The 108,242-nt window shown below is 37.7% G+C and overlaps 15 protein-coding genes and 1 pseudogene across 21 annotated transcripts; 8 read left to right on the forward strand and 8 right to left on the reverse strand.

The window, feature by feature from the left end:
- The first annotated feature begins 4,536 nt into the window (after nt 1-4,536).
- LOC114723654 (uncharacterized) lies at nt 4,537-8,081 on the forward strand. 5 transcript variants are annotated; one of them, XM_028909868.1, is made up of 4 exons: nt 4,537-5,106; nt 5,241-5,381; nt 6,709-6,899; nt 7,022-8,081. In XM_028909868.1, the coding sequence occupies exons 2-4, from the start codon at nt 5,258-5,260 to the stop codon at nt 7,826-7,828; spliced, it is 1,122 nt and encodes a 373-aa protein (XP_028765701.1). In that variant the 5' UTR covers nt 4,537-5,106; nt 5,241-5,257; the 3' UTR covers nt 7,829-8,081. The 5 variants fall into 5 exon arrangements, with proteins under 5 accessions (XP_028765701.1, XP_028765702.1, XP_028765700.1 ...); XM_028909869.1 differs by having other exon boundaries at nt 4,537-4,989; XM_028909867.1 differs by having other exon boundaries at nt 4,538-4,792; nt 4,908-5,381.
- Nucleotides 8,082-10,193: 2,112 nt separating this feature from the next.
- On the reverse strand, nt 10,194-17,536 carry LOC114723610 (uncharacterized; annotated as a pseudogene).
- A 5,091-nt stretch (nt 17,537-22,627) lies between these two features.
- Nucleotides 22,628-25,305, forward strand: LOC114723608 (uncharacterized). The gene is made up of 2 exons (XM_028909806.1): nt 22,628-23,007; nt 24,145-25,305. Exons 1-2 carry the CDS (start codon nt 22,681-22,683, stop codon nt 24,982-24,984), a joined length of 1,167 nt encoding a protein of 388 aa, XP_028765639.1. The 5' UTR covers nt 22,628-22,680; the 3' UTR covers nt 24,985-25,305.
- A 788-nt stretch (nt 25,306-26,093) lies between these two features.
- Nucleotides 26,094-27,327, reverse strand: LOC114723609 (probable BOI-related E3 ubiquitin-protein ligase 2). Its single transcript, XM_028909807.1, has 2 exons — nt 26,836-27,327; nt 26,094-26,723 (listed from the first exon to the last, which is right to left on the reverse strand). The coding sequence occupies exons 1-2, from the start codon at nt 27,127-27,129 to the stop codon at nt 26,181-26,183; spliced, it is 837 nt and encodes a 278-aa protein (XP_028765640.1). The 5' UTR covers nt 27,130-27,327; the 3' UTR covers nt 26,094-26,180.
- A 6,488-nt stretch (nt 27,328-33,815) lies between these two features.
- LOC114723599 (WD-40 repeat-containing protein MSI3) lies at nt 33,816-36,666 on the forward strand. The gene is made up of 6 exons (XM_028909797.1): nt 33,816-34,177; nt 34,299-34,622; nt 34,727-34,870; nt 35,245-35,369; nt 36,046-36,141; nt 36,285-36,666. The coding sequence occupies exons 1-6, from the start codon at nt 33,869-33,871 to the stop codon at nt 36,517-36,519; spliced, it is 1,233 nt and encodes a 410-aa protein (XP_028765630.1). The 5' UTR covers nt 33,816-33,868; the 3' UTR covers nt 36,520-36,666.
- A 518-nt stretch (nt 36,667-37,184) lies between these two features.
- Nucleotides 37,185-40,513, reverse strand: LOC114723671 (basic leucine zipper 23). Of its 2 annotated transcripts, XM_028909897.1 has the most exons (3): nt 40,343-40,513; nt 38,987-39,784; nt 37,185-38,089 (listed from the first exon to the last, which is right to left on the reverse strand). In XM_028909897.1, the coding sequence occupies exons 2-3, from the start codon at nt 39,744-39,746 to the stop codon at nt 38,055-38,057; spliced, it is 795 nt and encodes a 264-aa protein (XP_028765730.1). In that variant the 5' UTR covers nt 39,747-39,784; nt 40,343-40,513; the 3' UTR covers nt 37,185-38,054. The 2 variants fall into 2 exon arrangements, with proteins under 2 accessions (XP_028765730.1, XP_028765731.1); XM_028909898.1 differs by lacking the exon at nt 40,343-40,513 and having other exon boundaries at nt 38,987-40,300.
- A 2,120-nt stretch (nt 40,514-42,633) lies between these two features.
- On the reverse strand, nt 42,634-45,835 carry LOC114723687 (protein MCM10 homolog). Of its 2 annotated transcripts, none has more exons than XM_028909912.1 (11): nt 45,730-45,835; nt 45,422-45,608; nt 45,139-45,213; nt 44,765-45,002; nt 44,558-44,682; nt 44,033-44,066; nt 43,889-43,935; nt 43,629-43,772; nt 43,444-43,508; nt 43,292-43,364; nt 42,634-43,176 (listed from the first exon to the last, which is right to left on the reverse strand). In XM_028909912.1, the coding sequence occupies exons 1-11, from the start codon at nt 45,827-45,829 to the stop codon at nt 43,017-43,019; spliced, it is 1,248 nt and encodes a 415-aa protein (XP_028765745.1). In that variant the 5' UTR covers nt 45,830-45,835; the 3' UTR covers nt 42,634-43,016. The 2 variants fall into 2 exon arrangements, with proteins under 2 accessions (XP_028765745.1, XP_028765746.1); XM_028909913.1 differs by having other exon boundaries at nt 43,100-43,176; nt 43,451-43,508.
- A 4,606-nt stretch (nt 45,836-50,441) lies between these two features.
- LOC114723624 (beta-galactosidase 13-like) lies at nt 50,442-54,475 on the forward strand. Its single transcript, XM_028909826.1, has 16 exons — nt 50,442-50,621; nt 50,722-50,817; nt 50,939-51,051; nt 51,157-51,223; nt 51,309-51,401; nt 51,523-51,666; nt 51,761-51,855; nt 51,973-52,078; nt 52,190-52,393; nt 52,480-52,647; nt 52,727-52,899; nt 52,987-53,096; nt 53,207-53,316; nt 53,412-53,519; nt 53,600-53,704; nt 53,786-54,475. Exons 1-16 carry the CDS (start codon nt 50,442-50,444, stop codon nt 54,398-54,400), a joined length of 2,487 nt encoding a protein of 828 aa, XP_028765659.1. The 3' UTR covers nt 54,401-54,475.
- A 3,383-nt stretch (nt 54,476-57,858) lies between these two features.
- On the forward strand, nt 57,859-63,540 carry LOC114723635 (synaptotagmin-1-like). The gene is made up of 13 exons (XM_028909838.1): nt 57,859-57,920; nt 58,018-58,258; nt 58,814-58,912; nt 59,016-59,066; nt 59,166-59,289; nt 59,681-59,799; nt 59,946-60,047; nt 60,654-60,728; nt 61,220-61,296; nt 61,402-61,648; nt 61,734-62,084; nt 62,567-62,695; nt 63,150-63,540. The coding sequence occupies exons 2-13, from the start codon at nt 58,148-58,150 to the stop codon at nt 63,276-63,278; spliced, it is 1,614 nt and encodes a 537-aa protein (XP_028765671.1). The 5' UTR covers nt 57,859-57,920; nt 58,018-58,147; the 3' UTR covers nt 63,279-63,540.
- Nucleotides 63,541-66,500: 2,960 nt separating this feature from the next.
- On the forward strand, nt 66,501-70,785 carry LOC114723632 (L-ascorbate peroxidase 3). The gene is made up of 9 exons (XM_028909833.1): nt 66,501-66,743; nt 67,010-67,134; nt 67,435-67,484; nt 68,633-68,698; nt 68,790-68,838; nt 68,998-69,080; nt 69,204-69,283; nt 69,382-69,484; nt 70,229-70,785. The coding sequence occupies exons 1-9, from the start codon at nt 66,631-66,633 to the stop codon at nt 70,415-70,417; spliced, it is 858 nt and encodes a 285-aa protein (XP_028765666.1). The 5' UTR covers nt 66,501-66,630; the 3' UTR covers nt 70,418-70,785.
- A 3,196-nt stretch (nt 70,786-73,981) lies between these two features.
- LOC114723617 (myb-related protein 308) lies at nt 73,982-75,625 on the forward strand. Its single transcript, XM_028909819.1, has 2 exons — nt 73,982-74,438; nt 74,749-75,625. The coding sequence occupies exons 1-2, from the start codon at nt 74,176-74,178 to the stop codon at nt 75,185-75,187; spliced, it is 702 nt and encodes a 233-aa protein (XP_028765652.1). The 5' UTR covers nt 73,982-74,175; the 3' UTR covers nt 75,188-75,625.
- Nucleotides 75,626-80,763: 5,138 nt separating this feature from the next.
- On the reverse strand, nt 80,764-83,500 carry LOC114723616 (protein EARLY-RESPONSIVE TO DEHYDRATION 7, chloroplastic). The gene is made up of 4 exons (XM_028909818.1): nt 82,509-83,500; nt 82,245-82,411; nt 81,484-81,568; nt 80,764-81,195 (listed from the first exon to the last, which is right to left on the reverse strand). Exons 1-4 carry the CDS (start codon nt 83,381-83,383, stop codon nt 81,015-81,017), a joined length of 1,308 nt encoding a protein of 435 aa, XP_028765651.1. The 5' UTR covers nt 83,384-83,500; the 3' UTR covers nt 80,764-81,014.
- A 2,970-nt stretch (nt 83,501-86,470) lies between these two features.
- On the reverse strand, nt 86,471-89,603 carry LOC114723615 (subtilisin-like protease SBT1.6). The gene is given in 3 exon segments (XM_028909817.1): nt 86,471-87,433; nt 87,435-87,482; nt 87,484-89,603. Coding segments are annotated over 3 exon segments (2,502 nt in total). The 5' UTR covers nt 89,391-89,603; the 3' UTR covers nt 86,471-86,886.
- Nucleotides 89,604-93,750: 4,147 nt separating this feature from the next.
- LOC114723596 (actin-depolymerizing factor 5) lies at nt 93,751-94,922 on the reverse strand. Its single transcript, XM_028909793.1, has 3 exons — nt 94,815-94,922; nt 94,451-94,710; nt 93,751-94,118 (listed from the first exon to the last, which is right to left on the reverse strand). Exons 1-3 carry the CDS (start codon nt 94,833-94,835, stop codon nt 93,968-93,970), a joined length of 432 nt encoding a protein of 143 aa, XP_028765626.1. The 5' UTR covers nt 94,836-94,922; the 3' UTR covers nt 93,751-93,967.
- Nucleotides 94,923-96,814: 1,892 nt separating this feature from the next.
- LOC114723594 (peptidyl-prolyl cis-trans isomerase CYP21-1) lies at nt 96,815-101,156 on the reverse strand. The gene is made up of 7 exons (XM_028909792.1): nt 100,922-101,156; nt 99,317-99,395; nt 99,056-99,103; nt 98,485-98,508; nt 98,212-98,394; nt 97,995-98,070; nt 96,815-97,296 (listed from the first exon to the last, which is right to left on the reverse strand). Exons 1-7 carry the CDS (start codon nt 101,054-101,056, stop codon nt 97,116-97,118), a joined length of 726 nt encoding a protein of 241 aa, XP_028765625.1. The 5' UTR covers nt 101,057-101,156; the 3' UTR covers nt 96,815-97,115.
- Nucleotides 101,157-103,907: 2,751 nt separating this feature from the next.
- Nucleotides 103,908-105,152, forward strand: LOC114723593 (protein EXORDIUM-like 4). Its single transcript, XM_028909791.1, has 2 exons — nt 103,908-104,490; nt 104,604-105,152. The coding sequence occupies exons 1-2, from the start codon at nt 103,995-103,997 to the stop codon at nt 105,020-105,022; spliced, it is 915 nt and encodes a 304-aa protein (XP_028765624.1). The 5' UTR covers nt 103,908-103,994; the 3' UTR covers nt 105,023-105,152.
- The last annotated feature ends 3,090 nt before the right edge of the window (nt 105,153-108,242 follow it).

The raw sequence follows: 108,242 nt of genomic DNA on the forward strand, positions 1-108,242 counted from the left end.
GGGGTCTTATAATAAGGACCGGAGGAGTATAAGTTTTTGTTTTTGCCAACAAATGAATAGAAGCTGACTCATTAAAGATGTAAAAAATTTGCAACACTCTCCAAAACCTCAGCAAAATTCAAATGAATTAATTACTATAATATCTAATTTAATTTAATTGTACATAAGGCGAAAATAAAAGGTAAATGTTTTTATATTTGTTAAACTGGATTTGTATGTTAGATTAAAAAAAACTTCAGGCAAAAGAACTTATATTGGGACCAAAACGGGGGTTTAGCAACTATCCTCTTAATTTTTCTCATAATACCCAATTTTGAAATTCACGGATATAAAAAGTAGTTAAATACAGCGATTTTTTTTTTTTTACTGAATTAAATACAGCGATTTGCACAGTCTCGAATACTCTTTATTATGGTTTGATAATTTTTCAGGACATATTTGAAAACATATTCTAATTTTTTCTAAGAGTTTATCGAGTATCTTATGAAAACAAAAATTATACTCATCAAAACTAAGTCTTGTTAAAAGAAACAAAGAGTTTGATTGTCAAAAAAAAAACACACAAAGAGAATATAAAATTTGAAAGAGAAATATCTAATTTAATAAATTTATTTTAATTTTACTATTAAAAATTTAAAATATTATGGGTGACCATGATATTTCTAGAAACTAGAAACATTATACCCCTCTGGTTCCCTAATTAGTTGGCAGAAAAAACGGAGCTAATTAAATTTAATGCTTGACACATGGCAGCAGGAGCACATCTGGCATTTTGTGGTTCGGACTAAACAACGTTGAAGGACGGGAACAACAATAGATTTCGTGGAGGACAGGTTCTTGTTTTATGTGTGTTTACTCCTTGAAAGTTGGCATTTGAACTGAATTTTTTGGTTATTTTAAGATTATCATTCCTTGGTTTTTTATAATAAGAATCAAAATTATTCTCTTTGAAATAATTTCATAAAATTAAATTGCTTCTCTTTGAATTAATTCATAAAATTAAATTGCTTTTTTTTTTTCCATGTTCGCATTCGCTTTGAGTGCGGGAAATAAACATATGGAATAATTTTTTTTTTGGGGTCCATGAAGGGGTTTAAATTAAAATTTGTATCTTTACGCCTTCCACATTCATAATATTAATTGTGAATATGGATTAATATTTCTTCTTTTAAAGTAAATAAATATTAAATTATTTCACAGACTAGAATTAACTGGAATATGAATTATGCTTTTCAATGTACAAGCTACAACGTATAGATTGTGCCTTAGTTGTATATTTTGTGGAGAATATGATGGAAATTAATAGATTGTTGCGTGGCAATTGCGAGAGATGTTCTGTTTTAATTTGCCAGAAATATTTTACGCAAGTGGAGTCAAAGAAGAGAAGCTTTGGTTAAAAAGAAAAAAGAAAAAATAACAGATATACTACCTCTGATACTAAATATAAAAGCTAGTTGATTAATTTGAGTGAATTTAAAAAAAGTTAAGTCAGTTATTTGTAATTATATATATTGTCTTTCTTAAAATATATCTTACTAATTAAGTGTATTAGTTAGGACTACTATTATTAAAAACGCCACTTTAAAAAAAAGATAAATATAAGAGACAAAATAAATAAAATTTTTATTTATAATTAAAATAAAATTAGACAAGATTTTTATATTAAACTAGGATCTTCTTCCCCGTACGATGTATAGGTCAGTACATTTGATTAAAATTATAGTTGTAATAGATTATTTATGTAATTAGATTCACCTAGATTAGAATAGATTATAATCATAATAATCATAATAAATTATATGAAAACGTGTATAAAGAGTTAAAAAAAACTGCAAAATTATATCACACTACACTGATATACCTGAAAAGGCAAAGAATATTAAACCCTCTTCCATGCACATGAAGAAAGCAAGCATTTGATAAGCAGAAAATAAAAAAGGCAAAAAAGAAAGAAAAACTGCAAGTAGCGATTATGCGTTTATCTTTCTTCAAAGAATGTGTAATAACTCTGGTTTCATTGCCAACTACTTCAAAATTTTCACTTGCCCATCTTAAGGATCCTTCTTGTAGTACTCTAATAATCCCCCTAGGATAATGTAACCTTCTATCTAAGCACCCTGTACAAAGTTCATGGGTTCAATTACTGAGTAGACCTTGAATAAATAAGTAATGTTGAGCACTTACTCACCTACTTTTGTCTTGTTCAGAATCATTCTAATCTTGCAAGGAGTGTATAGCGAAATCTTGACAATCTATTTCCTTAGAAACACATGCCACAATAAGCCGTTAGGCATATTTTGTAGATTATTTTATTAATTGGGCACAAAGTGAAGAAACAAAATAAAAGATCTCTTTTGAAAGCATTCGAAAATGACCAGCTCACTGAGATTGCCAAACCAGCCTGATACTGGGGAACGGACAGATTTGATGACCAACAATAAAAAAGTAATGTGCTTGTCTCTCTTCCCATATTACTGCTCATTAAATGTCAATTAACAAGGGGATATTTGGAACAGTAATGAGACTATTTAAGCTCTAGTTGGAAATCCAACCTGCATCCAATCTAATCGGGTATTAAATCATTTCCAATTCAATCGGGCATTATAAGATTTTATAGATAAAGTAGATAGATACAGGAAGTAATATATATTCTGAATTAGTCAGAGCCCAAAGGCTAGCTCTCATAATTACACAAGGTGTTTGGATTTTAGAATATAGTGAAATCACACTACTATCTCTCATTTACAAAAGGAAGCGAACTTGGGAATACCGAATTTGACTCGGTGTGAGGACTGAGGAGCTAATGCCAGCACGGGATGAAAGGCATCACGTGGCTTCATAGAAAACGTCTATTAAAAAGTCAACGGTGGTCAGGTGGTTAGCGTATTAAATGAAATGAAACGAAAGGATGCCATCAAACAGATCAGACTAATAGACTAGGCATCATGTCTTCTCACTGTTCTCCGACGAACCTTCTTCAGGCCATTTCACGGTCGCAGCAAGCGGGGGCTCTGTGTTGAGGTTGTTGACATCGGTGGAGGGCGGAGGTGAAAAATTGAAGAGAAAATATGGCAGATTCTCTTACACATGAAATAAGAATCCCGGGAGGAAAGAGAAACAAAGTTTAATGCTTCATTTCAACCCCTGACATCATGAGTGCCGTCATCCTCTGTCGCTATCGTAGATTGGCTTCACAATGAGACAAGAGGAGGGTAGAGTCGTAGAGGAGATGAAAAAGAAAAGGGGGTCCATAAAGGGGACAAGCTAAGGTGTCTCAACTTCTAAACTGATCCCCCGCCAATCGTTTCGTTAAATGTCTGGCCCAGATTTGTCCCAAAAAAAAAAGTCGAGGGAGAATTACAATGAGTTCTGAGATTGTCATTTTCATTATATTAGACTTATTATTATAACGTATTGAAATTTTTTAGTAATTATTTTTTTTTTAAGATTTTGATTGTAATTCTTCTAAAAGTTAATGTCTAAGCAAGCGATCCATTGACTTGATGGGCAGCCGTGATGGAACCACGTAGCGCCTGGCATTCAGTGCGAGGATTAGCGGTTCGCACTGAATCCGAATCCGCACATGCGTGAGCATGAGCAGGAGCCTTCTAGAATCTGGTGAGTGTTGACGATCCGCGCATCAATTTCCGCCACAAAATTAATGCTCACAATTTCCGATTCAAATAAGGGAAAATTGCAATTAAAAGTTCTGGAATTTGAAAAATACAGATAGGGATTATTAACAATTTATTATGATTCTTGACAATAATAATAGGTCATGAAGTTGTCAAAACTCATAATAAAATTGTCACGGTCTCTATCTATATTTTTTAATTTCTAAAATCTTTTTTTTGCGATTTTCCCTTCAAATAAAAGGGGCCTGCCTCCCCCTGTCCTCATATTTTATATTTCACACACGCACATATACAAGTTGATATATGGAAATAAAAATTAATACATCAGATCCATCATATTTATTGGCCAAAAAAAATCCATCATATTTGGGTACATTTTGTTCTTTTAATCAAAATCGGGAACTTTTTTTCATTATAGATTTGTTATTTTATACGAATAATTATTTAGTGATGTTGTTGATTTTATGATCTAACTATTAAAATATATACTTTATTTTTAAATTATCAATTTTCAGGATATAAATTATTTTTCAAATTTATAAATGTTTAAAAAACATCTTACAAAACTGAAAAATATTCTAAAATCAGTCACGTTCTTACTTTTCAAAACTTGTAACAACAACAACTTCAAGAAAAATTTATAATAATTTTTTTAAAATATGATAATAATTTCTATATTTGAAACTAAAATTTTTTAAGTAAATTTTTTACGATAATAATTTTTCAAATATGTTTTGGGAAGGCTATTGGTCACCATGATTCGTTCTCAAGTGAAACCCAATTTGTAGCCAGGGCACGGGAGGGAGTTTCCTTCGGGGCGAAAAGTAAGGGTTAAAAATATTTAAAAATAGATGCTTCGGCTCGCTACGCTTTTCTTTGCACAAGTGTTTAGACTTCAGAGAGCCTCCGTCTACGTGCTCTCAAAGCCTCATCTGCTTGCCCGGCCTGGTCAAAGAAATAAAGAAACGGAACAACGCATTATTTTCTTGCTTTCGATTCGGAACAGAAAGTTAAAGGGAAGAAAAAGCACTCAATTAGCTATTTGCCTCGTTCTCATCCTTATTTCCATCTTTACTCGGGGCCGCTTGCCCTTTTTATCTCTTTTTCCGGCGCCTATCTGGGATTCGTTTTTATGGATTCCCCCTTTTCTCTTTTGGGTAATCCTTCTTTTCTTTGATCCAACTCCCTTCTGCTTTTGCTCACTATTCTTGTTTTCTGTTTCCCGGCTCTTCAAGGTTTCTTGATATACGATGGACTGAATTTTATTTGCAGCATCCATTCGTGTATTTAGTATTTCACGTTGAGTCTTCATTCCATGTTCAATTTCTGAGGCAAGTTTCGGTGAGAGAGGGGGGTAAATTTCTGAACCATGTATTTTAATTAACAACCCTTATAAGTCTCCAATCGAAGCCAGGATTCAGGTGGATCGACCCAACTGATCGGCTGCATGTCATTGATTTTGGGTTGTTAGGTTCTCTGTCCGAATATTAAAGTCCTCCTCAACAAAAGCTTGATTCCACTACTGCCAATCTTGCACAGTTATGTTTGGTAAAAGTTTACCCATCTTTCTGTTTACTTGATGCGACACTTTTGTTGGTACCACAGGTTAAACTGACGCAGGCATGGCTCTTGACGGAAGAGTTAACCCAGATTGTTCATATGCGGCAAATCCATACCATGAATGCACTGAAACTTGCTTGAGAAAGATCAGGGAGGCCCCGCCACAGAACAATAAAAAGAGTTCAGGTCAGCTCAATTCTGGCGTCTCTGCTTGATAGCATTTTATTTATATGAAGTGAAACATCACCTTTTGCGTTGCCGGCGACCGTCCTGAAACTTTTAATTGTATTTTGGTTGGAATAATATAAAATAAATATGAATTCAACAAGAGCGGCTCGTGGCCATTTTCTTTTCGTGAAAAACTCTGACGATTGTGATAAAGACGATTTGCTATGCTTTCTTTCTCGTTTGTTAACATATTTGGGATTATATAATACTTAAAGATGATAAGCTTACAATTTTATAACGGATGATAAGCTTGGAAAAAATATAAATGACGAAAAACGAACCTGCTCAGGTTGCCAATGTGGTAAATTGCTACAAGTGAATGCCAGAAAATGAATCAGGTTTTACCCAATTTTTGTCTTCTATTTAAGGATATCACCAGTGGCTTACAATTTTCACCTTTGTAATTAGATTAGATGCACTTAACCCACAACAATACGTCTTCTTGAAGTGAATTTCGTCACCCGGTTATATTTATTATAGCACGACCTATATTTATTTATTGTATCCCATGTATCTATTCTGTCTTTATATTCTTTCTATATACACAATTTCGAAGGAAGCCGTTTAAGCTGTTCACTATACATATTGCCACACATGAGCTCTGTTTGGGCCTCTGTCCTTGATACTTTTCTTGGTTCCATTTCAAATTAAAATTTTCCATCCTCTTCCTTCCTATCTATTTAAACTCCCTTTTGTACAAAAAGAAAAAAAGATCCTGTCCAATCTCAAGTATCATGTCCGATGCAAGGGACAGGATTTTAGTTTCTTTCTCTGTTTTTTTTGGTTGGCAAAACTATGAAAGAAGGGTGACCGGAGAGTTATGTCTTGTTCCACTAATGCATTGAATAAAAAAGCTGTTCTGCTTCCTTTTAAAATGTAAGCCAACCTCCTTGATATAAATGAATTTGTATCACGACAACAACTATGATTGTTTTGAAAGTGGAAAAGGGCCGGCTTGAAGAAGGAAAAAGAACAGTGATACCACTGGATATAATTTATCTGTTTGTGCTCAAATGATAAGAGCATGATTGACATTCTAATTTTGATTTAAATGTTCCCATGATAATAAATGAGGTGTCTTTGACAAAATATCCTACCATCCATCTCATAGGTTTGAAATATCTTGATGAGTTGATTAATTTGTCATCTAAATCAAACTTCTAGCAGGGTTCGTCTAATCTGTTTGACTGGTTTAAATATTTTGCTATATTCAGATCATTCATATCCAAGGGGCTTTCGCATAGAATGATTTGTAGTTATTGACTCCAGTCCATTTTAATTACAGGAGTCATTCCTTTGAAGTTTGGATGGAAAAAGAAGCTAGATTCCAAGCCACAACCTCCTGTTATAGACAGAACTCCAGCTTCGAAAGTCAGGGCAAGTTATCCCTCTGAAAAGAAAAAGGCGGAGACAAAATCCAATGAGCGCATTTCTTCTGAGCCAGTTTCTACAAAAAAACATATCCAAGATGTGATGGTAGTGGCCTTTTCTTTCTCATGCTCTATAAGCACGCCCTTGTGTGTCTTTTATGGCCAATACAGACCCACCCATCTTAGCGTTATATTGAACTTGTGTCCTGCACTTCCGTTTCTTGGCAGCCTATCTATCAAAAAGATCAAGCAAAGGATGGAGTTGAGCAGTTTGGCAATAATCACACCCAAACAAATCAAGAAGATGAAAGAAAAGCTCTGGATAAAGTTGTTCCATGTGCCTATGCTGATGATACAGGCGAACGTCTTTCTGCTTCAGCTGGTAGGTTATTGGATTTTAGTTTCTCAGGTGTTAGTCTGACTAACGGTGATGAAGATAGCGAGGGAGAGACGGAGTCTGTTGCTTCTGAACCCCGTCTTCCTGTCGGAGGGTACCGTGTAAGGGAAAGCTATGCTCCTATTTTGCGCTCTATTCTAAACAAGTATGAGGATATAGGAGAGAGCGTTCAATTAGAATCAGCTGTCATGCGCACATATTACATGGAATGTGTATGCTTTGTTGTGCGAGAGTTACAGACCACCTCAATAACGGAGTTCACAAAATCCAAAGTCAAAGAACTGATGGCTATCCTTAAGGATGTCGAATCTGCTCAAATTCAAGTAGCCTGGTTGCGAAGCATACTCAATGAAGTTGCTGAATATATTGAACTGATCAATAGGCATCAAGCCACGGAGATGGCCAAGGCCCACTCTGACAGTGAAATAGAATCATTGAGGGAGGAGCTTGAATCAGAATCGAAAACATTGGCTCAGAAAGAGCAGGAGGTTGCTGCTATCAAAAACCGAATTGCTGAGACCCGAGATCGGTTGAGGGAGCTGGAGTTGAGGTCTTGTGAATTGGACAAGAGCATGTCGATGATCAAGTCCAAGGTTGATAGTCTGGATGGCAGATCCTTGATCGAAGATCTATTGTAGTAGAAATTGCATATGAATCGTGTTTGATTGCGTTGGACTGGTAGATCATTAATGAATCATAGGACGCATGTAAGCGCTATTTTGCAGTTGGTCAAACGCATGATTTACGCGTTTAGGTAATATTGTAAGATTTTCACGTTATATTGGGGGTGATTGCCGTGGGGTCAATCAGTAATCACGTAGATATGGTTTGAATTTGGCGTAGTATTTGTAAAACTAGATTGAATAATATAGGCTACTTAAGTGTTTCTTATGGAGTGCAGACAATAACTTATGCTAGATTGTTTTTGAAACTAGCATTCATACCGGTGTGGTGCACGGGATAAACAAAGGAAAAAATTTAATGACTTGCTGAGAGAGAGAAAACAGGAAAATATGAGGAAGACGCTCATGATCGACACCAGCATGCCAATAATCGGAGAGAGTAAATCTACCAAACAGAATAGCAAAGCGGAGCAATTATCGCTTTCTCCCAATTCCCAAAGAGCATAAGCTCATTAAGATGTTTCGGGCTTTCAGCTGAATGGTTAATTCCTAATGTTCGTTAAATGTATTTTCAATTAGGTTTCGTGTGAACGTCATTTGAGGGTAAACGAGATCGTGATGCCCCACGTCAAACTTCGTTTGATATTGGGCATCATTCTGAAAGAAGCAACGTAATGTTTCTTCTTCTTGTTCAATCCTTTTCTGTTATTTTCGTTTGGTCAGCTTAGCCTGTCAATCCTTATCTGAGGTCCCCGTCAATTGAAAACTAAAACACACACGAACAAGCTCAGTAAACCTTCCAAAGTATTGGATAAAACCCGGAAATATTTTTGTTTTGCAAATGCATCATGTTACTAGACTATATAACTATATTTCGAGTGATCATCATTATCTTTTTTTAAAAGCTCTGCTTTCATATTGTGACCCAAAGAAAAAAAAAAAGGCTCTGCTTTCATAAAAGTAAATGTAAAGGCTCCTTTTCACCATCTCTCAAGATCTACGTACAGCCGGGGCGCTTCTAGATAATTGTAATGATGAAATACCTGCTTGTTCTTCTTCTTGTTTTTTTTTTCCAAATGAAAACATGAAACACATCACAGGAATTTCTAAGTGCGAGGAAAAAAACAGCAAGGAAATGATCACCACAACCTTCACCTCCTGAGATGGATGGAGGCTGATCAAAGGTTAAAAAGATATTTAATCTATGATGAGCAGACTTGGATGAAGCATCTGCACAAGCTAAATTTTCCCTATCGACTAAAATCAAAATAAATATGTCACCCTCTTAATTGTGAGCACAATAAAATCTAGTTTCCAAAATGATATCACTGAGAGAAAGGACGGTCCTCCCTGAAGTTCCCAGTGATCGGGTTGATAGCCCGACAAATGACTTTCGTGTTTGCATCCCATACTTATGATCCCTTTAACTTCCCCAGTAGCAACGAGACATGTATTCGCAAAAGTAACGGAAACAGCTTTGGTGTTGCGGCGGTGACGAGTACTGGAATGTTGATCACCATAACAAAATCTGTGTGATTCAAACAAGACATTTTTTAAAAATAAAATTAAATCTTAACTGTTCATATTAAATTTGAACGATTGACATTTGATGGACATTATGCTACTTATCGCAACCATAAACACCAAAATTGTTCCAGTAATGTATAAATGCACAAACATTGATTATGCAATTTCAAAAGTTACACTGCCCAAAGTTGCCCAGGAACGAGATGCGCAAAATTAACTACATTTTATAAGTTTTAATTAACTACTTTATATAATGCGCAAAATTAACTATATTTTATAAGTTTTAATTAACTATTTTATATAAATAAAGAAAGTTAGTTCAAATTATTTTGTTATAAATTCTCAAAATTATCCTTAATAAAATGATTAATTAGTAAAAAAATAATAATAGGAAGCATGATAAGGGCTGGATGGAGCACTAATATTAGGATTAATACAAATTTTAATCCTTCAAGTTTGTTCTAATTTTGGTTTTTGTTTTTTAAATTTCAAACTATAAGTTTTGGTCCCTTAACTTTTTTTAATTTAAAATATTGGTCTTTATAACCTAATAAAAATTGGATTATTTTGCTCCTGAGAGATTAAAACCAAAATAAAAATAACTTTTAAGGAATGAAAAATTATATTAATTCATAATATTAATAATATGTTCAAACACTACGCCGAAGTCTGTCACGCCTCGTGCAGATGTCAGGCCTGGCTTTGACCGTTATTTAAAAAGCCGACGCAACCCCCTTTCCCTCCACACACCCCAGCTGTAATTCTCTCTTCTCCTGGCTTTGTGATTTTTTTAACTTCAGAACTCACGGATGGTGGAGAACGATAATCATAGTTAAAGGGACTAACAAAACAACGAAAGAAGCTCATTAAGTTATGCCAAGAGAAAAGATACATCTCGATTTCCATGACCATGGACAAATGATCGATTCACTTCCAAAGCTAGCAACACCAAAATGAGTTGTGAAATGAAAAGAAAAGGATGAGAAGAGGATTGTGATTCGTTAACATCATCCCGTACCCACCCACACGTACGGAGCAAACGAATAAATGACAAATTACATCCCATTTTATCAGCGTATTTGATTGTTGGCCTGATAAATTAGCTAGCTAGCTCGGTTGCTTCTGAAGGATCCCAGCGCCTTGATTGCTTCTGCCCTCAGTAGGCATTGGTGGTAAGCCGCCGCCGCCACCAATGCTCCCACAGATGGACCAACCCAGAAGATCCGCTGTAAACCACATAGCACACCTCGTTATCAACTCATCACGCTCATCTAATCAACTGTATACATCATAATTAACATGTTAGTAAAGCAAAATCATACATGGTCGTCCCAGACTTTGTGGTTGTTGTAGATGACAGCAGCACCAAAGCTCCTAGCTGGGTTTATACCGGTTCCGGGGACGGGAATGGTAGCCAAATGTTCCATGAAGAGAGCAAACCCAATTGGCAGCGGGGCCAGAGCCCGTACCAAAGAATACTCATTCAAAGCAATCAAATTTTAAGTAGTGCATGGTTATTATTATGAATTAGGCACAGGAACATGTGAGTCTCGGGCAGTTCTCTTGGGGTCAGTGGCGGAGAAGACGGTGCAGACAAGCAGAAAGGTGCCAATAATCTCAGCACCCAGAGCAGTGCCCTTGTTGTAGCCTTCAGACACAGTTGGCTCCTCCACTGAGCGACTCGTACGAACGCTTCATCAACGCCTTCACTAACCCAACACCGCATATGGCTCCCAAGCACTGCGCTGCCATGTAAGCTACTGCCCGAGTCAGCGACACTTTCCGAGCCAACAACAACCCAAACGTCACCGCGGGGTTGACATGACCACCTATACATGCATATTTACCAAATCAAACGGAAATCCTCGACAAGTCGGTGTAGGAATCGCGATGATGAGGAATTACTATTATTATTCTTATACGGGAGATGCCGGCGGTGCAGTAGACGAGGACGAATATCATGCCGCCCAAGGCCCAAGCGATGCCGAGAATGCCGACGCCATCGCATGGAGATGACTGTTTGTTGTGACCGATGATGGTGGCGACAGTGATGTAGAGGAAGAGGAGGGTGGCAACGAACTCGGCAATGAGAGCTCTGTAAAAAGACCAGAGCTTGAGCTCAGCGGGTAGCAGGAGGAGGGTCTACGTAGTCTTTGCCATGGTGGCGGGTTCGGCCTTCTTGGGCTACTTCCTTGGACATCTCGCGCTATCTCTCCGAACGCTCGCGTGGGTAGGTGAAGATTCGTGTCAAGAGAGCTTTGTTCGAGTCTTTGCAAGGACTCTCGATGAGCCGCAGTCCCGCACAAACACGAAGGCTTATACTATATTCTCTGCAAAAAGACGGCCTTTTTCTTTCAAGTTCATATCAGATGCATTACTTTCACTTTGAATTCTACTTAGCAGCAGACAAAAAGTGAATCAAAATAGTCAAATAAAATTTTCATTGGCGATATTAATATATGAAGTCAAATTTACAGCAAATTAATTATTTTTAACCACAAACAGTGCAATCAACTTTTCACACTAACCAGCGAAAATTGGATTTAACAAAAAAAAAACTAGTCCCCTACATCATGATAAACTAAGGTTTGAATTCCTAATGGGAAAGAGTAAAAGACACCCACATTTAGCACTGCTTTCAATGTGCATAGAAATAAAAACTTTTCACACTACATACATGTATTCCCCTAAGTAGAAATTAGAGAGCTCCGGATATGATTTTCGTGCATTAAGTTTCCACTGCAAGGAAGAGGAGAACACGTGCGGAAATAAAAATGCAATATTTATCATTATTATTTGATAATAATTGAAAAAACTAGTGCTGTATTTTGATTTGATTTTGCATTATCGGTGGAGGTTGCATCTGCGCGTAAATATGCGCAATTATACTTGAAATAGGTCTTTTAAGCAACAAGCAGGCGAGTCCCAAGCGAAGGCAAAACTTGAACTAAGCGGCCGCTGTTTGGTTGATGGAGGAGGGATCAAAAGCCGAAAGCCAAACATAGAAGACAGGTTTGGTGGTCCCGGAAGCTGGAAACTCTGTTGAAGTAGAAGCCCCTACGTCACTGACCTGCATCCACAGTCATGTGGCAGTGGCAGTGATGCGGTTGGATACAAACAGAGTTGATGCTAACATACAACTGAGCAATTAACAATGCTGACGAAAAGGGCAAAAGTGAAAAATGGCATTGAGAGTTGGGGTGGCTGCTTCATGCATAAGCGGCAAAAATACAAAGAGGGCCGGAACGCAAGGTCAGACCCCGTCCATTCCATAACTTCTCCCGCCCTTCTCGCATTGAACTCTTAACACAGCAAAAATTATTTCATACACGTGAAAATGTTTCTTGTGTTCTTGAATTAATAAAATTTAACAATAATATTCCTCTGATCCTAAATATGCTACAAAATAAATTTTATATTTAAGAAAAGGAAGAATATTATTTTTCTTTTTAAATGTTATCTCAGTCCTTGCTATCCATCAGTCACGTCAAGTTATCCGCCCAAGGTGAAGGCATGTCACTTGTGGACAAAGCGTGTCACTATCCAGTGGATCTGTAAGGTAGAAAAGTATTAACTCAACTGGGATAAGGCTAGATTAGTGGCAATCAAGTTTGCAGTATAAAGCATAAGCACCGATCACTTACCAAGTTACTTTTAGGTGTGGAGCAGTAAAATCCTTCGACGGCGATGACGGCCAAGTTAGAGGACACAATTACAAATATACTCAATGAGTGCTTTCCCATCCACTCCAACGCACGTGTCAAACGTCTGTAACCATGAACATCCACCTGCGAAAACACTTGATCACCAAACATCACAACGTATGGCTGGAACAGTTTAGTAGATTCGAGAAAGGAAAAGTTGACAGATGTCAGTTTGACAAAGTTGTTGACAAACATTTTATCTAAGATCTATGCACAAACAAATAGAATGCGTCAGTTATTTGCCTCTAATCTCTCTGCATTCATTAGAATCACTTTAGAATTAAACAAGTCAGAGTCGCAAACTCTGATCTTCAGGGATTTACAGAAATGTGGTTCTTAATTATTGAATTTACCGCAGAAAGAAGACAAGTCTGAAATTTGGAAGAAAAAAACGACAGGCGGCCATCAACAGAACTTGTCAATCTGGAAACACAATGTCTAGTTGGATTACACTGTAGCTGAAACTTGTTTATATAGAAGTTCTGGTTACTCAATAGTCCAACCATGGTAGTTTTTCATATTCTTAATAGATCCTCAAGAATTGTACTCTGCGTTCCAGGATGAAAATATCAGAGAAATTATATCATCCTATCACTTAGAACTCACCAAAAGATATAAAGCACTGAATGTGATTCCAGAAACTGCAGAAGTCACCAGCATATAACTTACTGTGTACAACGATTTATTTAGAGGGATGCCTGAAAAGGAGGATAAGTAGTCAATGTACCATTTTCAGCGGCAACACCGAATATAGAGAAACTGATTGGCCAAAAGCCCAAACAAAATGAAGTTGTCTACCAACTGATCAAAGTGCACACCTACTAGAGCCATAAACAATCCAAGCGCCAAAAATGAAACGGAAAACCACATCCAGATCTTTAGGCGCCCTTTGTGGTCCTACAGTGCAAGTATGCAGGAAAGAAAAAGGTTAGATCCACCGTACAATCAGCGACAGGGACAGGAATATTTAGAGCTACAATTTATCGTGAAGGAGGCAGACGTTCGGTGCCAAAACAAGGTACAAGTGCAAATAGATTATAAGAGCATAGAGAGTCTTCCATGAGTTTTAAATTAATGAACTAGCATCATTAACATTGCAAAGATATTTTATAAGCCAGTGAGGTTCAGTAAATTTAACCGTGATGTTACTTACCTGTAGACGGGCAAGAACATGACCATATTGAAGTCCTATAATACATGAGACTGCAGCCGTTAAGGAGCTGAGAGCAAGATAACAATAAACTGGCCTTCAGTAAATCAATATAAATGTAATATAATGAGCACCAAAGAAACGAAAAAGGCACGTTGCCATATAGCATTATGTATCGATTTAAACAAGTTTATCAATGGCAAACTTCCTAAGCAGAATCATTGAAGCATTGAAGAACCTAAACTCCAGGAGAAATTAACAGATTCTTATCAATATCAACAATATACTCAGGACTCGAAGTAAAAGCACCGTTCAAATTTTTCATTTTTTGTTGAAAAACCATCAATTGCTGCAGGAAGACTCAGCTTAAAGGGAAATTTCCGAAAGTTTGATCTTAAGCAGTTACATGCTTTGGCTGCACATATGTTGGCTTTTGCTTTACTTCTCACAAAATTTCAAAGTGAAAAAATAATTCCATTAGGTCATTAACCAAAAAATTAGAGCACATCAATCAGCAGAAGCAGCGCAATATAAGATCAGCGTGACTCTCAGAATGTTAAGAGTGCAGAAGAATAAATGTGCATGAATTTATATATAGAGATCCAAGGATAAAAACCAAAACAATAGAATGGCCACCTTAATATGCCTTCAGGGTCAAAAGGAGCAAGACACCATGAGGGTGCACTGTCTGAAATTCGGTCACTAGCAGACATCTTACACTCCTGGAATTTTGATAATCAGTAAGGCATTAATGTGTCTTCCTAGCGCTGTAGATAACTGAAGAAAGAAAAAGAATCAGCTGCCCAAACCTTGAGATTTCTGTAAACAGGCTTTCTGTACAGATGGTCAAGACCAAGAACGTAGCGATCAATCATTGCAGCAGAATTACAAGCAGGTCCAAGATCACCTCTCACAGAACAATTCACCTGTTATCAAGTCGAGAACAATGCAAACAATGTCACTATATGCATTTCAAATTAAAAAGATATCATAGTTGTATAAAGAAAACATCAGAGTTCAAAATATATTCTAAATGCGTTGATGAAGGGACTATTTTTTCTGCATATAATGAGCATTGGATAACTATCCTCAGAGTTAAATTTGATAATAACTCAAGTAAGGAAAGCAACATTGGCTGTGGGCATTAACATTAGATCATCCCTAAGAAGTAGCGTGATTCAAACTGTAAACGCATTTTCTTCACATAATTTAGAATGGTCCCTTGAACAACTGGCTATCCCCTGAGCTCTTTCTGCAGGTCATGTAGGTCAGGTCCAAGATAAAATGCACAAAAGGCACGGCCAAGTTGATATTACGGGGAAGAAAGGGAAGATTGAGAGCTTAGTGCTGAGCTTACTCTCAAAGTGTAAGTATTGCCGTCATTTATTGGGTGAGGAGAAGAGGTCAAAGCTGATACTTCAAATTGCCAATCTGGAACATAGAGACCATAAAGTAATCCTGTGTAAATTGCCAACAGTAATGCCACAATAAACCTACATAAAAGAAGCGATTAGGAATATCAAGTGATAGAAGAAGAAAAAACTACATGAAAAGAATATGAACACCATTTATTGATTGTGTTAATTCATACGTCTAATGATATGGCCCATTAATAGCTAAAAATATTTACAATGAGGTAATATTATTAAATGTAGATGCATCTTCAAGTTATGGCAACTAGCACGCACATACGTTCTAATTTTAGTTATCATCGGCCTGCAAGTTGCCTTATTGATCAACAAACGATGATTCTGGTTTTGAGACGATCTTAAATGCTGTAGTCAGTGCTTTTGGATTCCAATGTCTTAGAGAACAAGGGAAACAGACACAGAGGCCCTCAAATATAAAACATTAAAAGCAGAAAGGACATGATAGCCTTACCAGTGCTTGTAATAGCTCCTGAAGAAACCAATTTCTGTCCATCTTCTACCTGGAAGCCAAATCTCACAAAGAGCAGCGGCAATGTATCCAAGAGATATCCTCTGGATTAATTGATCGTAATGTCAAATTTATTAATCCACTAATAGCTGTTATACAAGAATGAAATACAGACTTCTTGTATTTATTTGTAATCAATCTATTAATGAAGAAATTCTCTAAGAGATTGAATAAAGGATTTCAGACCTGTAAAATCCCCATCCACCGTATCTTTTCCAAGTCAACGCCGTATGTCAAGGAAGTGATTCCATGAAAATAGCCACCTGAAATGAACAAGATATCTCAAATAAATAATGGAGATGACCGAGGCACCTGCTTTTACAGTAACGAAAATGAATAAAATCTGCTTTAATCAATCACGTTTTCTTATACAAGGGGAAAAATATATTGACTGACATAAGACATTCATTTTTGGACCCTATCTCATAATCGCAGTCATATATAATTATGCAATGCCACCCTCTGGTTCATCCTGGTAGAATTTATAAATGAGAGAAGTGAAGTAGCTGATTGAAACCAAGGGATGACCGCTTTATGAACAAAAATATTACCTTGAAGAAGGATGCCAAGAAAAAAGAGTTTCACAGCTCGAAGTACAGCTTTCCATGTGGCTCCTCCTTTCTGTGGGCCTCTCTGACCTTATGCAAAGGGGTAAAAACTTTTGTTCCATTAACTATCCATCCAATTAATGTTTTCCGAAATAAGCAAATGTAAGAAATAAATGGGAATCAGTCCATGAACTAATAAACTGCACGACTTAAATGCCTCCTATCAGCACTGAATGGATGGCAGTGAGAAAAAACTTTAAGGAGAGGGGCAAAAAAAAAAAAAAAAAGCAAAAGAAAGAAAAAGCTGAGATATGAGGATGCAGAATATAAAAGACTCTTATTGGTACCTTATAAAGAAGGGCGAGAGAAACGCCAGCAATAAAGAGAAAGAAAGGCATGACAAAATCCGCCAAGTGAACACCATTCCAGGGGCAATGAGCGATGATGGGGAAGAGTGAGCCGCCATAATCGACCAGCATCATCAGCTGAAAAACAAAAGGAAAGATGACACTTAGGAAGCCAAACAAAGAAGAGAGGGGAGAGGCGTTGACTAAATACTTACGAAAACAGAGAGGCCGCGGAAGACGTCAAGGGAAGCGACTCTGGCAGCTCTGGGAGGAACAAATAACTGAGGCGGCTCAGAAGAATCGCCGGGAAGGCCCTTTGGCTCGTCCATACTGTCGACCAAGCTACAGGCAACTTTCATCCGTCAAAGCAAGAAACATCCATTAAGGCGAAACACAGAAAACTGGAAAAGCATCCAAAAGCGTCTCCCTTTTTTTTTTTTGAAGAAAAAATGGGTTGAGAATTTGGAGAATGAGCAAAGAGGGAATCAAGAAGAAAAAGGCCGTGGGAAGCGTACTGTAGCGAGTGGAGTATGGATTTGAGTGTGTGTCTGGTGCTGGTCAGTTGAGTTTGGTGGGTATATATTCTCAGCACCCACCCATCTACCAAATTGCCAACAAGCAACACTTCTGATCTTTTTGCGCTTTCGTGGCGTCTACTTCTCCCCCGTGCTGTTTGTGCGCGGAGTCAGGGAGAGGTAAATTGCGTTTATTTATTAACATTGAAATTATTAATTTTGAAAAAAAAAAAGAATTTACTGAAAGAACGTTACTCCATAGTTATTTATGCTTTTGATATATAAAGTATTAAAAATAGCAACTTGCACTATTTAAATAATTATTGAGTTGATCTTAATCTTAAATATAAGATTTATTTTTCATATTTATCAATTTTTTTAAAGCATTTTTATTGATAGTTTTGTAGTAAGAAAAGAAGAAATGATATTAAAAAGAAAAATTATAAAAATATATCATATTTTTATAATTAACTAATTTATTTAAATTTTTTATTCTAATAAATTAATTAAATATGTTTTACAGTAATCATTCAAAAAGTAATATAAAATTGGCTCAAGGTCTTGTGAAGCCATTGGCGGCCGTCGAAGAGGCAAGGCGCTAGCTGATTGGCTGCCACGAAAAAAAATGAGAAAACCAATTAGAGCGGAAACGAAAAAATTCCTTTTCGGTGGACCATTCGCTTATTATGTTTGTTTTGAGCCTAATGTTCATCATCTTGTCGCTTCCATAATTTTTAATGCGTCCCCCGTATGCTCATACAGTCCACTTAAGAGGCACTAACATTCACTGCAAATTCATCTTTTTATTCAATAATTTACCCAACACTATGTGAGTAATAAGCAAATGATGATATAATTTCAATTGGCTAATTAATGTTTGCCATAGAAACAATAGAACCAATTTTAATGCTCATTATAGTGATAAGCACTATGATACTCGTAAATCTCAACTATTTAAATTCAGTATGAATAGTTGAAATTTAATATTTAATATTTTTATTTTAAAAAAAATATTTTTTAACAAGTATATGAGACAAAATAAATGTAATATCTTAAATGTAAGTTTTTTAAAAAATAATTGTTTTATTAAAAATTAATAGTTAAAAATTTTAAATTTAGACAATTAAAATTATATCTTAACGATTTAGATTTCACCGTAAGGATCATTAATGGGCATACAACCTAGTTTCAAAACAACCAGTCAACTAATTGAAAAGCTACCAGAATGTTCATATCAATCAACATGCGTGTTCACTTGAAAATAAATTAGTTTAAACAACAGTACTGGGATACACGCAAACTTATACGACGCTCAGTGATTTCCCCCCCCCCCTCCCCACTCCTTGCAATTTCTTTTTTTTTTGAATTACAAGGCAAGCATTACACTTGAAGGTTCAAAACAGAAAACATTAACCACTAACAGGCGACGCAGCTCCCTGGCTGGAGCTTTCCCAGTCGAGTCTCAATTGGTCTCGGCATATGCTGATAGGTTCCTGGTAACTCCTTGCAATTTCTAAGCGGCTACTTTAAGGTCTAATATTATATTGAACCCCCTACGGAGATGCAAGAGTCATGAATTAACTTATTCATCGTACGAACGACCCAAATAGTAACCACAGCCTACCGAAAGAACACGAGTTCCTGAATCGGATTTTACTCCTCCGGTTCTTATTATAAGACCCAATTTGACTTTTTATTTGGTCCTAATTATAAGACTCAATCCATTTTGTCTTTTATATTTATGCATTTTTTTCCAAGATAATCCTTCTAATAATGATAGTTTTAGCCAATATACTTAATTAGCAAGGATATTTTAGGAATGACAACACTTATTTATTATAAATAACCAACTTAACTTACTTCCTTAATCTCCTCAAATAAGTCAATTGGGTCTTATAATTAGGACCGGAGGAGTATTTCAACATGAAACTCACTCAACGTTCTGGCTGAAAAAAAAATTATGATTAAAACGAACTCGATTTCACTTAATTGTCATCCATAGTCTCGCATTTTTTTTGATTCATCAATTAAATAAGAAATTGAGCCAGTGATGCTTTTTTATAAAAAGTTCAAAAAGTGTACAAGTTCAGAATTTTTCTAGTCATATAATAATGTCTTCACGATGTCTTTCAAGAACCGAGTCAGTAATTTTTTAAGATTAATATAATTTTTTATTTTTAAATTTACTCTCATTTTAATTTTGATCTTTTAAATTTTAAACCACAAGTTCTAGTTTTTTGAGTTTTTTTCTATCTAAAACATTAATAGTTATGATTTATTAAAAATCTCAACCATTTTACCATTTAAATAATTAAAATTTATTATTTGAAATTCAATAAACTAAAAGCAAAATCCCTGAAAACTTAAAAGATTAAAAATTGTATTAACTATTTTTTTTAAAAAAAGGAGAGGATTTCAAAATAAAATATTTTTAAATTTCAAAAATTCAAATCAATCTTGCTTACTATATTTTAATAATAATTAACAATATTTAAAAAACAAATGATAATACATTTTTATAATCATTAGGGATTTAAAAATTTTAGAGGCTTTTTTTTTAAATTCTCCCAAAAAAAAGCATTTTTCTTTCTTCTTCTTTTGCTTGGATGTGATGTGACAACTATGATTCTTTTAAAATTTAGGATGGAACTTAGTCCCCATGTTATTCATATGGGGGAAAATGAAAACAAAAGAAGAAGAGATTGCATAGAGCCCCCAAAAAAAAATCCAATTCAAAACTTGTATATAGTATAATTATTAATAAAAATTACATTTTAGACTAACATTAATTATATGTTAATTTAGATAATAATAACCATTATTATGATTAATTATAAATCTAATAATCCATGAATGAATGAATAAATTTTGATCAAATCAAAATCTACGAATCAATCAAATACTACCTAAAAGTGATATATAATAGATTCAACCCAACAGGATATAATAAAATAAGGGTTAAATTAAGAAAATTACTCATAGGATCAAGGTGAAAAAAAATTAAATACAGACAGGTTTCTAAATTTCATTTAATTCTAATAAGTTCAAATGGATTTAATATTTGTAAGTTTGAGTTGCAAATTACACAACTCAACTTATAAACACAAAAGCCTGACTTATATAAATATTAAATTATTACTTATGAACAACACAATTCGATTTATCATATTATAAAATGTGAAATTAATCTAAACGGGGCGGAGGACACGCCAATCAGTCAATTGTATATTGAATAAGGATCATTCGCATTATTGCAATTCGGTTTTACTGTATTGAAATCTAAAGGGAGAATCTGAGATAAGCACACAATCAATAGTTAACACTCTTCCTATCTTTAATATAGACCTTATTATTGAATTGATTTTAGTATTCCTATGATCCTTAATCATAATCAAGTAAGAGTGAGAAAGAATATTAAAAAAGATGATTATCATATTTTAAGAAAAAACAAATTATATTTATTATAATTAACTAATTATCTAATTTCGTTAATATAATCAAATTAGTTAAATACTACCTCTGATTCTTAATGTAAGATCCATTTGATTTGTATTTTGGTCACAGAAATAAAACTCTAATCTATTTTATTTCTCATATTTATTTATTTTTTCTAAGGTAATCCTTATAATAATAGTTATCTAACCAATACAGTTAATTAGCAAAAGATATTTTAAGAAATACAACACGTATTTATTACAAATAACTTAGTTAACCAATTCTTTTAATCTACTCAAATTAATCAATTAGTTCTTATTTAAGTGCCGGAGGTGATACATCTTATGTTAAGAATGGGATAAATATGACTTTTTAAGGTTGATATTTAGTTCACATCCCGCGTGTTGATTTCTATTTTCCCTTTTGGAGTTAAACTACTTGAAAGAACACGAATTAATCATCACAAAGCAGAGCAATTGCACGAATATAAATTTATCTTTTATTATTTGATTTGCATATAATCTCAAGTTAAATTAATTCGAATATATCAAAACCTGTAATAGAATTTATATATGTTGGTTTTTTAATAAAATATGCAGATGTATCTTAAGTTTTTTTTATTTTCAAATTATCAATATACAATAATGACGTATAAAAATATATTGAAGATAAATATACTATATATATCTGGTCCTTGATATAAAACCTAATTGATTAATTTGGAAATATTAAAGAAATTAGTAAACTAGTTATTTGTAATAAATAGGTGTTGTTTTTTCTAGAATACCCTTGCTAATCATCTGTAGTGAGTAAAACTACTATTTGATATAACATTTAACAAGGACAACTACTACAAGAACTACTTTGAAAAAATGATAAATATAAGAAACAAAGTAAATTGAAATCTTATATTTAAAATCAAATTAACTGTAAAACTAGCTCCTATAGTAAGGACCTAAGGTAGTATTTTATATAATTTACTAGTTTTTCTTAAAATTATTATAGTGAGCGCATGGTCTCATTTTTTATATTTTAAATTTTTCTAACAAAAATTATGACGATACCAAGACAATTAAACAAGGAGGAATTACAATTAAGTCTTATAGAAGAGAAATAATTATTAAAAAGTCCTAATAACAAGCTCAACAGTCTATAATAACAAGTTTTATAGTGAAAATGACAACTTCTGAAACTTGTTTTTCAATTGTTTTCCTTGTTTGGAACCTCATTATAATTCTCCCATTAAACAATGTCGTGCATATAACTATCGAGATATGAGTTAAAACTTAAGATATTAGTGACAGTCTTATACTCATATGATGTAAAAAGTAAAAACTTGTTACACGGCCGCATTATCCAAACCGCATGAATCATACTTCAATGCAGGAGCAAGTTACAACAGTTTAGTTATCTCACAGAAATAATGATTTATACTGTTTGATAATGCCTCTAAATAATTTACAGTATAAAATTCCATTAAGCTGCACTATTTTGCAGACCATGTAACTTTATATTACAAAGCCAAACGAAGAAAACAGTGAATTAACCTGTATAATTTCTTTAAATCGTTATTCGTTGTAAAACTTTAAGTAATAATCTGGATCGTTATACCATCTGCACGGAAGCTTTATCAGTTATTTATCCTATAGGTTCTCTTTCTCGTTTCATTTCTGTGCCTCTACATTCTTCTGCAGATAGAAGCCATGGATAGGCTTCTATCGTCGTCTTCTCCAACTCCTCTCAAGTTGAGTCTGAAGCCTTCGACTCTTCTCATACGAACCTCTCGGTTTGACTGCTCTACTCGCATTTTCTCCTCACCAAACCGTTGCCACTGTAGACGGGTCAATTCCATTTCTTGTAAACGCGAAAGCCCTCCTTCATTACCGACTAACACCCCCTCTTTTGCTTCATCCCAGCTACGCAATAATTTAAGGTCTCCTTCCTCTTCTGCAGCCCGTTTTTCCGACAGTCTGACGCCCAAATCCCCAATTCTCAATCAGATTAGGAATGGAGCTTTTCAAAAACGAAAGGTATTTAGTTCATGGGGCCATTGTCATGAAAGGCCGATTTCCCTTTCTAGGTGTTTATGCAATGATCGGTTAAGTCTTGCGTGCATATACTGTCAGTCCACTGCTTCAGTTGTTTATGATTTATTTCTCTTTTGTTGTTTGTGTTCGTTGCATTGTTGTTCAAGACAATTGTATAGTTACAGGAGAGATTGAAATTGACTATAGAAGTTTGTCCTATTAGAAAGCATGACCCTGGGCTGCCTCTGCTTTGAGATGGCATCATTTTGGAGCGGATGAGGTTTAAAGATTACGAACTTGTCAAAAGGAAATTGCATACTGTGATTTCAATCAATTTCTGAATTAATACACTGAATTGTACTCTTCGGGTCTGTTTTTTTTCTGTTGATGCAGAGAGCGTCTGACATCTGTTTGCTGCTCTGTTTCAAATCATCTGATTGCTACTTGTAGATTAGCAAATTATACGAGCATGGCCTATTCTGTTATTTTTGAGCAAAATAATATAATGAAGAAATGCGATTATTTTTTTATCTTAATATATTACGGACCAAGTGGGCTTGATTACCAGCTTACATATATTATGACCTGACTGATGATGCCTGTTCTGTATGACTTAGATGCTGCAGATTCTTTTATTGTTTGGTTCTACCCTACTTTGGGAGTCGGGGACTGGGGCATCTGGTAGGCTTGTAGCTGATTTCCATCATAAGCTATTAAACTTATTAGTCTTTTCAGTTTTGACATGGCTGAGCTAGGGTCAGAAATTACCTTAGCGATGCTGCTAGATAATGATAATGATCAGATGTTGAATCATGCATGACTGAATCAGAAAAATTAGGTATTTAGTGAATTTTGCTGGATAGTTACTCTTTTGAATTGGATGGGTTTGACATTTTGATCTTGATCATTTTTCTTTGGTGAAATTCATGATAACCTTTGGTTGGAAGGGTTTATAGAGACTGTTAGTGCTTAGGTAACTATAGTGCATCACGTAGCAGTGCCGTATGCCAATAGAAATTTACTAGATTGATTGTGCTCCATTCAAACCCCTTCAACATCCAAGTGGAACGTTGCTTACTATTCGCTCAGAATTGACAGGGTTTATTAAAAGTTGGTCTTTACACTTTTTTTTTCCCTCAGGCTGTAGCTGCTCAGACGTTTGTAATACTCTCTGCTCTTGTTATGATCTTACTCCAACCAACTTTTGCACCATCAGCTATGGCAGCATTTCATGCTACATCAAAGACAGGTAGTCCTGCTGCTGCTGCGGTTGGTAGGAAACTAATCCAAAGTGAGCTGCTAAGTAGTGCATGGACCGGTTTCTTCACTGGTTGCTTGCACACGTTATCAGGGCCTGACCACCTAGCGGCTTTGGCTCCACTGTCCATTGGTCGTACCCGAATGGAGAGTGCTGCTGTTGGAGCCCTGTGGGGTTGTGGCCACGATGCTGGTCAGGTCATCTTTGGCTTGATATTCTTATTTCTGAAAGATCGGCTTCACATTGAGGTTATCCGAACTTGGGGCACAAGGGTGGTTGGGCTTACCCTCCTTGTGATTGGGGCTATGGGAATTAGGGAAGCTTCAGAAGTGCCTACCCCATGCGTTGCCTTAGAAAATGGTGAATGTGACGTGAGTGCGTATGAAGCACTTGAGAATCCAACTGTAGGAAAGAAGAAAATCGGGTTTGCTACTTTTGCTACTGGGATAATTCATGGTCTGCAGCCCGATGCATTGATGATGGTCTTGCCTGCACTTGCTTTGCCTTCTCGCTTGGCAGGTGCTGCATTTCTTATCATGTTCTTGCTTGGGACAGTAGTTGCAATGGGAAGCTATACAGTTTTCTTAGGTTCATGTAGTCAGGCTCTAAAGGATAAAGTACCTAGAATAACTGAGAAACTCACTTGGGTTTCTTCCCTTGTTGCAATAGCCCTGGGATTTGCCATCCTCATTAGCCAGTTTTTTGGGTATAGCCTTTATTAATGCATCGTTTAAACAGTCTCTATTTTTTGAAGCATATTAATGGAGTCAAGAGAAAGCAAGGGATCTGAGCGATATTGGATAGTTTAGAGCAAGTCTATTGTTCCCGCAGCATCTGAGATTGGTTGCTGCCATGGTCTATATTGTCTCGGGTGTGTATAACTTCGTCTACGTAGGTTCAATGAACTCTTCTGCATGTTTGCCTTTAAGTTCTTCTTACTTGCACATATTTCATTTTTCATCTTTTTTCTGTCCTGCTGTACACTCTCAGAAGAATTATGGCCCAACCTCAGGCCTTAATAGCAATATGCAGATGCTTAAATATTTCATAGCTTAATCGGAAGTGGAAAAGGGTGAAGGAGAAGTGCGTGAATCATATGAAGAAAATAAAAGAAAGAGAAAAGGGGTAAATTTTGTTTTATAATTATCCAGTAGATTTATGGAGATGAAAAGCGAGGAATTAGCGTCTAACTACTTCAAGTACTCTTTTCAACAAAAATCTCCAAATAACTCCTTAATTATGATTAAAACATGTTGCCCCTTGTGTAATGGTGCCCAGGAATATATCCTCTCCGCCTCCTAAGATGGAGCCTTTCAAACCAATTCTCACAACAATAACTTTTCAATTCAATCAAATCTCGTTTTTGCCTGTTGGTAAATGACGAAGTCACTTTTGTGGTGGTGGCAAGAGTAGAGTCGGTGAATTTTATTTCACCACCGGTGAAAAATTCGCCCTGAGATTTGCTGGACCCATCAGATCATGTGGGGGGGAAAAACAAGGTGAAAACTATGGATCGAATAGGGTTTTAAAGTGAAGACGAAAACCAAAAAGGGTTCTTTTTCACTGTGGATTTGCTATGCCTGGCTTATCTTCATCTATCGATATATCGAAGTTGTATATTTTGGACTCAGCAAAGCAAGAAAACGGGGGGGTAATAGAAATTGGAAAAAGCGATAAATTTTCCGGAAGAAAAGATGTTATCAGATTAGTTTGGTGGCCTTAAGCATAAATTACGTCTAAATACTCGAAGCCCCGAAATCCTTATGAAGAAAAACCTCCGAAAACAACCGAAAAAAAGGAAATTTATGAACAAATGCTTCCTAACGAGTAATCAGACGGTTAATCTATCTGAATATCTCTCAATTATTATTTTTTTGGTTGCCATGTACATGTATTTACTTTTTCCCGGAAAATAAGCCTAGAATATCAAAGCCTCTAAACTGGCCTTCTTAGGCATTGTGCAGACGGGGCAAGCCTGGAGAAAAGGCTCGCAAGCTTTGCAAGCACAAAGGTGTCTGCAAGGAAGGAACAAAAAGCAGGCCATGGCACAATTGCAACTTTTGCAAGCGAAAGCGGCCATCTCTCTCCCTTTCTGTTCATCATCGTCTTTTGCTTCTTCCTCCATCTGCTTGTAATCTCGTCCGCTTTCGTCCCAGCAGGATTGTGCCTCATCTGCCCATACATTGTTGAAACTACAGTAAGCCGTTTCTTTCATCTTCTCTAGTGAGTTATTTAGCGATAATATCATGGCTTCACTCTCCAAAGCAGCTCTCCGCCATGCTTGATTCTCTGCTTCTACTCTGTTTAAAAGATATTCTAACTCCGTCCTTTTCTTTGCTGCCCGAGCAATTTCTTCATCTTTTTGCCCCAGCGAAGTGAGCATGCTTAAATCCACCGCGTTCAATATCGTCGCCAGTTGTTGCTTTCTCTGCTCTTGCAATTTGATGCTCAGTTTCTCACCCTGTTACAACAACCAAGTTAACACAATTTTCCAACTCGTTGGCATGAAACAGAGTATTCTGAATACATCAGATAAATCAGAAGAAGTTGACGAAGGCAGGAATACCAGCAACCTGCAATTTGATGTAATGATCAATCTCATGATCGTGGTTTACAAATTGAAGAGCCGAGGTTTGAAAAGTAGGAAGTGAAGGGGGATGATTGATATCCAAGTCGTTATTTGATTTTGAGGCAGAAACAAGAAGATTGGGGTGAAGCATGTCTGGGTGCATCAGCGGGTCACTGAAATACTGTTGTGGTTGCTTTTGGGGAGGGTGAAAACAGGAGTGAGGGAAGGCAGCGACAGCACAAGCATGGAGATTAATCAAGTCCTGTGAAGTTTGTGGGAGCCCAACTTGAATCGCCATGTATACCAAATACCAAAGATCAAAAACACAAACTTTTTGCCAAGAGATGTCTTTCAGATTGGGTGAGGGGAGATGGATATGCGTGAAGATAGTCACTAACAAGTTTGAAGGAGGAAAAGGGAGCAAGGGATTAGTAGGAGTTGCTTCGCAAGTGTGCGTATATATATATAATGGAGATTGCTGTTGGGGTGTCTGTCTATAATATGTTCTGAATGTGAAGAGAGAGAGACGAATTCGCGTTGTCAGATTCATGCCCCCACCAAATCCTCCTTATCTTTTACCCATTCCTTCATTTAAATTATCAAATTCCTATTTATCATTGTCAGGCCCCAGTCTGTGTCGTTTCCATGTTAAAACCTGTACGTGTCTACTTTTTGGCCCAAAAAAAATATCACATAAACAACAGATCTACGCAATTGCTGTGATTTCCGCAATAAATATGCTCAAATCATTTTGCTGTTATTATTTTTTTGGCCAGCAACAATTCATTGATCCTAAATAGCGGAGGACGGCAGAAATACCAAGTTATAATAGCTAGTCGGTGGTTCATACTTGGGGGGAAAAAAAAAAAGCCCTCAAATCACGTCCACGCGTTAACACTGATAATGATCTGAACTAAATTTTAAAAATAATTTCAGGTTCGTGGTTAATAAACTTTGTTTGGTCAACAACTTTATAAACTTTACTTTTGTAATCGTTGAGCATATATGCGCGTGTTTTATATACTGATGATGGCGCAATTTTTTAAAAGGAAAAAACGCTATTGGATTGAGTAGATGATGAGATCAATCAATTTGTTTAACTAGCGATAAGATCCTCTGTAACAAGCAGCAGCATGAAAATTTAATTAGATAATATAACTTTTGAAAAAAATAAATAGAATTTTCACAAGTCCCCCTACGAAATTTTAGTTATGTATATAATATTATCTACGTATGATGCATATTTAATCTTAGTCTTAATCTGAGTCATTCCAGTTAAATTTAGACGCATAAAATTTCCCCATATTTTAACGTTAATATCTTAGATATTTAATCACATATATAGTTAATTCTTAATCCAATCAAATCAAAACAAATGTCTTTCTTATCCAGTGCTTATTTTACAACTCTTTGATTTGATTTTAAACAAGTACTGACTAAGTGTTCGAATATCAAAGTTCTCTATCCTGTTCAAACTCTGAAAATGGCAAGCTAAACAGCATAATATTTTGAGTAATATATACTCCTCCGGTTCTTAATATAAGACCTATTTAACAAATTTGATTAGATTAAAAAAGTTAGGTAAGTTAGTTAATTATAAGAAATGTGATACGTTTTTTTTAAAAGACTATATTATTTTTCTTAATACCCTCTCTTTTTCTTATACCTGATTATGGTTGAAGGAATATCTATAGGGGTAATGTAGAGAAAACTGATAAATATAAGAAATGAGTCTTATATTTAGGATCAAAACCAACTTGATAATTGAGTTCTATATTAAGGACTTGAGGGTTACACACACGAGTAATGCAATTTAAAACAAGAATGGGAAACTAGTAATTATGGGGTGTCTGTGCGTGCGGTTGAGAGGATAAAAAGGTTCATGAGTTGGAAATTGGTAGAGAGGATGCGATGATGAGATGATATATATACGAGATTTTGACATTAAGATGCATGTCTAGTAGGGAATCAAGCAGGCACGCAAGGTTGATGGATCATAACTTGGATTTGGAATATACTAATACTACTACCAGTTTTTGAATCAGGGGTTTGCATTCGCACATGTTACATATTTTAATGCTAATTGGATTAGTGTTGAAAGCGTGTGAAGGCGTCAAAACCCAACACAACACGTAATTCTCTTTTTCTCTTTGACTTCTTTAAGGATGATCAGTGATATGTGGCGCGAGATGAGAACAGGGACGAGTAGTCGTTAGCTAATAATAACAAGTCTCCTTAACCCGCCCAATCCGTATTAATTCCATTCACCCTCCCCTTTGTCATAATATAATTGTCACTTTTTTTTTTGATATAAACCATCCGGTATGCGCCTTTTCTGGGCCCCAGCCTCTTTGGGCCATTGTACCCGAGCGATCGACTAGTCCGGATTCGGGCCGGGCGACAAGTAAAGCCCCCCGGTACCCTTTTTAACAAGTGAGGATTCGAACCCCCACCCTCAAAGCAGAGACTCGCCTCACTTGGCCTAGCAGTCACCACTAGGCCAGGAGTATTCGGTATATAATTGTCACTTTTATAATAAAGCAATATCACATATCCCATTCATTAATTATGTAATCCATCCATATTACCCCATTTCTAATTATTCAACTCTCTTCAATTGTCTCTAGTAGCAGTTGCCATTCCTGGCTTCCTTGTTCTGCAGCTTCTTGTCTCACTCCTCCTTTATTTTGTTTGGGGTTTGGTGTTTGGTGCTTCCCTTCCATTAATTGTGGTATTATTATTTCTTATGCTCTACAGTATGGATTTGAACTACGCGCAATTTCACACCGGGAAAAAACAAAAGTGTACGAGGCATGAGTTTAATTAATGATGAATTGTGGGGCCGGGTTTAATTAAAACAGAGTTATCAGGAAGAAACAACTTCCTAGAATTGCAGGTGACGAAAATTCAACACGGCAGTATCTAAATCCGGACAGGATTTTCCAAAGACACAAAAAGCTGTTGACTGCTGAACCCGACCTCTCATGTCAGCTGCTTTTAGAACCTTTTGGCAAGACGCCAAGGTGACACGACTTGCACTTGTTCAAACGCCTCCATCCCGCAAATTCTGTGAATCTCTGGTAACTGCCCGAAATGCCCCACTAAACAACCCCCACCCCTTCCTTATAGATTGTTGACTCGTCTCGTGATGGGGGCACCGGCCAACGCTAGCCGGCTAAAAATTCTAGGCTTATCAATTATCATCCATCGCCATTTATATATAACCCCAAACACGAAGCACACAAATATAATACTCGTTACTTTTCAATTCATATATACAGTACTGCACTGTGATATCACTGACTGACACCCTTAGCCCGCGCAGCACGAAATGCAAGGCCCGTCTTATTCCTCTCCGTTCTCCCCTACGAGTTTTAAAAGGATAACCATAAGAGCATTTAATTTTTGGGAAGGTTATTGGCGATGCGACTATATTGGTCGAAAAGGTTAATTAAATTTAGGGTTAATACAATGATTAGTTCTTACACTTTTCATTCATTTTGGTTTTGGTCCCTGAAGTTTGGAACCTCCAGTTTTGGTCCTTTAAGTTTGCTCTGTTTAAAACGTTAGTCCTTATATTTCTAAAAGGATTTGGTGTTTCCTTTAACACTGTTAAATATGCTGATCTCAGACAATCACCGCGCTATCACAAAGGAAACTGTTATATTCTTGAACTGACCGAAGGTCAATGTTGTCATCGAAGGTCGCTTTTGTCGTCGACATTGAGAGTTAGGACAAAGCAAAGCGAGGTGAGGCGCATGTGAAGTCTGAGAAGAGGACAGAGCAGAGAAGACCAAAGATCAGTTCTCGAATATGTATTCAAGAAGACCAGTTCTCAAATACGTATTCGAGAAGACCATTTCTCTAATATATATTTAAGAATATAGTTGAAAATAAGCTTTGAGTTAGAATGCGCGGTGATTGTCTGAGATGAGCTTACTTTTTTTTTTTTTGTTGTCAAATGCGATTCCTCCTTCACTGTCGTCGCACCTTGATCGGTCAGTTCCCCACCCCCGGCGACGGCCAGCTCAACTCCGGCGACTACCAAGTGGGACCACTTTTGACCTAACCCTCTCCTTTTTCTTTTTTCGATTGCAAAGAATGGTTTTGGCCTTCGACTTGGGTATTACATTTTACCGCCTGTTCCTTTCTCTACCATTTTTTTAATTGTCAAATTTTTTTTAATCTTTTATAAGCCACCTCAGCTCGTCCACTTGGTTCCATATGAGCATATTTAACAGAGTTAGGGACATGTCAGCATATTTAACAGTGTTAAAGGTGACACCAAGTCCTTTTAAAAATATAAAGACTAACGTTTTAAACGGAGCAAACTTAAAGGACCAAAACTGGAGGTTCCAAACTTCAGGGACCAAAACCAAAATGAATGAAAAGTGTAAGGACTAATCATTGTATTAACCCTTAAATTTAAATCAAAGCATGGTGTTGTATACGCGCAAGGTTCGATAAGGCTTCTGGTCACAGCTTGTGACCACCGCCCCCAACACATACTTTTGGAGGAGACTTTGGTGACTTTGTTGCGGCGCTTCTTCCACGCACGCCCCTCCCACTCTCCAACAAGTTTCGTGGTCCTTGTTCCTCTTTTTCCACAACCACCTTTGCTTCAAGAAATGCTCACTTTTAAGATAAAAATGAATGTTACCTACTGCTATGGATCATAGGGCGCCTAGGATGGCGAGTTGCCAGAATAATTGATGATACAAGGAAACCAAATCCGAAACTAATGTACAGATTTACTGTCGCTTGACAAAAGATGGAAATTGTGTCCACATATGAATATATGTCCACGGTGCTGTACCTGTGCAGGCCACAGTATAGTCAATGGAAGTGTGAAAAATGAATGCGGTTGAATGTGGTGCGACGTGGATCTGAAAAAGGTGGATGTGCGTGAGAGTGGGTGGGACGATGAAGATGCGTGGAAGTTGAATTATGAGATGGTGTTTTTGGACATTGGAGACCGACATACACGCAAGTAACGTGAAAGCGGCCGGCCCCTGGCCATACTGTGCAATTCTACCTTGTCACTTTTGTTTGCCTAACCCGACATACACACATCGATGGAGACTTACTGAGGGGCCTCTTCTCTGCAACTTGGACCGTCTAGTGTCTACGTGTTGCTCCCTATTATATGGTATTCCTGTGTTCACCGGTCGGTCAGTACTCAGTATAGTAATTGACCATCACTCGGATATGCATGACCAATCAAGCTACTTTCAGCTCACCAGCCCATGTCCTGTTCCTTCTTAATTTCTCCCTCTCATTATTAATGCCCCTCTCTCTCCCCTAATGTGCTGCAATCATGCCTAAGTTTCCGATTAATCAAATCTGATGCATGCCCGAGTCTTTCTCTTCTTTCAAAAAGATCACAGATATAATAATAATAAAAAAACAAAACTTTGTTCACAAGACCGGAGTAAAAATCCCAACAAAATTTAATTGTCAATCACTGCTAACTTCGAAGGTGAACAGTATAGAAACGTAATATTAACGTTCGAGTATTTATAGGCAAACATCTCGCATGTGGATTGTACCTGTCCTTTGCGCTGTGTCAATGAACGGTGATTATTGAAATGCTTATTTGTTTGGCGCAGCAGAACATCCGTTTTGGAGCAGGAGTTAAATGAAGTAATCGACGTATTATTTGTTGCCAGGAAGAAAGTTGCTAGGCTGAAATGGTGTATCAACAATATTAACCAGAGATCTACTTGTATGCTCATGAACATTTGAAGATAGATAATTTCATGTTTACAAGGGGAGTGTAATTCTTCTTCATTGTAATATTCAAAGACATATCCAGAGATGACTGTAATTGTGGTAATGGGTATTCTCAAGCTTGAGCTTGAACCCTGGCGTCACCTAGGCTTTTTGTAACTACATTGAGCGAGCGTTGTCGGATAATATTCAGCCCAGCGGCTTTAGCCTGACAATAGCTATATCTGTGATCTGATCACGGGTCTGCTTAGTTGTGGCTTTTTGGTTCGTCGAAGGCCCGACTCTTATTCTCTTCACACGTTCATTTTCGTAGCCGGACTATACAGAAAAAGGCAAGTGAGAGGAAATGAATGAATTGATTAATGCCCCTGTGCCGTGCTCTGCCGAGAAAATGCCACCAGTCACATAATTTATGGCCTGGGTCCGTACATCGCACTTGCTAATTAGCTAGGCATTGATACTAATTTGATGGTTAAGGGTTTGGAAAAATGGGTTAGAGCAAGGGCACTTGGCCAAGCCTATCCCGGGGAGAGGTGTTTTTTTTGGGGGGGGGGGGGTTCAAAAGCTGTGTTTATACGGTTACTCGGAACAAGAAGACCCAATCCTGAAATACGAGCCTCCATTGATATGGAAAATAGAAAACCAGAAACAGGCAAGGCAAGTGAGGATTCCGCAGGTCAAGAAGCAAATAAAATAAACTTGAGAGCAGGGTAAGAGTTATCCAACATCCCTCAACTCTGCATGCCTCTTTTTATTGGACCCGGTCTTCTTTTTCTTTTCATGTTCTTGTATTTTGACAGTAAGTTTTATTTTTGTGATCTATTATTTCTTGTTCTTTTATATATATAATTTTGTTTTTTTGCAAATTACCTTTATAGTCAAAAAGTTACGGGACATAGGAGATCAGGTAGTAAATATCAAATAATAGATAGATTTTAAATAAGTCCAAATCATGAGAAATAAAGAGTTTAAATATAAGATATATGTTCAAACGTTAAATTGGGAGTCATGCAACTGAAGCACTTGAAACTAACACTGGAATGTTAATTTTCTTTATCTAAGTGAAGCAGGTTTGTATTTTCTAGATGGAGTAGGACTAACCATCACAAACTTCATCGAATCAGATGAATGGGCCTCCAGGGACGAGGCAGTGTTTGGGCCCGGCCCAAATATGACGAAAGACCTTTTAAGAATTAAGAGGGGGTTTCTTTGCGGACTTGCGGTCAGTCACCCAGTAGGTTACTCCCTACATTTCACAAGCTATTGGCGCGAGGGTCTGTCATTGGTTTTGGAGGGAAAAGGCAGAAATGGCGGAAGATTACGAGCAGGACGCGGGGCAGGTGGAAGAAGAGTTCGCCGTCTGGAAGAAGAACACCCCTATCCTCTACGATCTCGTCGTTTCTCACCCACTTCAATGGCCTTCTCTTACCGTCCACTGGGTCCCCTCCTCCCCCCAGCCCCAACCCCACTCTTCTTTCAACCTCCACAAGCTCCTCCTCGGTACTCACACTTCCGAAGGCGTCCCCAACTTTCTCATGATCGCCGAGGCTGCTCTCCCCGTCAACACATCCGATGCCGTCGCTAATGTCGATTCCGAGAATCCTGCTACCCCTAGGGTAATTTTTTGTGTTTGCCTAGGTGTTGGCATATTGCTGAACTGCTTTATGCGCACCGAGTGTTTGATAAAATACGTCAGTTTGACTCAGCTTTACTTTTTCTTCTTAAATCCTTTTATAGATAGAAATCACTCAAAGAATTGCCGTTGACGGCGAGGTGAACCGAGCGCGGTGCATGCCGCAAAACCCGAATGTTATTGGCGCTAAAACTAGTAGTTCCGAGGTTTATGTGTTCGATTCTGGAAAACAGCTCGGGAAGCAGCGGGCGCTTGGCTGTGACCCTGATTTGAGACTGAGGGGTCATGGCAAAGAAGGATATGGTTTGTCTTGGAGCCCCTTTAAGCAAGGGCACCTTTTAAGTGGTTCCCATGACCATAAGATTTGCTTGTGGGATATATCAGCTTCCCTTCAAGAGAACGTGCTTGACGCAATTCACATTTATGAGGTAATGCGGAAACTTCATGTTTATTCGTTGATATGCAGAACTGATCATCTTGCCATATTGGCTGATACTTTATTACGAATTTGGACTCATGACTGTTACTTCAGGCCCATGAAACTGTGGTTGAAGATGTATCCTGGCATATGAAGAATGAGAATTTATTTGGGTCTGTAGGAGATGACTGTAAGTTGATTATTTGGGACTTGCGGACAAACCAAGCCCAGCAATCAGTCAAAGCACATGATAGGGAGGTAATGCAGTTAACATATCATTCTGATGGAGTCCCTTATTCATTAAGCATGGAAAATAGGTTCGAAGTATAAATCATAATCTGAAGAAATTAGAAATCATGCATAATGTGTCTGAGAATTTGTTCTGGTATGTGCACTTCTGTTGCTCGCTTTACTCAGCTGTTTAGTTTTGAGTTCCATACGCTGTCACTTGCTGCTTCGTTTAAACAATATGTTATGGGATACAAAGGGTTGTCATTGTACTCGTCCACCTCCCTCATGATTCATGATTAGAAATACAGACTGTGAGAGTTAGAGAGAGGCTGCGAGACAGCTGACCGGAATATGATTTGTTGCTGATAGTTATATTATTTCCACTTTCTCTTCTGATTCAGGTGAACTTTCTCTCTTTCAACCCATTTAATGAATGGATTCTGGCAACTGCATCTTCAGACTCAACTGTTGGTCTCTTTGATACACGAAAGTTGACAGTGCCACTTCATGTACTAAGCAGTCACACGTAAGTCCTTTGCCTATGATGTTGTGTTTTGTTGTATAATCTTCGAGGGTCCTCTTCCTGCCACACCTCTATTCTAAAGATATGGAGAAAGGTTCTCAGTTTCAGTCTTCATTGGATTTCTTGGTCTGAGAACAAGGTAGCTGACTAACTTGCCAAGTTTAGCAGTAATGCGATGTGCCATGTCGGTGGGGTCCAGTGCCCCCTCCCCATTTCTTTCTATTGTTGAGCATGATAAGTTGGCTTGTAGAACCAGTGTGGGTTAACTGCCGCCCTTGCCCCAGAATTTCTTTTCTGTTTGCAATTTTGTTATATGGAATGAATCTGTTATTTGGCCGCCATAAGATAAAAAATAAAAGATATAGGCAAAATATATTCATGCAAGCGAATTCCTCTGCAGCTCTTTGTAGACACGTTATGCCTATTGTTATTTGAACTGTGTGAAGGTGGTGTCAGGGCTTCGCTGGCCATCTCCCCTCTAATGCGTGGGGTTTGTCAAATTGTCATTAATTCTGGGGTCTCTAGACCTATGACCCTGTCATTGGCCCATGTCAAGATTGTGTTATGGGTCGAAACTGATCTCCTTGGATACTATTTTATTACATGGTTCCTGAGTCATAGCCGAGGAAAAATCGATCTTATCTGTGCTGATCTGGCTTGCTATTAAATTTGTGTGCAGAGATGAGGTATTTCAAGTAGAATGGGATCCTAATCATGAGACCGTGTTGGCATCTTCTGGTGCTGATAGAAGGCTAATGGTGTGGGACCTTAACAGGTATTTTAAAAGATAACGGACTCTTCCGAACTGTATTGTTTCTTTGCATCCGTCACATGCACGTTGCATTGATTCATGGCAGAGACGTGCGCAAATAATAGAAATTAACCTTGTAAATTTCGATTTTTTTCCCATGACAACAGAGTTGGGGATGAGCAGTTAGAAGGAGATGGGGACGACGGGCCGCCTGAGCTTCTCTTCTCTCACGGAGGTCACAAAGGGAAAATATCAGACTTTTCGTGGAACAAAAATCAGCCATGGGTGATCTCCAGTGTAGCTGAAGACAACTCTTTCCAGGTTTGGCAAATGGCCGAGAGCATTTACCATGACGGTGATGACGACGACATGTGGACTGCTGAGGGCGAGAACTACGCATAGACCTTGTTCAGAGGCAATGATCTGTATTCTCGTTTTTACTTGTATCCAATTTGCATTGTGCCCGACTTCTGTTGGCCAAAGGAAAATTCAACGTGACCTGATGATCGTACTCAGTTGCAATGGCCGTTGGCAGAATTATCTTGTTCATTGTATGCGTTCTCATGATGGCCTCAAATGTCGTGGGGATCCGGTCTCGTTAAAAATATTTCTAACCTTGTAGGGATGTTTATAATAATTTATGTATAGTTTAGTAAGAAAAGAGTATGGTTAAAAATATATCAATCTTTTAACTAGTTTTAAAATGAAATAAAACCTAGAACCCAAAAAAAAATCGAACGGAGGTAGTAAATTGGATCGTCTCTGAAAATATAATAATAATAATAATTAGACTAAAAAGCAGTTTATAAAATTGAAGATTTAAACTAAAGTTAGATGATCAAACATTTTGGCTGAGAGGAACAAACGAATCGTCGTTAATTGATTGGAGATCCGGGGGCAGAAAAAATTGTTTACTTTAAGAAGTCATTAGAATACTAATTTAACACGTTTCTATTTTAGTTTTGTTAAACAAAAGCTAGTTAATGCTTTTCAGGTTCTCTACAGGCCAACATAGACAATAAGACATGGCGTCTTACCAAATATGATCAGAGTTGAAAGAAGCAAAATATAAAATTCAAAATTTGCCATTCATTTCATGCTCACATAACTTTCACCAATAGCTTACAGGGTCATTCATCTTCCCATCAATCCAAGTGTTCGAACCAGGAAACAGGCAGATGTGTACTCTCTTTCCATATTCAATCCTTCGTTAGTCTGCCCAGTACGGATTCCGGAAGCAGGCTCCTTATTCTCAAACAAAGTAAACTAATGTGCCTGCCTTTTAGCAGACAGCAAATTTCCATATGCAAAAACCAATTAGAGGACAACAGTTTCTTCATAACACAAATCAAGCCACCTTCCTTGTTTCACTTAAAAATCAGATTTCTGATTAAACAAAGAAGTTTGTGTCCTTCCTGTTCCGAGGAAATAGTATGGAAAGATGAAACAAGCGCCATCTTATCGAAATTGCCAGACTGCCAGAGTTCGTAAAGTGTGCAACGTCACCAAAACATCCTCATGAAACGTTAAGCACAAATCACGACCACCCAAGGGATCCAGGCACAAAAGACATGCTAAGAGTTGAAAAGAAACTTAATTTCATAAAAGAACACAAAGTCCGTCTCTGCCATGAGCTCTGCTGGCTACAGATCCACTGCTGTTTCTGCCTAACAAACCATCAACGTGGGATATGAGATTAACTGAACTACATCAATCTAGGCATACCCAGCAGAGCTAGATCTTCCATCTCATAACAGCCATCCCAAGCCGATAACCCAGATGGGGGCCAAAAAGAAAGGAAAGAATTTTTCAAACGAAAAAATGAAGATCAGATCCACAAATTGACCTGATGGACAGCTGATGCTGCAACTGTAAATGAGTTATTGGCAGACGTTATGTACTGTGAAGACGGTGAGAACTACCATCAAATTGGCTCTTCAACCAGCTCTTGGGGCACAGGCACGGGTTCCCCCTAAAAAAATGAAGAGTGATATGATCATTAGAAAAGAATACTGCCCAAGAATTTGCAATCAAACATATCAGACTACTGCTAAAGGGTTTAGCATGCCAATTCACAAAAAATACTCGCCAAAACATTGAAAAGGATACATCATCAGAGATAACTTAATGAAGTTAGGAAGAAAGATGCTCATTCACATCTCTCTTCTCCTATTAAAGGTTTTCCAGCAATATATGATCGCAGTCATCAATCTTAAGTAGCCAAGGAACCATGCAAACTACTAGCTGTACTATTAATATCAGCACCTAACTCATAAGACTTTAGCGATTATTCTAAAATCTCCCTTTGCTGCAGAAATTCAAGATTGCCTCACATAAAATCTAGCAACCACTCATCAACATCATAGTATAACAACAACAAAGCCTTATCCCACTAGGTGAGGTCGGCTATATAGATCACATGACACCATTGAGCTTTATCCAAAACCAAATCTTTGGATATACTGTTAATTGAAAAATGAGCTCAATGACTTCATTAAGTGTTGTCTTTGGCCTTCTTCTATTCTTTTTTAGAAGAGTCCATACTGTTTGGTCAACTCTTCTTACCGGCACATCCAAAGACCTCCTTTGCACGTGACCAAACTATCTCAAATGGATTTCTACCATTTTCTCATCATAGCATAACAATTATTAGGAATTTTAATACTGACATGATATACGTTAAGGATTCCAGTAGGACTAACTGATTTTTCATAGCCCTAAACTATATCACCCAAACCAAAAACAGGCAGTTGGTCCGGTCACCCCACACAGCAAATCATGCATCTCTCAAGTGCTCTCTCTCTCTCTCTCTCACACACACACACAACAAACAAATTCAATCTAGAATGAAAGAGTTAACAGGCTTCACCTTTGCTTTTATTTTCTGTAGAAGAATTGACCTTAGGCACTGTCTGTCCAGCTCCACAACCAGGAATATCCTTAAGCCCTATATTATGGCTTGCTAGGCACTGGAGACTCTCAAATTCACAACCATTAAACCCTTGCCCATTTAGCTGCGGGCCTTCAGTAGTCTCTCCTTCTGCTCCAGGACGGAGGCAATAGGCCAAATCATTACACTGCATGTTACAAGGATTCAACACATAAGAACCAGACAAGCTTGGATTTGGTGGATTTGAATTAGCTGATTTCTGATATGGAAATGAACCAATCTCCCCTTCAATTCTCCCCCGAATATCCACAAGCAAGCACTTTAGCCTTGCAATTTCAGCCTCTAAAGCAGCCTGGCCTTGCAACTTCTTCATCAAATGCTGATTCAAGGCCCTCAACTTCACAGCCTCATCCTCCAGTGACGCAGCACGGGCTTTCTTTTTCTCACGATATTTACGAACTGCCTCACGATTACCAACAGGACGTTTTTTTGATTTCTTTTCCACTGACTCTGCGGTGTCATCAGTCCCAGCCTTGTCTTCAGCAGGGGCGGGGACAATTTTGGTGTGCACATGATAACAAGTGTGGGTATGTGAAAAATCGGGGCCGGGGGGATTGCAAGTGTGGGTGTGAGTGCAAGCATGCGTATCCTTGAGAAGTTCTTCGAAGAAACTATCCATTGAGCAACTGCTAGGAAGTTCGCCCACGATGGGGCTCGAGAACACTTCACCGTCGTCCATCGAGCGACAGGAAATTCCAAATAAACGCAGAGTTGGTGCTGATTAGGGGGGAAAAAGGGAGATATTAACAACAAACATGATCGATCGAAGACCTTCGAATTCGATTCCTTCATAAAATCAATAGCATTCAACTGATGAAAAAGGGGAGCTTCATGAAAGATACAAATTAGCAAAAAGAAAAAAGAAATAAAGAAATTGATAACGCATCGTAAAATGTTTATATAACAATTAAATTAAACGTCAAGAAGAACTTTGTAGACGTGTCAAAATAACGCCATAAGCATTCAACATTTTGGACGCTACCCGGATTAAATTCCACAGCGGCCACAACCAACGTATTCAATAAGCAACAATCAAGTAAGAAATGAAATATTTGCTCAGTGCGAGTTGTAGGAAGAGAACACAAAAAACGGCACAATTAATACAAGAAGCAACTTAATTGATTCGAATATGTCCCAAACCGAAGAAACAGGCATCGTGAAAACCCTACGAAGATGAGCAGGTTACGAGGAGGCACGAGACGAAGGGGAAGTGGGTAGTGGAACCGTGAACCCTAAATTAAAAAGCAGCATCGCAGAAAGCAAAAATAGACGCACCAAAGCAAGGGGCTGGATTAAGAGACTCCACACGATTGCTTCCAAAAGTCACAAACTCACAATTGAGAGTCACTGGCTCAGCAAATATATAGGTACTCAGAGAAGCTGCTTGGATGTTCCAGTCATGGCCAATCAAAATTGTGCATCACTATGAATATCGATATGAGGATCATCGTCAGTATTTCTATAGAAGTTGCCGGGAAAAAAACAATTGTACGCGTCTAAATTTACCATCTCTTGCCTCACTGCCTCAGGTGGCAAATCATTTATTCATTTGGTTTAAAAACAATCATTCGTTTATAAGTTTTAAATTTCAAAAAAAAAAACATGATTTATTTTATAAATTTTAATTTGGATTTGTCTTAACATTTAATATATTTTTTAATGTTTTTTAATTATTTTTCTCTTGTCACATTGTTTCACATATTCTCTTTCATTTTTTTATTTATTATAAAGGTATATTTGAAAATAAAAATATATTTTTAACATATTTATTATTTATAATTAATTTTAATTTATTATTTATTATTTATAAATTAATTATTTAAATTTTATAATAAAAACAAAAGGGAGTATTTCTTTTATCCTTGGAATTCATCGCTCCATCCATAGTGGAAGAACATTTAGTTTTAGTTTTAAAAATAGAGTGACAATGGGGTAATAGTAATACCACTCACGATTGATCCTGCGCCAAATCATATTCGGACGGTGAATTTGATCCTCTTGCTCAACATTTAGGTCCTGATAAGAAGCTTTAAAAATAAAAAAGTAAAGATTGGGGTTGAAATTGAAAAGAAATATTTAATGAGTACTTTTTTATTACATGAAAATAGTTAATCTTATGAAGATGGGTACCACCTTCTCTAATATCCTACGGTCCTTAATATAAGACTCATTTAACTAATTTGATTAGATTAAAGAAGTTAGGTAAGTTAATTAATTACAAGAAAAGTGACACATTTTTCCTAAAACACCATAATCATTTTTCTTAATATCTTTCCCTCTTCTACTTGATTATGATTGAGGGAGTATCCATAGGGTAATTTAGAGAAAATTGATAAATATGAGAAATAGGTTTTATATTTAGGACCAAAACCAACTTAAAAATTGGGTCTTATATTAAGGACCAGAGGAGTAGTATTTTTGAATCCCATATATACGAATTTATTTAATTCCAAACAATCAATGATATTAAATTTTCAATCCAATTTTTACCCATCATTTTCAGGACTTGCTGCAAAACCCTTCTTTTTTTCTTTTTTTTTAGCTGAGCTGCAAAACCCATCTTAGATTTCAACAATTTCAATGCTCTGGATACCCTCTTTTTATCCGTAGGATTTAAAATCATGGCGTTATTATTGGAGGAGAAAGCCATGTGTCGACGAAAAGAAGTAGCGGATAATTTGAGAAAGACGCTAATAAAAGTCGCAAATGGCTGCTTTGCTTTTGTCCCCTAATAAATAGCTGGAGATGAAATGATTATATTCAACACGTCTTAGTTGAATAAAAATAATGCAAGAATAGAGATAAAAAATTGGACGAGTATAATAATTATGATAAAAGAAAATAAAGTACTTAATAATGTTTTTCATAATTAGGATTTTAATATATTAAGTATAAATATTAAAAGGAGAATTGCAATTAGGTTTCACCAAAAATAATTAAATACAAAAAAATCCTTTAAAATCATAAAATTATTCTAAAGTTTCAAGAAACTTTTTTACAATAAATTTTATTTATTTAATTACTAAATCACCTTTTTTTTTAAATTTGTATTAACAATTGAAAGAGTAGTAGTTGACAACTTAAAAACTAAAGTACAAAGATTAACAACTATCACAACTGATTTAACAACACATTTTCTTAACATATCACAAAATATAACACATAAGTTATCAAACTAACCGTAATAGTTATTAATCATTATATTCTAAATTGTCAACTACTGTTTTTTTAGTTATCAATACAAATTTTTTTAAAAATAATTTAGTAATTACACAAATAAAATTTATTACAAAAAAATCTCTTAGAACTTTAAAATAATTTTATGATTTCAAAAAACTTTTTATATTTAATTCCCTTAGGTAAAACCTAATTACAATTCTCCCAATATTAAACTGCTTGTTAATTGTTTGAATTGGAAAAAAAATATTTTTAACTTTTGTATAAAAGCAATACGTTGCCTCATTGGATCATTTTACAATGCTTTCGCAAACTTCAACCAAACATTTCGATATTTGAGAGATAAGTGCAATTCTAATCAAATAATATTCCTGTTGAGCATTTCGGGGCTGTATAAGGAGTGTTTTTGTCAAACAAAAAATTACTCCCAAAAAGGATGCACATACCACCACCAACGACACTTGGTAACCAGTCCCCATTTGTCCAGTTGTGGTAATCAGCATTCCCCGGACAAAGGAATAAAATTGAATTCATCTGAACCAAACATGACAATCCCAAAATTTGAACCCCGCCCTCGCATTTAGCATATTTGCAGCAATGACAGCCCTTCCCGACGTGTTGAGCTTCTATGTCCACTGATCTGCGCTATTACACCATCACTTACCAGTTACCATCCTGCAGAAGTCTTCGTTTTCTAATCAGAAAGTAAATTTTCTTCAATACTATAAATCTCAGCAACAGAATCAGCTGGATTGTGCTCAGACCAGAAGTCTCAGATGTCCTCATCTGAACTAACAAGGTCTAATTCGATCATCTTTCCACTACCCCTTGTGGTTTTATCAGCCGATGCTTGCCCTTCGGCTTTTATTCTTTTGGCACCTAAGTGTCCGTATGTTGTTGCAGGGGATCCCTCGTTTAATGACGACGCTTTCCTGAAGCGACAGATAAGATACTAGTTAGACTAGCATACTTCCACAGACCATGTATACTAGTACTACTTACTATATCAGACAAATGAGATCGACTTAAATCTTATTCGCAACTTGCCTCTTATCAATGCACTTGCTTTGCTCATTTGGCATCATTTGTTTTCTCTTCACTGCCTTAGAGTCAGGCTTGCCTGCAATCGGAAGTAAAAAGTAGCTCAGAACACGATTGCATGGGGCTATCATAAAAGCACAAGACCGTGTAATAATGACCTGTGACCTCTGAAAGAAATCTGATCCCTTGCGAATGCATATTTGTTGTCACTTTGTCAGCATTGCTGGTATAGAGATGAAAATTAATTCATGGCATCGAAAGTCAAAAGCAGTGAAAATCAAAGCCTACGGGCTACCAGCAAATATTGCAAAACAGGTAATTAGTTGCACTAAGTATAACAAACCTCAATGCCTTTTTAAGAGCATCCACTGACAACAACTTTAGTGGCTGAGATTTCGTTGGGTTTGTTTTGCCAATAACAGGATCAACTAAGTAGATTCCTTCTGACTTGAGATAATCCCTAGGCCTAAATGCTGTTTTTAAGTTCCTGTTAATAAAAACACATTTGTACACATAATTAAGGGAAATCAATCGAGCAACTTTTGAGTATTTCACAAACAAAAAGATGATGAGAATAGCAAACACTCATCACTATTCACTCACCCTCCCTTGAGTTCAGTTCTCATTGTGGAGTACTCTTTTGATGATTTCTACAAGATAGCAGCAGATAGGAGGCAGTTAAGTAAATGCATAACCTTTTTGCGAATAATATTGTCAAGAAACATTGAAGGACTCGATACTGCTTACCGATTTATGATATTTACAATATATCCCTTGACGTCTGAAATGGCAAAGAAGATCAGCGTCAAACAAAGCCAAAGAGATGACACGAGTAAACGTGAGCCAAAAAACCTTGATCTGCTTTTTTCTGTTTCTTTTTTTTGGGGGGGGGGGTGGTTTTACTGTTAGAGGGGCAACTGAAGTCAACGACATTTAGATATGCTATTAACACTTGCTACGTCATTCCTTGCTTTCCTGAAAAAATAAAAATAAAAAAAACTCGGCCTCCCCTCGAAGATTAGGGCTAGATCAGCGCCAAATTTCTTTTAGCATACGATACAGGTTTGTTAGACTAGTTTTATAGGTAACTTATTTCTTTTCTGCGTAACCAAGATTTCTTTGTTAAAATTGAGCATATTCTAAAAGGTTGACAGGCATGAAAGTAAATCTAAGGTATGTGGCGTATCTCCTTAGTTCTAAGCGTCCAAATTTCCCTGACAAAATCAAAGAACATTGTATCCATTGCATCAACCGAAGTACTGATTTGCTTACATATTTACAACCAACGTACAAGGCATCCCGTCGTTTCGTTTTCCCTTGCAAACTCCGTAATCAATAGAAGTTCCTATCTTCAAAATTTGACTTGGGGAATATACACTCAATGAAAAACCATTACCCTGCAAAAAACAAATGAAATGTCCAAATACGGTTGGCAAACCAGTATAAAGGGTACTTCACTGATTCATTATAATTTAATACCATAGCATCCTTGCGTACTGAACAGTTAAACAATGCAAAGAGCGTCCCTGCATGTTCTTGCGAGTTCCTCTTATAAGCATCACCGAACAAGAAAAGAGAAATATTACTTTCATCCAAACTCCCAATTTTCCATATACAGAAACTCTTCCCTGTCGAACTTGTCTTGGGACTTCCTTTCTCTGTCAGTACTCCAACCGTCGCCCAACATCCAGAAATAGTATCTCCTATCATCAAATTCCTGAATCCGAATCATTATAGTTTGAGGCCGACGCGAAGAATATTGCATGCCAAAAGTACATTAACAGGTTATAGAGCAACCCCAGTTTTATCTTCAAGATCACTTTCATAGTAGGACACAAAATAAAGAAGATTACTTGATTACTGGTAGCCGAACAAAACGAATGTCTGAAAAGCGTTCCCTGAGCTCTGCAGAGGTTACCGATTGGTTCCTGTATGTGAAAAAAATTAGCAGCCCATATCATGTTCTCTTGCCATCATTGCTTAGAATGCCTAAATCATTGAAAAACAAGATAGAATCTATTATGAAGCTACAGTCACAGGCGCTGCCTGATAGATCTAGAACCTAAGAGCATGCTGTATATCATATATTTGATGTATACGATTTGGGTAAACAGCTAAAATCCAACATCGATTGACCTTATTCGCAGACCAGAAAATTTCTCGACCTCGATATGATCTGATTTCTTGTTCACCGGCCTATTCAACTTCTCAGGTTTTTTATATGCTTTGGTTTCGTCTTCAAGACAATCCTGAACAGCATTTCTAAATACCGACATATCAACCGTCTCCCTTTGCGTGGGCGAGCCATCGTCGGATAAGTAACCTGCCATTTGAGATATACATGAGGACCCACAACTCGAAAATTGGAATCCAAGTTTTTTTTTTTTTAGCGCGGATGAATAGTTCCTCAAGTGAATGTAAAAAATGAGGATTCGACGGCGTACCCGGTGAATGGAGTGAGGGAGAAGTCGGAGGAGTTTCCAAAACCCTGTCTTGAAGGGAGAGGAGGAGATCGAGATCGAGGTCGTCTTGGTGTTTCGTCATGGTTCCCGAAAATCGAAATACAGAGGGCTCTTGGGGAAGAAAAGGGCTTCTCAGTGCCAATGGCATAGCTGTGTGAATTTAGGAACTCGTCGTCAATTCGAACTTCAAGAAAATGGCGGGAGGCATGAAAGTTTTGGAGGGAACAAATTTGTATATCCGTGTACGCATGTCTGTATTTGGCGTTATACCAATTACTGATTTTAAAAAGTACTCATCGATCCTAATTATAAGACCCAATTGACTTATTTAAGGAAATTAAGAAAGTAAATTAAATTAGTTATTTATAATAAATAAGTGTTGTCATTTCTAAAATATCCTTGCTAATTAAGTATATTGGCTAAAACTATCATTATTAGGAGGATTATCTTGGAAAAAAATGCATAAATATAAGAGATAAAATGGATTGGGGTCTTATAATTAGGACCAAATAAAAAGTCAAATTGGGTCTTATAATAAGGACCGGAGGAGTATTTTTTTATAAAACGAAACAATATCTTTCACATATTTATTTTATATATCGTAAAAAATATTTTTAAAATTATAGTTTTTTTTCACCCAAAAACATTTCAACTTAATGGTATACACTGCCTCTGTTTTGACACGTAAACTTCAACTCTGAAAAACAATCTTGCATAATTTATAAACTTCATTTTGATTTTATTTGAATATTTAAAAAAATTTTAGTTTTATCTTTAATTGATTGTATTTAGTGTTTTATTTTTTCCAATAACCATGCCATGAATAGCATTAATTAGAAAGATGGCTAGCTTGATTTCTTGGTCTAGGATATGTCATCTCATATATTTTCTTTCATTATTTATTGTCTATCTCAATTACTCTTATAATAAATAAGGGCAAATTTTTTAAAAAAATATTTTTATTTATTTATTGTCTTTAACTAATTTTAATTTTTTATTCATTAAACGTAATTTGATTATTTAAAACTTATATATAAGACTAGAAGGAGTATGTATTATATGTGCTCGTGTATATTGATTTCCAACAAATCAAACTATTCATATTTTTTAAAAGTATAATTAATTTCTTAAACATTAAAAAATTAACTGGTCATGATCTTTAAGGAAAATAACTTTAAAATACTTATTAAATTTAAAAAAATCAAATAGGTCATACAAATAAGTGAAAGAACCAAATGAGTATAAAGCGTAAAACTGTAATTTATAGAATTTCATGAAAAGACTAAAATATCATTGGAGTTACATGAACAGCATAAAAAGATTTTGCCTTTCAGTGTTATTATAATCAAACGAGCCTTTGACAGCATTTGCAAGTGATTGACAACTTTTGAATTGAATTTGACCAATTTCGTAACACATTTTGCAATATGTTATCATCCATTTACAGACTTGGTGAAACTTGGGGATTGAGTATAATAAAATTACTAAATATGTAATATGATTAACAACTTACGGAATGTAATTGACTATTTTCACAGCGTAATCTATTATTGGCTATTTTTGAATAATCCATTAATAACATGATTAATAACTTACTAAATGAATTTGACCATCTTTATAATGTGTTTTGTAACTTGTTGTCAGTTACTTCTAAATAATTTTACTAAACATGTAACATAATTAACAACTTGCAAAATAAATTTGACTATTTGCATAACACGCTTTGTAACTTGTTGATAGTTATTTCTAAACATATTTACTAAACATGTAATGTCATTAGCAACTTGCAAAATAAATTTAACCATTTGCATGACACGCTTTGCAACTTACTAATAGTTATTTCTAGACATATTTACTAAACATGTAATGTGCTTAATAGCTTGTAAAATGAAATTGACTATTTCTATAACGCGTTTTGCAACTTGTTGTTAACTATTTTCAAACAATTTTACTAAACATATAATGTGATTGATAGCTTGCAGAATATATTTAACAATTTTCATAATGCATTTTGCAGCATATTATTAGTCATTTCCACACATTGTGCAATTTGGGAGGTTGAGTTAGACAAATTGACTAGACATATAAAATGATTAACAACCATAAAAATGCATTTGATCATTTCCATACTATTGATTTGGTCAACTTCTACCAAGTATAACCTCTTGAAAGAATTAAAAAAGGGTAAATGTTTTGAGAAATTAGTACATGGTTGACAAATACACTAGAAGTATATCATAATAAATGTATTAACAGTAACTTTCATGATTTACTACACTTGTAATGGAGTTGACCACTAAAGTAATAGTATTTATAAAAAAATCAATAATTTTATGACAGCAACTACATTGTATATATTCAAATGTCAAATTAACATTAAGATTAAACTTGCATTTAGTATTTTCTTGTTATTAAAGTCATAAAACATATCGCATTCACTACCCATCATCCACAAAAGGGCAAAAAATCACAGGATTCTATGGATGACATTTAGTTGCTTATGAGCTATAAACTTAGCCTTCATTCTTCGTGCCAAAACACCCAAAGCCACAATCATCATTAGTCACAATAGCAGTACAGCAATCGGTAGAGGGGAGAAGGGGAAATAAGAGGCCCAAGGCATAAATGTGTTTTTCGAGCAGCATGAGGAAGCCTGAGAAATAAAAAAAAAATTTATTGCATGACTGAAGAATGACAACACAAGGAACACTAAGGTAATCAAAATAGGGAACACGAATAACAGATAAACCAGAGTTAGAAGTTCTACGAGGGGCAATTTGAAAGTGAGGAGAGGACTTGTAATTGTTATCGAGGAGAACAACACTGAAGGGAGAGAGGAGCTCTTTCTCATTCTACAACTTAGGGAGTGTTTGGATAAAAACCAAACCATGGTTTCAGAAGTGCTTTTACGGATTACGAAGTAAATATGTGGAGGAGGTTACCTCGTTTTGTGGAAAAGTGCTTCTGAAACTACGGATTTGGAGCATCCAAACAGAGCCTTAAGGGAGAGAAGAAGAGGAAAATGGAATTATGAAATGAGAGAAAAGGCATGAAAATAATTTATCAAAATTTACAAATTCCAATTTAAACTTACAGACTTATTTGTCTTTTGTCAAACTAGAATCACTAACTTAAAATTTAAGAATTCAAATGGTATTTATATGGGATTTTTTCTCATTTTTATGCATTGATTTAAGTAATAACAAATTAAATTCTATAATATTTCTCTAAACTTTGAAGCAGATGACGAGGAAAAAAATATCAACAAAAAATTGTCCTAAATTATAAACTTTGATCATGAAGTCTTAGAACTTGGACACTTTTATGCAGAGTTTTTCAATTAAATCAATGCATTATTTACGTGCGCGTAACTTTCTAAATTTTAGATTAATACGCAAGTAAATGAAATAATCTCCGTAAATATCATATTATTGCTTAATCTTTATCTATTGGCGTTTTGCGTTCGGTTGGAAACCTCTCTTCTTCCTTTCTTATCCTCTGTTCTCTTTTTATTCTTCTAACTATTAGATTAACAGATTTTAAATGTTAAGATTTTAATTTTTTTAAAATATTCAGTGCATTAACAAACCATTAGAATTATATTTTAATATAGTTTGTAATTTTATTTATTTATTTTTATAATTTAACATTTTAATAATATTAAAAAAATTTAAATCTAAACTGTTAAAATATTAGTCTAATAGTTAAAAAAAGACGAAAAGACGAGAAGATGGGAAGGAAAAAATGGAAGTTTCAAAGTGTTTTGCATGAATAAATATAGGCCTTGACACATGCTATCAGTGAACACAAAAATATATTTCTAACTTATTTATTACTTTCAACTAATTCTAACTGATTTTTTGTTGTCTACAAATTAGTTATTTGAGATTTATAATAATAACCAAATGAGATAATAAATTTCTTAACTTTTTCTGTTTCCATGTTTTAAAAGCTATAAGTCATAAGTTATTAATTTTAGCTTATGGCTTATTGTAGCTTTTTATACAAAAATCACATTGCCTAATTGCCCATCCAAATAGTATCCAAATTTCCAATCAGGTTTGTGCCTAATTTAAACTACTTTTCACCCCTGAAAAGCACAACCAAACAGGTACACAATGTTCATGACTCCTTTTTTGTTTTCCTTTTCTGGGCCAGAGAGCAATACTGTGGTTTGTTTGCTAAATCTTATCATAACATATCACTTTACCTAGTAAAATCCTCTCAAAGCACAACATTAATTGGAGAAACAAAAAAGAATTAAATTAAGCACACTTGACTCGATTCTCATTTTCCAGTCTCTCTTGTCCGATTCTCGCGCAAACATTACTCCTCCACAGACAAGGTTCGTTGTCTGCTTCACTTTAAAATAGAAATAGCCACGGAACAAATATTCTGAAAAAGGAAAATGCGATATTTCCTCTAAGCCCATAGTTTTATCAACCTTACTCTATTTTTGTCCCTCCGATGCAATTCTCTTGCCACCTTTATGAGTGTCTCCAGGATATTCGACAGACAGACTGCCAGCCAGCTTGATTATTTGCTTATTAATTGTTTGAAGCAAGAACTCCTTTTATTTTCTGACGACTTATGAAAGAAGAGAAATAACTCAGGCTCTTTTTTGGAGCAAAGGAGTGTAGAAAGATACATATATAGATATCACAGAGAGATAGGTATATACATGTGTGTTGTGAATGGCGTCTACAGGCGGAATAACCCTTTTAGCTGCCTTGCTTGCCATCATTGTTTCACTGTCGCATGCTGATGCTGGAGAAAAGATTACAGTAACTTATGATGGAAGGTCATTGTTGTTCAATGGAAAGCGAGAGCTTTTGTACTCGGGTGGCATCCATTACCCCCGAAGCCCACCCGAGGTTTGATTAATTCTTCTCTTAATTCACTTCCTTTCTTGATGCCTTTTGTTTCCTAGAGCCAAATAAGCGATAATGCGAAATAAATTCATGGTTTGTTCAGATGTGGCCAGACATTCTTGATAAGGCAAGACACGGCGGTTTGAATGTGATCGAAACTTACATCTTTTGGAACGCTCATGAGCCCGTGAGAGGCCAAGTAATGTGATGTTTTATATATAGACTACTGAGCCAGAGTCTCAAGTGTTTTCTTTTCATTTGTCCCCCCCCCCCCCCCCGGGTAAACGTTCGATTGGACAATGATGTGCTTCCTGGTGCAGAGGAACTTTGAGGGAAGCAACGACGTGGTGAAGTTTCTGAAGCTCGTTCAGGAGAAAGGAATGTACGTATGCCTCAGAGTTGGTCCTTTCATCCAGGCTGAATGGAATCATGGGTATGAAACTGACTCTTCATATAACAGTCACATAATATAATATAGATCATTTCCGGATTATAATTAATACTGACTAATGTCTACAATGGTAAAATATAAATAAAGAGGGCTCCCATACTGGCTGAGAGAGGTTCCGGATATCGTATTTCGTAGTGACAACGAACCTTTCAAGGTAATCTCCATAACTGACAAGCTTTGGTTTTGATCAAGAACCCGCATCATTAAAGAATGAAAATCTCATTTTATATTTGCATCAGAAATACATGCAAGAGTTCGTGGTATTTATTATAGACAAGTTGAAGGCCGAGAATCTGTTCGCTCCTCAAGGAGGGCCCATCATCATGGGACAGGTTAGGATCTGATTCCTCTATATGATAGATTTCCGCGAGGGACCTCCTTATATGCATACATGGTCGAATCTACTTGTTTAAAGAAACCTTGGCTGCTGTTTAAATAATCTATTTGCTGCAGATTGAGAATGAGTACAACCATGTCCAACGAGCATTCAGAGAGAAGGGAGACAGTTACGTTCAATGGGCAGCGAAACTGGCAGTAGGATTGAATCTTGGTATTCCATGGGTCATGTGCAAGCAAACGGATGCGCCTGATCCAGTGGTAAGAATTCCCTGAAATGTCTGTTTAAGCATCAGTTTGATTTTATTTTTAATTCCAATTCCCTAGACTTAGCTTAGCCTTGAGCTTTCCGCAGATCAATGCATGCAACGGAAGACACTGTGGCGATACCTTTGCAGGCCCCAACAAACCAAACAAGCCTTTCATCTGGACTGAAAATTGGACGGCTCAGTAAGTTCCATCACATCTAGTCTTGCATCTTCATACATCATGATCCTTCCCCTAAAATAAGGCAAGAAAGCAATTGAAATAAATAAACGCATTTGGTGGTTAATTTCTAAATTACAGGTACAGAGTGTTTGGAGATCCTCCATCCCAAAGATCTGCAGAAGATATTGCCTACTCAGTCGCTCGCTTCTTTGCTAAGAATGGAGCTATGGTTAACTATTATATGGTACTGATTACTGAACTTGGCTTCCCCGAAAAAACTCATCGTGTGCAAATCTAACTGGTGCTATACTAGTGTTCTTTTTTAATTTGAAGCATGCATGCGTCCTGCTTGCAGTACTACGGGGGAACAAATTTCGGAAGAACAACCTCCGCCTTCACAACTACTCGGTACTACGACGAAGCTCCTCTGGATGAATACGGTCTGCAGAAAGAACCCAAATGGAGTCACCTTCGGGATGTGCACAGGGCTATAAACCTGTGTAAGAAGGCTCTCTTGGAAGGCAAACCCACCGCGCAAAAGTTGAACGAATTCCACGAGGTAAGCATTCATTCTTCGTCCCACAGGCCACAGATAGGTACAGATCATTCTTACAGACTGATTTGAATACGGATGGATGAATGCAGGTCATAGTCTATGAGAGGCAAGGAAGCGATTTGTGTGCTGCATTCTTGACCAACAACCATACCGAGAATGCCGGTACCATAAACTTCAGGGGTCAGGAATATTATCTGCCCTCGCGTTCCATTAGCATCCTCCCTGACTGCAAGACTGTAGTATACAACACTCAAACGGTATATAACTTGTTTATCACTTTACAACGACACAAAATTCTGCCCATGTGTCCTCCTAACTGCTGCCAACATAACCCAGATTGTTTCACAACATAATTCGAGGAACTATAATACCGCCGCAAGCAAACTTGATTGGGAGGTGTATTCCGAAGCCATTCCGACTACCAAGGAAGTGCCGGTCGATTCAGAGCAACCTAGAGAGCTTTACAACTTGCTGAAAGACGCCAGCGACTATGCTTGGTACACCACACGGTTAGTCCTTTCCATGTCTCTCGTTCTATCAATCATGGCGTAACTATTTTCCTTTTCCTCTCCATCCCTAACGGATTATTATTCCAGAATCGAGCTGGGTCCCGAAGACTTGCCGAGGAAGAATAGCATACTTCCCGTTCTCCGCGTGGTTAGTAATGGCCACGGAATGCTCGCATTTTGCAATGGTGTATTCATCGGTAAGCAAACTCAAAAAGGTCATTTAATAATAATAATAGTATTATTATCAATCATCCCATGTGAGAGACTCATGCTAGGTGTTAATCTTGTAATTTAATGGTTTCTAAAGGAGCTGCACACGGTAGCCACGAAGAGAAAGGTTTTGGATTGCAAGTGTCCGTAAACCTTACGGTTGGGGTTAATCAAATAACTTTCTTATGTTATACAATAGGGCTGCCTGTGAGTGCCTTTCAACTTTACGATTTGAATCTCTTTCATTTAATTCGTCGTTGGTAATGAAGGACACTCGATCAACTTTCATAAACTTACAACAGGACAGTGGTGCGTACATGGAACACAGGTTCGCCGGTCCTACTCGCATCACCCTCCTCGGTCTTAACACAGGAACAATTGATCTTACCGACAATGGTTGGGGTCATCAGGTAAAATCCACTGCTTCCCATGATCCTAAGCACACAAGAACTCAGATAATAATGGAGATGACGTCATCGATTTTGGCCAGGTTTCTATCCAAGGAGAAAAGCAGAACATTTTCACCGAAGAGGGTGCAAAGAAGTTCCAATGGAAGAAAGCCACTGGAGAGGGACCCCCTGTCACCTGGTACAAGGTAATCAAATGGAAAATATGACATGGTTTGCATTCCTAAAAACATAGCGAGCGAGCTTATTTGTGTTCAATTCATTTACAGGCAAGATTTGCGACCCCAGAAGGAAGGGACCCCGTTGCGATCAGGATGACTGGCATGGGAAAGGGACAGATATGGATAAACGGTAAGAGCATTGGCCGTCACTGGATGTCATACCTCTCCCCTCTGCGACAACCCAGTCAGTCGGAGTACCACATCCCGCGAGCTTTCTTGAATAAAAAAGACAATCTTGTCGTCGTGTTGGAGGAGGAGAAATCAAACCCCGAAAAGGTCGAGATCGTGCTCGTGGACAGAGACACGATATGCAGTTACATCACAGACGCACACCCACCCAATGTGAAGCAATTCGCCAGCAAGAAGATGAAATTGCACGCGATAGTGGACGATGTGAAGACTGAAGCAGGCTTGAAGTGCCCTAACTTTAAGAAGGTGACGGCTGTGGAATTCGCGAGCTTCGGCGATCCTCAAGGTGCTTGCGGAGGCTATGACATAGGGACATGCAATTCGCCCGCAGCGAAGCAAGTTGTGGAGCAGCATTGTATGGGCAAAAGTAATTGTACGATTCCTATGGACCCTTCATTATTCCCCATCTCCGGCAATCCCTGCCCGCAGGGCAGGCCCTTGGCTCTCGCTATTCAAGTGAAGTGTAGCCGCTAGATGTCAGCTGCTTTCAAGGCCAAAGTAGATTGCCCTGCTTTCTTTCTCTTCTTCCAAGGGCACCATGGATTAGGTTCTACCCAGCATGGATATGCTGTTCGTTTTTATGCTTCTTTTAGAGTAATAACACTTGAGATGAGATTGTTTCTTTGATTCCAATCAATGAGAAATTTTATTCATTTTTAAAAACCCTCCCGTTGTGAGTATCTCTCCTCAGCTTCTACATATCCATATCTTTAAACTGCATATTGCTCTTTTTCCTTAGTGGATTCTCCCTGTTATTCCAAATTTAATATAAATATTATAAAGACTCGTGTTATTCATAAATTATAATGATATGACTTAACAGTTGCTTTTTGACACGGGTAAAGTATCACGGATCAGAATGTTGAAATGATGGCCAAAGAAATCTATGAAGTTGTACTAGTCTTGATGCAGGCATGGTTATTATAACATCCGACTGCAAGCTCCGCCGTGGAACGCACTGACTATTTAATATTATTTTTATTTTGCAATGAAAACCTGGCTTGGTGATTAAGAAAACCATAGCATATCAAAGAATTCAAAGGTATTATGATTTGTGTTTGAGAAGCCCTTGGAGACATAACTTGGTCATGACTTGCTCTTTGGCCTCCAATATTCGAATTTCGACGTGCCACGGTACTTACTGATTCGACTGTTCTCGTAATATTAGGTTCTTTGTGCTGGACTCCTTAAATTTCTCTGCCCTTTTTTTTTCCCCCTTTTAAGAATGGGATTGGTGTAATTGTGTCCGGTTAGGTATTACTTTACATTTAACAGGTCAAGCCTGTTTTGAAGCCTATTGGATTGAGTTTGGTTTATGACTTGTCATAAGCATTATATTCATTCTAAGCCTGATTTGTATAAAGATCCAGCGTGGCCTAAAAATCTATTTAAAAAACCTGTATTTTTAAAAGCGTACACAGATTGATCCAAAATTACAATAACTCAATTGAAATTATCTAAATTTAAAATACAAACATAAAATATGATACTACATTTGGTCTTTAATATAAAAGTTAATTGACTAATTTGAGTAAATTAAGAAAAGTAATTAAGTTAGTTATTTGTAGTAAATAGATGTTGTCTTTCTAATATATCGTTGCTAATCAAATGTATTAGTTAAAATAACCATAATTACAAAGACTAGATTAAAAAAAAGGATAAATATGAAAGATAAAATGGATTGAAATATTATATTGAGAACTAAAATAAAAGTCAAACAAACTCTTATATTAATAACTGAGAGTAGTCTAATATGATCAATTAACAAGATATAGCCAAATTAAGGTCTCCAGCAACTACAGGACAAACATGTTCCATTTATTTCTCAAATAAAAAGGCCTAAAACGTGACCACAAAAGCCTAAAGGAATCAACCCAAAAACCAAATTAAGGTCTCCACAACTACAGTAACAAACATGGTCCATTTATTTTTCAAATAGAAGGCCTATTGTGGCCACAAAAACCTAAAGGTGACCCGATAGACACATTCAGAGAGTGTATATGTTTGCATAACTCTTTTCAAAGTTTTAAAAATTAAACGGGTTTGTGCTAAGTGCTGGTCAAAAAAAAAAGGGTTTGTGCTAAGTGTTCCCTAAATTATACTCCTCCGGTCCTAATTATAAGACCCAATTGACTTATTTGAGGAGATTAAGGAAGTAAGTTAAGTTGGTTATTTATAATAAATAAGTATTGTTATTCCTAAAATATCCTTGCTAATTAAGTATATTGGCTAAAACTATCATTATTAGAAGGATTATCTTGGAAAAAAATGTATAAATATAAGAGAGAAAATGGATTGGGTCTTATAATTAGGACCAAATAAAAAGTCAAATTGGGTCTTATAATAAGGACAGGAGGAGTATATAATTTTTACTTAGTTGACAATTTTTACATCATTTTTTGCAATAACTTGTTCAGCTCAGACAAAAAAAAGCAATGACTTGACAAGCAGCTAGACCTATTTCTACCATAGACTACAATAGAAAGCCTAGCATATAAAACAATGTACAAATGTCAGCTCAAAAAAAAAAAAAAAAGACAGCGTACAAATGGAAGGATAAAGATGGAACGGCGTGGGGACGCCATCCGGCGGTGGGGCGGAAGTGGCGCGCTTTGCTTAATGCTTTGATGTGATCGTCTCTTCGCCAAAAACAGCATTGCTAATCACATCCGCGTCCCTTGGCCCAACGTACCCCTCCCGTCACCTTTTAGTTAGTTTTACCCCTTAATATCTGTATTCACTATTACTCCACAGGGAACCGGTTTAGTTGCATTATACTCATCCAAAAATAAATAATTTCTCAATGGCTGGCCTGTTATAAATTTTAAAGTTTTATGTTGTTGTTCCAGCTGATGCTATTGATTTTTAGCTCATTTGAAATTATGATTATAAGTACTCATAAACATATTTTACATAAGTCAAGATAAAACTCTTATCATATATTTAAATTATATACTGTAAATCATAATTGAGTACATTTGTTTATACATTTTTTCATTTCTTCAATCATGTTGCAGCAAAATAAAACTCGTTTGCTATGGAGTATGGACAGAATGTTTGATGAATTATGTTTGTCTATTTGACCGCGCTCAGTCTCGACAAACGAGTTTAAAGTTTAAACACAAAAGGGCTAGTAAAAAAATTATTACTTTTAGTCTTAATTATAAAATCTTATTTATAATTTATAAATAAAGTCTTATAATTAAAACTGAAAGTAGTGTGATACTGAAAACATATAAAGTTTAATAAATTCCTTCTGTTCCTTCTATTTCCTTTTTTTATTTTTATTTTAGAAAATAAAGAATACAAAATCATTTAAAATGTGTTTTGATTGTATGCTATGAAAAAACAAAAAGTTAGAAGATGAACTATCTGTTAATCTCAGCTTTTCTATTTGCAGCCAGCGTATTCTGAACAAGTCACGTATTTTTATTCTGTGCGCGTTTGAACTTTGAATTTGGAAATTTCTTTTTTTTTTTTTAAATCTAAGCAGATACTACGGTTAAAAAAAAAAAAAGAAGGAAAAATAGAGAATTACGGCATCCTAGGAGAGGGGGGAAAATCTGAAGACTTTATTGAGAAGTGATTTATGTACTTACGGATCTGGACATATCTGCCGTCTCAGGATCTGAGATACTGAATTTGACGCTCCATATTCCGTTGGGGGGGGGGGTTAGAAATCCGCGAGAAGAGTGGCCGCTGTCCCGTCCCAGAACTTGACCCGCAGGATCGGGCTGTGTCTTTGCCGACATTGCTCGCGCCACGTGGAGATTTGGCACGCCGCATCCGATTCTTTCCTTTGGGTGAGCCGCACCAAATGCGTTGTCTGTAAATTAATTCCCCATTTTTATCTTGTAACGTCAGAATCAAAATTACGTAATGAGGCTTTGCCTTCTTCGCCCGTCACCGTCACAGTTCACAATAACTACGCCTCTTCGACGGCTCTTTTCATCTTTCTTCATTCATTTGCCGACTGCCCCACCCCGTTTTCAAAGTAACTTACTCTCATTTTATGAACTTTCAACCCTTTTACTATTTTTTTTTTTCTGCTTTAAATTCTATTTATCATTGTCCATCCGTTTTGTGGATAGAGTGATGGACTCAGCCACTTGGGAAATAACGTTTAGCGTCGGATGCATTTACTAGATTAGTAAGGAGGAGAAAATTGGTGCCCTGGGTGACTTCATTCTGGGCGGGTGACCTGCCGGAAGCCGATTTCAGATGGGTTTCATCAGCACTGTGCTGGGCTTCTGTGGATTTGGAGTCGGGATTTCTCTTGGTCTTGTTGGTGGCTATTTTCTCTTCATCTATTTTCAACCCACCGATGTCAAGGTACATCGATTCTTTTTTTTTTTTTTTTCGGTGAACTAAGTGTGAAAAGTACATCTAAGATTCTTAATGCTTTATCTTGGTATATCATCGTCGACCTTCATTTCTTCGGCGGGAAGTCATACTTGTTTTTCTGATTCTGTTTGGTTCGGAGAAAGCGAGAGGAGCAACTAAGATGCTATCACCTTGTGCTCTCGCGTCAAACTTTTTAGGTTAAATTATGCAACTAGGCCGTGCTAGATGGGTTTCTTTGTTCATGTGAGTGATCGGAGGAAGAATGGACATAGGCCGGGCATTTTATTATTTCGTTCTAAAAGGTCGCGCATGAGAATGCTCTGCTTTTTTGCTTTTAACACTGGTTTTATTGCTTAGATAATCAAATGGCTGGTTTTTCTGCATTCGAACATAAGTTAGACAGGACTAGACTGGACTGGAGTTTCATCATAATGACTAAATCAAAAACTTAGAGCACCCAAAGTGTCATTTTGCTATTTGGGAAGTTCACCAGTTCTGCGTCATGTTATCTTAGCGTCACTGATATCCTGCTGTCTTGGACAGGATCCTAAGATCCGTCCTCTGGTGGAGCAAGACTCAGAAACTTTGCAACGTATGTTTCCGGAGATTCCGCTTTGGATTAAAAACCCAGACTTTGATCGGGTATTTAATTGTGGAGTTTGATATGCCTCTCTATCTTATGGATTATGCATTTTAATGTTTCGTTTTCACAACTGCACTTTCATTTGTTTGTGCTTTTCTATAGCTTGACTGGTTGAACAAGTTCCTTGAATATATGTGGCCCTACCTTGACAAGGTATAAGTTCTTTTCAAATGTCTGATCGAATAATCAGGTTTTTATGTTCTCTTTGTTAATTGTTTATCTGCTTCTTCTTTTCCCCCTCGTTTTTATTAGGCAATTTGCAAGACTGCAAAGAACATTGCAAAACCCATAATTGCCGAGCAGATTCCCAAATATAAAATAGAGTCTGTTGAGTTTGAAACTCTTACACTAGGGTCCTTGCCGCCAACTTTTCAAGGTTAGTAGATATGAACACGATACATTCTTGGATAAGTAACTACTTGATGTTTGAACAGCACATTGCCGATTCCAGGGCTTTTCTAGCTCGTATTTTTCTATGTTATTGATTTTGGGAATGATAATGGCAATAAATTAACCGTTACTTGGTAAGGTTGGTTCTTCATTGATGGCTCATTTGCCACTTCATTTTTAAGGCCTTAAGTCTTGATTTATGGGCTAAGTTGGTATTAAATAAATAGTCCTCTCCTCTCGCAACCAAAAAAAATTTTCATAATGCTAAGACTAGAAATTAAGATCCAGTGTAGTCCTGATGGTACTTTTTCAATGTCTTGACAAATTAGTTGTGGTGCACGATGAAATATTTTAATGCCATATCTTATTCTTGACAGGAATGAAAGTTTATGTGACTGATGAAAAGGAGTTAATTATGGAGCCTTCTGTAAAATGGGCTGGAAATCCCAATATCACTGTTGGTGTCAAGGCATTTGGGTTAAAAGCGACCGCCCAGGTAATGCTATTGCAGATCTGTGGGTGATTTTGTGTGTGTGTGTGGTGTGTGTGAGAGAGAGAGAGAGAGAGAGAGAGAGAGAGAGAGAGGGCGGAACACAGGTATGATTGCCTCTTCTTAATGCAGAGGATTCTATGTTGTTTCAGGTGGTTGATTTGCAAGTTTTTGCTTTGCCTCGTATCACTTTGAAGCCTTTGGTTCCAAGCTTTCCTTGCTTTGCCAGCATATATGTGTCTCTCATGGAAAAGGTTTTTGATGGTTTCCTCCTCTTACTTTGCTTCCCCACTTGAATATTTATAAAGCTTTTTAGGTACTTAAAGCACAGGAAGTAGAGTATTTTGATTGCTTGTAATTATGACTCTAATCTAGTATAATCATGTTTAAATGAAGATTTCAGCACTGATAGAAGCGACTGTTAGTCGACACCAATGCTTTTGAAGTTTGTAACCGCCTACTGGATGATGAGAAAGTCATTTCTTTGTGTCAAAGAGGGTTTAGGCTGGGCTTGTCATTCAAATTTGGTTATAGACAATGCAATGCCTTTCTAATCAGTGGATGAAGTGCATGTTTTTGTCTACCTATGTTGTGTTTATATGCACATTGTCGCGTCTCCACAGTATCCTGAAAGCATTAAGAGAGTGATTGCACTGGATTATAAGGATTACGTGTTAAGGGACATTGGTAATCCTGGCAAACAGCTAAACTTGATTAGAAAGTAACAACTTTTTTATTGTTATTTACTAACGACTCTGAAGGACTACTCTTTCCATTCAGGTTGCAGATTGCTTGTGACATCATGATTTTTATGATTGGTACTTACCTTCTCAACCTTATTGTTGCCTTTTATGTTGCAGCCGCATGTTGACTTCGGGTTAAAGCTTGTAGGTGCTGATCTCATGTCTATTCCTGGTGTCTATCGATTGGTTCAGGTGCATGTTTAAAACCCCCCCCCCCCACCCCAAAAAAAAAAAAAAAATCCTGCAACTCGGGGGTTTTGTCTCTTTTTTCCTTTCTTAGTACGTGATATGCTAATTTCACACACCTAACTTATTTTGCTCCCAGGCAGTCTGGCAGTGTGGTAGCTAAATAATTTTCCTAACTCTTGGTACAAATAGATTAAATATTGGTCCAAGGGTATGTTATTGTAAAACATGCATCCCCTTGGTGTAAACCATTGATTATGCATGTCCTCTGATTGTATATGGGTGAGAAAGCTATTTCAAGGCCGCTTTCTGCATTCAAGTGGGAGTTCTATGTGCATGTGACTAGAAGCCTGATAGCTAAATTAAGAGTTGATATTTTAGGAGTCTATGTTGAAGGATTATGAATAAAAAGAAATGTAATGTAGGGAAGGCGGGTTGCATGGTTTGTATTGAATGATCAATGGCTTTCAAACAATTTAATGAGTGTTGTTGTGCAGGAGCTTATTAAAGACCAGGTTGCAAACATGTATCTGTGGCCCAAAGCTCTGGAAGTTCCAATTATAGATCCATCAAAGTATGTTTCTGCATTTTTTTCTGAGGATGTTTTTCCTAAACGCTTACTATTATTATTCTTCATAGACCCTAATTTTTTACTCGAATTTTTTGTTGGGAATATTAGAGCCTTGAAGAAGCCTGTTGGAATTCTCAATGCAAGGGTGCTGAGAGCTATTAAGCTAAAGAAGAAAGACCTTCTTGGTGCATCCGACCCATATGTGAAACTAAAGCTTACTGAGGATAAACTGCCTTCAAAAAAGACCACTGTGAAGCATAAGAACTTGAATCCTGAGTGGAATGAGGATTTTAATTTGGTGGTTAAAGATCCTGAGTCCCAGGCTTTAGAGGTTTATGTCTATGACTGGGAGCAGGTATATATGTTTGGCAGTAAGTTTTCATTCTACTGTTGCTTGTTATGCATCTGAGTCGTGTGTTGCATTGGCACCTTTTACTTAGGTTGGGAAGCATGACAAGATGGGCATGAATGTAATTCCATTAAAAGAACTTACTCCTGACGAGCCTAAAGAATTTACCCTTAACCTTCTAAAAAACATGGATGCCAATGATGTCCAAAACGAGAAATCACGCGGGCAGATTGTTGTGGAATTGACATATAAACCTTTTAAGGAAGAGGAGATGTCTAAGGGTTTTGACGAGACACAAACTGTTGAAAAGGCTCCTGAAGGTACGCCTGCTAGTGGAGGCCTGCTCGTAGTTGTGGTCCACGAAGCCCAAGATGTTGAAGGAAAGCACCACACTAATCCACATGTACGGATTCTTTTTAGAGGGGAGGAGAAAAAGACGAAGGTATGGTATCCCAGAATACTTGAGGCTTAAGAATCAACATGTTCTAGCTTAACCGTATTTTGAATCTTATATTATTGGCTTCTGTTAGGTTGCTTAAGACAGGTATTGACGTGGTTGGTGTGATCAAATGAATTTGCGAGCAATTCTTTCTTCAACTTCATTTTGCTAAAATAACTAAAAAATCAAATATGAATTTCATGAAAATTTGTTTCTTGTTGATTGCAATTATGCAAGTGATTGTTTGAAACTAGAACAGAATTTAATATGCCCAAAAGTATAGTTAGAAATAAATAGTGGGATCCATTGTGGATGCAGATCTCAGAAGCTCGTTTATTGATCTAGTAATTCGCTACCATTAGTAATATTTGTGCTGGACTTTTAAAACGAATGTTGGATGTTGGATGAGCTTAGATGAGATTAAGAGTTCACGTTAAGACGAACGTTGTTTGATCCCGATTTCTGTTACTTGGTTACTATTACAGCATGTGAAAAAGAACAGAGATCCTAGATGGGAAGAAGAGTTCACATTTACGTTGGAGGAGCCTCCCTCTAATGACAGATTACATGTAGAGGTTGTCAGCACCTCAGCACGCCACATACTGCATCCAAAGGTATGCAATCTGTACCTTACTCTTTATCAATGGAAATTAATTGTTGATTACTATTGGTATGATTATGAAGTGTAAAACAAGACGACTCATTCAGATTTTGGTTGTGATCATCTAATTCTAAGTGGTTTTGACAAGGAAGCCCTTGAGTGGTTGAAACAACTGATAAACTTGTCTGGCGAATCTGCACTAGCGTTTAGCATCTAAAACCCCGAATGTTTATAATATTTTATGATCATGCTAGAAATGATTTTATGTTCCTAATGCCTATGAAATGGACTCCATGAATTCTGAGAATCGTGTTACTTTGATTTTGCATTGATGCGAACTATAACAATTATAGACAGATAGTAGAGCTTTGCTTGAAGACTACGCCATCATTTTGTTTTCCCTCCCTTTTGTGGCGCTTGATGTGGCTGACTTTTGATTGATGTTTCTCTCTTCCTTTCGGCATTAGGAATATCTGGGTTATGTCGACATAAGTCTTGCGGATGTTGTGTCGAACAAGAGGATCAATGAAAAGTACCATCTTATAGATTCAAAAAATGGTCGCATCCAGATAGAGTTGCAGTGGAGAACTGCGTGAGGCGGCTGATAACATTCTCTATAGCTCTACACTTCTCCCTTCCCCACCTTTTTTTATTATTGTTGTTATTATTATTTTTCAAACTATTTCTCGTGTTTATTGGGGAGATGAAAGGAACTGAGGAGCGTTATTGAATTCTTTTCGTCCGGTAGATTGGTTTGTTTGCTTATCATGTACATGCCTATATAAATAAAAATGCTGGTTTGAAAGCAAGAGGCACTTGTGTGACTTGGATTGCTTATAAATTTTGAGTTGTGGACCTGCCTGCATGTTTGTCTTGTCGCTTTAGTATTTCATTATTATCATTTTGTATGACTTATGATGACCTTCCACTTTGCAGCTTTAGCTTGGCTTGGTCTGTAGTGTCTTGGATAATGACAGTGATTTGATTTGTCTTAGTGGTGTTTGACAACCATTAAAAGTGATTTTAAAAAGTATTTTTCTACAAAAACAAGATAAACTTATTATAAAAATATTTTTAAAATTATAGTTTGGTTTTTACTCGAACATTTTTTAAGTTTAGTAGTTCCTTCTTAAAAATAAAAAAGAGCATGGGGATGTTTCTTTGAACGAAGCCTGTTGTGTGTTCTTGTTTTGTTTTGCTTATTTTTACCCCTCCAAAGCCTCACTTTCATGCCGAGAAAGATTGAGATCAATGGAGGAAATCTAGCCCCGTGTATCATATATGTTTTATCCTTGTTTAATGAGCTCCAACACAAGACAATTAAAAAAAAAAGTTTTTTAAAATCACCAAATTAATGTGCGTGAGGGGATTTTATTATAAGAGATTTTACTTGTTTACTTGGCAACCTGTTTTTATTTTTTTAAAATATGGATTGATAATTGAAAGAACAGTTATTAACAATTTAAGACAACGATTAATTACTTTCTCTAGTTCAAAATATAGATTAGATTCTATCTATTTATGTTTATCAAAAAATTAATTAAAATTAACTTAAAATAATAATATGTAAGGTATATATTTATTTTTTCAAATATATCCTTATTAATGAGGAGAATAAGTAAAAGATGTAATAAATGAGTAAAAAAAAAGAATATATGAGGATAAAATTAGAAAAAAATTTATTAAATACTTTGACAAAAATAAATATTATCTTATAAAAAAAATTAAGTCCTTCTAACAAAGTTTAGTTTGTATTTTGAGCTAGAGGAAGTATCATGGTAGGTATTAGCAATTTATGTACTATATTTTTGTGATATATTGCAAAAATATGTTATTAATACTTGTCATGATAGTTGTTAATCGTTGTGTTTTAAGTTGTTAATGATTCTATTTTTAGTTGTCAGTGCATATTAAAAAAAAAAGGCATTTTAATAATTAAACAAATAGAATCTCTTGTAATAAGGTTTCTTGGGGCCTTAGATTAATTTGATGATTTTAATAAACTTTTTTATATTTAATTCTTTTGAGTGGGATCTTATTGTAATTTTTTCTTAATTAAATTCGCATGTTTTGGTTAAACATTGTGTAAGGGTTGAGAAATAATCCCTACAGTTAGCTTGTTAAATATTTTTGTTTTATTAATGTTAATATCAAATTTTATATTTTGATATTGTTTAATTTTATGTTTTTATCATACCCTTGATATATTCTGGAGCAAAATATTTTTAGAGATGTTGCGGAGAGAACAATGCACATAATAGGATAAAAAAATAGAATATGATTAATTTCTCAAATTTCTACCCTGATGAAAGCATATAATTTGAGTAAATATTGTTTTTATATGTACTTTCTCATATATGTTAGGCTAGAAAGGGGTAGAGGTTTGATTTCTTCATGGAGTAAATTTAAGAGTTTATTTTGTCATTAAAATTATGGAACATCATTTTGCTCATTTATCTGAGATGAAAAAGAGGATCCTATCATGTTACCAAAAAAAAGAAGAAGAAGAGGATCCTATCATAAATTCTTCTGCCGAAAGAAAAAGTGCAAAACCAATGAATTTATGAGAAATTAGTAAAATGAAAATTAATTCATTGACTCATGAATCGAACAAATTCTTAATGATTATGAAATTCATGAGAGGCTTGGGGGGGGGTGTGAGAATCTTTTTTTTTTTTTTTGGGAAAAAGATGATCACCAAGGAAGATTAGAGCAGTAGAACTGCCTGGATGGGTTGAATTGCGCCTCATAGAATTACCCAACGAAAATGGAGCAAGCAAAGTGGGCCAATGGTAAATCCCATATTTATTCAAATCAACCCATAGTTCCATACCCTCCATTTTTTAAAAAGGGTGCAAGTACTGTAACATTGCCTCTTTGTCGGTGGATGTCTAGTAACCATGTACGTAAGAGTGTAATTGATGATTTATCACTCTAATTTACAATATTCTTTTCAGCATTAATGCAGGAGCCCCACGGACTAAAAAAAAAAAAAATTCAGGAAGATGATATATACTCTTTATATCCACTCTCAAACAACACACGTGTGCCTATATGTAGTGTGAATGAATGGTTATTATTAATACACAAATACAATACTAATAAATTAAAATATGTATTTTATTCATTTTCATTAATAAAAATAAAATAATTCGTGATACATATTTGTCTTTTTATAATAATTGTTTGGAATGAATCGTTATCAGAAGTGAGCATTGGTGATTTAGTTTGCATACAATATTAAGGATAGTTGAACTCATCAACACATAATACATATGAAATGTGTTACAAATATAAATTGCTTGCTTATATATTTTTTCCTTCGAAATTCAATATAATAGTGTGCTAATTTTACGTGGTTTCACTACATACAAAAACGTATATCAACTAAAAGTATTTACGAATCCTCCGGTCCTGAATATCACTTATTTTCTAATATAATTTTATGTTTAAAAATGAGTTATATTTAGGTACGAAAGAAAATACTCCTTCTTATTTAATTAAGCAATAACTAATTTTATAAATGGATGCGAGCATAGAGTTGATGAATTAGCGGAATTCAATTCACATATTGAATGAGTTGAATTGGATCAAAAGTCAGATTCACACGAGGACTCGCTCAAGTGTGAAAGAAATGCTCGGATTTTGCCGAGGGGGGCTTGCTAAAAATAATAAAAATACGGAGCAAATGAAAAATATGTCTCTCAGGTTTTTGACACGTAAGAGATCTCACGAGGACGCAGAAGAGGAAGGCCGCATGAGAGCGCGACCCTCGGGTTATCCTATTCCTATCCTTTCATCGCAACGCCTACTACTGGTCTTTCTTTGCTCATAGCCATTTTGTTTGCTTCTGTTCTGCCAATTAAAATCCACACTCCCCTCTTCTTCAACGGTTTCTGCTCATTTCCATCTTCCAGCAACAACACAGTTGAGGCTTCAGACTTCCCAATGGCGTTTCCGGTGGTCGACACTGAATATCTCAAAGAGATCGACAAGGCTCGCCGTGATCTTCGCGCCCTCATCGCCAGCAGGAACTGCGCTCCTATCATGCTTCGCTTGGCGTATAACTCTTTCTCTCTCTCTCTCTCTGTGTCCTGTCCTTTTTTATTCTTCCTAAAAATTTTTATACGCTGATTAACCTGAACGGTTTATTCGGATTTAACAATCACCTGAGCTTCATCTGTGATCAACGGAACTGCTGTGGATTATTCAATTCTCGATTGCACTTTTATGGCTTTTCCAGCAGTTCTTAAACATGGACTTTATCCTCTTTATTGTCATATGATCTTCCGATCTTTCTGTTTACTTAATCTGTGTGCTTGTGTAGTTGGCACGATGCAGGAACTTATGATGCCAAGACGAAGACGGGTGGGCCTAATGGCTCCATAAGGAACGAGGAAGAGTATTCACATGGCTCCAACAGTGGCCTCAAGAAGGCTATTGACTTCTGTGGTAAGTTTTACCTTCATACGCGACAGGTTAGAAACACTGGCAGTCGCATATGGACCTTTCTGGTTATAATCTTTGACTGTCGGCACTCTTTCCGGTTTATGGAGCTAATATTTCCGGTTTATGTGTGACACACCTGTCTAAGAAAATAACTGCGAGTATGACTGGTAGATTTACATAGAACTGTAGTTATACATTTACGAATCCAATTCTAAATTTATAGGATCTATTCCAGCATGCTACATCTTGCGATTTTCCCTAAACCTCAATTTTCTAATTAGTTGTCTCATTGTCCGATGTCAGAGGAAGTGAAGGTAAAGCGTCCAAAGATAACATATGCAGACCTATACCAGGTGATCATTATTTTCATTAGGGAAAATCTATGCTGCCTTAAATAATTTATTCGTATGCCTGAAGAATGAACTTATTTTTTATTTGAAGTGTTGAATGGACTTTCCATTTAGTTGATCCGTATATGATTTTACTAGGATTATCAAATCTTTCTCTTGTTGATCTTAGGTCCCATGATTGCTCCTTTCTGTTCAACGTCTGTGATTCCCAAATCTCAACTTGTATCAATGCTGTGCCTGGTCTTGCTTGGTGTTTAGATGCAATTAATCAATCCATTTTCATGTCTGTATTTTCCAGCTTGATCATTAAGTATTATTAGGTACACGGCTCGGTTTGAATATGCAGATTTAATGTGATATATGATGAAATAGCTGAAGTGATGCGAGGTGTCCTTATTCTGTCAGGTTTTTACGAGGGGCAAGCCTATGGTGTACGGGTTTCATGCATCCCTTCCTCTCTTATTAAGTTTGAAAACTCAAAAGCCGTTTTTGCCTCATCAAATTAATTTGATAATGGCTATTCTGTCTTTGTCTAGGGTGTCCAATTAATTTTTCTTGATTTCATTCACCTGGCACCCAGTTATCCCCTGGGCAGAAAGATGAAGAACAAAAGCATAGGGATAAAATAAGTTTCTTCACCCAGGGGTTGGTATACTACCTTGGACTAAATGGTCAAACACACTTCCATGAAGATTGATAGTTGAATTGAAACTTTTTCTTGGTACTTCTTTTTTGTTTGTTTGTTTGTTTTGTTTTTTTTTTTGGGAGGAGTACTGCTGCTTTTAACTTCAAAAATACACATTTTACATCCCCCCACCTCTTCTCTCGTGTCTAAATGATATTGACAGGGGCCTTGACCAGATTACCACCTCGATTATTTATAATTTACTTATAATTATATTCATTGAGCTGGGGCAAGCCAAAAAAGTCCTCAACCTTTTTGGCCTGGCCCAACGTAGACTGCTGGGCCCACCTCGCCCTTCAGTTTATGAGCAGCTTGGCAGGGAGGGTTATTACTTGTTAATTGCATAGATTCTGTGCCTTTTGCAAAGCAAGATTTGCATTCATAAGTAAATAATTGTGCAAGTGCCATATGAGTTATGTCAATATGAAGGAACACAGTTGTTATTTCTTGCTCCTTGTGCTCCCAGCTTGCTGGTGTTGTTGCAGTTGAGGTTACTGGAGGTCCCACTATTGACTTTGTTCCTGGGAGAAGGGTATGTCTATTTATTTAAAATTTTACTTCCTGATAAATAATGGTATCACGTGCTTCTTGTTAATGCATGTGATTGTCTATCTCTGTTGAAGGATTCAAATATATGCCCTAGAGAAGGACGTCTTCCTGATGCTAACCAAGGTGAGTTCAACAATCTGTGTGTTCTCATCCTTTCCCTGTGTTTTCTTCCTAAAGCTAAAAAAAGGTGTTTTGTTTGATATTTGATTTATAGGTCGTTACCTAATTTGATGTGTTTGTATGCTATGTGATTGAATATAAACATGTAAATGCTGTTGGTAGGTGTGCCTCATCTCCGTGATATCTTTTATCGAATGGGCCTATCTGACAAGGATATTGTTGCATTGTCTGGGGGGCACACTCTGGTAAATTACGTTTTTTATTATTATATCCTTGTTTGGCTTTCTATTGTTGTTGGCACCAAAAAAAAAAAAAAATTCTATGGTTATGACCAGACATTCTAAGTTCGTTTGCTCTGGTACTAATAGGGAAGGGCGCATCCTGAGAGATCTGGGTTTGATGGTCCTTGGACAGAGGAACCTCTGAAGTTTGATAACTCATACTTTGTGTAAGATTTGAGTTGCTTGCAAAGTTCACATTTGACCTCTATATGGACATTTGCAGAGCATGAAAAGTATCTCAATTAAACATCCTTGTTGGTATCAGGGAAATGTTAAAAGGAGATTCTGAGGGGCTGCTCAAACTTCCAACAGACAAGGCATTATTAGAGGATCCTGAGTTTCGTCGTTATGTTGAGCTTTATGCAAGGGTAACCATTATTTAAATTTCTTCTTGCAATACTTCTGATGCCGTGGGCAAGCAATTTGTGTTTTTTAAAATAGCACTCTTAAAATTCTACTTATTTTCAACATATTGGCTCAGGCTGATGACTTTCCATAGATTAGTCTTTAGGTCTGATGCAGTTGCGTCCGTTATGAGTTTATTAATAGGAATTCTTTTTCTTTTCTGATAAGCGTTATACTATTGATAGTATGGATTCTTTGCCATCTGTGCCATTTTGACGTCGTAGAAGATGAAACACTATTCTCTTGCGCGCAAATCGAGTGGCAGCACTACTAGATTAATTTTCCTAGTTGATATGCGACCACTTCTGTTAGTTCCTCTCCATTATCTTTCCCATTAGGACTTTTAGTTTTGTGTTTTTTTGCCCCCCTTTGGATGTGTTTTTTGGGCGTACTCTTTCTCATTAGGCGTTAACCGTTGAGGTTCAAGTAAATCTTTTTACCTTTGCCTCCTTCAGGCCGTGCCTTCTTGGTCTTGTTTTCCTCTTCTGGTTTTCCTGTCCTCTTCTGTTATAGAGTTAATCTTCCATACAGATCTGGATAAACCGAGGCAATTAGCACAAAATGTTGCCTATTTGACTAACTAACCTGGAACGTGGATGGGGATTTTGTAGCAAAAGTCAGTTCTGAGAGAGTGCATAACTAGGTTCTTTTTTTTTTCTTTGGTAATTTGTACGCGTTTTCATATATAGGCTCTATTTCTCTGGCAGGACGAGGATGCATTTTTCAGAGACTATGCTGAATCGCATAAGAAGCTTTCAGAGCTAGGGTTCGTGGCAAGTTCAAAGGCAAAAATCAAGGATGGCATAATACTGGCACAAAGCGCTGTTGGAGTTGCTGTCACTGCTGCTGTGGTGATCCTCGGATACTTGTATGAAGTTCGCAAGAGGGCGAAGTAGATTAGCTTTGTCGGTCTGTGTTGGATTCGAAGTACATGTGACCCATGCTACGGGCATTATTGGGTTCGTTCATGTACTTCTATTGCTGCGTACTTGTTCTCATTGCCAACTAGAATAACAGCCATTCCGAGTGTATAAATAGACAAAAAAAGAACGTAGTCTTCAGAAGATTGTATTCACGTTAGTAGCTGGTGAGAGTTAATCAGTACAAAAAAACTTCTTTATGGGATGCCCCCAGATGGACATTGCAAAGAAATTTCTTGCGTAGTGTGAAAATCATACTGTGTAAGGGAAATTATTGATGACCACCATATGCATTTTTATGAATTGTCATTATAAGGACATAAGTGCGGATCCTTGATTCCTTGCGCCCGCAGCTCAAGCATGACCTCCCCTGTAGGGTAAATCAATCAGGAACACATTTTTGTGGATAATATTATGAAGAGCCGAACCCCTTTTGTGAAGTCAGTTAAGTTCCCTTAACGTTATTTTTTCTTTAGATTGATTATTAAGAAGTCATATTAGTCATATTAATATCTTAAAGTCGCATTAGCAGCGTTGAGAGAACCCTCCTGTTCCTAGGGTAGGATTCTAGAGTCAAAATATTACAGCACGTGCAACCAAGCAGTCAGGGAGGATGCACCAGAATAACGATTAGGCCTCAGGTGCTGGCGTGTGCTGAAAATTGTGAAGGCAGATGGAGGGGCTGGACTAAGATGGATGAAGGTTATTCAAATTTAGATTTTGGCTTTGAAAACAGAGCTCTAGCCTACAGTTTGCACTCTTGGGCGTAAGACTTGGTGTTATTTAGATAAAAGATAATAAATTGATATGGAGGTACAAATTACACGGAACGCCGGAGAACGTGCTTATTGATGACAATTGGTCATTCAAATGAAACGAGTCCGCGTGCCTTTAAGATGCATTCTGATCAGTAATAAATTCAAACGGCCTTCATGAGAATGTGACCCATAGGTTGGTGGACGTCATCATGTTCTAATTCAGAAGAAAAAGTATACCTAAATAGAAACGTGTAGCAAGAGGTTGAGATATATCTACCGTTGGTGGCTGTCAATAATGATACCTGATTTTTTTTAGATTTTACGGACCCGAATTTTTTGAGAAAAAATGGAAGGGGTGTGGTGATGTGGTGGAGGAGGAGAGGGGAAAGAGAAGTAGGTAGGGGTTGTTTGGTTGCCAAGTCCCACCCCACGAGCACCTCATCACATGACACGCTCATGCCTCTGCACTCCGTTGAGCCAAATCGTACGCCGATACTTCCCCTCCAGCCTTCGCATTTGCAGATCGCAACTATTCATTCAGTTGGCTTATATAACTTATCACGTTAGTTGTGTACTTAATTTTGGGTGAACAAGATCGTGGTGCACACATGTCATGGTTAGGTATTACTCCTTTTCATTTAGATTTTTTAATTATTCTTGAATTAATGTTTATTTTTTCCCTTAGCATATTGAGCCAATTTATATATAGCACATTTTCAAGCGGCCGGGCTTGCCATATAAAGATTACCAGATCAAAATTATATATGGTTGCTAATTGACAATAATATATCTATGAATGTAATTGATATATCTATATATATATATATATATATATAAGTGACATGATAATTAGTATTTGCTACCTAACAACTCAAAAAGAGGAAGTATTTGGTACATTGTATCTTAATTTGGTAATGGAGGCTGACCAACGGCAGTAATTGCATTGGCAACTCTACTGACGGGGACCGATCGGATGATGCTAATTTCAATGATGGGCCTTCCTGCTTTTATATATATATATATATATATATATGTTTTATCCGCCATTTATTTGATGTTGGTAATTTTAGGAATTATTATACGCACACGTAATTTCATGGCTTATTAATTGGCTGTCCTATAGAAAGAGATATTTACGGCCCAAGAGAGGACTGATAAATATTCACAGCAGGCCTTGGCTGGGTTGGTGCTTTAAATCATGCCATATGTATTTTCTTATGACATGAGAGCCCAGCTAAGGAGAAGGGTAGGGTTAGGATTAGGGAAAGGGTGGTCAAGGGCAGTGAAAAAGGCAGGCGAATATCATTTCTGTTAGTTTTATAGGCTATATTTCTGTTTGAAAGCAACTTATAACCATCCTATTAACTCTGCTCTTACCATCCACTTGGGGAAGGTTAGATTTTGAATATGTGTGTATGTATCAGAGCCAAGAAGGCAATAAGGTGGATGCAGCTATGCTAATACCCCAACCTTTCTCTCGATGCCTTCCCCAAACTTGCACCTCCAAGGTATGAGAGAGAAAGGGAACCAAACTATTATATGCATGCATTTAATTTTCTCGACTTAAATAGAAAATCATTTTGTTCACAAATTAGTTGAACAATAAGAACGTGTTCAAAATGTTTATTCAGGTCGAAAGAAAATCCTCAAAATAAATCTACGCCACAAAGGTTTGGCTATCTGTTCATAGATTTTTTTTTATCATATGTAATATTAGGTGATTAAATTCTTTGGGAAAATTATTACTGCCTCCTCCCTAATATAAGACCCTGTTTGATTTTTATTTTGGTCCTAAATATAAAACCTCAATCCACTTTGTCTCTCATATTTATATATATTTTTTCAAAGTAGCCCTTCTAATAATGATAGTTCTAGTCATACACTTGATTAGTAAGAATATTTTAGGAAAAACAACACCTATTTAGGATAAATAACTAACTCAACTTACTTTTTTAATCTCCTCAAATTAGTCAATTGGTTCTTATAATTAGGACAGGAGGTAGTATTTATATATGATCATATATTAAAAGATTAATATGAGTAAACTCCGAAGCCTTTAGCTGTATACTTCCCTTTAACCCAGTTTCGAGTGCTTCTAGAAACTCTTCCGCCTGTCCCTCGCACGACAATGAAGCAATAGAATAAAGAACCGCAACTACCATTGCCATCTCTGTACTTAGGCACATGAATAGCCCAACTCACTCTCACATTTCTCTCAGGGATGTCCACCACAACTAACTTACTGAAATAACTAATTTTAATATCATTACCGCATCTCTAAGTCATTTATTTTTTTTTAAAATTTGATTTTCCATACTAAGAGGATCCAGACCCCACATGGAACCTGATCCTTTTTTTTTTTTTTTGGTGGTAGGTACTCCATAATCATTCCTGTCCTAACCACTCCGATTACCAATCCTAGAATTCATCATTAGGCTAATCATATCAAAACTATGCGTTGATTATTGTTAAGGACAAAATATGAAACAGCTACTTGAGAAGTTGGACATGACTTCTGTTTCCATGTGTCATTCTGTTGAGTTATATTACAAGACGATTCATGAATAGAAATAGCCCCGGGCGGCATATCAAGGGGGGGAAAAAAGGATAAATCTTGGAATTATTGGGTGGATCAGATTTGGGGGGGAAAGAGAAATTTTTTGTTTTAATAATTTATGGGATAAGAAAAAGGAGGTTAAGGGGGCGGGGTCTTTGTCTAGGCTTGCCCATACTTAAAATACAGCATACTTTACACCTACCTAAAGGTTACCCATAATTAATGCTCTTATAAGCTTATTGAACAATTGATGCTGATATATTGTTTTCATATTGTGTATCGGCCACTCCCTCAATACCTCTCTTTCCTACCATATCTCCCCTCCTTTCTCTGCGTCAAAAGCCTATATATAAGGCTTCCCCCCTTCAAGGGCCGGCCTTTGCGTTGCACATTGCACATATTACATTGCAGAATCCAACATGGGAAGGTCTCCTTGCTGCGAGAAAGCTCACACTAACAAAGGAGCATGGACCAAGGAAGAAGACGATCGTCTCGTTGCTTATATTCGAGCTCACGGCGAGGGCTGCTGGCGCTCTCTCCCCAAAGCCGCCGGCCTCCTCCGTTGTGGCAAGAGCTGCCGTCTCCGCTGGATCAACTACCTCCGTCCCGACCTCAAGCGCGGCAATTTTACTGAACAAGAAGATGAGCTCATCATCAAGCTCCATAGTCTCCTTGGCAATAAGTAAGCCCCAAAATTATCATCCCTTCCAGCTCTTTCTCCCTCTACTACTCCTCTCCTTTTCTTTTAGTGAACTTCCTTCGAATCTGTATATCAATCTCTGAGGCGGTTCACCGGCTAAAAACTCCTTTTTTTTTTGTTGACAAGATCAGCTAATTAACACTTAAAATGTGAACTGAGATGTGAAGTTTTAGGCTGATATATGCCAATGGACTAGCTTGTTGAGATTGCTCTCAGAACAATAGACCAGTTAATCAACATGAATTGGTCCGGGGGGTTTCAATTAACGGGTATGTGAAAAATGTGGGTGTAGGTGGTCGCTGATAGCTGGGAGATTACCGGGAAGAACTGACAACGAGATAAAGAATTACTGGAATACTCATATAAGAAGGAAGCTTCTGAGCAGAGGAATTGACCCCGCGACTCACAGGCCTCTCAACGGGGCTTCTCAGAACCAATCTCTTGCCCCATCTGCTTCTGCTGCTAAACAGCAAGAGTCGGAGATTCTGTTTTCTGATGCGAATTCCAAACGACCCGGCGTCTTAGAAGTATGCCCTGACTTGAACCTTGAGCTAACCATCAGCCTTCCCCACCACCACCATCATCAGCCGCAACCAGATCAGCCACCGCTTAAGAGCAGTAATGGAAGCGGCACGGCTGGCGATGGTTATGATTTCTTGGGATTGAAAAGCAGTGTTTTGGATTGCAGGAGCGGCGTAACCCAAATAGATTGGAGAGCACTCAGAGAATGATTTGTGTGTACCCACCATTTTAAAATCCTCTTCTTTCTCGGATTGTATAATTTGTTAATTACGGATGCATATAGGATATATATAGTATCAAGACATTTTGATCCTCTAATATATCTAAACAATTAGTTTTTTTAACAAAAAAATCATCTTGATATTTATTCATTGGTGTTCTTTTTTTTTTTGGGATTAGTTACCAATGTATGGAGACCGGCAAGTTCTCCGCTATATACACACACATATATATTGGCACTATTTCTGAGGAATCTGCATATATCTCTTTGATTGGTTCTTGCGAGGGCAGTAAGGACAAGAAGAGGGTGGGGCGACCATTTGTTTTGCTGTAATTGATGATGGTGTCAGCATACTTGTAGAGACCTGTGAGGTTAATGTTTTTATGTAAAGAAAAGAAATAAAAAAGGAGAGAAGGATATCAATGGATATTCATGCAAAGGGAATGGATAAGGGGGAGACAGCTTCTTCCATCTTAATAACAATTTACAAACACACAAGAGCGGCCAAAGTGCGTGAATGAACTAACATATATAATTCTTATTAATCCCCTACATGTTATTCTACCAACCTCCACCCATTAAATGATTTTTTTTAGGTTTATGTCCCAACTAACTTCATTACTTTCTTCTCTTTGTTGTTTGTGTGTGTGTGTGTGTGTGTGTAGAAATAACCTAGATTTCTGGTACCATAATCCGCTTGCATTGCTGTTATAATTTTATAATTTGTTTGTTAGTAGGAATTTGTAAATTATGGTATTGTATCATCCTTAAACAACCGTGTTTTTTTTTACCTATAAATATGTAGTACTATGTGAACTTTGCGTTCGGACGAAGATACCGTTCTTTATCTACTACTACTATTACACACACAAGATATCACTCTAACCACAGGTGCTATATAAAAAAGTACTAATCGAATACCTACGCAAATGATAACAACATATTTATTATTTTAATCTACTGGGATATATACATAAACTAATAACTTAGAGCTTGGATCGATTTCTCAACGTAAAGTGGGTTCTTGATTTCCAAAATTATATGCATGACTGCCGATAATAAACTTTGGCCACTAATTTGAATTAAGTAAAGAAATATACAAAGTCTTCCGATGTGGGTCCACTAAACCTATAAAAGATCACAAAAGTTGACGTCCTAAAACCCAGGAGAGCTGATTATAATTAAGCAGAATAATTAAGTTGAGATAATTAAAAAAAATTGATGCATTGAGCCACAAGTCATGTGCATGAGGCGGTGTGTAGTGTGTTGAGAGTCAAGGAAAAGGAAAGAGGAGGGGAGGTGAGTTTGTCGACCTCGATTATATGAAACCCACCAATTAAAAATTGGTATAATCCATCGTTTTCTTCTCTCAATCGTCAGTTTCTCCAAAGTCGCCTTATGGTGCCGTTGATGCAAAGCTTCCAGATTGACAGGAAGCTCATCTTCTTCATGATAGATATTGCTTGAGCGTCTGGAGATGCAAAAGTTCTGGTACAGCGAAATGGATGCTCCGAGTAGATATAGCGTGCATTAAATTTCAAATGATATGCATTGTTTATAACTTATAAATAGTACAACATATAATATATTTTATCATACATATGTAACTATATGGAAGAAATAAAGAGAGAAATGATTCGCTCAGATATATGGTAACACACACAGACATACACATATTGTCGAATTTAAAGATAAGAGAGTTTGAGGGATTCAAGATTTGAAATTGGAATACCACATTCATTTTAAAACTTTAAGAATTTAACTTGGGCATTTTAATATTTAATGACAAAATAAAATATAGGTGAAATATATATATAAATCTTTGACAGACATGAATTAGCCATATTAATTATTTTAGGCACTTGTATTTATCAGCCTATTTGGAGAATAAATGTGATGTTCATCAGAAACGTATTCCCTTGCCTTTATAAATCATTTATAGTAAAATTGATGCTTGCTGAGCTATTCTTTCTCGATATAATCACGTTGCATACCGACTGACAGAAAGAAACTTTTAAAAGGTAACTGATATGAACCAGATTTTATCATGCAGAAGCAGAAGTACTGGCCGTGAGAAGAGGGCAGAGAAGATATAGAAGAAAACGAAAAGGAATATGCCAAGGGGGAAGTAAATCAATGAATTCTATGGATACATATATAGGGTGATGTAAGATTTCAGATTTGGAAGGATAATTCATAAGACTATGGCCCCTCCTACGCATAATGAGGCGCCTCACTTTTCAAACTCCTCCGCACTCTTTTTCCCTTTTTCAATGGTGTTAGGTGGAGACATTAGAAGTTTCCGCCAGCTACATGTTCTCTCTTTACTGGTTACAAGCTCTATAATAGCCTTGCGATTAATTTCCATCTCCTTGCTTATTCACCAACATCACCTTCTTGACTTGTGGTTTCATTTATCTTCATGCCAACCACATCACCAAAGATGACTTTTTTTTTGTTTATACTTGTCCGGTTTTTAATGTAAAACCTAATTGGGAAGTTGATGTTGGTACTATATGTAAGAATTAACTCTATTGATATTATCTCAACAATAATCAAGTAAAAGAAGAAGGAAGAAAATTAAAGAATATGTAACAGGTGTTTTAGAAGAAATATATTATATTAACTAATTTAATTATCACTTTTAATCTATTCAAATTAATTAATTAGGTCTTAGGTTAAAAATCATAAGAGCATATTGATATATCCATGGCCTCTACAAGAGATGGCACATGCGTGCGCTTGCTTGCTTAGAATTATTGTACGCCACATAATACTGATGTAACTAAGCCAAATGCATGAATGGCAACATGCGTGAGACCTTAAATGAGCTAGGGTCCGTTATTTATGGGTACAGATCCTTCAGATACGCATGATTAATTGGTTGTCCAACCTTGGTTTAAGCTCTAGGTACGTAAAACTAGCCAAATTTAGTTTTTGCCGATTATATGATCATTCTCGTGAGTCGTCGATATATGGAAATTTAAAAAAAAAAAAACCACAGGTAAAATTGGCTTCCTTCTGTTTCTAAGGAATGGGATATTATATTGAGATATAGGACAGTGGCATCAGTTATCAGATATAAGTAGGAATCGTATCTATCATTACTCTGCCAGTTGCAGCTGCTTACATTTGCACCTCAGGCTCTACCAATAAGAAAGAAACATCCCAACCCTCTCTCGTTGATTTTAAATGCACAAGAGATGAGAGACCTTTAAACCATGAACATCAATCATAGTTGATCATGAATTTTGACTTTTTCCTTCACAGTTTTTATTGTTCGTAGGAATTTCAGCTGGCTGGTTAACTTGTTAATAATGACGTACATGTGTGTGTGTTTGTGTTTGATAGAGATGGACCGGTATAGTGGGTCTCACCATACCAAATATATAGTGACAATGACAAGATGACCAGAGAAGCAAGAGGATGCGCATGCAGCGCAAGATAGCAGAGATGAATCTGGTAGGATAAATTTGAGGTAGTTTGGTGAGACGTCCGTGAAGAAATGATGAGGATGGAGAAGGAACGGATATATATATGTGTGTGTGTGTGTGATAATGTGTGGCCGATAAGCATGTAAGCCCATATTGTTAGGTGGTGGCTGGTTGGGTGATTTGGCAATCCCATACCATGTAGAGTACTCCTTTCACAATCAAACTCGTCACTTCCCTTATTCCGCCTTTCCCGTAACTGAGCCTCACTCTTTTAAAGTAATAACCTTCTTTTCGTATCTGAGCAATTAATGACGGAGTGAAAAAAAAAAGTGGTAATTAAGCAGTAGCTACTTGAGTCTTTCCCTCGGCACCTACAGAGAGAACTTTCCTCTCAACGGAGATCCGATTGATCTCGGATTAAATATACCTGGTCTGTTCTATTGAGGGTTGATTTTGATTGAGCTTCAAATGATGAGAAAGTTGAGTAATTTTCACTGCTGGGTATTTCAAGCCACCAGCGAAGGACTTGGGTTGTCTGTGTGCGATAACCTGCACCGCATTATGAGTAAAGCGAGGAGGCCGGAGAAGCTGCCGAAATTTTGCCCAACATCCGTTTAGAAAAAGTCCAAGACTTGGAAAATCTAAGCAAGCTTCCAAATATTATCATTCAGCCAAATTGAGGAGCGGGACTTGTAGTGAATGTGGCGTCACGTGGTGCTGGGCCATTGTATCCCACAATATAATTAACTAAAAGGCAAGAGACATACCAACTCCCTCGTCTTGAATTTGATGATGACACTGAAAAGGAAAAGGTTGAATTATTTGGATTTGTTTTGATGGGTTTCTTAAGCCTCACGTCGCCTCTTCCCACATGGAAATCACGGATGACACTGATCTCCAATTGGTTACGGATGATCTGACTTTGCGAAGCCATTAATATTATTAGGTATCCAACAGCTTTGCCACATGCACTCAGCTTCAGAAGCAAGAAAGAAGGCCCAACAACCCTCACTGTTGGTTTGACGAATTTATGAAAGCCTTAGGTCTACCAACCAGATAGCTAATCAAATAACCATATTTGGATTATCTATCTACGTTTCGAGATGTTAACTGCTTTTTGTGCACCTTATCACCCCAAAACCTTTCCTCTGTTTAACCAGATGCTTTGCGTATTCAACTGGACAATCAAATTAGGGTCTCATTCAGCTCCACTCTGAGCCGACTTTTGGAAACATGAAGAAAGAAGATGCAACACAACTTCTGAGCATCCCCGGCTATTCATAATCCATCAGAGAACTTTTAAGTAAACGATATGTGTTGTAATCACTAAGGATGGATTTGAACATGAAGCACAGGGAAATGGATCCAAGCAGTAGATGAACCCATTTGAGTGAATGGCCACGGAAGTCCATACAAAAAGATCGAATTCAACGAAAGACTGGGCATCACGCTAATCAGATAACGGAGCAGAGGGGAGGACGATCAAAGCGACGAGGCCACATGAGAGCGGCGCATTCATTAGCGTCTCTCAACATAGCATCTCTAGAGCAGTTTTCTCAAGTTAACAGCTTCTTCCGAGTCACTGTGACTTGCTGTGTGCTTCAAGCCTGTTGAGAATTTCGCAGACCTCACTCGCTGTACTTGCAAATTTGGAAGCTTTGCCACCCGACCATGAGCCCGCAGAGGCACACGAAGATTTGGAATCAACTCGGCCATCAACAATCAACACCCACACCAGCTCATTTACGAGTTGGGCTGATTTCGACCGAGATGCTATCCAACAATTGGGCTTGGAAACGAATAAGTCGGCTCACTGTCAAGGTTGATGGACCCTAAAGTCTCATTGAATCACTTCCTACCTTGGTTCCTTTCAATTCAGCTGAGTTCTACATGACATCCATTCCATTAGTGTCAAGCTATCTACATTGAAGGTGTTATCTATAGATTTTTCAAAAATATGGGAAATTATGTACAACAAGGCTAAAGGTGAGAGAAATTATTTGTATCATGACCTATATTTGTCATATTATTTGGATTCCCACCGCACATCTCCCCATACGAAATTCTGTCAATTTATTTAATTATTCATTTGATTTAACAACTATATTTTTATTGCTATCGCTTTTGAAAATAAGATCATAACACTTCTTTATGGTATTAATTCTATGAACTTCATGTAATCACTGCGTAAAACTCTGTGGTTGGAGCTTGTAAGTGTAAAGTAGAGACACGGATTCCTATGACAAAATATCAAGAACTCACTGTAAATACAAATCGACACTTCGATGAACCTCAGAAAAGAATACAGCAGCAAATCAATATTGTGGTTTGTGGACAGTCCCTCATCTTCCAGTATTCGTACAAAAGGGAGAAATGAGAGTGTTAATTCTTGTTCTTGGACTTGGCTTCAGATTGGGCAGCAGCTTTGGCGAGAGTGGTAGGCTTGATGACACTCTTTGGGTTAAGGGCCTTCCTTATCTTAAACACCGCCCATGCTGTCCCTATCGCATGCCCTGCCGCGCCCAGCCCTTCATTTGTCACCTTCGCTGCTTCCTCTCCATACCTGCACATTCATTCACATTCGCCCCCCACCATCAAATTAGCCAACCCTTGCAGATATTAATAACTCCACCTTAAACAAACCAAAAGATGCCTCCTTGTCCTACATCATCACATGCACACCAATCCAACAACAAAAGCCTAGGGATACTCTGTTTCTACATCTCAAGACAAAACTAGTTGCAATTCCCAATGTCTCGTCACTCCCTCCTCAACATGAACGGTAAGATTCTAAGCATTGCTACATTACAAGCATATAGTATGTTATAAACAGCGAAAAAATAACACTTACTTGTGTGAAACAAGCCCTGTGGTCACAACTGATGAAGTAGACATGACATTCTTTCCGGCAACCTCAACAGCATCACACACCTTGTCTGCATTTGCACGCACCAAGATCAGCCATCAGTAAAAGACTAAGGCAGGAAAACAGATACCTTAATTTTCTATGCATAACACAATCAGAACAAGTTTGAAGTAGCAGCCACATTTGGCTAACACAAGAAAATTGATTCATCTTTACAGCTTCTCGGATTATGAGTTCATGACTGTTCCATTTCTAGCACAAAACTCTCCCTACTCGTTCTATAGCATCGAGGTGTCTTAAGACACTGAAGATTTTTACCAATTGCTGTAAAGCAACTGTCCGGAAACCCAACCATATGACACTAGCATATAAACTCACTGAAAAAGTCAAAAATTACTGACAACGGAGTATATGGATAAACATTTACATGTCATTCTCAGCTATGTTCAAGGAGATTACCGAACAGTATCTACTTAACTACTAAACATTACCGTAGTTATTTTCTAAAAGGTCGTTAGAGACGGGGAAGGGGAAGAAATAGAATGATTGCTTGCATAACATCAATGCGTTGAATTTTGGAACTTCCCGTGAAGGCAGTGTTAGATTGATCATTCAAGTTTTCAAATCGCTAAGTTAATCTAGTAAATTACAAGTTTGCACATAATAGCCTAACACATCCCGTTGATCCCTACCACAATGCGCACACAGAAATGGAGCTAAAAAAGGTCAAGAGACGAATCACTTACTGAATCCATCCAAGGAAGCAAGGATGATTTCTCCGGGGAGAAGGCTGAAGAACTTCTTGCCCGCTTTTGAGTTCACTACGGAACTTGTGAAGAATCCAGACACCTTGACAACACCTGAGAGCACCCCGACCGTCACTTTCTCCGACATCTTCGTCAACTTCTTGACCCTGTCCCAAGGAAAACGATAAAAAAGGAAAATTTAAATTTTCCGAATCATCAGAAAAAGCAGAAGGATAAAGAGAAATCATAGATAGAACTCCCAACCTTTTCATCCTCTTCATGGCTTCCGGGCTCATCTCCACCTGAGATCCCGACTTCATCCTCTTCTTCAAAAACTCATTCCCCCACTTCAACCTATCCACAGTGATGTCACCGCACCACAAGATTCCCCTGATGACCTGACCCGAGCCGGCGGCAATCCACCTCGCAAAGCTTCCGCTATAATCCTCTACGTTCGGGGCTATAGTTGTCCAATACGCAGCAGAGCTCTCCTCTACTAATTCCTTTTTCTTCTGCGATTTCAATTCTTCCGGCGATGTTTCCTTCGACACAGAGCCATCCAGCCCCTCCCAGCCACGTACACCCTCCACTCTCTCAACGGAAAAACAACTATACCGCTCCAAAACACGATCCAACTCCTTCAACACCCCTTCTTGTCCTTTGGCCGCGATGGTCAATCCGTAATTTAACAAATCAAACTCGTTTCCGGACGCAGCATCGTGCTCGTGTTCAGCCGCCGGAACTCTAAGAGTGAAGAAATAGTGGGATTCATCGAGTTTCACAGCAGCCTCATCTTTAGCCAAGGGCCACTGAATTTGATCTCCAATACGAGCGAGGGCGGCAACTACGTTACCCCCTTGGCTGAGGGTGACAATGGCGAGGTCCCCAGAAGCGAGCTGGACGCTAGAATCCTTTTGGATAAGATGAAGAATAACACCGGGGACTGTGATGAGAACATCTTCAGAGGAGTGAGCTGTGATTTCGTTTTGCGAAGCGGAATCATCTTCGGCGAAGAGGTTTTCAGCCACGCGGTCGACGTCGACCGAGGGGTACAGGGAGGAGGAGGATGAGGAGGGTTTGACGGTGAATGGAGAATCCGCGGCTGGGTTGGTAGAATCAACTTTGGGGTAGAGAGACATGGTGACAGATCGGTTGAATTAAAAGGAAAACAGAAGAGAACGAGGAGAAACCAGCACAGGGGGAAGTAGATTTTCCGGCGAATGGATCGGGTATATAAGATGAGATAGAAAACCGACACGGGCGCGAGGATTAGAGCGTACATGTGGCAAGCAACGCGAGCGACACATGCGTGTGCTCCCCGCGGACGTGTTCCTCTAAGCCTTCCCCGTTAAGGCTACTGAAATTTAATGGGCAAAAGTACAAAAAAACTAGACATTCAATTCAAACCAACAAAAAAATCTGAGTTTGCTTTATCCGCGAGTGATGACCAATGACGACGGAGAACTGTTTGGTTCGGCTTGTTTCGGGTAAAATATCTAGAATAAAATTTATTTTGTCGTCACCTTCTACATTTTCCGTTTCTTAATTTCTTCATTTTGGTTTCATTTATAAAGATTTTCAACATTTTAACCTAGAAATAAATTTTAAATATAATTATTTTATCACATATATTCATAAAAATAGCTTATCTAGAGTTTTCGTAGGGTTCTTTCAATATTATTTTTACACTAGCTGCAATTTCTCACCACATTTTGAAATTATCAGTACATAAGGAAATTTTTTTTTTGGCCAAACACTACATAAGGAAAATTAAAACATGGTCTTTTTGATAATGATAGGTGAATTGATTGCCCAGAGAAATTTGTTAGAATAATAATGTCAACTATAGTTCACCCGATTGTATTTCACGGACGAAACTTGCCGGCAGGCTCGGTCCAATTGAATTGTTTAGGAAAATGGCACAGAGCTAAGTAAATATGAAAAGATGATGGGATGTTTAATTTGAATTAGTTCTTTACGGATAATTTTATGGATATTATAGGATTGTTTACAAGACGAGATAGGATGAGGATAAGCCCGTTCTAATAAACAGGGACACGATGGGACAGAACATCCTATTTCTCTTTTTTTCAAAAAAAAAGAAATTGTAATTTTTATATAAATTTTTTATGTTATAATATTCACTTTTTATTGAAATTCTAAATATAAAAACATTATAAAAAGTATTATATAAAAAATTTAATTATATAATATAAAAAAATATAAAAACAACACTCTAAAAAAAATGGTAAACTGTACAATGGTTTTATAAATTATTTTAATAAAAGAGATTTTGTTAAGATAATACTGCAGTTTAAAGCCATTATAAAAAATCATTATTATTAATAAGTAAATTAAATAATTTAATAATAATTATTAATAAATAAATTTTTTAAAAAATATCTTAAGACAGGACGGGATGACCGTCATATCTCACGTCCTGTCTCATATCAATTTTTTTTTTTTGTTTTGGCTCGTTGCATTCCATCCCGAATTAATCAAGACGAGAATGGGGCTGCGGAAACAAGACAAATTAAACACCCTTACACAATAAGTATATGATACTACTAATTTGGTCTTGACTTTTTTAAGATGATTGAAGGGAGTTATCAATGTTGGTCACGAGAGAAATGTCACGCGAACAAGCGCGGGTGATCATGAGCAACAAGTTTATTAAAAGCACAGCTCCATAGCACGTACGAAGCCGCGTACATATCAAAAAAATGAAAACTCGGTTCATTTTGATACAGGAAGTGAAAAATCTGGAGTGTATATATATTCCCAACAGGAAAGCCATATCTCATCTCAGTATATGGCTACTTATACGAAACCTAGTGCTTGTGTGTTTTTTTTTTTTTTCAATTAGATATACAGAAGGAGAAGCTCCGGACTCACGTGAAAAAGGCCAGGTGAATGAGTTCCTCTTCCATACCCGTGCTCAGAACTGATTGTTCTCAGTGTTGCCACTTCCTCCGAATCGAAACTCTCTGATGTTAAAAGATCAGAGGTAGGGTTGGTGATTGCTTTGCTGGGGATTTTCATACGCTCTTTTTCTGAAGGGAACTACTATAATAGGGCTACAAGAGCTGCTTTTTTTTTTTTTTTTTTAAATGAAACATCATGGTATCCACCAGCGAATTTGGTGACTAATCTTTTTATTGGCTTGTAGACATTTCGATAGGCGGGATAGTTGGCTCAAGTTTTTAAAAATTTTTTCATGTTCAACGTGAGGACAGAACCTTCAATACTTAATTAAGAGAAGATGAGTACTTACCGCTCAACTACGTCCCTGATTAGAACTGCCCTTATTTGTTTGAGGGTAACACTATTTGATATGTTTATGCTGTGGGGACGATAAAGAGGATGAATGACGCGGAGTCTTTCCTCTTTCGAGGGACCATCAAGCGGGAACCAGCTGGAGGCCATGTGGACCTGGAAGGACAATCGTCCTTGTGATTGACATCCGTCTCAAACAGGGTGTGCGATAAAGTGACGCCTGCCCTATCCTCTTATCGCCCTCGTCACCTCATTTTTGCCCATGGGCCTGAGTTCCTTTTCTCTTTTGCCTAATCAATAGACTCACCAAAAAAAAGGGTCATGTTTTTTTTTTATCAGAAAAAAAAAAAAAGGGTCATGTTTGATTACAGTAAGTTGGAGCTTTAAGATTTGGTATTGTGTAAATTATGAGATTGAGGAGGGAGGCGGAATGTGTGTTCACATATGTTCGGATGGGCTTGGAGGAGGTAAAAGGAAACACATATTGATGGTATTGGACAAACGCAACATCAACGTCAAAGCCCAAAAACAAAACCAGACTACAACTGCCCTTCTGCTTCTCCTCTCCAGAAATCCCCATCATGCCTCCCACACGGATTGTTGATTTTCACTCAAACTCACGTAGCAGAGCACTCATTCTTATCTTTTTTATAAGCTTTAATTTTTAAAAAAATTATGATGTATTTTATAAGCTTGAATTTAAAATTTATTTAAATATTTAATACATATTTTTCAACTTTACCCTTAGTTATTTATTTTTTCTTCTTTGCTATACTTTTTTATCATATTTTTTTATACACTCTTTTCTATCATTTTTTATTTATTATAAAAATATATTTAAAAATAAAATTATATTTATAATTTATTTATTATTTTTAACTAATTTTAATTTTTAGTCGTTATTGATAAATGAGCTATTCAAAATTTATAATAAAAAAATACCAAACTGTAAGTGCATTTATTAGTTTTCACCAACAATGTCCTCTAGTTTCAACGAACAATAATCGTAGCCCCCGCACAAATATTCCAATGCTTGGTTACGCTTCCAACCTAACCGATCTATGCATTACTCTCCCCATCCCCTCCATCCAGACAAAATCTCATCCCATACCCAACATTCTCAATTTTACAAACCCACTCATAAGTTAAATAACTTGTTATGTTGTGCATAAATAGACACCTTAGAGTCTATAAATGCATCATCAAGCTGTGGCAGACTATAGTGAACATACAGAATCACACTTTCAGCCAAAAAAAAAAAAAAGAGTAAAAAATAAATTTGCTTGAAATATGGAAAAGACGGATATGTAAAGACGTCCGTCGTCTACTTTGCGCGGCAACTCGTGATGGTGGCAGCGCTTTATAGTTACAGAGGCTCCATTTGAGTAACCACGATCGGGCTCCGAACCACATGCATCCCATCCGTCCATGAGATCGACCCAAACACTGCCCCGACCTGACCCAGCTTCAGATTCCGACCGTCTGCTGTCACCGTCACCACAAAGCTCCGCTTCTTCACCGACCCCGAAAATGTCAGCTTCGACGGCCTCACACTCACACTCACCCCCTGCGGCTGTGACTCCACTCTCGCCCGGTAAGTCGAGTTTGCCGGACCCACATTCGTCACCGTCCGGATGAACGTCTTACTCGATACCCCTTCGGATGAGCTCGGGAACAGAGCCACAAAAGATGGGTAGTTCAGATTCTCCGGCGATGGCTTCCTCGCCGGACAGTTCGCCGGTGATCGAGTCATCACCTGAATGAGCTTCGGCCCGTAACCGATAGCGCACAGAAAGTTCACGTAATCTTTGTCCGTGATATCGTACACCAAACCAGGATCCATAGCATGACCCAGATTGAGATGTCCGGCACCAAAATCATATGGTGTCGAAGCTTTCCCCGTAGCTTCGTCTCATGATCTGGTTTCTGTTATCGAGTCTGGCTGTTATAGCAGCTGGGCTCGTCTGGGTGTGCCGATTTTAACAACGCCGCCGCACCGCTTACGTGAGGACAAGCCATTGAAGTACCTGATAAGATGTTGAATTCAGTTCTTCGCGAATCGGAATCTAACCCGGTGGGGCCAACTGCATCGGTCCAAGCAGCGAGAATGTTCACCCCTGGGGCGATCAAATCCGGTTTCAGTATCTCCGGGTTCAAACCATTTGGTCCTCTGGCTGAAAAAGAAGCCAGAACAGGTGCGGGTTTAATTCCAAGCGTCGTGCCTTTGAAGTCAATGGTGGCCGTGGGATTTGCAGAAGATGAGACATATGCCTTGATGGCATCTCCTTCATTCGCGCCAATAGCACAGGCGGGAAGAAGATGTGCATCACCGACCAGACCTTCACCGTTTGAAAGACCGTTAGCTAGGATCATTCCCACGCCGCCAGCTTTCTTCACCACCAATCCTTTAGCAACTCTCGGACTGCTTCCGCGATCACATATCACAATCTTCCCCTTGACAAGCTTGGGATCAAATGAATTTTCCATGCACAGTGTATCGGCCAGAACCCCTGACTTGCCAGGGTAAACAAGTTGATACATTTTCTTGTTCAATGGCGCTCCAGAGTAAAGAGAGACGCCGGATAATCTCCGGCCATCACCGAGAATCACTTCCGCAGGGAAATCCCTATCGATAGTGCCTGCTCCAACCGTCGCCAACCAGGGCGCCAAGTTTGTCACTGACATTCCTCCGGGCCCATCGTTACCAGCTGAAGACGATACAAAAACCCCTTTGGAAACCGCACCGTAGGAACCAATCGCAATGGGGTCGAGGTAGTACGGCGAGGCCACACCATCGCCACCGCCAATTGATATAGAAATGACATCGACACCATCAGCTACGGCGGTGTCGAAAGCAGCCAGTATATCAGAATCGAAGCAACCTGAATTCTTCCAGCAGACCTTGTACACCGCCAATCTTGCTTTGGGTGCCACACCCTTCGCAATCCCAGAGGCATAACCCGACATGCTTGCGTGAAAAGCATACCGACCCGCTGCAGTTGATGCTGTATGGGTCCCATGGCCATCCGCATCTCGAGGAGATCGGAACTCAACAGTCTCGTTGATGGGGTTCAAGGGACCCGCGGAGCCGGCCCCCGCCTCGTGACCTTTAGAGAAAAAACGAGCCCCAATCAGCTTCTTGTTGCAGTTGCTTGCGGAAAACTCCACCCCCGTCTCGCAAACCCCTTTCCAGCGACGGGGAACGGGACCCAAATTGGAATCGGAGAAGCTGCGGCGTTCGGGCCAAATCCCAGTGTCGAAAACTCCAATGATGACGTCAGAGCCATAGTCGGATTCTGACCAGAGACCACGCTGGTTTCTGAGGCCAAGGAACTGAGGGGAACGAGTGGTGTGAAGCCGGCGGCGACGGTCCTCGAAGACAGCGAGGACGGCGGGGTGCTGTCTTACGGAATCGAGCTGCTGGGGAGTAAGGGAAGCAGAGAAGCCGTGGAAAACGGTGTCATAAACATGAAGGATCCGAGTGGGCTCAGCGAACTCGGAGGTGTACCAGTGATAGTGGGTGGGGAAGATGGAGGGCTTGGAATCAGAATGAACCCGGAAGATGAAGGTCTTGGCAGCATTAGGAGTGGAGAGAGATGAAGCAAGAGAGAGGGAACGGGAGAGGAGGAGGAAGAAAAGGAAGAGGTGGGGAGGCATGGCGAGGGAGACGAGGGGAGTGAGAGTTGAGGGAGGGAGTGAGGAGTGGGGGAGTGACAGAGAGAAGTTGGGAGCGGTTTTATGGATATGGGGCGAGTGAGGTGTAATGAGTGGGACCAACGGGCTACTGTTACCAACACAAACAAGATGCTGGTGGAGACGACGTCGTTCTTCAAAGCCGACGGCAGGATTAGGAGCGAATGCGACAGCCATTTAGCATGGGAACAAATCACGTGGACCAGGCAGAATCAGATGAAGTTACGTGCATTAGTAAAATGAATGCATGATGCGGCACAGAAGAGATCAGTGGATGCAACGTTTGTCGCCATTGATTGTCAATGCAAACAGGATCACACATATGAGATTGTAAGCATGTCATGTCCAAAATAATGCCTTCAGCGTGCCCAAAATATCGATCCCCACCTCCCTGTTTCGGATTTACGACCCTCAAAAATTTCTACGTCTACGTATACCTGTTGTGTTTATATATAGTGTATTCTTAAAAGAAGCATATAAACTAGTTTCTTTTTTTAATTTTCAATCTCATATGTTTGGTTGCTCGAATACATCATGTATTTCAAAAACAAGAGTGGCCGTGGAAAGGGGGAGATGCAGGAAAAGGGAAAGAAGTTTGGCATGTGGTGTCATGAATATGGAATGAGATATGTTTGGGGGTTCATGCCAATTAGGGGAGTCGCCTACTCTCTAAAATCAGGGGTCATGCTAATGCTATCTGCTTTTGCTCTTTCACTTTTTTTTTACGCATGATGGAATTTAAACGTATTCCACTTATTATGCGTTAGATGCATACGGTACTCCCTGTTCATGACGGCACCGACGCCCTTGACACACGATAGTCGATTTCTTTCGTTTGTTTTGCGTATGTAGAAAGACGGAGACAGGGGGTGCCGATATTCGTGCCGAAAAGAAAAGGTACAGATATTTAAAGTGAGGGGACGCCCAGAAAAAGAGAGCCGTGGAGCTCAGCGACACTGGCACTGCTGCTCTCCTCCCACAATCACGGTCAGAGTTCATCTCTGCTAAATTATAGAAGAGCTCCCATTATAAAGTCGGAATAATTGGTCAAAAAACTCAAGTGACACAAATATTGAGCAGCAAGGATCGAGATTTAAAGATGATTATAATAAACTGTGCAATGCGTTTCATAAGATTTCCCAAAAAATTTTACTGACCAAATCAGTGCAAATCTACGAGCATCTTCAAGAAACTTCCATATGCCGGGGGTGGGCGCTTTTATCCAAATATATGAGGGATTTGGTTCTTTCGACCGGCTTCCTTTATAAAAAGTACTCATCCGATCCTTAATATAAGACCCATTTAACTAATTTGATTAATTAAGGAAGTTGGGTAAGTTAGTAATTATAAAAAATATGACACATTTTTCCTAAAACACCATAACATCTTTCTTAATATCCCTCTCCCTCTTCTACATTTGATTGTGATTGAGAGTATCTATAGGGTAATTTAGAGAAAATTGATAAATATGAGAAATGGATCTTATATTTAGAACCAAAACTAACTCACCAATTGAGTCCTATATTAAGGACCGGAGGAGTATGTTTAAACGGACTCATGATTAATGCCCACCAGGACAATGGTTGGGGCTTGCTTGGGTTTAAAGGGACAATTGCGAACATAACATTTTAACTTAATTTTTTAAACAGGTCAGTAACACAGCGGAAAATCCCACAGAGAATTTGTTAACTAAAACAAGAAAAAGAATAAAAAGTGAAAGAAAGGCAGGTGGGGATGGTCAAAGGGGGAGACAGGAAGTTGGGGGGCACATGGACGGAGCATGTGTTTTGGAATTTAATGGGTCAGACCTCCTCTTCCTTTTTTTTTTCGCCCCTAAAAAAGCAAAGGGGAAATGATGATGTCATTCATTCAAAGAATGCAATGCTGTTCAAAAAAAAAAATTGCATTGTCAGCAATATGGCAGGGGAAGAGGCTAAGGGCTGCTTCCGCAGCGAGGGCGCAGTGTGCCGTACCTTAACATTTGTACGATCCAATAAAAAGTGTGCCCTCTCTCGCATATCGGACGGTCCACCATTACTTCTCCGGTTCTCCCACGCAACACCTCCGCGGAGTGGGCCATCCCTCTCACCACATTAGCCGTCAGATTTTCAGGAACAAAGCATCCTACAGTTGGCCCCCATTTGATTTTAACCATGACTAGTGAGAAGATGATTCCTCGTATTGTAACCCCCGGTAACTGAAGGCAAGAGTTGCCATAAAAAGCAAAAGCCTGCATCAAAGTCATTCCCCCTTCATTTTCCTACATTTTTTTTCCCCTAATGCTTCCTCGACATTCCAAATTATTAATTTATTGTTCATTTTCTATGACACTGGACAACAGAGACAACAGAAAATGACCGATAGAAATCATGAAATATAACCAGACACATGTAGGAACTTGAGATTTTATAAATTACTGTGATCAAGGGCTATGGTTGTTGTCACGAGTCATGACAGGATTGGCCTCAGCCATGGGATGGATCTGATGGCGGCTTTGAACCGGGGGGGGGCCCACGAAGGGTAGCAGTCATATCCCACTTTTTGAGAAGAAGAGGGTGGTTGGGCGCGATTATAGCAGGGAGTGACCACCTCGGAGATGCCGGTGGGGCTCTTCCATCCCCATCGCATGCATCGTGGGTCCTTTCGTTTCATCATTGATTCTCTCATTCCATTCCTTTTTTTTTTTTCAAATCTGAGGGTAAAGCCATGTGGGCGCTTCTCGGCCCAACTTACTTGCTCTCTTTCTCGGCCCAATATGCAGATGTCAGGCCCTCAAGCAAAGGGAAGGGGAATTCTCGTGTGAAGCCTTCGAATGCCAACAGCTGAACATCATTCATCTGTGTTCTGGGGATTGAGGAGTTTAGATATGATTGGAAGCCGTATTGGCCACCGATGCTTGCGCTGAAAGAGGGAACGGAGGAACCATCATTAGCCAACCACTCACTCATTTCATTTCTCAATTGCATTCTTATTCCCTCATAATGGACCCTTTATTTCTTTGGATGCTTCCTCTCTCTATCCTCATTCACAAAAACAATAGTGCCCATAATTCATCCTCCACATCTCGACAAAAGCATCATCTCCAGGTGAATTAACCCTTCCTCCAGCCTTTATTAAAACTTTTTAAAATGCGTGCATTTATCATCACTTGAAATGATAGGTTGATTGATGAACAGAGGGCTGGATCATGATCTATGTGATGAGTGGAGTGAACAGGACGGAGTGGTTGGAGTTTCTAAATACTGATAATGGATGTTACATGGCTTGCAGTTCATGAATTGATGCAAATTTCCTTTTCATAGGGACATTCATAATTCCCAATGGCCTTCCTCATCAACTAAACACCAATTCTGGATGTGTTTCTTTAATCTTTAGACAAGGGAATCCCTCGATCAAGGCCAACCTCAATAACCATTACACGGATCTGCATTCTTTCGTGCATGACTCTGAGCAACCAACAAGATTTAGGGGATGTTTCATGCAAAAAATAAAAGATATTTTAACTCCTAAATAAATCAATATCTTGACCTCATTAAGCAAAGTTAAAACGGGACATGGATAATCTCCCGAGTTCAGACTCTTCCCAACAAAAGCAAGTGATCTAAACTGAGCAGTAATTATTTTACAATATAATTGCACGTCTTAGCTTAAAACATTAAGAATCAAGTTTATGAGACCTTCAAAATCAGTATAAAAAGGCATGGTTGATACACTGGTTAATGGTTATATTAACTGATATTCAAATTATTTTTTACTCTACAATTATCAACATTTAAATTGAGAATACTACTCAATAAAATTTAAATCCCACAACCATAATTTTGTTTTCAATCAGGCATTATGTGTTTGTGTGAAATTTTAATAAATTACTCCTCTGGTCTTCAATATAAGACTCACTTTGACACTGGAGAAGTACTTCTCTTCCGGTCCTTATTATAAGACCCAATTTGACTTTTTATTTGGTCCTAATTATAAGACCCAATCCATTTTGTCTCTTATATTTATGCATTTTTTTCCAAGATAATCCTTCTAATAATGATAGTTTTAGCCAATATACTTAATTAGCAAGGATATTTTATGAATGACAACACTTATTTATTATAAATAACCAACTTAACTTACTTCCTTAATCTCCTCAAATAAATCAATTGGGTCTTATAATTAGGACCGGAGGAGTATTATTTTGGATGAAATGCGCCTAAGTGTGTTAGAGCCTTTCGTTATGTTGGAGTTTAGAATTAAAAATTTTCTTTTTCTGAAAAAAAATCGAACCGCTTGATTATGACTTACGTGACATTATTTTAACTTTAATAAAATTAAAAAAAAGATGATGTGAGATGCTAATTAAGAGGAAGAAGCCAAGAAGGCAAGAAGACACCTGTTTTAGCATCGTGAATGAAGGGGTAGATAAGAACGAAATGAAAAGTTAAAGCGGATCCAACTTTTTTGTTTTTAGAAAAGCTAAAGCCGGTGCATCTGGCGAGCAAATGTTAATGATTAAAAATGGGACAAGACCGGAAGGTTTCTTGTCTTCAAGTTACGGCAAGCACCCGACAGATTCATGGATATATAAATAATTATGAGCATTACATGTATAAGAGTCGCCACTTGGACGAGAATGCATTGGTGCCAGAATCCAAGTGAAGAGAGGAAGAGCACATGTGATGATTAAGGACAAAATGATTATAATTAGCTGGTGGCCTTAGCTTAATTATAATAAGCAGCACCAATGTTGATTGCCATGATGCGTATGTTCACTTGGCCCTGTCTCTAATAATATCAAATCCCATCTCAGTTGGATCCGTGGCTTGCAACTCATAGTGGATACCGTCCAGCACTCTCCTCAGCCCATCTTTTGACGTTGCGTATAGCATCTTTGCTCTTATCCTCGACGCCGTTGGTGACCTGAAACATTCATTCAACCTCTCCAATTATTACTAATTCCTTATCTCCCTTTTTTCATTCAATCCAAAATAATTAAGATTCCTTTATTGATTTGCATGCTTTCTTTAATCCCACTTCCACCTACCCGTCTCATCGCGTTCGAGGGTCACTTTCTCTTTGGGCTACTATCTTGGTATTTTATTGCCAAGCCTGTCCGTTTTCATATAATTCAAACTTGTGCTGAGATTGTTAATGTTTTTTTATGCTGGCCCCGCTGGATTAGTTGTTCGTAACATCTGGGAAAACAAATGTGTATTCACTGGGAGAAGCTAGAATTAAAGGAATGAGGGTACCATGCAATGAAGAAGATCTTGCTCTTGCGGCAGTTATCGACGGTGACGAAATCGAAGTCGAAGACGGCGTATCGGCAGTCATCGTTGGGGAGTGAGGCGGCGAGATCGTCGTAGCCCTCGGCGGCGCCGCCCACCTTATCCACGGTGACCACCCTGGACCCTTCGTCGATCTTGAACACTATGTATCTGTGCACCTTCTTCCACTTCATCTCCATGAACGAGTTCTTGCACTCATCCGCCACCCACATTCCAGTAGTCGCCTGTCCACCATAATTAACACACGCTTCACGTCACACCATGAAAATTCCTATTCCTCGTATACATATATAGAGATAGAGACTAATAAAAACAGAGATTAAAGTACCATCTTGAAAGCCATCGCCATTGTGGTGCCTTGCGAGTTGAGCAGAGCTGAGTGATGACCAGCAACCCTTCTCTCTGTTTTCCACTTTTCAACTCTGTTTAGGAGGACGGGATTATAGTGGGGTCTATATATAAAGTTGGGCCCCTTTCAAATTGCCCTTCCTCTTTCCTCTTATTTACACTTCTCACCCTCCCATTGACTCATATGCCCCTCACTCTCTACTTAATTAATTTCTCATTTATCTAGGATCATTATTAAAAACATTCAAACTAATTTTAAGGGTATCTATTTTTCTAAACTGTATTCCCACCGTGGGCATTCCATAAGAAAGAAAAGAGACAATATAACTTTTAATTAATAGAAGTCATAAAATATATATTTTTAATTTTGTATGAAAACAAACATCATGTATGACTGATTTATGACGCAAATAAGAGAAGGAAAAATATAAATATCGCATTATAAGTTGACGAGCAGCCTTAGTAGATGGATAGGTTACGTGAGATAGTGTCATTGGCAATGTCCTGTTTTTGTAAAGAAAGATGATACGGTATCACAAATGAGACCGTTGTACTTGAATACTACTAATACCTTACAAGTTTAGATGGTGAAGGATAACAGCTCCCGGGGGTCCTTAAGGATTCAAAATTTAGAATCATACATTACAATGTAAAGTTTTGAATTATTAGACATCAATCATTAAAAGGTGAATCCCATGATTAATCTATATAATTGTTTTCTTTTTTCCCGCTCCCCAATATTTTAAAGTCCATAGATCTTAAGCCTTGCCTGATGATACGGCATCCATGCTAGCCTGCCTGGTCTAACTCCCAACCCCTCCAAAAAGATATATTTTTTTTTTGTTGCAATGAAATAAAAAATACTGACTAGTTTAACTCTTAATGTGCATAGGCTGGTTGCGGGTGATTTTAAACTCTCACAGATAGGATGCCATTATACAAAGCATACATCACATAGTTGATATTAGGATCATCAATAGTCAACAGAGGTCTTTTGAGAGGTAATCCTATGTTTAGAAGGTGAATTCCCACATAAGTGGATTTTAAATCTTTTTTTTCCCCCTTTGGTTAGTTTAAAATGAAATGATCTCACAATACGTAGACATGAGCAAGGAAGTAGCATCCGTTGGCTGCCTCTCGGATCACACACCCACTTCCCATAATCCCCTCTGCTTGTCTCTAGAAACTAGTGGTTGCGTGAAAGCAAAGCAATCAGAGCTATCTAAGGCAGACATATTTAATAAGGGATGTTGGTGGTAACAAGAGATCATAAACACAAATGTGTACAGAAAAAGAAAATGAAAGAAAAGCTTCTTATGGATTCCAATGTCACTCCACGTCCATGTACGTACATCTCACCAGCTCGGAGATTTCATGCCTCAAGGTTTGAGATTTCCCACGGAATTGTCTGCGAAACTTAGTAGATGAAACTTATAATGCATCCACTGTCGTATCGGAGCAAACCGCTACGTAATGCTGACCAACAGGGATAACTACAAATACAAGAGAAGCAATAGGCATGTCCATCCAATGGATGGCTAAGCCTCCTTGACTCCATCAACTCATGATTACCCCACTGGCTGCGAATCCCACTCCCTTGTCCAACAAAATCCAACATCTGCTCCTCGCTATATGTGGACATAAAATATGAGTAATAACAATAATTTTTGTTGAAGCGATGAAAATTTGCATGGCTCGCTGTGTAAACTGGCTGCCACGAATCTCTCATTTTACGCTGTCCATTCAACCAATAATGTGCACATCTGGACTGAGGCGAGGCCGTCAGGAAGAGTCATTTTTGGACCTTGAACCCTGTGTTTTGAAATAGTTATCGGATCCAGGATTACACACTGCGAAGCAAGTTGCATTTGGCGAATTAGAGAGAGAAATTGGAACATGCTCCTCTAATCCATACAAAACTCCCAACATTATTGAATACAATCGCCTTTGGATCGGGTGCTCTTGGTGTGGCTCTGCTTCTTTTTCATGGCCCATTCACATGTTTTTATGAATAAAATCGGAATCTTTTCAAACAAGAGTGCGTATATTTAGATACACAACCTACATCAATTTCAAAGATTCTGAAGGGGGAAAATTACACCTAACATTACTTCAACGGTTCAACCCCCCTTGCTTTTCTATTGGAATGCCTAAGACCGTCATATCTAGAAAATCATGTCTCATAAGGCCTCATGGACACATCGCAGAGGAAATTGAACCCAAAACGACAGGCTAAAACAATTTCTTTCCCGGGACAACCCCCCCCCCGGGGGATTAGTCGTCACTGTGACAAGGAAATTCGCCCTTGCTCGTCCCACTGGCTCTGGGGTATCTCTCCAGAGTCTGATATTACTACTTTCTTTCGAGGTTTACCACTGTAAGTTCCAGCTCCCCCTTCTATAGCAAACACAGTGTCCATACCTTCTAATACCTTCCCAAATACAACGTGTTCTCCATCCAACCTGCAAAGTTTTCAAGCAGATCGATTACAAAACAGCCAAGCATCGCAAAAGCACAATGACATGATATTTTATGAGCAGTTTTTTCCTTGGCAATAACATACTAAATTCACAAGGAGTATTTGATGAAGCCAGGTTAAGCTAAACCTAATTACCTAAATTATAGTATTCAAGATTATTAAACAAATATAAGGCGTTTAATTACTTCAATGGAAATGGAGACGTGCAATATCTATAATATCCTCGTTATTATAATCCAACAATAACTACATGTTCTTTTTAATATTTTTCGTCAACGGCAAGAATGACAGTTCTCATTTAAAAATTCACTTCTTTCATTCCTTTTCCTTTTCCCTTTCCATTCCATTTTATTCTGTTATGCCAAATGAGACTTCAAGCTTGTCACCCCAAAAAAACAGAGACAGACAGACAGACACAGACACAGACACAGACACAGGCCACACACACACTCTTTCGGGCAGAAAAAAGGGGTATGAGACTGTTCATAATTGTTTGGGTAACGCAAGAAAACAAGAGATTAGATTGTCCAAAATGATATCAGCAACCAAAAAATTTACAAGGTCCAAAACATGCAGTTTCTAAGACTCATCAGTGATCCGAGAAACAAATACCATGCAATGTCTGGAGAGAAAAAAATCTGTCTAGGAGCAATAAATTAACCTGGCGACAGAATAACTTACCAGCTAGCCTTCACGGTGGTGATAAAAAACTGCGAGCCATTGGAATCAGGTCCAGAATTCACCATAGAGACAACCCCTGTACGAATAGAGTGAATTTTCAAAGAAGTAACCCATAAGTGAACCTCAGAAATGGAGGAATGAATCAAGTATTAGGCATGGAAAACCTTGTAGATGAAGCAAAATGAATGCATCTTTCCAAGTAAGTGATTTTACTGACCAGCATGGGAATGTTTTATCTTGAAATTTTCATCAGGAAAGGTGCCACCATAAATAGATTCATATCCCCTGCCATCTCGATGAACAATGTCTCCACCCTGAATCACGAAACCGGATATTATGCGATGAAATGGTGTTCCTTTATAATGAAGTTTTATGCCATTGGAACTCTTGCCTTTCTCCCCTACATATTACATAACGAACTCAAATCAGTGCATAGAGAATAATAAAAAGAAAGTAAATTAACAATGAACTTTCAGCACACATCAAATACCTGTGCACAAAGCTCTGAAATTATCTGCAGACAAAACAATGCAATCATCAAGATGTTGAAAGATAAGAGGATATCACTGATAGTACCATATGTGAATTACATGCATACCCCAACGAGGTAGTAATAGAAATTAAGATGATGTGCAGTTCCTAAGTCCCAGATGGACTGGCATGAGAGGCTCTATGAGGTACACAAGTTAGTTAGTTCTCCCACCTCATTAACTTGATTTAGAGGGAGAGTTCCCATCTCACTTAGATATCTATCAATTGGTATCAAAATTGGTGATCGATGATTCCGGAAAGGGCTCCCTACAAATGACTAAGCTAATGTTCAGGGAATGATTCCCCATTCCACTAGAGCACCCATCAGGTAGCTTCATATAACATGATGAATTTATTTGATCACACAGCGTGAAATATGGCCACCTTGCAAGACAAGTGGCAAACGAGAACTGCCCCAAAAATTATAAAATGCCCACTGCACTGAGATGGAGGTTGACACCCTCAATTCATACGAAAAGGAAATTTAAACTCCCACTTTAAGCAATTTAGATAACAAAGTTGTCACATACCCACAGTTTTTGGTACAACTTGGCCATATAATCCAATAATGATCCTACCTGCAGAAATTTTTGCACATATAAGGAAGTATCAAGAAACAAAGGATAAAAAAAGCTGCTAACAGAAAGCACCTATTGTTGCATTTATTAGCTTATCTCCCCCCTTCATTCTTATTCTGTAAGGTTCTTACACCCTTTTTTATGAGTTAATAAACCCAATGGGTCTGAATGTTAGCAATTAAGTAAAAATTTCCAGTATAAACGGCTCCACACCTAAGCGTTGGTTATCAATATCAACATCCAAGAATACTCTGTGTGTAATTTCAGGCTCCTCTTCTGGTTTCTCCTCAGCCTACGCCAGAGACAAGCAAATTCATTATTGACTAAAGATCAACAAAAAGTGATGGAAATCTTCAGTGGAGTGCATTTACAATTAAACAAGTTAACAATTTCCAATCAGATTGGTATAAAACAAGCCTAAATACTAAACCACATCTCTCAAAAGCACTCTGGTGCTTTAAAGAGCTGGAAAGAAAAAGCAAGAACAAGAAACACCAGGAATTGCTTTCACCAAATCTCTCAAGCTCAACTAAAATCAAAGTTTTTGACTACTTTAACAGGTGGTACATAACAAGAGAAAGACATAAAGCCTGAAATCAACTCCCATGGTCCGCCTATCCAATTAACTATATTCAGTGAAACCTAAGATACAAGAGCAGCATAATAAAACTATTTTATGATGTTCCTGTAGATTCTATACTCAACGAGGTAGGTTAAATTGTAGACTACATAGCTAATGTGCCTGAAAGGGTTCTCATCGCAGCATAGGAATGGTAAGACAGATAAACAAATAAAGTTACTTCACTCTATAGGTTTTATGACACAGTAGCCATTGCACAATTTTATAGTTGCAATAATTTGATAGTACAGAATGATGATCAGAGTACCTTCATGTGATGATCAATGATCAACGAACTCAATACAATTTTCTCTATTAATGCAAGATCTTTCCGACAACTTCTTGCTCATATGTCACATTGTCATCAACTTAATAGTCATTAACCTAACACAGGTCGCTGCTACTCTTTGTTCTTTTTAATTTTTAAATGTGATCCACAAAAGTGTGCATGCCATCATCTCTGCATAATAACATCCTTTGTATCTCTATCCATTGTCAGTTAAGCAGCCACGGATACAAACATTTCATGATCAATGGCATATTACTCACCTGATGTCAATAATAAATTAATGTGGTCATGCGGAAGGAGTAAGGCAATACACAGCTTAAAGCTAAGAATCCCTAGCTCAGATAATGAACATGATCTGAGTGTCAGATATATTCTGACATAAGTAACCCATACGTATCCGACGCAATGTTTCTTTGTTTTTTAAAAAGCGGTGCTTTACAGGTGCAAAGGCAAACTAAAATATCATTTATAGGATCAATCAAAACATCAAATAAGAGCTTCCATTCATCAGAGAACTAGAATGCATAAATCCACCAATAAGAAGCCAATTGAAATTATTAGCCGGTAAAACTTATAATAAGTGGGCGTTGGAGAACTGCAGGAGAATACCATCCAACAATGTGAAAGAATTACGTTTCACACGAGGAGCTAAGTTAGTTAAGAAGCCAGTGCAATGTAAGCAAAACTGCAGTCGTGCAAGCTGAAATTTTTATCAAGCCACATCGGAAAGAGAAATCAAACAAAAGGACCAAACGGTGCTCCAGAGGCCAGGAAGATTGGCACTGAGCATTCAGATCCAAATTATCCAAATCTTCGATGAGACAGTTCGCCCACAGCCAGGCAAAATTATCGAAATCGGAACGACAGGCGAGTAGTGTGGGCATGAATGGGTGGAAAATAAGAATCATACCCGCTTGGAGACAGAGAAGGCGAAAATCAGAAAAACTGAAAGAACAAGGAACAGGAGCAGGCATCGCGGTTGAGCAAGAAAGGACATCGCTTTCCGCATTGCTTTGTCACTCCCTTCTTCGGAAGAACCGACCATCAAATTATCGCAACATGGGGATGCTCCATGGCAGCGAGCTTCCTCAGTTGGGACTTTTCTTTTTCCTTCTTCAGCGCAAAATTGAGATGCCGTGGAAATTTAGAAGCTCTGCGAAAGCCATCACAGTAGAATACACAAATAATGATTAAAATGGTAAAAAAAAATGTCATGTATAAAAATTAGATAGAAAAAATACCGTGCTTTCATGTATAAATTTTTGATAAGTACTTCTTGTCAATAAAATTTTACTGGCTTTTTCCGGGGGAAAAAAAAGCCATGGGTCATAAAAAATAAAATATGCTATTTACCCCAGAAGGCGCGGGTGTTCAGAGTTAGGGTCCAATGTAGAGGCAAGATTTGTTTGAGCTTTTCATAAGCTGCTGGAAAAAAAAATCAATATATGTGAAAGTGAAAAAAAATATTTTTCAAAAAAATCTTATTAATTAAAGAAACCACATCAGCTAGCTTCTAAAAATAATCAAATATGCAAATAAAAATTTAATGAAAATTCAGAAATGCTCAAGAATATTATGAAATTTTTAAAAGAAATTCATATTTAAAACTTCTTAGTGATAAATTATTTTTATAAAAATTTAAATCATCTAAAAATTACATATTCTTTTTTAGTTCAAACCCAACTACTTATAATACTCTCAAATAAGAAAGTATTTTGCAGGGCAAAATAAATTGTTTAATTGATCTACTCGGAAAATAGTTATTCCGCACAGTTATAGAGAAAGGAGCACCAGCAGCCTTGAGCAAGATTTGCGTTTGTCAGAATTTGCTTAGAAAAGAATCTAAAAAAAAATATCTTTAAATTTTGAAATATTTTTATTTACTATATTTTAATAACAATTAACAATATTTGAAAAGTAAATGTTAACACATCTTTATAGTAATTCTTCTTGATTTGAGATTTTAAAATTTTAAAATTTTATAAATATTTTTTAAAGATTTTTTCTGTGTTTATCCTTCCTTAGGAATTTTTGAATTCTTTTATTCTTACTTTGGTAGAAGTTTTGATGTAAGCATACTCACTGGTACGGTATTAAAAATCGGACCAAACTAGCCATTTTAGATCAAAAATCGATGACCTAGCACTTGGTCTGATCCGGTTGATGTGCAAACTAGGAGGAATTCGAGTCAGGGGGTAACTCGGTATAAATCGATGTGACCCGCTGGGTTAGGCGAGTTAACCCGGTTAGTTTTTTGAAACTTCAAGCATCAAAGATGATGGAGGCTAGAGATCCAGATTGGTGAGGGAGGAAGAAGAAGAAAAAAGGAAAGAACAATATAAATCACTATGCTTGAAAAAAAAAAAGAAGAGAAATCTAGACGATTTTACTAACTACAAACCCAAGACAGTGGAGGTTGAAGAATAAAAAGAAGTTGACCAAGACCCATCGTTGAAGATCTTAGCGGAACCACTAGAAGAAAGGGCCATGTTGCGAAATCTGAAGATTAAGATAAGAAGATGACTAAAATATCAGGTGAGATAAAAAGAATGCAAAGAAGAAGATGCAAGATCTGAAAATGAGATAAAAAAGATACTCAGTAGATGGAATGGAAGAATGTAGAGAAAGAAGAAAGAAGAACAAAAAACCAAAGCGTCGTGGGGAACTATGGGTAGCGGCCTAGTAGGTACTTGCTTTGGAGTTCCATTTTCCAATATATTTTAATAAAATAAAATAAAATTTGAGCACGCGTATGAACATGAAAGAAGCATTGGTTTAACTGACAAACAAAAAGAAAGAAGCGTTGGGGTCGAAGGGTCATAGAAAAAAGAAAGACAGAGGCCATTAGAAAACCTCAGTAAGCTATTTTAAATATGACTTGACTCTATTGCCCTTCAAAGGTCCTTAAAATCACACTCCAACTTATCACCAAAAAAAAATATCACACTCCAACTATAATTAAAAACATTCATAGTTAAATATAAGTATTTTTGATTAAATTATAGTATTTAATTATGATCAGTCTAATTTCAGTCTGACCCTCGTCTAACCCACTGACCTTTGAATCATTACATCAATCGGTTCATTAACTGGTCTGATTTTTAATACTTTGCTCACTGGTTTTATTTTATTCTGTCTGTTTGTCTGTCTATCTCAGGGCTCACCGGTTTAATCCCATGGTGCCAGAGCACAAGTGGAATGGCTTCTCCCTGAATCCTCATGTGTTAGCACGGCCTGGGCCTTTTTATATTTTTGCTGAACAGGCCTCTTGATAAGCGGCCTGATACCAAAAAAATTCTATAGCTCGAGATTTTATCGGGCCCACATCTCATCTTCGTTGCGCGATTCAGTCCGCACGCAGCATAGTTTCGTTTGAGCATCGTTTGTTTTATCTTTAGCCCTCTTCCACACACCGTCAAAGGCTCAAAGCTTGGTTCGACTCTTGTTATCATCAATTTATTATTATTCACCGAAATATACCTGGAAATTCACCAGAAAAAAATTTATAATTATCGTGCAAAATATATATAGCCGGTGGCACATTCAAACGGAGCATCTGTCGAAAAAATACATGGTTGCTCCGTGTGAATTTAATATTAAACATAATTAAAAAACACATACAGAGACCATCCATGCTAAATAATATGTGTAATCTATATAAAAGTGCTCATTCCATATAAATTTGCGCGGGGTTAAAAACTTAAAATATAATAGGTTTGACCCATTCCATCCATAACTCAAACCATTTTGACCAATTATTAATTGGTTTGTAATTATAGCAGTCTTCCCGATGTCAAAACACCAAAGGTCCGGGAATAGTTCACCGTAAACACAGGCCACATGCTTTTCTATATTGAGCCCCCTCGCCTGAACCTGAGGCATCCCTGATGCCCACAAATAGCATTACCTCCCAATTAAGGCAATATATAGCAATTAGGATGCCGCATTGAGAAAAACGTTGGCATAAATTTTCACGACCAAAAATGCCGCCTGCTTCCCTCGCCATCCTTCTCGCTCTCGCTCTCCTCCTCCCCACCGCCAAAGCCACCTCCATCGCCGTCGAAAGGCACGTCCCTCCCCTCGCTTACAACGACGGCGATCTCCTCACCGGCAACATCGACATCGCCATTTTGTGGTATGGCAACGTCACCAAGGTGCAGAAGAACAAGATCCTGGCCTTCCTCAAGTCCATCAACGCAGAAAGCGCGCCCCAGCCCAACGTCAACTCCTGGTGGAAGGTCGTGGAGAGCTACCAAACCTTCGCCAGAAAACCACCGGGTCCCATGCCAGTGAAAGTCGTGGCCCAGAAGGAAGACCCCGGCTACTCGCAGGGCAAAGTCTTGATTAAGGACATGATCATGGCACTCATCCCCGGCCTCACCGGCGGCAACAACAACCTTCTCGCCGTCATCGTTGCTTCCGACGGCGTCACCGTCCAAAACATGTGCGCCGGCAGCTGCTGGCAGCACGGCAGTTTGAGTAATCTCTCTCACCTTTGCCCCCAAAACCATGCCTTGCGTCTTTGACATGTTTAATAATTCTGATCAGCACTAACCAGATACTATATATGATTGCACTGAATGACTGCGCAGCTATAAACGACAAGCCGCAAGCGTATGTGCTGGTGGGGAATCCAGAGAACGAGTGCCCGATATGCGCGTGGCCTTTTGTGAAGGACGTGCACGCGCCGAGAGGGTCGCCGGTGCTGAGGCCGCCGAGTTCGAACCTGGGGGCGGACGCGATGGTGATGTCGCTGGCCGGGGGGTTGATGGGAGCGGTGACGAACCCGCACGGGGAGGGGTTTTACGTGGAATACAGGAACGAGGAGGTGGACGCGACGGCGTCGTGCAAGGGGGTGTTTGGAAGCGGAGCATCGCCGGGAAACCCAGGGAAGGTCTTGTTGGACCGTCGGAATTTCGGATCGTTCAACGTGTATGGCGTGGCACGCCACAAGTTCTTGATCCCCGGAGTGTGGGACCCCAGAAGCCAGTCGTGCTGGACTCCTCAGTAATTTAGTTCTGTTCCCGCCCTTCCTCATATGTATGATTCTTTAATTTTTTTTTATTTTTTTTTGAAAAAATTCATTTGAGGTGGACAACTTTATTAGGAGATGGCAAGCAATGGGGCCAACGCGATAGCAAGAATACGTATACATGTACATTTCAAACTGGTTCACCCCCCATTTCTGTGACATTTTTAAGTTTTAACAATAAATAGCATGCATCATCGCCTGTTACGAGCTCTTTTGTTTAACATTCATTAATGAATTTAAAGAGTGAATAGCATTGCTGATTGTTCATCATTTATAAGGCGCATTGCGGTTTCTTATAATAACATCATAGATAAGTATGTGTAGTTCATTCTCATGATGAAATTTATTATAAATTCATAAATAATGCATAATAACGCCCACCAATTAAATCGATTGTTCTGGGCAATGTTTTAAAAACCGAACCACTTCTTAAATGCTGCAGTCTCTATTCTTACTAATAGTTTAGCGCACTCTTTGTTGTTACTATGGGGTCCTGAAGCACAAGGAGATTTTATCCGTTGGTGTCAATTAGGTGGTCTGTGGACTTTGGTTGCTCTACACGGTGCTTTCGGAAGTCGAACGGGAAAGATCAACGAGAGAGTATGAAAAGCGAGTAGATACATAACGTGGATTACACATAAAACGCAACTGAGTTAGAAGAAGTGATGGAACAACGCAAATGATGAAAGAAGGCGTCGTTGAGCAAATCGTGTCCGAGGGAGAGGCAGATTCGTGCAAGATACATCATCATGCTTTCATTTTGCTTCTTCCCAATAACTTCAATGATCCCCAGGGATCTCCAATTCAAATAACCCATTCCTATGCTCATGATGATGCATACATTCAACGTAACAACTTTAAACTTCAATTCCCTAATGTTCGTATTGATTATTAATTTCATACAAATATATATTAAGACTGGGTGTGTGTGTGTGTATAACCAAATTTAAGTAACAATGTTAGTAGTGTAGCAAGCTGAGCAGAAATATCCAGAGGGGAGTGATCATATCTACATGATATTTTGAGGTGGTGTACGTTAGGCCATATAAGCTTAATAAAATGGCAGAACTTAAGTAGTGCTTTTGGTTGGTTTTTTTTTTTGGGGCAGGAAGAATGAGTGGATCAGCCCCTTACGCAATCTATCGAAATGGGACAAGCCATGTGATGGATGCAAAGTTGGCATGGAATTAAGGCAGTTTTGTTTTGGATCGGTGCTGACTATGTGTGCTCTTATCATAAAAGCGGGGCCAATATGAGAAGACGCTTCGTAATTAGAGGACTAACCGTGGAGGGCTTATGTATATGAATAAGCAATAACATCAGCTGGCGGGGCTGGCGGGTGTTTAGTAGTTGTCTTCAAGTCACGTCAAAGCCCTCCCCGCCCACCAACCCCGCCGTCTGTCTCTCTCCAAATCTCCATAATTATTTTGATCCTTCGTTCACGTGTTTTATTTATCTCTCTTTAATTAATCAGTTGATCACTCCTTGTGATGTTGTTAACAAGGATGAAGTGGCCGGTTTTCACAGAGGAGGCTTTCCCTCCATGGCGGCCGGCCGGAGGCCTCGGAAACCCAAGCGGGGGCAAATAGGTATGTGACTATGAAGTAGAGGCTTCAATTTTGATATTTTAGAGTATCATGAGGAGATGATAATTATTATTGATGGTGAAGCCGGGGGACCAAAATTGGGAGAAAGGGAATGCTAAGATACGAAGAGAAGGCCCACATGAGGGACACAGCTCACTGAATAATGAGGACAAAGACGAATGAATGAAAAGTGGAAGCCATGCAGTGGCCGTAGATCCAAAGATATTTTCTGTTGTTTCTATTTTTGTTTGGTTTGATTGGTGAGGCTGTGGATATAATTAAACTACGACTCACACGGTTTGTTGCTCGATTTTTTTAATGATTGGCGCCTCACAACACCTGCACTACACTACTGTGCTCTTTCACTCATGCCTTCCACTGATTAGTGATCCAATTCCCTTCCCAAATTCTGGAAAACAAAAAACAAACGTTTTCCACTGTCTAAATGTTAGGACTTCATTTTGTTGGATCGACCGAGAGTCAGCCCCATACTTAAAATTGGAGCATTACCCACTTAACCCCCTCCCCAAAAAAAAAACAAATATGACATAATCTTTTTGAAATATTCCTACATAATATTAGTTTATATAATACATATGTATACGTATATATCAAAATGTAAGTTATGGAAGTTGATTTTTAAAAAAATGATAAATTAAGAACTAAATTCAAACCTAGCTAATTCTTATACTCCATATTCAGTCCTTCTTATACATTCATCACAAGACACACAACAGCTGGAGGCTCATTGTCTGCTTCGATATATAAGTAACTATTTCTGATTTTTCAAAAATTTTTAACAGCTCCCACATGAATGATGCAGCCATCCTTTTATATATATATATATATATATATATATTATTTTTAATATTTTATATCCTATCCTCCTAGACGTTTATTTTTAGTAACTTGACAGTGAAAAGCCAAAAAATATTTCACGATTGCGACGACATTAATTAAATTAATTTTGGAAAAAACTATTGAATAATAAGCCAATTTGATCACAAAATGAATGAATCAAATCACTCAGTCTCCCCAGGCGAGCAGACGCATGAAATCAACGGATTCAACCACCAGATTACTCATACTTTTACAAAAGAAAAGGAAGGAAGAGAGAAGGAATCTTTCATGTGAAGAACCAGAGAGCTTGTATATTTCTAAAAGACACCGAGTGAGAAGTACGTGGGACCGGATCTGGTATGAATATTTATATTTTCCAACCGGTCCTAAATATAAAATTTTTTTTAATATAATTTATACAATAAAAAAAATCTTATATCTATGATCCGAAGAATATATATATATGTGTGTGTATGTATGTGATAAGTTGATAAGGGACGCGGAATAAACCCAAAAAGCAGGAAATTACACGCTTAATTTGAAACGGGAAATATAAAATATTGAGAATATGCAAACGTTGATCATCGAAATTCTATAAGACAACTTGGAGCGGATCCAATCCAAGTAATGTGATGGTCATACCGTCGTTCAAATAATTTTTTATTCCATAAAAAGCAACGTTGGTTTTGAATCGAAATAAAAAAATGAGCCTAATACAAAGGCCTTGGCGGGGTACGGCCTTTGGAACCCAAAACGCCACTGTCCACGGCACT

This window comes from Neltuma alba, unplaced genomic scaffold (genome assembly GCF_004799145.2).
Source record: "Neltuma alba isolate B1F8T4 unplaced genomic scaffold, ASM479914v2 tig00012148_pilon, whole genome shotgun sequence".
NCBI classification, from domain to species: Eukaryota; Viridiplantae; Streptophyta; class Magnoliopsida; order Fabales; family Fabaceae; genus Neltuma; species Neltuma alba.

Bases quoted from the DNA above. Each gene is read 5' to 3' on its own strand.
- LOC114723654 (XM_028909868.1), top strand. From the start codon at position 5,258: ATGGCTCTTGACGGAAGAGTTAACCCAGATTGTTCATATGCGGCAAAT. The intron at 5,382-6,708 runs GTCAGCTCAATT...TTTTAATTACAG, and splicing joins GAACAATAAAAAGAGTTCAG to GAGTCATTCCTTTGAAGTTT. The intron at 6,900-7,021 runs GTAGTGGCCTTT...GTTTCTTGGCAG, and splicing joins AACATATCCAAGATGTGATG to CCTATCTATCAAAAAGATCA.
- LOC114723608 (XM_028909806.1), top strand. From the start codon at position 22,681: ATGGATAGGCTTCTATCGTCGTCTTCTCCAACTCCTCTCAAGTTGAGT. The intron at 23,008-24,144 runs GTATTTAGTTCA...TTTTTCCCTCAG, and splicing joins GAGCTTTTCAAAAACGAAAG to GCTGTAGCTGCTCAGACGTT.
- LOC114723609 (XM_028909807.1), bottom strand. From the start codon at position 27,129: ATGGCGATTCAAGTTGGGCTCCCACAAACTTCACAGGACTTGATTAAT. The intron at 26,724-26,835 runs GTTGCTGGTATT...TTGTTGTAACAG, and splicing joins ATCATTACATCAAATTGCAG to GGTGAGAAACTGAGCATCAA.
- LOC114723599 (XM_028909797.1), top strand. From the start codon at position 33,869: ATGGCGGAAGATTACGAGCAGGACGCGGGGCAGGTGGAAGAAGAGTTC. The intron at 34,871-35,244 runs GTAATGCAGTTA...CTTCTGATTCAG, and splicing joins TCAAAGCACATGATAGGGAG to GTGAACTTTCTCTCTTTCAA. The intron at 36,142-36,284 runs GTATTTTAAAAG...CCATGACAACAG, and splicing joins ATGGTGTGGGACCTTAACAG to AGTTGGGGATGAGCAGTTAG.
- LOC114723671 (XM_028909897.1), bottom strand. From the start codon at position 39,746: ATGGACGACGGTGAAGTGTTCTCGAGCCCCATCGTGGGCGAACTTCCT. The intron at 38,090-38,986 runs GTGAAGCCTGTT...TCATTTTTTTAG, and splicing joins TACAGAAAATAAAAGCAAAG to GGGGAACCCGTGCCTGTGCC.
- LOC114723687 (XM_028909912.1), bottom strand. From the start codon at position 45,829: ATGACGAAACACCAAGACGACCTCGATCTCGATCTCCTCCTCTCCCTT. The intron at 44,683-44,764 runs GTATTAAATTAT...TGTTTTTTGCAG, and splicing joins CAGTACGCAAGGATGCTATG to GGTAATGGTTTTTCATTGAG. The intron at 43,936-44,032 runs GTAAGCAGTATC...GCTATCTTGTAG, and splicing joins ATTGTAAATATCATAAATCG to AAATCATCAAAAGAGTACTC.
- LOC114723624 (XM_028909826.1), top strand. From the start codon at position 50,442: ATGGCGTCTACAGGCGGAATAACCCTTTTAGCTGCCTTGCTTGCCATC. The intron at 52,394-52,479 runs GTAAGCATTCAT...GGATGAATGCAG, and splicing joins AGTTGAACGAATTCCACGAG to GTCATAGTCTATGAGAGGCA. The intron at 52,648-52,726 runs GTATATAACTTG...AACATAACCCAG, and splicing joins TAGTATACAACACTCAAACG to ATTGTTTCACAACATAATTC.
- LOC114723635 (XM_028909838.1), top strand. From the start codon at position 58,148: ATGGGTTTCATCAGCACTGTGCTGGGCTTCTGTGGATTTGGAGTCGGG. The intron at 59,800-59,945 runs GTAATGCTATTG...ATGTTGTTTCAG, and splicing joins GGTTAAAAGCGACCGCCCAG to GTGGTTGATTTGCAAGTTTT. The intron at 60,729-61,219 runs GTGCATGTTTAA...GTTGTTGTGCAG, and splicing joins GTGTCTATCGATTGGTTCAG to GAGCTTATTAAAGACCAGGT.
- LOC114723632 (XM_028909833.1), top strand. From the start codon at position 66,631: ATGGCGTTTCCGGTGGTCGACACTGAATATCTCAAAGAGATCGACAAG. The intron at 66,744-67,009 runs GTATAACTCTTT...GTGCTTGTGTAG, and splicing joins CCTATCATGCTTCGCTTGGC to TTGGCACGATGCAGGAACTT. The intron at 68,839-68,997 runs GTGAGTTCAACA...TGCTGTTGGTAG, and splicing joins TCTTCCTGATGCTAACCAAG to GTGTGCCTCATCTCCGTGAT.
- LOC114723617 (XM_028909819.1), top strand. From the start codon at position 74,176: ATGGGAAGGTCTCCTTGCTGCGAGAAAGCTCACACTAACAAAGGAGCA. The intron at 74,439-74,748 runs GTAAGCCCCAAA...ATGTGGGTGTAG, and splicing joins CATAGTCTCCTTGGCAATAA to GTGGTCGCTGATAGCTGGGA.
- LOC114723616 (XM_028909818.1), bottom strand. From the start codon at position 83,383: ATGTCTCTCTACCCCAAAGTTGATTCTACCAACCCAGCCGCGGATTCT. The intron at 82,412-82,508 runs GTTGGGAGTTCT...TCCTTGGGACAG, and splicing joins GCCATGAAGAGGATGAAAAG to GGTCAAGAAGTTGACGAAGA. The intron at 81,196-81,483 runs GTAAGTGTTATT...ATGAATGTGCAG, and splicing joins ACAGGGCTTGTTTCACACAA to GTATGGAGAGGAAGCAGCGA.
- LOC114723596 (XM_028909793.1), bottom strand. From the start codon at position 94,835: ATGGCGATGGCTTTCAAGATG. The intron at 94,711-94,814 runs GTACTTTAATCT...TATGGTGGACAG, and splicing joins TGGCGATGGCTTTCAAGATG to GCGACTACTGGAATGTGGGT. The intron at 94,119-94,450 runs GTACCCTCATTC...TGAATGTTTCAG, and splicing joins AAGATCTTCTTCATTGCATG to GTCACCAACGGCGTCGAGGA.
- LOC114723594 (XM_028909792.1), bottom strand. From the start codon at position 101,056: ATGGTCGGTTCTTCCGAAGAAGGGAGTGACAAAGCAATGCGGAAAGCG. The intron at 98,509-99,055 runs GTATGTGACAAC...TTTTGTCTGCAG, and splicing joins AGTTGTACCAAAAACTGTGG to ATAATTTCAGAGCTTTGTGC. The intron at 97,297-97,994 runs GTAAGTTATTCT...AAAACTTTGCAG, and splicing joins ACCACCGTGAAGGCTAGCTG to GTTGGATGGAGAACACGTTG.
- LOC114723593 (XM_028909791.1), top strand. From the start codon at position 103,995: ATGCCGCCTGCTTCCCTCGCCATCCTTCTCGCTCTCGCTCTCCTCCTC. The intron at 104,491-104,603 runs GTAATCTCTCTC...ATGACTGCGCAG, and splicing joins CTGGCAGCACGGCAGTTTGA to CTATAAACGACAAGCCGCAA.